Source organism: Lepisosteus oculatus, chromosome 5 (assembly GCF_040954835.1).
Source record: "Lepisosteus oculatus isolate fLepOcu1 chromosome 5, fLepOcu1.hap2, whole genome shotgun sequence".
Classification (NCBI taxonomy): domain Eukaryota; kingdom Metazoa; phylum Chordata; class Actinopteri; order Semionotiformes; family Lepisosteidae; genus Lepisosteus; species Lepisosteus oculatus.
In genome coordinates, this window is record NC_090700.1 from 48,866,632 (window position 1) to 48,995,812 (window position 129,181).

A 129,181-nucleotide genomic window follows, 5' to 3' on the forward strand; every position below is an offset into this window, starting at 1 on the left:
CCCATTCCCAGAGCATGTCCCCTGACCGGGCTGGTCTTGTGCACGGAGCCCTTCCATCACCTCACAGCTGCTCTGCCTGCCCACACGCCTGCTCTGTGCCAAGCTGCAGCCTGAACGTCTCTGCTCATAGCCCCGTGGTCCATGCTCTTTCTTGGAACTGAGCTGCCCTGAGCACATGTGCGGCTGCTTTCAGCCTCAGACTGGACGGGACAGGGCTGAAGCAAGAGGGGATCCAGTTACGTGAAAAGGGTTTTTAGGAGGTATTTCATCTGACCCTGAAACACACGTCACAGGCCTCCTGAGCCCATTCAGTCGTGGAGGATTAGGGAAGCCGGTGAACCAGACTGCCACTATGAGACAGCAGTCTGCCTGGGGCTGAACCTCAGAGCAGCAGTGATGGAAAAACAATGCCGGGTGTTCTTCCCATTACTGTCGTCTTGATGGAGCATCGCGACAACAAAAAAAGACAACTGAGATTGGGAGCAGCAGGAATATGACAGTCCGTGAAGCGTTCTGAATCGCACGATTTCCATGCTGCTTCTTGAGCTGTGTACACTTAACCTTTACCTTTCGTTTCTTAAAAAAGTGAGGCGTTTTTAAAATCATGAAACACAACATTAGAGAGGGTCCCGTTCCAGAGTTGGCCTTGTGCCCCATCTTGTTCATCCGATAACGTATTCACTCAAGAATTACACGGGACCCAAACTGTGTTTCAGAATAAGAATTAGGGTGACGCTACAAATGTGTACCAGAGCAAGTCAAAGAGGTAAAAGGCCAAGTCCCCCCACATTGCTAATACACATATTTGCTTTCCTTGAATGCGCATTCTCATTTTGATCACTCCAAAGAGAAGGCAGAGAAAGTCAATTATATGAATTCCACGTATTGATGCTCTGAACTAAATTGGCGTTCTGCTTAAGTAAAGGTTCCCTTGGGGTTACAGAGAAGCTTAATGTGCTTTGAAGACAGGATGGTTAAATATGCATGGGTCTAAATCATTGTGTTGCAGGTGTGATACATCAATCAATCTCCAGGCTGGATGATGAAGATGAAGGGTTGCGTGCCAGGTGACGTTCCTAGGCTTGGCCAGAGTTCACCTTTCATCTCCGAGAGCCATGATGTCCTGTAGCAGTCTAAAAATGACAGCTGGATTCTGTATAACGGCACGCTGAGATTTCAACTGCATACTCCTGTGACTAGATCTAATGAACAGGCAAGGGTTCTAAAGCCTCTTCTAAAAAAGAGAAAGGTTTCTGTAAAACATAACTGGAAACATAATTAGCTATAAAAGAGACACAATTGCACAGAGATGATCTTCTCTGAAATGGTGTTCCAGGCAGGTTCCCAGAATCCTTTTTCCTAGTTTAATGATGTTTTCAGGTGAAAATGGAGTACCTTCCCACTTTAAACTGAAAGAGCAGAAAGGGAAGAGCAATCAAAATCACACCATAATGACATCATATCATGGGATGTACAATTTGGATCTTTAATGGCACATTTTGTCTGTTAGTTATTAGCCTCTGTCAGCTGCTTAAACCATATCACAAAAAATAAATTGCAACATTGAATATCAAGCCTCTTATCAGCAGTATGCTAAAAGCAATGAATTTCCCCACCTTTTCTCAGTTTCTAAGCACTTAGACTAGCTATTCAGTCTCATTTCAAAGATCCTTCCCACTTTAAATTTCAGTTGTACAGCACAACTTTCCTTAGTTTGACAAGAAGGCTTGATCAGGAGGTCCCACAAACCCCAGATAATACAGAACCTAAATATTTAGAAAATGAAAAAGAAGCTTCAAAGGAACAGCAATCCAGGACTTCATGATGCAGTTTCTACACTCAGTGCCTGGAACATTGATATGTTGTCTTCTTTTTTTGGAGTATAAAGAAAAATGTTTTCCAGTTTGGTCTTGCATTTAATCCGGTATTTTCCTCCCATTATTTCAAATATTTCGTCTTTAAACTCACGTAAATGAATTCAGAAACTAGCCACCAAACTAGAATCCACTGAAAACAGCCAACAGCATCCAAAACTAAGCCACAAGGAATATTTATTTAGATCATGTGTTTTAATGCCATTAAATGTCTTTTGAAACCTGAACACTTGCCAGTTGTCTGGAAAAACATTGACAGCCCAGTGCCAGAGTAACAAAAGAATGCGTGGTTTTTCCAGCAGCCTCGAAACCTCCCCAAGGGGAACTTTTCCAGCCCCCGTTAGTGTGGGTTAGAATTTCCTGTTGCTCATACCAACACTCATCATTCATACAGGCACCTCATCTTCAGGTCTGAAGAAAGCCCTGAAGGCAGTGTGGGATTAAATGCATACATGAAGTATTTATATAAATACTGCTTCACGTAACTATCAATAAAATTCAGATTTTAAAACTTCAGAAGAGACTAGACAGCTCAACACTGTGCCTGATTTATTGATTACCCGATCTCCCAATGGGATAACCATCTGAAACCCACCAGCACAAACCAGAAATTAAATTTATCTGACAGCATGTACTGTACAGTGGACCCCCTCTTCTGCTATTCTTTCTGAAGATTCTCCTTTTATGAATATAATTTTGCACCAATATTCCAATGAAACTGTAGTCTGTTGTGGTTGGGGGTCTGCCCAAATCTACTTGAAAGATGTCTTGTAAAATAAGGAAAAATAAATCTGTGCTATTTAATGAGCTCAGGCACAGCACACATTTCCTGTTTGTGTGGTGTTCTACCTTTAACACACATGGCTTCCACAGGACTCCTCTGTTTAGTAAATGTTGAATGGAATAGGAATAATAACACCAGACTGAAATTGCCCAGAAGCTATTTCATCAAATGTTTCAACGGACAAAACAACTCTTTCACTTTATAGCCCTGCAGGCACTTTACAGGACTAGACATGCATTCCCTCAGTTTAGCCTCTCTGTGGCACAGAAAGATCAATATACTGCTTTTTAAATCCAAATTGTGTTTAGATTTTGCTCTTAAATTGCCATTTGTGTTGAAATTACATTCGCGTTCCATTTTTCACAGTTCTTGCACAGTGTCGCTACAGCATAAGTAAAAATAACGTACAAGACTTTCTTTACGTACTGTATGTATAGGGATTGTTGGGCTGCACCTTGTACACCTGAGAATCTATCATCTTGCCAGTTATTCCAACAGGAGCTAAACAGAACAGGGCAATCAGAGCTAAGTCAGTGTAACAGTAACCGTCTTTAGGTTCAGAGCAATAAAGACTAATTATTTTCTTTTGTTTTTGTATGCGCTGTGTTGTTCACTTAATAAAGCCCTCTCCTCTTTCATTCTGATGCTTACAAAGGCTTCCTGTTCATTTTAACGATCCAGTTTCTTGGATCATCACAGCATCGATTGAGTTGCTTAGTGAACTTTAAGCTTTCTAATTTCACCATTGATCATGAAGAAAGACCAGTGTCCCTTGAGCCACAAGTTTTGACCCTTGACTTTGGACACTTTTTTTTATAAATCATTAATACAATTGTACAGTATTTTTCCATATGAAAATAGATACAAACATTGGAATGATCACAGTTCTACACATGTAATAGAAATGTAAAACTATTAAGGACAGGTAAGGCACCTTGCACGGATAAGGAGTCTGTGGAAAACAACAGAAAAATACACATTTTTAATGAAATTGGAGAATGTCCCATACCTTAATAAATATGACAATAAATGTGTTCAAAGCAAGCTGTTTAGAGTGGCTACAATCCCTGATGCTTTCTAGTTGGATCCTGCAGGCTCAAGAAGCTATCAGAACTGATAAATACAATCCACAGGCAAAAGACAGAAGAGAGTCCTGCATTACTCTTCCGACATTCCCACTTATCTACACCTCACAATATGGCATCGATAACTGAGCTGCAGGCAAAAAAAAAGCTGGGGCTCTTGCACACTAATCTCTAGCCACACATTTCAGTTAGTTACAAGGTGATCCAGGCAGTACTGGGTAACATCACTGTTGTCTGCAGGAGCAAGGCAGTATCGGTTTTGCAGGAGTGATGGCTGATGAGTGATGGCAAGCTGCCTTTTGTTTTTATGGTTACATTCAACAAAAACTCAAACGTAATGCATTTAAGGACTAAATTGATTTCTAAACAAGAATTTAGAACAAAAGGCTTCTTGCTGGATATAAACGCAGCAGGCAGTCTATGAACAATTAATAGCAAGAATTGCTTGCATTAACATTAACTTTATTTAATCTCAAAGTAATTCACATGTAGGAAGGGACCCACTGAAGCAGCTGCTATATTACATGGCAGATCAAGTAGAGACGTGAGAAATTAACAGATCACATTATGTCAGTATGCTATAGGAGTACTTAGTTATTTCTGACAAATAGCATACTAAATCCACTGGAAAACTACTGTATTCAAGATTCGTAAATCTATGTCCTTAACCTTTTTACTTAAGAGAAACGTTTCTTGTGTTTAGAGCAGGGACCCTCCAGCAAAGGTCTCGAGAGCCATGGTCACCTTCGGACAGAGCTCTCAATTGCTTAATCAAACCCTCAACTTAGTAAAACAGCCTCTCCATGAAGACACCTGTAAAAACAAGAGGGCCTGGGGCTTGCTGGAGTGGGAGCTGGAGCCAATAGGGTTAGAGGCTGTGTTCAAACATTGCTTCAACCACAACAGCCATCTAAATAATAATTAATAATAATAATTGCTTACACTTATATAGCACTTTTCTGGACACTCCATGCAAAGCACTTAACAGGTAATGGGGACTCTCCTCCACCACCACCAATGCACAGCAGCCATAGTGCGCCAGAACACTCACCAAACATCAGCTATTAGTGGGGAGGAGAGCAGAGTAATGAAACCAATTCAGAGATGTATGAACAAGGCAGCTGCGTGGATGGAGATGGCACTTAAGCTCTCGTGAATCAAAGTGACAGAAAAGGTAACTCAAAGCCAGGGCATTAATCTGTACTGAGGTTCCTCTTGACTGAAGAGCAAGTCTGGAAACCCCAAAACATTTGGGTTTGCCCTAACAGGAGTTAAATAAATTACCTGCAGAGTGGAAAATCCACAAAACATTTCATAAAGGTGGTTTCTTTAAACTGATCAAATTCACAGAGATAAACATCTTTCAAGCAAGGTTAATGTCAATTTACCCACAGAAAGGAAAAAAAAATCAAATGCGATAACAGCCTTTATCTCAGCCTGCAAAGCTGGGGAAGGCAGTTTAAGCCCTTTGGAGAAATCCTGGGGAAATTAAAATAATGAACTTGACATGGAGTTATAAATCTCAGAATACCCCAGATCTTTCATCCAATAATAATGTACATCAGAATAATGTCCAAAAAGAATGACATCATAGGTAAAGAATCATTCCTCCTTTTGATTTTATCTTTAAAGTACCCTTTCTTTTTAACAATCTCTTCTGAGAGAATGATTTTTATGGACCTACAACATTGGCAAGCCTTAGGAAAAACACTAACTTACAAAATTTCAGTGTTGCAAGCTTTCAGCTTAGTTGAGAAGTTTTAAATGTAAATGTAAATTTAACTGCAAAAATTAAGTAAGGATCATTCACTGACAATGTAACCATCCTTTTCAATAACTGGCATTAAACTGAGCATTGCACCCTCTAGAGAAAGGTATCTTCTGCCATTTAAACCTGATAAGTGGTTTTACTGTTGTTTGGCTACAAAATCCCACAATAAAAGCAAATTCACAATAACTTATTGCTATATACTGTATATATACACTGATGGAAAAAAGAAATGCAACACAACCTTCTCCACACACACCACAGTTCTGCATGGAACTGGCGGCAGAGAGATTCAGCCGTGAAGAGGACCCGATGCCACTTCTGACGAGTCCATCGCAGCCTCCGTCTGGCCCAAGCCAGTTTGGTATGAGGTCTAGGAGGTGAGCAGAGGGCCTCTGACAGGTGGCCTTGCTCTAAGGCCAGCAGCATGGAGCCTCACTGTCTTGTCACTGAGGCGGGCATTATGTCTGCCGGCAGTGTCAGCAGCAGTACAGGTGGCAGATTTGAAACAATCTCTCAGATGGACCAGTCTGATGTGTCGGTCCTGCTCTGGTGTGGTCACTCGAGGGCAACCGGGTCTTGGATGGTCATCTGTCCTGCCAGTCTGCTGAAACCTTCTCTGCAGTTGGGACACAGTGGAGCACCTTACTCCAAAGTATCCGGCAACGCTGGCACATGACATGCCTGCCTGCAGCATGCCAATGGCCCCACACCTTGCTTCTGGTGACATTCGAGGCATTAAGGAATGGGCAGAAAACTGACTAAGTGTCTTTAAGTGTTTTAGAAAAAGTCTTGCACCTTAAATCAAAATTAATTTCCATTTAAGCATTCAGGTGAAAGTTTATTTACAATGTTTATATACAAGAAAGAAAAATGCTGTGAAGAAATCAATTATAACAAGTTTCAGTCCTAACCAAAGTCAAAACAGACTTTGGAACAAAGAAAACATTTACAAAGAACATATTTTAAAAAACATTTAGATACAAACAGCTTTGCAACATAGTATTACAGCACCTCATGAAAGTTCTTCTTGAAATTTCCTTTACATCCACCATTTACACAGTACAAAGCTTTACAGCCTAACACTTAACTCAGCATTAATGCAGACTGAAATGGGTGTCAGTGCCATAAATGACAGTACCATTGCCATGTAGTCCTTTAAGTAGATTTTAAATCAATTTAAAAATCATAACAGGGTCTTTTTTCATCTTTTGCTGGAAAAGAAGCACACTACTGTTGAACTTGTTTATTCTTTATAGAGTAAACAGCCACCTTATTAACTGATATTTACCTTAAGTAACTGAAAAATTAAAACTTGGGTATTTAGCCAGTGAGTGATCTCTATTCTCAACAGCAGGTCTGAACCAGAGTTTAGTATAGATGGCAAAGTATTTTCAATTAATAGAACAGGGAATGCTTTGACATAAGTGATGAACTGCAGAATATCATCTGGAAATGCCAAGTAGAATTACTGAGTTTGAATCAGACATTGCAGTGCTCACACTTGAAAAGGTGTTATGACAACACTGGGAAAAAATGAACTTAATCATAATAATACTCTCTGGTTACACTCCCTGGTAAGTAACGTTTTAGCAACCTTCTACAGATCACGTGTTAATTGAGCTGGTTGGGACTGAAGAGGAAGAAAAGAAACACAATAGACAGTGCATCTGCCATGGTGGGCATGTTTGGAGTGATCAGAAAAACAAGAATTGACAAACAGTCCCCTCCGCCTCAGCCTTGTTCTGACTCACATCCCAACCAGTTTAGTCTTTCTAGAGGGGGACAAAGGAAAGACAGAAACGGGGAAGAGAAGGAGACGTATGACAGCAGTCCTTATACGGGAGTAGCCAATGGCGAGGCCAGCCTCAGGATTTGGGGTTTTGACCAAAGTTCCTTAGTCCTTTTTCACTATGCCCAAAAATCAGAGAAGCAGAGCCTTTGAAACCAATCACACACTAAACACAAAACTGACATGAAGCAGAACTTACACATGAGAAACAAGTATCAATGTTTTATTATATACAGTATCACAACTGTCATCAAAAAGTGTATCTGGTGTCTTGATAAAAATCCCTTTTAATTGTATCACGGTGAAGTCCTTGGTTTCGCACCACACTTTTATGAGCGAAAAGTGTATGAAAGAAATAGACAAAGTTCTTTGCTGGTTTCAGAACAGCAGTAAATGATACATTTCCAAGATAACGGTGTGAAATTTTACGAGGTGGACGTGTAAATAGTCCAACTAATAGTGACAGAAAATGCCAATTTCCATTAGTCGGCCAAACCTTGCAACAGCCATCAGCGGACACACTGGAGGTCTGCACATCACTGAAGTTATGTCACACTATCCAGCACACTCTTCTAGGCCAGTGCCCGACCTTGATTTAATGTCTTTTTCCTCCGTGAAGGTGTTTTCAAAGGTCAAAACCATTACCTGTGGTCTAGAAAACACTGGAGGTGAGAAACATATGTACTTGCATCCACAACAAAGATCCTCAAAAAACCATCATGATCAGACAGGATCAAACCGCTTTCCTGTGGTATTCTGGAGGAGCTACTTCATAGTCACTGGCACTAAATAGAGCAGAGCCATTCTTCACTAGATACCTGCAATACAAAAAAATAAAGCTATGAATGGGATTCCATTAAAGGAAAATTGATGGAGAGCAAAAGAACTTTGTAAAGCACCATGGTTCTTAAGAAGATTACTCAAAAGCTGTTCCTTATGAACTCCTACAGAGGTGGCAATAAACTGGCACGCAATCATTTGCTACCCTGCCAGTGCAACATTGAAAGAAATAATTGAGATAAATTGTGATACTTTTAAAGATTCATTACTTAAAATTACACTCTATTATACTTCTCCAAGAATATATTATTTTTGTATTCAAACAACTGCTTTCAAAAATGTTATAAGCTCAAATTAGGTGTGTAGTAATATTCAGGCAGGAAGATTATTTTGCTATGTTTAGACAATGAAGCCTTTTCAATCAAACAGCCTTCCTTTCAGGAAATGAATAATGGAAGTTCCTCCAGTTACAACACTAAATTGTCTTAATTTCAGCACCAACTTAAAGGCCCAGAGAAAAATCTCAATAGGTGTTAAAGGCAACAAATGAAAACACTTTGACAGACAGAACACATCGATTTACTTTTTTAAATATCCAAAGCTATTGGAATTCAAGTGAACATACAAGGACAATGGTCTCAGGTGCATGCGGCTTTCCCATGCATGTGCTCCACTGCAGTGTTCTTCACAAAGAAGGGAAACTAGTTTTTTACCTACTCAGGCACATAAGAGAGCAGGTCATTAACTAACCTTAAAGGGTCTTGCTCTTTGACACAGTCACAAAACAAAATGGTCACAGCCCTCTTGAGTTCTATCAGACAGCCGTATTACTTTGAAGAGGTAAACAATACCTTCACTACCTTGAACAATACAAAGCTGTATATTTTTTCCACAAAAAGCTAAATATGAAAAATAATGGGTCAGTGGGATTTAGGAAGATGACTCCATGCTTTCCCAACCCCCCTTTTCAATTATAGAGGATGACCACATACTAACTGCAATTTCTTTGTACAAATCCAACTGGTATGCTTACCCAAAAAAAATAAAGCTGTTATATGGATAAAATACTGTATATTTTCTTCCGAAGCTGAATATTCTGCTAGACTAAACAGTAATGACGCACAGAAGTGATGACACCTCAAAAAGCTAACAAAATTTGCTCTGATGAGTAATTCAACTTATTACTAGCTGAAGATTCAACTCTGCTTTAAAACCCCCTTTTCTCATCAATTCTCATTACAAGGCAAACTGAGGTACTAAATCTTTGCTTCATCTCATGATCCTGTAAACAACGGTATTTTAGACAAAACTTCAGCTAGGATGTTCTTTACAGAGCATGGCAGATGCAAACAAGACTAACTTAGGGGGCCATATCTAGTGCAGTTTATTATTCTTCAGTTTGAATGCATAAAGTTTTGAAAAGGAGTTTCAATCATGCAGCAGTTTAACTAGCCTAGCAGAAAAAGTCTTATAAAGATTTCACCAAGAACTGCTTACTTTAAGAAATCTTGCAGGTAGTTCAGAAGCAGAGCTAGACTCTTTTCATCAAGGGGTGTATAGGCCAGCATTGCTCCAATTCGCACTGTTGGAAAAAAAAAGCAATCATGTGTACAGCTTAGTTACTAAATTGAATAAACTAATTTAAATGCATGTTTTATAGTGCATTAGCCTCCATGTGAGCAGACAATTTTACTTCCTATCAAACTACATCTAATTACCCTCCACAGTGAATGCAGGCTCATAAAGCTGCAAATGAATAGACAGCTATACCAGTCTGTTTGACTTTCTCAGCTTCTGTTAACAGGAATAACTGCTGCTACTAATGTGTGGTCAGCTGGCTATACTAAACTCTCTACCACTTGCCCTCACCTCCACTCTGAGAAATTCAGATGGATTCTCTGAACAAGGCACTTCTGAGAAATTACATAACATAAATAACCGATTACTTTTATGTAAGTCTGAAGCATCAAAAAAGCAGAAATGTGGGGAAGGAGAAAAACTTTAAAGAATTCTGAAGTCCAGAAAGAAAGCATGCATCTATGACTGCTTTAAAACAGCTATCTGAGGGAAAAGATTTGGAATAGAGTGAAACAGCAACCCCTCGAGAAAGACTATTCAGAACATTAACTTCCAGTGTCCATGTATTCAGTACCCGATGAGAAATAATTTATTCAATGGGATTCGTACATTGTAGGCGTTTGTTAAATACATTTAAATTCAATTCTATTTACTTCTCTCTTCTTAATGATGATAGGCATAAGTTAATTCTCTTATAAAGACCCTTCATAAAGTTGAACACTAATGAGCAACTCGCATTTTGCTTAGAACAGGAGCCAACATGCTTCAGGCACGCTCATTTTACATTTTAAATGAAGACACAAATTAAGGTGAATCATCAATAGTGTTCATTAGAAGCGTTACTGCCTGTTTAAAAAAAACAGAAAGTTAACAGCATCAAATTAAAATAATCACTAAAAACGTATAATATGAAAATAACATATTCACCTCACGTACATAACCATTGCTAAACTACAGTTCTATAATTTCATAACATACTGGCAAATCACAATGGACGCAGATTATCCTCTTCCTGATGCAAGCCAAACAGCTGCTTCAGTCTTGACGATCTTTAAACTAAAAAAATATGCCACACTTCAGGTCCCAAGAAAAACCAAACCTACAGCAGCAGACGTTCTACACCTCCAGCTGAAATCATGACTGAAATTATCACTTACCAAAAAGCCTTAAAAGGTGCGGTGCTCCGTAGACCTGCGACATGGGTGCATCGGGGTGGTCGGCCAGTATCTCTGCATACTGCGGCCTTTCAAACTTGTATAGCAACTGAGTGCCCAGCATCACATTGAAGTATTCCCGGATCCCAGCCACCACTTCGTTGACTGCGTACTCCCTACTCGGAAAGGGAGGGAATGTTGAAAAATCCTGGCCATTGTGAAAAAGCCTTTCAAGGGCAGCTGCAACAACGCTACAGCCCTACTGGAGGCAGAGACACAAACCACAACACACAACTCATGACCAAGTCAATCATGTGTTCGCCCCCACAGCAACATTACTTTCTCACTGTACACCGAGAAAAACTGCTTTCCCTTCTAAATCCTAATGAATGCCCCCACAGGGCAAACTTTCTTTAATACAACTTGACGTAAGCATTTCTTTTACAGAATAAATTAGACGTGTTCTTGCTAAAATATCCAAAGGCTCATCACATTAAAACTTTTGGTTCTTAGTTTCTGTTTTCTAACAATGTGAACAGCACATTTTTTTCTAATGACCTCAAACATTAAAAACTACTTTCAGAAACCTTTAAATATTGCATGAGTTACCCTTATGCATGTTTTCAGACAAACATAACAGTCTGAACCATATACAAGTTAACAGAAAAATACAAGTGGACTAACTTCACTTACTTATTGTCAGAGTTTCCTCTTGATTTCTTATAATTTGCATAGTCTTCCAAGACAGAATCAACATTCTTTTTAGCAGGCAGGTGAAAAAGCTGGAAGGTAAAGTGAACAAGATTTTGTTACCAGGACAAAGCTAATGAAGGTCCAACATCTCACCCCTCATCCACACACATGAAGGCAGCTCTATTTGACCCAGAATAACCCCTCCTGACACTACACCATTAATTTTGAACTAGTTCAGGTGGGTAGCTGTGTCAGCATGCGTAGGCTGCAAAGGAACAAGCAACAGGTTTAATCCATGCTGAAAAGAGAGGAAAGAAAACGCTACATTTCAGCCATGGGGCCTTCTTCAGTTGTGAGATCCCACATCTGAAAATGGCTCCACAGTCGAAACGTTGTTTTCTTTCTTCTCTTTTCAATATGGAATAAACCTGTAACTTCTTCCTTATTAATTTTGAACTACATGTAGCTTTTATCAACCTGGACTTTTGAACTAATGAGAATGAGGTTAAAAGTATGACTGGATTATTCTAAAAAGAGAATAAGAATGAAATTTGAGGACCAGGCATTATTCAGCTGGATTGGTTTGTCTTGCTTGTGAACCTGCTTGACCTTGAGGGGAAAGCGGCCCACTCCTTGTCCCTCCATTAAGCCAAGACCACCCTTACACCGATACAAAACAATTTTTATTGTTGATGTTTCGAATAACCAGCCAAACCATGCCTGGGTTCCAGCTTAATTATTCTCAACAGTGATCTTTTCCAAACTAGGTAGGAAAACACCTTGTATGCATTTCACAGCTGTAAACAGACATAACAGTCCCGCACTTCCAACGGTCCAGAGAGAAAAGTGGACAGAATAACCGCAGTGGGATGAGCAGTGAAGAAGTGACACCTAGGTCATCAACATGCTCCTCCTCACCTGTTTCTGTCGGGTGATCAGGTCCCAGTCATCCACCAGCCAGGGCTTCAGCTCCTCTGGGATCTTCACCTTCACCTCCACTCGGTTTATAAACGTTTCTTCCTGCAAATACAGGCAAGGGTTTGCGACAAACTATTATTCTCAAAACTCTGTCATCATTAGCCATTATGAAAAACAGAAACCATACTGAAGTCTTTTGTATTCTGTCAAAAGACTAGACGTGCGGTGAAATTACTACATATTGAGAAAGCTGTGAAGCAACATCATACATAAGCTCTGTTTACATGGATGGATGTTCGCCTGTTACGCCTTCCATCACACAGGGGCAGCAACATCCTGTTGCGGTTACCTTAACATTAATTATGGGACAGGGTTGTTAGCCTTGTGCCCAACCTCCAACATGGAGGACCTGGCACCCGACATGGGACACGAACCCACTACCCTGAGATTATGGGTCTCATGCTCTAACAGAGCTAGCCGGGGTGCTTTCTGTTTACATGTTAAGCCGTAAAGATTATGGGGAAAAAAAGTTTAAAAGCACATTTGCATGACCCCTATCTAGTGCTCTGTACTGGATGAACAAAAAAGCAGATCCAAGATGAATTATGTTCAGAATGAATAAAAATCACAAACAACAAATTCTTCTTCTTGCTTGACATGGTACTAATGGACCTCTTGCTTTGCATCATTAAAATAAATTGGTTGCAAAGAAATTTTCAACATTCTTGTTCAGTTTCCCAGTATCTTAAGCAGGTTGTTCTTCAAGAGATCGATAAAACGAGTTACAGACCACCAAGAGATTATACTAGAAAGACTTTACAGATTAAAATCTTGGAGGAAACAAAAAAAACGTACGCTCTCAACTGTAGGGTCGACACGTGCCCTCTTCTTTCTGGGGGGCTGAGGCATCTCCCCAGAGCTGGTCCCTTCGCCAGCTCCTGGTGCTGTCAGACAACAGTCAATGCCAGAATCGTGAGTACATTTCTGTCACAAAACTAACGCTTTTCTGCAATCAAGCAAGCAAAGCGTTACCTAATAAAATTATTTTTTACAGAATTAATCGTGGTTTTTCTCTGACAAAGTTATCTTGGGTACCTATTTTTACCTTCCAATTAATGACTGTTTTCCTACAGGTGATACAGAGCTGTAATAAAATAACGATTTTTTAAATTAATGTTAATACCTAATATGTAAAACATACCTAATTTTTTAATCAAATGATAAACTAGATAGATTATAGATTAATTATTCTTTATGACAAAAGGAAATTGGAAAGTCATTAAAAGTCCAAGAAAAGCAAAAAACACTTACTTTTCTGCTTGTTCTTTTTGGTTTTCCTGTGGAACGAAAGATGAATGTTGGTTAACAGAAACATTAGCAATGGAGAAAAAACATTCTTCCCAACACGAACCAGCTACTTCCAGTAGGCCACAAGATTCATTTTTTTTTACTATTTGAATACTTTTTCAACACCTCTACATACAGATGCATAATTTGCAGCTAAAACATTTGTCAAGAAAACATTTAAATGTTGGTTGTGTTGTAGTTAAGCATGACATTAAAAATAAAAAAATCACAATGTATTTTCTCTATTTCCAAATTTGTAAATAGAAATCAATTAAAATTATAGAGGCTACTGTATGTGTACAATGCTATCACAGAGGATACTTTCTGTAATGCTACCCTCGGAAGAGTGAGCATCGGTTTTAAACACTGTTAGAGAAGTCCTTAAATGAGTGTTTCACAGAAAAAAAAACAGTAGATAAGCACATCATGGGTGGTAAAGAAAGCAACTGGGGATATTCATTAAGATCAATTGTTAATCTGTGAAGCCGTACAACTTTGAAGACCCTTATTCTCTCACTCAGCTGCACTCAATATCAATTTAAAATTCCACCCAGATACACAGCACAGACAGCGTCAGTATCTGACATCTGGCTGATGTCTGAGACCTACAGAGATAAAACTGAAAACAAAATGAATGAAGGCATAACATCCTGCCCATCGTATACCAATCACCTCTGCAACTAGAGTGCTGATTCACCAAATTTCAGGATGTCACACTCTAGTTTTTAAAACAGGCAAATGGGGAGCTGCAGAGACGTCAGATAGCTTCATTTCAGAAATTCTTCACTGAACTGACTAAAACAAGCACCAGCTGCCCGATTCAACCTGATCACCAGCTGCCAGGTTCAAACTGTAAATTAATGTGGGTAATGATGCAGACAGATCAGCATCCTATTGTTTTGAAACTGAAGCCCAGAACATTAACATTTTGTTCCTTGGGATTCAGCACAAAATAGCTGCCAGTGATACTCCAGGGTTTTTAATTTACAGCAAAACCAGTTTAAACTATGACCACATATAGACACAAATCACTTATCAAGCAGTGTAAAAACACAGTAAACATGTAAAGGCTGGCTTCTTTACCATTCCAGTTCAAGAACTTAATCTTTTTTAATCCTTCATTTCTATAAAGCTAAACAAACCCACACCATCAAAGAGCTTCATCCAACTCCTCTACCCCAACCAAACACCATTACCCTCCTGGCAGCAGATTCTCACAGTCACACTGATTTCTTTAAGTGCGTACTGTTCTGTTCTAGTTTGTTCTTTGTGTGTCCTGGACTGTGAGTAACTCTTTTAGTGCACCCCTCACTGTACTGATTGTATTGTATGATTATTATTATTATTGTACTGTATGTGTTGTCTGTGTTAAGCTGCTGTTGCACTGCAATTTCCCTCACGGGATCAATAAAGTATCTATCTAAGCGCTGAAATGCCTCAGAGTATCATAATCTGACCTGCTACACTGGTAAATCAAAAGGCATCAATAAAGACCTTTTAAGTGACAGTTAAAGGTACAAACAACTAATATTTAATAAGAATAGAATTTCTTTGATAAAAAAGGCTGGATATTTGCTTTTCAATTTGTAGTAATTAAAAGGGACATTTTACTCACAATTCAACATTTTTTTGCTGCACAGCAGCAATCTTCTTGCTCGGCGCTACACCCCTCATCTTTCCCTCTGCATATTGTTCCCTAAGGAAAGAAAGGAGCAAGCAATTACAGAGGCATTAAAAGCCAAGACCAACATCATAGAAGGTGAACATGTTAACTACTCAAACATTCATTCAGAGTCAAAAATCTCTGATGTAGACATAATTGCTATTGCTATCTACAGAAGACCTCTGTAGAAATGCTGAATTGTTAATGCTCGAGCAAATAGTTATAAAATGTTACAGAAATAAAATGTAGTTGCCGTATTAGGCATGTAAACCACTCTACACTCCAACTGATGTTTTACGAATTTTCTATTAAGGCAACAAATATGCATAGGATGTTTCTCACACCTGAAGAAGGCTCCACGGCTGAAACGTTGCATTTTCATTCTTCCTTTTTCAGCATGGAATAAACCTATTACTTGTTCCTTTGCAGCCTACGCATGCTGACGCAGCTACCCACCTGAACTAGTTCAAAATTAATGGTGTAGTGTCACCATTTGATTTTGGTATATTTCAGACATAGTATTCTATCACTGAAATTAACAAGTTCTTAGACTGTTTCAGACCACATTTGGTTTAACAAAAAGTATGCCACAAAAACTCACTGATTAGCCTTTTGAAGCTCCTTTTGTTTCTGTAGATTCGTGTCCACATATTTGAGCACTCTGCTCTCAGGAACCCATTCATCCCAACTGGAAGAAAAGAATTGCCATAGAAAAATAATGTCTATACCGGCTTCCATTATCATGCATTTATAAAGGGAAAGATTTAACAGCTCAACAGTTGTCCTTTCAATTATGCAAAATTCTTTATGTAAAGAATAATTGCATTTTGTGCAGACAAAGTCTGGATGAACTATAATGCTTGTCCGAGCTTTAGAAAGAGCGGATTTAAAAGAATAAACTTGCTGGAACAATTAGCACGTACAATAGAACCAATAAGTAAATAACTCACTTTTTATTCCATCCGCTGTAATGAATGAAGTACTTCACTTGCTTGTCCTTGATATTAACCTTTACACACTGCAATCAGAAGACAAAAGGTAAATCAGTAATATGGTTCCACATTCATGAATTACACAGCATATGTATATACTGCACAAGCACAAAACCTTGAAATCAAAATCAGATTACTCTAGTGCATTCTGATACAAAAGATAGGCTTTTTTGTGATAAGCTCTTATGGTAGACATTAAACCACACAATGTGAAGGAAACTCAAATGTTTTGGGATGATTTTGTAGTGCTTTGTGGTAAAGCAACAAAGGATCCCAATACCTACAGAACAGAAGAGATAATATGTACACCCAAGAAAAATACGAATCGAGATACTGGGGCCATGCAAAGCCAGTCATGAACATAAGCAGAATTTTTTTAAATCAACATAACTGGTCCAATGCAAGGACTCCAAGACAGTGATATCACTTGTGCAATCAGGATTCTAGCTGCCATATTTTAAACATACTGTAATTTTAGAGCAGTTACTCTTAGTAGTGAATGCTGCAAGTAGGGTATTCTAATAAGGATGCCCAGAAAAAATAAATGCATGAACCAGTTTTTCCACAAGACAAAGACAGCACAGGACACAGCCTAGCAACACTTCTTTACAATATCACCACAAGATTAAAAAAATCAATACAGGAGAGAAGATCACCATTAAATACTTCACGCTGGACTAAAACTCAAGAAAAGTGCCATCAACTGATAAGGCTACAGCATTGATTTTGTTCGGCTGGGGAGAGAAACCCAACACCACCACCAATGTATTATCATAATTTAAAAAATTGTCATCTCTGTGCTTACTACGACCTTGGTGTTAGGTTTAGTGTGGACGGAGTTAAGCATCACCTACTGTATTTTATGTTACTAAATGGTATATAATTTTTTGTATTTGACCAAGGGTGAACATATACTGAATAGCAGAAGGCCCAGTAATAAGCCCTGTGGAACACCAGGTGTAACCAACCCAACCTCAGAACTAAATCTAAAAAAATAAATAAAAATGTTGATGCTCAATGAGATAAGATTCCAGCCATTTAAGGGCTGGACCAGAGATGTAAAAAACTATCCTACCAATGAATGATTTCAACATTGAATGCAGCACTGAGATCTTCAAGAATTAAGACAATTCATCCGTATAGGCTCTATGAGATCATAAGTACCTGTAAAAATAGCACATCTATTGTAATTATCTAAAGTCAGCCTGAAAGGGTTTGAAATGTTCACAGCAAGAGCTTAAGCTGTGGTACAATAGTATGTTCTAGTACCTGCACAAGGAAATGCAAGTGAGAAGTGGGTCAGATATTGAGGTTTTAAAATATACGTTTTAGAAGGTGCAAACAATGTAATATGTTTATGTAAAATACGTCCTTTTCCTTTTTTAATGTAGCAGACTTTTTAGCTCAGCTCAACTTGTACAAAAATATCAGAAAACTTTATTACAGAGCATTCAAGTTATAAAGACATGAGAACACAGTGCTAAACATAATTGTGATCATTTCTTTAAAAAGCTCCCACCCAAGATGAAAGAGAATTGAATTCTTTGTCAGTTCATATTCTGTAACAATGTGCTTAAAACTGCTCATTCCCAATTCCTCACCCTGACACTTCTTAAGAGATAAGTCTTAGGTGTAACATACACACACAGTAATTGTTTTGCAATATTATGAACTGGCTTAGGAGTAGGGTCATGTTTCTACTAAGGATGTTACAATAATTACAGAAGCTAATATTATTCACAATTTTCTTTAACATTCAACACATTAGGGCAGGAAACGTGCATATAAAACTATATTAGCATAAATAAAATTCATAACTCTGTAGAGTATCCTGAAGAACAAAGCCCCTTTAAGACCCTAAAACCATCACTTTTATACTTAAAATATAAAACAAGAGGGGTTTTTTTATTATGAAGCTTGTATTATAGAATCACGATTCAGAACAACAGTAACACACGTACCTTAGCTTCGTAGAGCAATGGCCCATGAAAACACAGAACTCGTTCACCTGCAAAGCAAAAGGGAAATTCATTGAGATTAAGTTGAGATAGAAATTTTATCAACATAGTGGTAAAACAGACTCCTCTGTTTCTGATGGCAGTTTGATAAAAACAATCAAATGCAGTTTTTAGCAAATTAAGTTACTGTAATTGTAATCCCACAAGAACAATTTGCAAAATCTTCTACAAAATTGTAATGTAGACTTAGAAAGACATTTTAGTATAGATTATACATCTGTAACAGCAGTCATCAGAATTTCAGTTTCAACTTCAGAGATTGGCTCTTCCTGTAGGCAACGGTCTACTTTGATGCACTGCCTGTGTAAGGTTCAGAATTTGATCATTACTTAGTGTTTCAGTCACACGTTGCTTGAGAACAACGGAAATGATGTCCCTTAAAACAAATCAGATTCTGGAACTTGGAATTTGCATTTGTTCAGAAAAAGAAAAATGCTCAGAAAGTCTCATTACAGACTCACATTTTAAGTAGAAGAAAGTAGGAAAATAATGCTGTAGCAAGACATTTGCTGTGTGCTGACCTCAAGTACAATAACAGCTAAATATTGCACACCTGCAATAAACAGATGTGATTTTGTCTGCCAAAAATGTGTGTACCTTTATTTTTCCATGTAACAAAACATGACATTCTGCTTATGTGGTCTACACACAAAACTGCTTAAACTCTAGTATGGTAGATGTACATTTGCAGACGGAAAGAACTAGGTTTGTAAATAAAACAAGCTTCCTTATTTTGGAATAATACAAAGCATTAATAAAACAATTAGATAATATTTGGTAGTACAGCAAAGTAATTGGACATTTTGTAAAAGAGACTGCAACTCATTCATGGGATGTCCACAAAACTCAGAACAAGAACTCAATCAATCCTTTTGAAAGTGTTCCAGTTATACTCATTTTTAAGGCTCTGTGCTCATGATACAAGGGACAGGGTGCAGTAAGGTAGGCCGTGGCCCCTGACTTGTCTAATTTCTATACCGTCTTCATATACGGCAAACTGAAACCAAACTTGCCGACATCAATGAGGCTGGTGTTCTTTTAAATCCGAGTGTCTGTTTAGAAAAGTCTAATTTCCATATATGTATAGATGCAGTACTACATACTTGTAAAACATCCATACACATTTAAATATAGCTTACAGTGAACTGTAATCTGCTTCAAGATGGAAAGACTGCATAATTGAAACCTCTACATGCAGGCACTTCTCAGACATTCCTTTCACCATAATTCGTTCCTTTAGTTCACCAGCTAATTACATGCACAACATTCTCACTTCCAGTGGAAACCTGGCGACTTATCTATACAGCTGGACATTTAGTGGAGCATTATCAGTGAAGTACCTGCTCAAGAGTACAAAACCAGTCCCACCCTGGATTTGAACTCATAACCCTCCACTCAGGAGACAAAAACCCTAATCATTATGCTGCTAACATACAGACACACTGCCTGTACATTTCTTAAGACAAATATTAACCATATGGGCTACGCACACACTATATTCAGAACTATATTTCAAGTAAATGTACCCAATACAAATATACCTAAGTCTTAAAACATCATGCAGCCTTCTTATTTTTACACAGTATTTCTAGTTGGATTTAATTTCTTTCTTGGGTTACTCACATTGCATTTAGCCAGCAGTTCCCACCATGTTTCTATTCAGGCTAGATGGTTCGATTGACCTGGTGTCATTTGTAATTGTACTTATGCTCTTACCTTTAGTTGATTTGATTGCTTACGACTTCGTTAATTTGTTTCTGCCTTCGGTATGAGTTTAAAACATACACTACTTTAAATACAGCATACTGTTTTCAATAACGTCAGCACAAAGAGCCTCTCCTGCATTGCTTACACTTGTTTTTCTCTGAACACCTAATAAGTCATTTATAATGAACTGACAAGCAAATATGACACTGACTTAAACTCTCCCACTAAGAGCTTTTTTCCCCCTTTTTCTAGAGATCTGATTGGTTACATTCCAGGAAACAAGAAAATTAGGGAGTTTCAGACATTACTACAGGTCTGACACCAATTACAAATTCCATTTGACCGTTTAAAATCTGAAAGCAAATTTAAAAATGGCCCCCAGACAGAAAATAAATTAACTGTTCTGTGATTAAGAACTCAGAGCACAAACCACAAGAGAGTTTTCCATTTGGACTAGGATAGGGAAACTGATGCAAGCCTTATGCGGATAAGCCTTACTGAGTGTACTAGTGCTCTATGGCTGCCGTCGCATCATCCAGGTGGGGCTGCACATTGGTGGTGGTGGAGGGGAGTCCCCATTACCTCTAAAGCGCTTTGAGTGGAGTGTCCAGAAAAGCGCTATATAAGTGTAAGCAATTATTATTATTAATTATTATGGTTCCCAAGTTTAAATAATGTACTGCTAAGAAAACAAGATACACCTTAGTGTATCTTCATGTTTATAAGAGTGATTAAGTACCAGAGACTCACCAAGGTTTACAAAGCACTGCTAATATCTAGCAGACAGTTGTTGCTTCCTAGTTGCAAGTTGATTGATGTTAACTTTAGTTCGCAAGACTATCACAGAACACTAGATCTCTTCACACAGACGCAAAAAACTGGAGGGTTAACCGCTTACTGGGACCCCTTTTAAAAGTATTAGGTCACTTAGTTTCAAATCGAACAGAAAGAAAGAGCCGACCCTAGATTTTTGGGCTACGCAAGTGGCACGTTTTGGCAAGCCACAAGACTTGAATGCAAATCTGGGTTATTGTACTGTTTTTAATCAAGGATTTAAGTGCCCATTGGTAAACTCTTGCTGTGGTACATGTCAGGAAGGCCTACGACTCACTGAGGCTTCTGAAGAAATACCTTGGTGTGAACCTTTAAATTGTCAGAATATCGCATGCAGGTTAAGATCAACAAAAGAAGCTGCATCTCTCTTTCTCTCGCTACAGCTTCGAAGAGGTAAGTAGTCGCTACATAACTATATTTAGTTACACCGTGCTGGCACAATGTGATATTTCTGTATACAAACGTTATGTGAAGAAAAAGCGCGACTTTTCCACATTACAACTTTTTACTTCATGGCAAAAAAATGTAAAACATTGTTTGCTGAAATATCAAGAAAAAAATTAAAATAATTACCTTAGCCAAAGAAGGACGAATTATCAGAGCAACGTTATCAAACCTAAGTTAAGAAAAGTATATATGAAAAGCTGATTTGCTCATAAATTAGCATTACTAACAGATATTAATGTAAAGGTCGGAACTTATTTCAGATACGACGAGAAGCATCGATTATATTCGACTGTTTTAAGGGACAAGAAATATGGTTCTCAAGCAGGGTTCGACGAAGAATACGCTCAAACACACGGTGACAATCAAGACTCAAAGTCCAAAATTAAATCTTTTAAGTTTTAGCTGAAAAACTCATTGTTCTCCTTACATTACTAATTACAGACACAAACAAAAAGAAGATATTTTATAGCCTATTTTTTCTTCAACGAAGACAATAGATCACTCTACTTGAAAAAGACTAGCTAGCTCATAGATGTTAGGCCTTTAGAAAAATGCACCCAATAAATCTGGGAAAGTGAACATTTCGCTAGCTAAATTGCTAAAAACAAAAATCCGCCCTGGCCCTTCGTAGTTTTATTCCTTTTTGAACAAGGTTTTAATCTTTACTTAAGCGCGTTTTTCAGTTCTGCTATCTACACAAACACCGTGGAGTGACTGCAAATCGCCGCCCTACCCCTCAGTCACACACAGGGCGAAACGCAGGCCTGCTTCCACTCCAAAATTTTACTGATTAAATCGTTCCTTACCTTCTTGAAATTTAGGCTTAGGGTCCTGTTTTGGCGCCATTCACAGATTAAACTATTAAAATAACTGAAAAATCAAATTTAAGCATCGCCAGCTCTGAATTCACCCCGACACAGTGAAGGCGCCGCTCTGCGTCACTAGAGCGACGCACAGGAATTGCGCGCTGCGTCAAATGACCGTGTGACTCGTTTTCTATTAGCGCTAGGTTCCGCCCTTCGGATGTCTATTTGGAAAAAAAAAACAGCTACACTAGCTGGGCATCCTTATTATCAAGACACTGCATAGCTTTTCCTTGTTCGTCCATCTGGAACATGTGTTAATATTAAATCTTCCAAACAGTAACTGCTATTTACTAACGAAAATATGCCCCTTTCTAGATCGGTTAACTACATTTACAAAGAGACAAAGAATCCTGTCAGATACGTAGAAATCCACGTGCTGTCACAAATGCTAGATTGAATAGATTTTTTTATATATTTTGCTTTGCAAGACGCGTTTGCCTTTTAAGTCTTCTGAATGAGAGTAATTTGTTTTCTTTGATAGAAAGACAATTATCCGATAGCGTTGATTAAATAACAAATGGTCATAGCCTACTTTTAATCACAACCTCAGGAAAATAAAGTGAAGTGTCAATGTTGTCACTCTGCATGATCTTTAAATATAGATTTTGAAAACGGGTAATTCGCTCCCTATGCTGGAATGGACTGCATTGCATCCTCTAATACACACAGAACAACCCGTATTAGATAACCATGTGAATGGACAGAGTGGATTGCCAGGGTGAAATCAAAGCTGTGTCTGTGGAAAACATGGTCACTGACCCTCACTTGGAAGGTGATGCCGAAATCTGACATCCTGTGGCTTTAGTTACCCTGCCATGGTGTGCCTGCAGCCTCTTTTTGGTACTATGTGTAACGGAAGCGTTCTTTTAGGACCCTATGCAGACGACATGATCCGGGGTAGAGTGAGGAAAACATGGGGAAAAAGCTTGCGGGAGTCGGGAATGAAAACAGGGGGCGTGTTCATGGAACGCTGGTGTTTGGGGAAGGTGTGGCCGAGGCAAACAATCCAGAAAGACGTCCAAGAGGGAATCCAAGAGAAGGCGAAAATCCAAAACCGGACGGTCCATCCAAGACAAACAGAATAAAAACAGGAACCGGCAGGAACAGGAACTTAAAAGCTTGACGGGACCAGGCACTTCCAGGTCCCAGACTCGCCTGGTACAGAAACCAGTGCAGAGCCCGGAAGACAGTGAGCGCCCGGCTTTTATAGGACGAGGGGCAGGAACCGGAGGCAGGTGCAGGGGATGAGTTCTGAACAAGGAAGGGCTGGAGTGTCCTTAAGAGGAGGGGGTCACGATCGTGACACTATGGGACCTGATCAGCCACAACTACTAGTACTTAGTCAGGCTGTGGTTCTCCCTCCTGATGAGGCACCTGCTCCTGTGGTCAAACACGGGGCCAAAAGCAGAAAAGCAACCAGGAATCCACACCCACGCTGTCAAGAGGAACCAAAGATACGAGACCATGACATGGCCAGAGCTCTGCACCACTGAGCCCTATACAAGGAGCAGAGGGGGGAACTGGTTCACAATTGCTAACCCCAAATGAGACCTGGGAGTGGACTCAACTCAAAGAACTGGAAAACAAGCTGGAGGACCTCAAATGGAAGGCTGTGCAGCCGAGGCTGGTGACCAGAGAGGACCTTGGCAGACACTTGATGACCAGGAACACACACTGCCCCTAGGACACGTGTTTTATCAGGAGACAACGGAGCACATGTTCTGGATTTGCCCCTTCACCAAAGTGGTGCATGGAAGAATGGAAAACACTGTACGACTCCTGGGAGTAGGAACAGTGCTAAGCTACCAGTGTGCCGTGGCAGTGAGTGTCCCTCACAATACTAGGACTGTGGAATGTGAGGAACACTGTCATCCAGCACAACACAAAGTTGGGAGTGAGGATCCTGGCAAACGTCAGAGGCAGAATGAAGCGCAACGTAGCCGAGTGGGCTTTCTCCGCAGCAAAGGAGTGCTGGAACTGACTGTGTGCACCGCTGTGCGAATCCAACCATCACCACCACTTGCTAAAGAACTGTGTAGCAAAGTAGCGGTTGGAAGAACGGGTGAGTCATCAAGGGGCGGAGTCATTGAATTCAGGAAGCTAAATTCTTCGGATTCTCACAGGGAAATCACGGGATTGGCTGTACCTGGTGACTTCAGATCCCTATATAAGTGGTTCCTAAGGCTGACCTCTAACCTCAGTCACCTAAAACTGCGAAAACGATGAAGAATGACTTATTCATGCAGGATATTTTAGAAAATAACTGCTATACCTTGTGACGGAGGCCTACAGCATTCTTATTCCATCTCTTTAAAAAAAAAAAAGAGGCTAACCAATTGGGAACCTGTCTATTTTTGTATGCAGGTTTAAATCACTTGGCTTTTCTCGAATGTATATCACGTAAACTGCAAAATTATTACTCCCCTAGGGTCTCCACAGGTTAGAACGGAGGAATTACTTTGAAGGCGACAACAAATTTCTAAAAGTAACTGTGCAAATAGCGGAAACCAGCAATCTTTCCAGAATGCATACTGGCTCTTGTTTTACAGAGACATTGAACATTTTAATTCATGTTTTTTTTTCTGTTGATTTGATTTATATTCAAAGCCGCACAACACCATAATAAATGAAAGTGCAACTGTGTAATAGGCCAGCACCCGAATAACATTTATCAAATGGGAGCTGCGAGCGGCAGGGGAAAGGTTGCTGTATTGTGTGCCCATAAATACTGCATGTACATGTGCAGTGATGTGAGCGCAAGAAACAGTCGTATTTATGAAAGAAATCGCCTCTGCTGTTCTTGCATGGAAATTACTTCCAAATCCTGGGTTAAATGTGCATTAAGACACGTGCGCGTAAAGAGATGCTATTTTCAACCACGGTGGTATTTCGTGCAGAGCTTTTACAGGTATGTTTGCAAACTTCTCGTGCCCACGAAAAGTCCTGCTGTGCTCGATCTCCAGTTACTTTGTGTCTGTAGGGTCAGTGCTGTCAGCCAGCTGCTTTTTCTTGACTGACGCTTGTATTCGCATCACACAGGTAACTGTGAAAACTTTTGTTTTTAAATGTGATTCTGGTATTTATGCTTATGGCTGTTGAAGCGCGTCACGCACAGATCTCTCTTCTTTCGAGGCGAAGAAGCGCGTCCAAAGAGACAAACGCACTTAAATCAATGAGTAGCGGAGCCGTTCCTTGACTGCTTCCAATGCGCGCTATTAGAAATGGATGAACACGGAGAATACAGCGCGATAGTGGTCACAATGGGACGCGATTGCGCGTGTGCATGCTAGTTTCTTGAAAACCTCGGGTCTTTTCCGTCTTGATAGTGTACTTACGCCGGCGGAGATCATTTTCAGTTTCAGATGGGGTGGTGATGGTGATAATTATAACAGCACAGTAACGTTAATAACATCTAGTTAAAAAACAACGACAGTACCCGCAAGCGTAAGAGCCTTCTTGACAGCGTGAGGCAGTGGCATCCTGTTTGTATTTGTGCAGAGAATGCGCAAACAATCCAATCTAATTGATGGATTAAAGCCTTCTTCACTTTTAGCAGGTTCAGTTTGCTGCTGTTGTACAGCTAAGAAGTTCGTTTTCAAAGCTGACACCTTTGTTCGTAAATATTAACTCATAATACAGGTATGGGCAGTGCGTATATTCCACTTGAGTGCTTTCAGATGGCTAGTGGTTAGTGGTTTTTCAAATAAGTGTTTAAAACAAACGAACCACGCGATTTAGTTTCCCGATTAATCCGATGCGCTTCAGGTAGACTGTCTTGATTCCTGCTCTGTTTATTGTGCGGGTGTGTGATAAGGGAAAATATGTATAGGATATCATCCTTGCGGAAAACAATCCAGTGTTGTTAACCATCAAAATAGGTGATGAATCCGGTATGAGATTATAAGAAATGCCACCTCCCATTCACAGAGCTTTTTGCTCTTTATTGAAAGAATTGTCATATTAATGGTGCGCGTCTGTCTGAAAAGGTACCTTCTCGATTCTGTGATCAAACTGGTAGCGCACGATCCTATTGAAATTCACACCAACTGGGTTTCATAATCCCAGTAAAGAGGGGGCATGAGAGGTACAAGCGGAAGAACTGTGAAGTCGGGATTCGTGATGTCATGCCAAGTTTCAACTGAAACGCTGAGCAGAGCGCTGCTACGCCTGATAGTTTCCAAGTCGGGGTTTGTGCTGTGAGATCAGTGAAACCATTATGTCACTAGACAATTCAAATATCCATCACCACAACTCGGGCCAATGAGCAAGGTAGCCTGAAGAAGTCCCTTTTGATAAGAGGTGAGAAGTTTTAATGCCACAATAAATTCACTCTGTGTGTATTACACCATCCTCTTACTGACATCTTATGGTTTCTGGCAACTGCCAAAAGGTCTCATGTCACCATTCTGCAGTGGCACAGTCACCAGACGCGGTCTGCAGGAAAATAAAGGCTGCGATTGTCTTCCACGTCGCTTCGATTCTTCGAGCGATAATCGAGTTATTTCTTTAGGGAATGCGTTTGTGCAGATCTAGGCCAAAATACGGCTTTCGGCCAGATGTAAGGGAGTACCATGTTGAGGTGGTATCACGCTGCCACAAGACGCAGCACCCGAAAAATAATATTGGGATCGTTTTGAACAACTGTTTGTAGGAAGTAAATGTTCGAAGGACGTATTTGGGATCTGATAAAGTCCAGAAACCAGCAAAACCATGGCCCGTGCAAAATATAACGAGTCCGTTTTGCTATATTTAAATATACTTTTTATTTCTCGTCAAATAAACAAGGGCCAAAGGGAGTTCTTTGGGCGATTCGCACTTTCAAAGACTACACATTTTAAGGACTCTTATAACATTTATTGATTTGAGTAGATTTACACCTTCGATGCATTCTCCTAAAATTTGATAAAATTGATCCATAAACATTGACATAATGGTTGTGGTACAATCTTAACAGATGAACTCTCACAGAAAAAAAAACCAAACAGGAATAGTACAGACACAGGTGTAAACAGATCAATAGAAATTTGAGTTACCTTTGCGTGATTATGATGCTTTGGTTATATGAAGTGTGGTTTTGGCGCACATTCTGTACTTAATAGAGTACTCGCACTGGAACTAATAAAGCAAAGCCAATAACCAGACAGTATTAATTACAAAATAAAATTCTTAACATTTTCACGCTTTCCCATGTACCCACATCGTACTTTAATTGTTTGGTCTAATTCTCTTGGGGGGATTTTTTTTTACCCCATATTACGATTTCAGATTGTTTTCTTCAGATTATTTCTTATTTCTGCTGTCTTTCGAAACACTTCACCTCAGTTACAGAAAAAAGATGTGAAAGTTTGAACATACAGTGAAGGGTTCGTTGATATGCTGTAGCGGTTGCTCATTCTTTAACAAGCTTGGTTAAAAATCTAGAGGTTCACTTGATAAATGACAGTTTTACATACGTGAAACAGAGACGCCATTAAACAGACCAGTATATTTTAAAAGATCGTGTAGATAACAGAATATTGGGTATGCAACTTTTCGATTTAAATACTGTTTGATCGTGTGTTTTTTGTTAAGATTGCTGTTCTTAAAGCCTCTGTTAATCGATTTTGGGTTTTACTGATAGAAAATAAAGGTTCAAATTATTTTGGTATAGTCGTATATGTACTGTATAGAGAAAGACAAGTCAGAAACCGACATGCGCTAGTTGTTAAATGCCAGAAGCAGTGAATCTTTTCTAGACAGCACTTATCACAGCTTTTAACATGTCATGAAAAAGCAACACCGGACACACGAATGTTTGCAATAGACACGCTGTAGTAGAAGAATAATTTGGCACGTTAACACTTAAATATAACAGTATGAAATATTACAATCAGATATACTTTTGCAGATTTCCGTGCATTTTCACGCCGGTCTTTTGATCTTGTTAGTTGCTGGCTTTTGAACGCTACATTCGTTACTTATCAGGTAAGAGTCTGCACTGAACTCCGCGGCGGCTGTCCTTCCTCCTCAAAACAGAGTTCTGCTTTGATGCGACTCTGATCAGGTGTCGCTTCTCGTTTGGAACACAGCACAAACGTCTCGCAATTGCGCGTTGCCTTGTGCGTTCATGTTGCCTTTTACAGTACATCAGAGTTTGCGAGAGGATTGTATTCTTCATATTGTTTCGTGAGTTTTCAAATTAGATCCTGCTCTCTGAGCGCTCTTGTTTTATTTCTGCATGAGGGCGCTTGAAGAAGGCAAAGTGTCACAGCGCCCGTTGAAGACCGACGTCAGTCTACACTGCTCGCTCTCAATGATGTGGAGAGGGATAACTACTTGTGTATCTTCATGCTCAGGTTTGAAGGAACCAGAAAACGGGCGGATGGGACAGGTGTTGGAAATTGTAGGGGACGAAATCCGCCAGAAGACATCCTTTAGCATCTTTCTGAACTCTCTTCTCATGAGGCAGTACAGAATAGGGTTCAAACAGCTGTTGGCATGAGCCAAGCAGACCGTGACGGGAAAGACGTAGGTGTGAACCATATAGTAAGATTTATCCCAGTGGACCGCATTAAATTTGACGAGAACTCCCCAGAATGTGATGGCGTGATTGGGCATCCAGCATAAGAAGAACGAAAGGACCACGATGGTGACGGATTTAGTGACTTTGGACCTTCGTTTTGGATTATTGTTGTTCATGCTGCGCTGTCGGAGGAACCGCAGGAGCAGCAGATAGCAGATGGACACTATCAACATGGGAATGACGAAGGCGATCATGATTTTCTGCAGGTGGTATAGCGCTAACCAGTACTGACCATCGGGGAACCTGAGGAGACAGAGCTTTTCTCCGGCCACGGTGGTGACCGTTGAGAAGATGGCCGTTGGGGCCGTGGCCACGGTGGCCGAGACCCACAGCAGCGCGCTCACCCACTTCACTGAACAGGTGATCTGTCGGCTCCGGTTCTTCAAGGCCGAGGCCACGGACCAGTAACGGGTGATGCTCATGGCCGTGAGAAAGAACACACTTGCGTACATGTTCATGACTGTGATGGAGAGAATGATCTTGCACATCGCATCCCCGAACGGCCAGCTGAAGTCCAGAGCGGTGTCCACCGCCCAGAATGGCAGAGTCAGCACAAACTGGAAGTCGGTGACCGCCAGGTTGATAATGAAGAAGTTGATGGTGGATTTCTTTCTCCCTTGTCTCACCTTCATGAGGAAAAAGACCAGCAGGTTGCCCACCAACCCCGCAGCGCACACCACCGAGTACACCAGCGAGATCATAATCCTCAGAGCTGGGCTGCCGTCCGCCGTCACATCGATGTCGTCCAAATTGCTGAATTTGTGCAGGTCTGCCAAAGAAGCGTTCGTTGTCCTCCTGCTGTCGCTGTAGTTGAGAATGTCCCCCATCCTTTCAGGTAAAAATGCCACTGAGGGTGCTCTCGCCAGCACCAGGCTGTTTACTGATAACATCACCCGTGCACTTTACAACTTTTATTTTTCTAAAAACAATCTTGACGCTTCTTCTTTCCACACCTCTGTCACTTTCAGGTACGGGCAAAATATTTTTAAGGAAACGGGCTCACATTTCTTTACCATTTTCCCAGGTCAGCCCTGTGTCACGCGTACCCAGTGATCACCTGCTACTGAATGAAAAGCTTCTAACACGAGCTTTTTAATGCAAGTGCGCTTTCTCGGAGCCCGCCTCAGGTAAGCGGGGGTTGGATAGTATAATTTGATTGGCACGGGTGTCGGGCAGCGTAGAAAGCTGAAACGGGCTCTTAAGTCTTCAACCCACCAGATAGGATAAAAGCAGGCTGGGGCGTCTATAACTCCGAAAGAGGTGATGTGCAAAGAGTTTGCCATGCCTGCTAGTTTATTACATCAGTCACTATATACTATACCGAGTACCGTTATGTCAATGCAGTTATCCATAATCCTTGTATACAGCCAAATGTTCTGTAAAAAATAAGGCGACGGATATCACAGTTTGATGGAGACTGTGATTTCACACATAGTGTCAATAGAATTTGTTAGGCATTGGCTACCTTTTGCAGAAAATACATAGGATACACCCATTCAAAAAAGAGTGTAAAACAGGCTTTACAATTTGTAAGAAAGCTTTAGCAAAATACAGTTTTAATTAGAATTTAGTCGGATAAGCTACAGCTTTATCTATGGATGGACACAAAATACTATAATTTCAGTATCCAGGGACTGGATGTTTTAGAACATTATGTATTTCAGACCCTTTCAGTTTCTGAAGTAGTTCAAGTAGGGAGGTGCGTCAGCATACTGTACGTAGGCTGCAAAGGAACAAGTAAAGGTTTATTCCCTGCTGAAAAGAGAAGAGAAGAAAGGAAACACAACGTTTCGGAGCCTTCTTGGCTCCAAAGCCGAAACGTTGTGTTTCCTTTCTTCTCTTTTCAGCAGGGAATAAACCTTTACTTGTTCCATTTCAGTTTCTGTTGCTATATTCCTCGTTATTGCTTTTATATAATAATACACCTCACCTTTAAGTAAATAATTATTTTTTATTACGGTGATTTGGATTATTATCACGAATGTCACATCTCATACCTTATTAGCGATTGAAGAAGAAAACATTTAGACCTACACCATGCTGCAGTTTCACTGATCTTTCAGGTCTGCCGCAGTACTTCAATGGCCGGCCTCGTGTATTCGCTAATTAGCAGATTCTCAGCTACTCAGAGCTGCAAGAGGCGCTCTCTGTGAGAATAACTTGAAAAATTCTCTTTGACTGCAGAACATTTCTGCTTGAGTTGGTATCAGCAGGGCTTCGTGCTCGGGGTGCTGAAGGAACAGCGAACTGATCTGGCCAAGCTGTGACAAGCCACAATGAAAACAATTTTAATTGAGGTTACAGGATGTGAGTGGCAATTTTTTTTTCAAACGCAAATGAGACGAGATGCTACAGTTTTAGAGGTGTCTGCATTCCCTGACTAACACCGTCACAGCCTCATCACCAAAATCTCGGATGAAGCATCCTGACCGTATTGTACTGCCCATGTAGGAGCGCTAAGCAACAGGGCGAAGACAGGGTTAAGGCAGGACAGATATGTCGGATGTTCCACATGGAAATGGCCGAATCTGGTGATTAGAAGACCTGCGATGCTCAGGCTCTTTGTCTTGGCTGTGGTGCTGCGACTGGACTGCTCAAAACTATTCTCCAGGTTTGCATCTTCCCAGAAGTACAAAGAGCGGTCTGAGCAAGTCGTTCTTCGTGTAGAATTCGAAAGTCAATGCTGTCTAAGTTTATAATTCCCTGGATGATGTCTGGTGATGGTCTCTCCCTACTAAATCTCGGTCACGACAGGGCTTTAGAAAGAAGACCAGTTTCCATTTAATAATGTCTTGATTTCAATTAATGGCATCTGGTTCTTTAGTCGTTTCTCATCGTTTTGTTTTTGTTCTTAACACCCGAAAACGTATAAGCAAAACCAGTAAGAAACCTTCATTTGTTTCATGGAATATTTCATTAGTTTTTTCTCATGTTGAAGTTTCCTGGCTAATATGTTATCCATATTTTTGTACGTTGTCATTCCTTTAAGTTACCCACTATCCGAAATCCAAGATCAACGCTGTACAATGGCGTGTCATTCTTTGGAACAAACAATATATCGATCATCTCTGTTTCGATGTTTTAAAGGCGTTCATCGGTTACATTGATCTGGGCAGATGTAAAGCGTGCAAAGCAAATATTGGATTAAGGAAATTATGGATTGTTTCTAATCAGAATGTGTGTTGAAAATGAAATATTAATAGCGTAGCTAGCTTTCCAAGATCATGGACTGGAAAACAGGGCGTTCGTTGCTGTTGAAAATACCGCTCTCTTTTCACTAGAGGGCGCGCGGAGCGAAGATAATCGCGGGTAAACAAATGAGCGCTAAATAACTCAATTCAGTGAATTCGAATGTTAGAAGTCTGCCAATTAACAATACGATTATATGTAGTATCGTACAATTTATACTGTAAAAAAACATTATAATTTGACTTGAACGACAAGAGTTTTTGTCGGGTACACTTTGGTATTTCCAATCTAGCCACAGAACCGTCCCAGCTCATACTGTATTTCAGTCTTACTACAGCGCCCTTATCGCTTCATATTCACTGCATATATCGCAGCTCCAGTTTTTGATAAAAGGCATTTTTTTTCCTGCTGTGGGTAATTGCTGTGCTGAATCACGGTCCTGCGGATGTACACAGACAAACGTCAGAAGAGCCCCACAGATGAGTGTAGACAGTAAATGAATCTGACAAGCGCTGAATAGTTCTTCTCTGGGCTATAATTATAACTTACACTCGAGCCCGTTGTGTCGGCATTATTGATTGCTATTTTAAGAATGTTGCACTATCAGTCAAGCAATTTACTATACGTTGCCACACAGAATGATAATTACCATGGGCAAAACTTTGTTCTAGGAACCTTAAAAAAACAAAGAAAGACTAAAGTATAGCGTTTGACTGTGATGTGCGACCTTGCGTGTGAAAACCGCACAGTATTCATTTTCATATTAGCTCTTTCTTCATATTCATACTAGTTCCCAATACTTCATAATGGTCTTCAAGGCAGCGTAAACATTTATAATGCTTTATGAATAGAGCAATTCTTTTCCGCCTCCTGGGGGCTCCCGCAGACTTGTCCTAGTTCATATTATTGTAGTCATCATAGTATAATCATAGTTTTTGATTTATTCTTTTAGTTATTGACGATATTAGCGGTGTTATAAAAATGAAAGTTTTTTTTGACCTCACTATCCCATTATAGCGAAAATAATCCAATCCAAAAATGAGTGTCTACAAAAAAAAAAAACAGTTCTCGCTAAGAGAATTTCCCTTGTCGGTCCTAGACCAGAGTTTGGTTGTGTTGTCCTGGGACAATGTGCTCACACATTGCCGGGTCTTCCTGTGGCGAGAGGCGAGCGTTCTAGGACATCAATGAATTCCTTCTTTCTCCTTTGTTTCGGCACCGGACCTCTTATCCCAAAGAAACATTCACAATGAAGTCCTCCCACAGTGATACCAGCGTTATGAAGGCAGGGCGTTTCAGATTCACAGTTTTGCTAACTTCTTAGGAAAACTTTTGAGCCGCAATAGTTCCACAGATTTGGATGCTTTTAAGAGGAAGAAGTCTAAACCAAGTCAAACTAGCGAGCAAACAACTAAACGGACCTACTATTTCGGGGGATGGCGAAACCCTATTTGCTAAGAAGTTTCAGCAAACTGAATAGAAAGCGGTGACAGAGAGAAACATTATCCCGATGACCAGTGAGCCCGGTACTTAACAGTATAAAACTCGACTTGTTCTTCGTTCTGCTTCCAAGAAACCGTAATCTTTTTACGGTAGACTAAACCGTAGCGTTTTAACCTAAAATTGTTTGGCAACTGTTTTCAGTTATGCACTAATCCTTAAAAAAATCCACCTTCTGTGAAATGACAGTCGGCTTGCAGGGTTAAGGAATCTTGAATTACTTTTTTGTGTTTAACTCTCCATCTGCTCTAACAATGCTAGTTTTGTGGGACAACGAACCTACGGACTCCAAAGTTTTCATACAAACTTGTGCTCGCTTCATGGTAGCGGCAGGGATTTTAGCTCTTGTGGGCAACGGCAAAACATTTGCACATCAACAAGATCGAGGTGAGTGACGTCCGTGCAATTAAACAACTCGAAAAGTTTGGATTTCGGAGCCCTTATTATCAACAACATTACGACATGCGACTCATTTCAACTGTTTTATTATTATTTGAGTTTATATTTCGTGTTGTCAGCAGGCTTTTCTTTTTTACCTGAAACATACAATGAAGAACAAATCTTGGGGTTTCGCATTTCGTAATTATTATTTACTGTATGAGTGCTTGGTGTGAAGAAAGAGTTCTGCTTAGCGTTTATCATTAGGCAAGTTAAAAGTAAGTTTATAAACAACGTTCTTTATACAAATGAGCTAAAATACATTTGAGCCATCTGAGAGCACTGAGCCAGGCAAGTGATTCACCAATTTCTCTTTCTTCGTTATTCGTTTGCATTATTCACATAAAGTGAGTCCTTTCATTGCTTTTGCAAATTTGTTCTTCAAAATACGTTACATATTATATAATTCAGTGCCACAGGATTTTCCAATTTTTTTTCTGCTTTGTCGCAGGAGGCAAATAAAATTAATAAAATGGAATTGGAATACCACGAACAAGAATGAGATATGGAGTGGATGTGCGCTCACTCCTTGGGATTCCAAATGATTTGCAGAAGAGACTTTTTTAAAAAAAAATCTTTGGTGTTAGATAATTTAAGCCCCAGTTTGTACCAGAAAGCTGTTATCCTTCCTTTAATCTGAATTCCCTTCCAGAAAATATTTTACGTGTTGTTTTCTGTAAAACAGTGTTCATCGGGACGTGCAGCTGTCATGCATTGTCAACGTTTTGGTGTCGCTCTTCCACCACACCTTATGTGGGGTACAGACACCCGTCTAAGCCCTTGCAATGCTTTTCTCCACTTCAACTCCTGCCTCGGTCAGCCGTCAGCCTTCAGCCACAGGATTTTTAAATTCCAAATTCTGAAAGTGTTTTTTACTGTGCTCAGGAAATGTTTTATGTCAAACTCCGCGGCTATCAAATTCTTTTTCTTTTTTTTTTTTACTGTTTAAAAATGTATGCCTTAACAGTAGTCTCCAGAGAACTCAAGTGCAAAAGAAGTGCTGATTTGACTTTCTTCTGTTTTAACCCCGGCACTAATCTTCACTCACTGTGCTCAGTCTTCTCTGTTATTGCTTTGTTTGTCCTGAAGTGGCATTAACCTTTACAGAATGAGCTTGCTACCTGCACAGAGGCAGAATCGGAACACTGTTCTTTTTTTTTGAAGTTCCAAAAGGAAATGTCAAATTATCCTAAATTAATCACTTATTTTGAGGCTCCCGAATAAGTGCTTTTCATTAGAATATATTAAATATAAGATAAAAAGATTTGTTGGAATACTTTGTTGTAGACGCTACTGTATATTGTATTGCAACCATTCTGTGTCAAGATATAGTTTTTGTTGCAACATTATTCCTGTTCCTCATGTGTTTAGTACATTCTGAATCAGACAAGTGGGCAATTAAGCCAGAAGTGCTTTTTGGAACACTTGGGGGTAGTTGCACTGACCCTGTTTAGCGATTTCTGTTTAACTTAAGGGTGGACCAGGAGAAGTGAACCCATTAGCTTAAACAATCTCTGGTGGTCTGAAAAAAAGATTTTTTCCTGATTCCTTTGGATTGTAAGAGAATGCTGGGATGCAGAAACATTAAGGATTCTCAGCACCACAGCATGAAGTCAGTTAGTATTAACAGAAGTGACACACTGTTTACTAGGGGATCCCGATATTGATCTATTATAGTGCATTTTATTGGAGAACAGATGTGCACTAAGATACGGAATACTGTTAAAACATATTCTTCCCCAGTTTGCAGCAAGAAAATCATTTTTGTGGTATGTTGGTAGCAGTCCATATTTAAATATCTTACACTCAGTAGTTACAGCTCAACTCATGGTGTATGTAATAGACGGGATCAGGGGCGAGTATAAGTCTTTCTTTAAAAGCTAATGCTACATTAAATTATTAGAAGTGCATTTTATATTTCTGGCTTGTGATGTCAAGATGAAAAGAATGATGATGTTAATGCCAGCTATAATTTTGCTGATTTTACTTTCATTTCCTATTTTGCTGGAGGACAGCGCAATTGTGCAGAATAGCTCACACTGTGATGGATAGATGCCAAATGAATAATGGTTTAAAGTTTAAAGTGTGATGTTTCCTTCCTTTTTCCATCACAGCGGTTTTGCTTTTTGTTATTGTGATGACTAAATAACATGACAACTTGGGCGTTGTGATCCCAGATTATCAAGCGGGTTTTTAAAATGGTGCAGTGGTTAGGGTGTTGGACTTGAAAGTGCAAGCTGAGAGCAAGGTACCTCACCCAACCTGACCCATTAAAAATACCCAGTTGTCCAGACAGGTGCAAATTAAGTTGACTGACACTTTTGCTTTGGACAGAAATGTCAGTCAACTCTATAGATATAATAAATGGGCTGACATTTGTCCTTTGAGCTGACCGTGAGGTACAGGGAGCCGTTTCTTTCACAGTGTGGTGATCTTCAGGGTTCTGACTCTGTCCTCGGTGCCATCATTCTGTCGCTGCTCACGTTGGCATTGTCAGCTCATCAGTCTTGGTCTGAAGCTGACCTCACTGGAACATGTGCGAGTCCTTGATTCATTGTAGCCTGGAAAACAGAAAGATGCTTCATAAGCGTCTGAGAAAAACATAAGGTTCACAGCACTTTCAGCACCAGATTACTGCATTTTATATATAGGTTGCGGTTCCTATGCAGTGGTCCTTCTGACTCTACTGTGGGTGCTGTTTGTAAAATGCTGTTTGCTTCATTCTGTCAAATAGACAGATTTTTCTGCTCCAGACGAGCACTTGACACGTGGCCTGGTGAAGTGAGGAAGGGTATTCTCACGTGCGGCCAGTCACAGCCTCTGCTCCATCCCTTTCAGACGATGACCTTCAGGGACTGGGTCAGTACGAGGTGGTCCACCCCTCCAAGGTGGACGCCGTTGGACGGTTTGTGTCCCACTCGCTGTCCCACCACGTGAGCCGGCTCCACAGGCGGGACACGTCCTCGCACGACGGGGGCACGCGCGTCTTCTACCAGCTACGCCAGGGCAGGCGGGACCTGCTCTTCAACCTCACCTTCAACCCGCACCTCCTGGCTCCGGGCTTCGTAACCGAGAGGCGGTACGGGGGCCTGACGGGGGCCAAGATCCGAACCCACGTCCCTTCCCTCTGTTACTTCACGGGGGAAGTGTGGGACGAAGTGACCTTCCGGGGCAGGGCGGCGGTCAGCACCTGCAACGGCCTGGTGAGTCTCGGACCCTCTGGTACAGCAGCCGTGGGACGAAAGCAACACAGCGAACCTCGGGTTGGAAGGAGGGGGGGAGGGGTTGGGGGAGGATGTGGGCCATGAAGGGGCTCATTCACGGGTCTCTCAAGGCCTTTCACTTCCGGACCTCCAGTAAGAACCGGGTTGTAGGGAAAACACCTCCGGCGTTTGTGCTGATCTGGAAAATAATGAGCTGAGCTGCATGATGGTGAAACCAAGCTCTCGTTCATAGTCCCAAGCACGGATGGACGTGTGTAGGCTGTTAAATGTCTGATTTTAATTTGCCCAGCTCCTGGTCCGTAGTGCCATCTGCTGTGAGGATACCAAGGAAAGGTCCCAATGCGCTGATTCAGTGGTAAAAAAATCAAAGAAACAATGACATGTGCTGTATCAAGCAGCTTCTGTTGCACCCTGTTAAAAGATTGACATTTACCTCTCTCTCTCTGAACTTAATTATATGACCAGTTTTAAGATTTTTCTCAAAATAAAAAAGCCCATATATTATTAAAATTTATTATGCACGTGCTTTGGAGAATAACACTAAAAGATCACAAGAGGTTTAGCCAAAATTGTTTAAACTCTGTTTAACATCTATGGTTCGCCGTGCCAGGGAAATTATATTTTTGACTAAAGGCATTAGTCACTATTGATTACTTTGTTTTTCAAGACACGTTTGTTGATTAAATGTAAAAAAACATGACTATAGAGACTGTTTTTCTAACCATAGTACCATATGAATAACTAAAGCACTCATAACGGCTGCCAGAAAGTCCAAAGTTTGGTGAAACAGGCTACATCATTCCGTTTTGGAGACAGCACTGAAAACGAGTTTGTTGATTTTGTAATGAATATTAATGTCCAAGCTGCCTGTTGTGAAGAATCTACACTGCGGGTTTATCAAACGGGGTCTTAAAGTATTAAGGTGTTATAAGATATTGCTCATTAACCATTCAAATTACGTACCAAAGTTGGAACTGTCCCGCTAGGCTAGGAAAAACTTCTGGATTCATACAAATTCCTGTCCTTTCAGACAAATAATGGAGTATAGTATAGCACTAACCTGCCTGCAGCCATAGAATAATTAGCAGATTGTGGTGTTGTTAAAGCTTCAGATGGCATGTTGGCACAGTGGGTTCCCAGTCATGTTCCAGGAGAAAGCTGACAGGCCTCCTCTTGTAATTCATCTGTAATCCAGGTGTTACCAGATAATCATGTTGCCAAACTCTTGTAATAAATAGATTCAGACTGGAAAACTAGTGTTTAGCTACGGACTGTTAAATGCTTGAATTTGTGTGGTACAAAAAGAAAACGTGATAGCCATTTCTACCTTTGTTCTCAGAAATCTTCTTGACTCTGTCTTCTGAAAGGAAGAAGAGAGCTGACTTTTAGCGATTCATAACTCAAAACACTTTATGATGGTTCTTTTATGTAAAACCTTTTATGTTAGACACTTTGCAAAGTAAGGTCACAAAAGGAGACGAGCGTAACAAATGAAGACAAGATGAAACACTGTAAAACAAAATCTTACCTTATATAAACAAGTACAGTCTATTGTAAAAATCAAGAAAAGCGAGTTTAAAAGGGGTTTTATGGTGTCTTGGACAACAATCCAAACTCTCCATTTGTACAGGGTTGGGAATTCCAGATGCTTACTTGCAGAAGGCCTTATGACCCCATAGTATGGTTCTTTGTTTTATGGACATTTAATAACAGAGTCACTTCATCTAAGGTACCATAATGGATATAGGTCTCATCTAGAGGCAGAGTTAAGGCCTTATTGTCAATTAAAAAAATCCTAAACTTTACAGGTAGCAAATTCAAAACTGCTAAAATAGGAATAATGAACCTGGACATACAGTAGAGGTCACAGCTAACAGAACCCTACTGTAATCTACTCTAGAAAACACACAAAACATCAACTCAAACCCCAGTAACATAGGAACAAAATGGACAAAAGTAAGCCAAGCATTTCTCTCTTATTAAGATGCAAAACATCTTTCTGCATCCATTACTTAATTTCTGCCAGGCAAGTTAAATGGGCAGGGACAGCACCAACAGTGCCAGGCTTAATCTCCGAAGACATAAATCTAAATATGATCAGCATTAGAATCACCTTGCTGTAGTTGCAACACATAGACACCAGAAAAGGAGAGGCACCGAGCCATATGGAACACCCTTGCTTTTGACCAGACAGGTGGGATCTTAACAAATCAAAAGTAATTCCAGCTATACCGACACATCAAGACACAGTGAAACCATCACCCACCTTATCCAGAGCTGTTTTGGTTTCAGCAAAAAAAAATCGGACTGAAAATATTGAAAGCACTGATTATTTTGTCAAATGCTCTTACAATTCAGATGCCACCACACTTTTTAACATTTTAGCAAAAGAAGGAAATCTAGAAATGGACACATATTTTGAAAGAAATTATAAGTTTTATTAATTCAACAAATGAATAATACTAGCTTATTTTGAGTATGGTGGGCACAGTTATGAATATCAACTTCAGATCTTTCCAGACTTTGTGCTTCGCTACAAATTTTGCTCCATTTTCATCGAACTTCAAATGAGTCACAGCAATCTTTCCAAGTCTGAGAGTCCTGAAAATGTTTCTTTAGGGTGATGTTTTGAAACTTTTATGAAAATCTGAGTGTGCATCTATTACACACCAGTGCTTCTTTTAAAACTGCCAAAAGCCTCAAGCTGTCATTGGCTGTGTGTCTACTCAATAGGATCCAGTGAGGGAGAAAGGAGAGAGTAACACCTTTAATAATGTTTCCATCCATTGAGCCTCTGGGTATTGGGGACACTGATATGGAGAACAATCTCTTCTGAGCATGAAAGGAAGCATCCATTTTGAAGCATCTCTTTGCATGAGAGCATAGAATAGATTTTCAAATGATATAGATAAGCCTCACACATGAAAACCACACAACTACAAGCCTGTGTTCAAGCATTGTTGGGAGGGGGCTGTTTCATTTTCTGCTGAGATTAACATAACTCTTCAGTTATAAAACAAACACAGAAACTTAGCAAGTACAGTAGCTGTTCAGCTGAAATCTATTTTTATCACATATCTTATCCTGATTGATTAATTTAGATCCAAAGAAGCAAGTGGTTAAGATAAGATTTTATTGTAACCTGAGGTCCATTTTGTATGGACACACAGCACTCCTGTACATTTAAATAGAATGCAAACAAAGAAAAAGAAAAACATTGCACATTATTCTATTACAAAAAATAAGAAAAACATTGCAAATCACTCTATTGTACATGTACAGTATAACACATAACAACGTGTAACATTTAAAATGTGTCACAAAACATATTGCACTCAAGTGGGTTGTAAGAGTCAAAATTGTGTTTACCCTTGACATTTGCGTTGACAGCTCTAATGGATAGTGGAACAATGGAATGTTTGTATCTGTTTGACTTACATTTGGGAACCCTAAAATGTTTGCCAGAATAAAGAAGTTGATATTCAGAGTTGAGGAGGTGGGAAGGATCTGCTAGAATTTGTCTTGCCTGTTTGATTATGGATGTTTCAAAGATTGTCTGCAGGGAGGGGTGCTGTTTCACTCCCACGACCTTCAAAGCTGTCTGGATGAGGCGGGTAATTTGCGATCATTTCATCATTTACTCTCAAATATTGCACCTTTTCCACTTATTTTTTAGTCTAATTTTGTTGTCAAGTTCAAACAAGAAAACAAAGAAAGGACAAACTTCCAAGCTCAGCATGTTGCGGGTTGTTTTTTTCTATACTGTACTCGAACAGTCAGCTGCTCTTCCATCACTGTGAGAAAGTTCTCTGTGTCCTCAGACAGGGTTGTTCAAACTGTCTGAAGAGGATTTCTTCATCAGGCCTGTGGAGCCAGTGAGAGAGCAGGGCGTGGCTCAGGCACATGTGATTTACAAACGGCACGCCCCTGCACCCCTGAGTCACTCCTATGAGGAGCACAGGGTCAATGGGACATGTGGAGTGAAAGGTAAGGTGTCATTTCTCTCCTGTTCTACTGAACAAAACAAGCAGTTGTGTTGTCAATGCTGTTTAATAATAGCAATTACGTAGCTTACGTCAGAGGCCACTTAATGAGCTCTGAAGATGCGCCACTTCTATATCCCCACCACCATGATCTGCTATCCAAAGCAAGGGTGATGTTGCAGATCAGTGGAAAGCGAAACAGCAGGCTGAAACTTCACTGCATTAGAGGTGCTCTGTCACTTGCAGAATGATTGCAGACCACACAGGGGGAAAAGGCTGCAGTCATGACTGGGTTTCCTATAAATAATAAAGCAGGACTGCTCCACTTCTGGCTCTTGCAGTTAGCCCTGCTGAAGCACTTAAGGACATCAGAAATGTTGCAAACAAGAAGAGACCATCTAGCCCACCTGGTAGTCAGCAGCTAACTGATGATCTCACTCAGTCTTGACGAAGCCAGGACTTTGAAACAACCCGTGCCTCAATGCCCATGAAAATAATAGAGGAACTGGACGTAGTAAAATCAAAATTAAACAGTGGAGGGACCACAGATTGAGGCTAAATGTAGTATATTATAGCTGGCATTAAAGCATGATATTTTGTTCTACTTTCAAAAAGTGAAAAAAATATTTGAATTCTAATTTAAAAAAAAAATCCTTTGAAGGGTTCTCTCTATCTCCAGCAGCAGTTTTTTGCAATTCCATGAAGATTAATGAGCTAAGGAAACAGAGCCACTGTATTGCTCATCTTTAAAAGCATTAAAGACGTGTGTTTTGTTTCATGCAAACGGATATACTTATTTTTTCATGACTCTCTGTACTGTTCTCAAAAGCCTTTTAATTCAGAATGCCTTCTGAGTTTTTATCTTTGTAACATTTAAACATATCGTGTTTCTTTCATCTTGCATCTGTAGGCTTGTGCAGAAGCAGCAGCAGTTTAATTTGATCCCTTCCTACACCAGCCTGTACAGCCTGGCGAATGAGCAAATAAGCAATAGAAGTACATGCAATGCAATTTTCTGTTAATTGACCAGGCTGTGGGTTGCATGGTGATGCAGTAGCTACCACTGCTGCTTCACAGCTCTGGAGCCTTGAGTTGAGTTCCTGGCGTGCTGTTTCCGTGGAGTTTGCATGTTCTCCCCGTGTTTGCGTGGGTGACCTTAGGGTGCTCCGTTTTCCTCACACCGTCCAAACACGTACTGGTTAATCAGCTTCTGGAAAAAGTGGCCCTGATGTGAGTCCGTGCCCTGCGATGGACTGGGGTCCTGTCCAGGGTGAATCCTGCCTTGTTTCTGTTGCTTGCTGGGATTGAATCCGTTTCCCCCCGCGAGCCGGTATTGGATCAAGCGGGTAGAAAATGGATTTATGATCAGAGTATAAACAGATTCCATCTGAGACACTAGTGAGAACCAGTTAACAGAAAACAAAAAATGCCTCATCATTATCCCAACGGAGCTCACTGAAAGCCACGCTTTGACCGAGCTGTGCTCGCTGTCTCAGACTCGCGGGACGGCGGGGAGCGGGCGGAGCGCCGGCGGGAGCGGTGGGAACGGCGGCAGCAGAGGCGCCGGATTCGCCAGCGCTCCATCAGCCGGGAGAAGTGGGTGGAGACTCTGGTGGTGGCCGACCCCAAGATGGTGCAGTACCACGGCAGCCAGCAGGTGGAGACCTACGTACTGACCGTCATGAACATCGTGAGTCACCGCCCCCCCCCCACCTCTTTTGGTTTTAAAACTGCAAGATTCCCGCGTGCTCTGGAAAACTGGGAATGCTGCGGACCCTCAAGCTTGTCGCCTCTAGATTTTAAAATGGAAGGGATCTGTAAAGCTGAAGTGTGGTCAGCTGTGATTGCCAAGTTAAGATCTTGTTCTTGGATACACTGGGTAAAGGCATCAGCTGCACAGGTTTATCTGGAAGCTGAGATTGGCCTGGTATCACACTTCCTGCTGATACTGATGTATCCAATGGCATTGGATCATTCTGGCTGGAACCACATCACAGGCCTGGCTTGTTGTCCAGTACAGCTCTGGATCCTAGCTAATTCCTGGAAAAGGGTGACAACACATGACAGCCAGTTAAAAAGCACTGATTTAACTTAAATTATATATAATTCATTGACTAGCACTTTTCATAGTACGATATGTGAACCGAGGTGACTGGATTCTTATCTGGAAATGCCCCTTTGAGCCCTTTTCAGTTAAGGGCCCCATTAAGCAGTTAGTCACATTTTAAAGCAATCGTCGGAGGATCTCTCATTCTAGATTTCATCTTGTCAAGTAAAGTAAAGATGCTTTGGCATTGTGAGAAATTATTACTGCAGACATGGTAGATGCTTGGAAAATAAATTGATTCTTAGAAGGATCTTAATCTGATGTAAAGCAGTCCAAAATATTTTAACAGTAACCTAGAGTGCAATGTAAACTTAGTTTTAGTAGTTCCTTTCAATAGTGATACTCCACTGTAAAGTATCCAACATGCCATCAATGTTCTTTTGGATTTTGTACACACAGTAGGAATGTAAGAATAGTAGAATGGGTGCACATGGGAGCAAGTCTGCTAGTTGGTAGCTTTGTGTATAGAAGTGCCTCCTGTTTTGGATTTCAATTGCACGTCCCTCTAGTTTCCACCTGTGTGCTGAGGTCTGCAAGGTTTGACTTTATCAGCAACATAAAGGATTCTGGTTACTTAATTTCTTCGCTGTTCAAGACTAACGCTGGTATAGTCCAAGATCGGTGGTATAATCAACATCTGTTGCACCTTGATGATGTTTTAAAATCCGATCATTCACACTTACATGGGACATGGTGCTGAAGAAGAGAAGCCCCCGGGGAGCAGGATTAACTGTATGTACTGCACGGTTGCCGTGGAAGCATTTTTACACAAAGGAAACACCTCTGTGGCCTCCCACGAAGCGTTCCGATCTGCTGCCTCACAGATATTCAAGGCAGATTTAGCTCTAATCCTGGACAAATGTTTTTTTTAATTGCTCAAAATTAAATACCTTCTATTTAAACATAATCTGTTATCAGAAAGCCACCCATTCCTGGTGTAAAGGTCACCAGAGCCTACCTAATCCTCAGGCAGGCCTACAGCTGTGGGAGATGTTTATCCATCACAGGGCACACAAGGAGAATCTAGAGCCAGCTAGTTAATCCAGGCAGCTTTCTTTTGGAATCCAGCGCACCTGGAGAAAACTCACAAAGACCTAGGGAGAACATGGAAACAGCCAGAGGGCAGAATCAATCCCAGGACCCAAGAACTGTGAGTCACACCAGAAACCACCATACCACCCAGTGCCATCTGTTGTGTAGAAAAAAACAATGGCAGGCAAGTATCAAGATAGAGAAATGGCATCTAACAAGCCAGTAGATATGTTTTAAATAAGTGAAACTAATAAGTAATCAATAAGTATTCATCTATTTGAAATTCAAATGTAAACATTCATGCTGTTATAAGACAGAGTTAGAATAGCTGTTTTTGGTCATTCAGGGTGAAAAGCATTCAGCAGGAGCAGAGGCAGAGTATTGTAATCAGCGTTTTGAGCAGTCATTGGTCAGCCAGATACAGCGATCAGCTGGTGGAGTGCTGGCTGAAGAGTGTATTACTGTTGCCTAGCTGTGGCACTATCCTTTTCAATGAAGGGTTTCCTCTGCGGCTGCAGGGAAAACTCCAAAACAGCCAGCTTTGGGATGAATGAGTCTCTTTGTACATTGTGTGGTAAATATAAAGCTGGCACAGAAAAAGTTCCAGATGAAAATTCCTTCTGATGGAGTGATAACAGACTGTTGACAAGTCATTGTTAATGAGCTGAATTTTGCACAGATGACTCTAGCTCCATACTTCCTGCATGAGTTGTGTGGAAAAGGAATGCAATATAACTTAAGGGATAAGGAAGCCTACCTGGCTATGTAGAATTTCCACCCAGTCTGGTTTCTTATTAACAAAGTATAAGTGGAACAGAAGATACCTGTTATACCTCATTGGCTGGCTTTAAAGTTGCCACAGTCTTCACAGGGTTTCTTTTAAGGTTGCTCTGAAAAAAGGGATTTCTAGTCTGCTAACTGCACAGCAAAAAATAAAATCAAGTTACTCCTGTCCCAAGCTGAACTGTCTGTTTCACATTCCCGCAGGAGCAGCGAGAAGTAGATCTTCTCACGCAGACAAGCTAATTCCCCTTTAAAACACCTGACATCTGCAATGAATTAGTTATAAGAGTTAGCGAAATGTTGCAGCAGATTTTCCTATTGTTAATAAAAAAAAAATAGTCCTTTATTTTCCAGCAAAACACATTTAAGAAAAAAAAACACCCCCTACAGATAACAAAATAGTTCAAATTATATGTAGTGTGAGAAGGTTCCTCACACCTTGCAGACAAGTAAAGGTTGAAGACCACTTCTTAGGCTGAGTAAGAATAAGTACTTCTTGAGTTATGTGCAATAACTAACCTTATTGAATTCAATTCAATAATATGCATTCATTTAATTTTTTTAAACAGTGCCATAGAAAAGAATAGTGCTGACGTTTTAAAGAAATTATCCTCAATTTTATGCTTAAATGAGAACATTCTTGGGAAAACTCTGAAGTACGAAATTAATTCCTACTTTTCGCCCACAAATGAGTCTGAGGTCAGAATTTCTTCCAGTTGCTATGGATACCACACAGGCCTCTCATAACGTATTCTGAAGGACAGTGAAGAAAAAGTTCTTTTCAGTGTTTGTTAAATTGTTTTTTTTTTACTATGACAAAGCACCATAGTTGTTATTTTAAAACATATAGCGAAGTGGGGAGCAATTTCATAAATGCTTATTTGTTCTTCAGGAATGCAGCAAACAAAAAGGATTACTCAGAAAAGATCTTTACACTTGACACAACAAAACGATATTCAGGAAAAATGAAAAGCAAAGGTACTGTAGAAAAAATTACCCCGTGGCATTGACACATTGGGCTAATAATTTATTATTTAATCTCTCCACTAACATGGTACATTTGGAGAAATGAATCACGGAGAGCTGTCCTGGTATCTGTTAGTGTCCTTGTCACGGTGTTGAGGGCAGTGTGTGGGGATTGATTTTGGATCATTTAGCCCCGTAGCAAACAGGAGGGCTGCTGAGATCCTGAAGCAGAAGGACACCATATTGGTCCACTGTCACACACCTCATTGTGGTATTTGTCTCTGTTCTAGGTTGCCGGATTATTCCACGATGCCAGCATTGGCAATTCTATTCACATCGTGGTGGTACGGTTGATTCTGCTGGAAGAGGAAGAGGTAGGAGGGGCGAGCCTGGGCCTTCTTGTGGATTCATAGAAATACTGTTGATCTTCTCATTCTCTCGTTCAGTTTAGGGGTCACTTAAGGGGAAATTTGAGTTGCTTTTATGTAAATGGGCACTGCCTTCTGTTACAGCGGTTTTAGTTTAATTAGCACTAGAGGTTACATGGACAGATAGTTAGTGAACTTTGAAATACTGTAGATTGAATGCTAATGGAGGCTTCAAAGGTGAGTCATCCTTGTCTCCTTAAAGATCAAGCTCAAGGAAAGATCATTACCACGAATTGTCAGGGTCTTACTGTAGTTCTCAGAGTCTGCATTTTTTAACGTCCTCTTAAATCAGTAGAACTTTTTAAAAATACTGTCAGTTGCAGATGAACATGCTGCTCCTAAGCCTCTGAAATGAGTACGTCCTGTACAAGAGACTCAAAACAGCGCTTGGGCTTTTGATAAAGACCCAAACTCTAGGCTCTATTCAGAAACAGTTGGAGAAAGGCTTAGATTCATTTTGCTCCTAAATTAGAAATCATTAAATTAGTGAGTAACATGGGGCGAATGGCCTCCTCTCATTACAACCTTTCCTGTGTTCTACTTTTGTCCTTTTAAAAACCAAAGAGAATATCATGGCATGGGAGAATGGCATATGAACACAAATGCTCATAAATAACAATGTTTTTCCTTCTCTACCCACAAAAAAACATAATGCATGCTTATGAGGTGTTGTAAAGTGGTTTGACCAATCTTTTCAAGAGACGTGCTCGTTTTCTGCCTAGAATGCTTGAATGCAAATCTCCGGACAGTTTTGTTTTAGAGAGACATACATGAATGTAAATCAGCATAACTATAGGCAAGTTGGCAGCTTTTTGTTCTCCTTTTACAAAAAGGTTCATGTGCCATTTCATTGCATGAATGGTGTTGAAGAAACCTTTTTTAATTACCTTTTTGACCACATATGTCATTTGAGAACAAATTCTCATTTAAACTGGTGATCTAGAGACTCATTTACACTAGCAAGGGTGCAACACTAGCAGCCCTGGGATTTGAACAAGCATTTTACAGCTCTTTTCTGCTGCTGATTTAAACTAAACTGACAGTTTCCAAAGACACCACTACAGATGTGGGGAAATGCATATCTGTTCAAACAATCTATTCTTTATTTTGCAGATTTAAAATTAGATTACATTTCAAAATGATGCTTGCAAATGATTGCAAGTTACAAACCCAGTGCTTGAAAGGGGGTAGGTTTTGACAAAGACGTCTTTCATTTAACCTACTGGAAGATGATCCTCAAGCACAAGCAAATTATTAATCTGAGTTTTAGATTGAAGACTGAGGAACGGGGGACTCCTCACCCAAAGTAATGTGTTTTTTGCTCCAGCAGATTATTCATATCACTTTAAGTTTTTCCTGTGGCTTAATTGAATCATTCACAGTCATCTGTCAGTCCGTGGGAAGCGAAGATGAATTTCACACCACATAATGATAATGCAGGGATTTCAAAATGTCACAGACATAGCTGTGCTCGGGGAGATTTTTTAAAGCATGGCCTACCAATTCTTCTGTCATACATTGTCATTACTAAAGTTAAATATTTTCTACTTCCTCTTGTGTAAAACCCCAAATGTGCTAATTTAATGTTTGAAGGAGGTAAAGGAGATGGGACGTTATGAAGCACAGTGACCTCCTGGAGTCTGAATTAGGTTACAGAGCACAGCTTCTCTATTGAGTTTAATTACATACTGTAGTGGTATCTGTTCCACACAGAGCTCAGGTAGGCATCAGCACTCTCCCAGGTGCACTGCAACTAGATTAATTAGAGTAATGACTGCATTCATATGCCTCCAGAATCTTTAACTAAAAGCCTGTTCAGTTTGTACTTCAAGCAATGTTTACCAAGCATGGTAAGGCTTTCCCTCAACGAGTCATTAAACTACTCACCACGATTGCACACACTCCGTGTTCCTGTCTTTTGCCCCCAAGGGGCAGAACTCCTAATTGTCCCTGGAGTTTTGTGTTGCCCCCCCCCAAAGCAATATATAATCTTATTCAGACATATAATTTTGCGTGGTATAAGCCTTGAGGTGATTTTCTCTGTTCATTTGGGGAAACGGCTCTTGAATTTGTTTTGACAAATAGCATTAGGAAAGGAATGAAGCTGGAGTGTATAGGTAAGGGTGTTTTTATGCTCCATTGCTGAGACGACTGCTGTCTGCTAAAACGCCAAGCCAGTCTTGAATGCCTAAGGCTAGTGAAGAGCTACTCCTTAACTCGGAAAAGCTTTCATACCCTGAGGTTCTTGACTGTTATACCGCACTCTAACGGCTGTGCTGGAGTGCAGTATTAAGCAGAGCGCAGGAGAGAGGGGAGAAAGACGTTCACAATTGTTGTTTTTTTTCCTGTCAGGAAGGCCTCAAAATAACCCACCATGCAGACAACAGTTTGAATAGCTTCTGTAGATGGCAGAAAAACATCAACGTGAAGGGCGATGAGCACCCTGTTCATCATGATGTGGCTGTACTCATCACCAGGTATGCTGAAGCGTTTGTACTGTCAGGATCCACCCGTAGCCAGTTCTGTCTTTGGAAGACTGTGGTGCCAAAAAATATGTATTGGTTGATGCCTGTCTTCAGCTTACTAACATTACAGGTCAGATGTCATCTGTGTCATCTGAATTTCATCTGGAGGAAAATGGTAAACCTTATATCCGAAATCATTTGCTTTTGAAGAGTAAAGACTAAAATTATGCCTTCTGAAATGCCAAGTTGTCTCCCTAACATATCGTGTATATTCAAAGCAATTCACAGTGACCATTCAACCCGTCTTCCATTAAGTATGATACATTAACCTCATATCAGCCTAGTAATGATGTAAGCAAAGACCAGCCAAAGATAAAAACAGAAATGAGATGCATAAATCTCATTATAAAATAAAAAAATATATTTTATTAACTTAAGCCTGTTTTTTGTTGATGGAGGCTAATTGGGTCTGATTCATTGTTGGTTCTGCTCTCCCGATTAAAAGCTTTCTCAGCACTTAGCCTCATTTCATGGACTGCCTATAGTCGGCCACATTTTTAATAAGCTTAATAATTAAAATGCCAGATCTAAACGCTAATCTGCATGATAGAATTAAGGGGTCCATAATGGCTTGATATGCTATTGGCAATGACCAGTTTAAATGATGGTCACAACAAGTACTCTTTATATTTAATTACTCCAGCACAGAGGAGCTTTAGATATATATTTTTCAGCATATGCAATAAGTTATTAATTCTCTTCAGAATTGCCTTTGATTACTCAAATTAATTGCTTTGGGGATAAAATCAGAAACATATCATTTGCACTGTTCCTTTTGTGATAGATAATTGGAAAATCAATTTGCAATTCGCTCTCCTGAATAATAAATATGACACTTTGTTTCATGGTCTGTAATTCTTGTTTCTGGGTTTTATATTCATAACATTTCTCACTTCATTCCTTTTGCTAAGCTGTGAACTAGGAAAAAAATACATCTTGGTTTGGATAACTAGAATTCAATATGTTCTCAAGACACGACCAAATGTTTCTGATTTAGTGGAGCTATTAATGCTGAGACAATTATCACCCTTAAAAGCTGCATTTAAGGAATATAAGGTTTTTGTAAAAACAGGAATCAATGTGATCATTTGCAGCTGAAGTATTAAAGGTCTTTAAATAAAGAGAAGGTTTTTCTCACTATCAAAGCTTAATTCTCTGCTGAAGTTCTCAGACTTCCTTTTCGGAAGTTGTTTGTCTTTTAAAATCTTGCTCTGATAGGAACGCTGCATCACAGTGAATCCAAATGGGTGAGTTTCGGCACAGGATTTGGTTTATGTTGGAATGTTATTAGGTCAGAAACTGGCTGGGTTATTGCAGGGTACAGCCATGTCACATCTTGGCCATGGTGATGAAGCCCCATGCAACCATACCGAGGATATACCTGATTCTAAGGCAGCACATCTGCTGAATGTCACTTTATTATCTCAGGATATTTCCTGTATATCCCTGATTTATCTGGACAAAGCCCCGCAGGTTTGTGAAAAAAATAACAGATGAACTTTCCCCTTGCTTGTACTTCTGCATTGAAGCTCACTGACATCCTCGTGCCCAGGGTGAATAGCCCTGAAACACACAGCACAGGGTTTCGTGCAGCAGCAGGTTGAGCTGGTCAGTGATGCGGTGCGCTTCCCTCAACAGGAAGGACATATGTGCAGCCATGAACAAGCCCTGCGAGACGCTGGGCCTGTCCCACGTGGCGGGGATGTGCCAGCCTCACCGCAGCTGCAGCATCAACGAGGACACCGGGCTGCCCTTGGCCTTCACCGTGGCACACGAGCTCGGGCACAAGTAAGACTCCCCCAGCCCCGCCCTCTGCGAGCAGGCAGTTTGAGATTAGACAGGAGCTGGAGGACGTGTGCGACCACGTGTATTGTAATGCTAGACCTCCAACTCCTTGCTATTTAAAGGCGAAAACATTCAATGCAAAACAAATCGCAGTTCTGTTCATAAACCTCTCCAGTGCTTTGGTCAATCAGGTGTTCATTTAAAACTGCAGGTTTGCTAACCATGATTGCATGTTCATGAATCTTTTCAAACTTTTCATGTACTCAGATGGGAGTTTTCATCTTGCTTGTTTTACATCTTGTGTTGTGTGTATTAATAAGAATACGGTGTTGTGGAAGTCAGCACTGCTGCCTCCCAGCGCCTTGATCACCGTGTTCACTTCGGGACTGGGGTGCTGCCTGTGTGGAGTTTGCATGTTCCCCTTGAGCCCATGTGGGGCAGTTTTCACTAAAACCATATGCATGTGTGCCCTTGCTCCTCTGTCTCTCCCTGTCTTGTACCTCTCTCGCTTCAGGAACAGGCGCCGGGTTGCTAGGAGTAAGTGGCTTTGTACATAGGGATGGACAATGTTAGCATGAGTGAAGTAAAGAGCTGCTCTTCAGTGTCCTCATACCAGAGTTGAAAAGGATTTGCCAGTAGTGGAGTTTTTGCACTGTTTTATCTCAGACCGAGAGAGACAGGGGAGTTTAAATGGATCCCCATTGCATAAATTCCAGAGACTGGGCAGCAAATGTGGTGCGAGCTGTAAATCTCTGCCCACTAGGGCTCTTGCTGTGTCTTCCTAATGAGGAGTAAATAGATTCTTCACTCCGACTCGGCTTCCCAGCGCTCGTCCCCACTCCTGGGGGGCCACACAAACCAGCTCTTGAAGAATATAGTCAATATTTAGTCTTGAGGAATAAAAAGCTATTGAAAAATGCTTAGAAGAAGGGACAACACCGCTGTGAGTCAAAGTGTAAACGCTGCCCACAGTGATGCCTGTTGTTGTGGATTTAAAAGTTTTTTTTTCACACCTTTTCAGAAGAAAACTAAAAGCAAATGTATTTTTAGCTCGAGTTTGTTTTCTTCAGTAGGGAAGATTAAAAGAAGCAGAAGGATTAAATAAGAGAAGTGTAATAGTACCAACTAAAAATAAATACTATACAAATAGATTTTATTTTTAGTAAGTGAGAGAGGCTGCCATTCAATGTGGATCATGTGTAATAAAAACCCTCTAGGAGCTTCATTTAGAGTTGTCTCCACTCACTGTCACATCACCTTCCCAATTCCCTGATTTAACAACCAGGATTAAGTCATGTTAGGCTTTGTATTTCAATGCGTTTCACCCTTAATTATAAACCATAAATAAACTAACGCTGCGAACTAAGAGCTCTTTTGATCAAGCACAATAAAAATTATCGTTAGCCATCTCTCTACTGCCCCATCTGTCAGCATGACCCATCCTGCATGTGTTCTTTCTCGTACTCTTCATTTGACTGGTTGGTAAATACGAACATGCGTCTTCCTGCCTGGTTGGGCTTGGAGAATCTTCCTGTCAAGTACCCCAGAGGTTTGGGGTTCAAGCACTAGCTATCACACAGAAACACTGGAGCAAAATTATTAAGAGGCTGTAAAAAAGCAATGAGAGAAAGCTCTGCCCTCAGCTCCTTGTTCAAAAGTTTTCAGATTTAAATTGGTTGTTCATTTTTCCCCCTAAACACATGGAAGTTGGGTGTCAGTGTATATATCAACCCACGTCAGTTACTGAAAGTGATGTATCCTTAAAGCTTTCCATTGTGAAGAAAATGTCTCCTTTCCTAACAATTTACTTAAACATTTTCTAAGACTATGTGAACACAGTGGAAAATAATAATAAAAAAAAACATTTCTTACAATCCTGTCCTCATGGGATTATTTTGAGGTTTTGAATTAAGAGTGAGAAATTGTGAAAGAAAGGGAGCATTTTGTCCTGGGATAGACAGAAAACCGAACTCTGTGTGTGCATTTGGCCAGTGGGGAGGGTGGGGGGTATTTGTTTAGGGTCTGAGTGTCTCTGTATGTACAGCTGGCCACAGCCAATAAAATTACAAAGTGGCATTTGCTGTTTGTGTCCTGTCAGCACTCGCTTGATTGAGTTAAATGGCTCAGGTTCCAGGTGCCTTGTGTTGACTGTCTGGAGAGAATATTCAGACCACCAAACAAGACTGAGAACATGTATTGTTACCTATGCTCTGCTGATAAGACCTTATTGCCAATTGCAATGAACAGACTTCATTGTTGAGGTCAGCAGTGGTAAATGAAATGACTTGGCTTGTTAATGTGGTCTGCCTTTGTGTTCAAAAATAGTACAGCTGTGAGCCCTAGACAATCAGGTGTGTGTGTGTTAGAAGACAATGATAACTGCCAAACCCAGATGACCTTGAAGTGCATCACAATTTATCACCTGGGCCTTAGAAGTCAAAGAAACACTTTATATTTTTAGTGGAGTAAAATTCTTACCCAGTTACATACTGTTGGTTAGAATATTGCATTAGATCACTAGAAATGGGATAAACTAAAATCCTTATTCTCCTACTAGGATGGGATGGTGCCTTTGTGGTTATGTGTGTGTGTGTATTTGTTTTTTAGGAAACATTATTGCCCTGCATAGTTCATGGGTGCCTTAGGTGAACATGACTAACTTGCTTTCCAGTCATAGACCTCACGTTTATCAATCTGGCTGCACTAATAAAACCGGCTCAATAAATTAATCAATACATCAACCACTTCTTAATTCTGAAGTATGATGATGGGGAGACATTGTAGAGAGGTCATATTCGTCGGTCACTATAAGGGGTTATGTGACTAGCAGTGCATGTTGATTTTTCCTGATGTCTGTTTCATTGGCGTGGCTCAATCGACAAGCGTGAGGTTTCAGGCTGAAGGGCTACTTTGTCTGGTTTGTATTCACCCTTGAATTTCATGGGCCCCATGTGTAATCTGACAAAAAGTTCACTGTGTCTGCAGATTGTTTATGTGCAGCTCTCCCTGTAGGGCCCACTCATTTTCCCTCTCTCTGGGATGTGCTCTTGCGTCACAGCTTTGGGATTCAGCATGATGGGAACGGCAATGACTGTGAGCCGATTGGGAAAAGACCTTTCATCATGTCTCCACAGCTCCTGTACGGCATCACGCCCCCCAACTGGTCGCGCTGCAGCCGGCAGTACATCACACGTTTCCTCGAGTAAGTCCTGCCTCTCTCGCCACTTGTCCGCTGTCTCTCTGTCTTTGCTAGGCCCTGTTTACGCTCGTCTAAGCCTGTTGACTGACTTTACAGTCTACTTCCTGAGCCATCTAGCGAGAGGAAACATGGCATATTATAGCGCTATGTGACTCCTGGGTCAACGTGTGGGAGATGTTAAAGAATCAAATGTCAAAAGATCCGCCTCATTGCTGATGTTTCCTTCTTTAAAGACAGGCGAGGCTGCTTGTCTCATTTGTACCTTCCAGATTGTAAATTGACAGCTTGACAGTTGACGTCTTTTGTCTTTGGCTTTCACTTCACTTAGCTATCATCCTCTGAGCAGAAACAACAGTACCATTCTTAATTGTGTGGTTGTCTTGACTTCTGCATGTCAGCTCCTGGCAATATGATTGATAAGAACTGGCAGTGAACTTAAATACAAGGGATGGGAAGATTGAGATGTATTATGATTCATTTATTGTCAGAGACCTGCTTGTTGCTGACTAGGGTTGTAGCAACCCAGAGTCTGCCCTGGAAGTACAGGACACAAGACAGGGCTTTGCCCTGGGTGAGGCACCAGTCCATTGCAGTCTACACACACAAGCACATACCGACAATTTAGAGACATAAGTGATCCTATTCTGCATGTCTCTGGAAAGTGGGAGCAAACAGGAGCAGCCAGTGAAAACTCCTGCAAACATGGAGAGAATGTACCAGCTCCATACAGAGAGCACCCCAGTACAGAATTAGAATTATTCTGACCTGGCTGGCCAAATATAACTGGATACCCAGGACTCAAGAACTGCGAGACTGCAGTGACAACTACAATGTCACTGGGATGCCCATGTAATGATTTCATTTGGAATTTCTTTCATTGCTTCTCTAATAACATAACATTTATTATAAGAAATAGCCACATTTAGTCATAGTTAGTACACTTAATGTGAGAGCAGATAAAGAGTTGAACAATCATGACAGATAGTATACATAGCAGAAGATGAGAAAGAATATTGAAAGCAAGGTAGATTTTTGTGGTACATGCATCAGTTCTCTGTGCCTTCACAAGTTTCCCAAAGGACTGTCCTGATTGTAGGTTGTGGGTTCAAATGCCGGGTGGGGCACAGCTGCTGTAACCTTCTGCTAAGTACTAAGATTGCCTAAATAAAAGCTCAGCTGTAAAAAAAGCAGTGTACAAATTGAAGTCCTCCTCATATAAAAACATCAGCATCAAAATAACATTGAGTCCAACCATCTTTTTCCTAACAGCTTCTTCCAGTTCAGGGTCACAGGAGAGCTGGAGCCTATCCTGGCAAGCATGGGTACAAGGCAGGAGTAACACTGAATATTTCACATATTTATATTCTGATTAAAAAGAGGAATATCGATGTAATAATTCTGAACTGTGTCAGAGTGTACGTGTTGCAAGGTGTTTTTGCCCTTCTGTGCTCTGTGATGCAAGGACGCCGAGTGGATGCCAGACTGGTTAGAACAGTGCCACGCTAAGACTAAGAGCAGAAAATGTCGTATTTTTTTACACTTTTGTTCTATTTGACTACTCTGACAGGCTTTGAGATTTCGTCAGCTCCATGAAAATATGGGACCGCATGTGTTGTCTTTTTTTGTGTGGAAAGGGAGGCTGCAAGTTTCTCAGAACAGATGTCTGTGACCCCCCCCCCAGCCCCTCCTCCAGGCTCTCCTCCCCTTCCTCTCGTGACACATGCTCGAAATGTTGGTGGTGGGAAGGCTTGTTGTCAATGAGACTGTTTCTAGTGTTGCAAATTTGCCTCCGTGCCAAACATATGATGTTTCCATATGGAACAAATTAAAACATCCGTCTCCTTGCTGCAAGATGACCTTGTGTCAGTGACAGATATGCCCTCCAGGGATCCTCTCAGCCAGTGTGTTTGCTGGGACTTTTCGGGGCAGCTCAGCTAAAACCTATTGCTGGCTGTTTCTTTAGGACCTGAATAATTGATTTATATTAAGTGGCTAAGATTCCTGCTATACCTCTGGCCTCGGTAAATCCCCTCCATCCCCCACTTATCCTTGACTTTGACCTTATCGGAGGCTCTTGTTACTACTTTTAATGAGGTCGCTGCTTGCATGGTCGTTAAAGCATGCTGGTGGAATGCAAATGGACAATCAGACAACAATGTCCATGTTGTTGAAGCCAATACCCTGACTTCAAGAAACTGCTGGAGGAGAACTTTGGATCAATTAGCTACTAACCACCAAACAGACTGGACAGATCAAAAGGCCTCCTTTAGTTGGTAACTGTGCCTATGTTTTTAATAAAAGAATGATGAAATGAAAAATGAGACGTTTAAGCAAGGATGGTTTAATGGTACCAAAAAACTACCATCTTCTGCCTTCTCAAAAGCTGACTGGAAATACTGACCACATCGAGGTGTTTTTTTCCAGTGTTTTTGTTATATATAAATTAGACTAATAAGTGATCACATCAATAAATGATGCCATTTGAGAGCTACACTCCCTCACCAGTGTCTGCCTGTATGACATGCCCTGCCAGGGGAAAGGGAGGAGGCCGTCTTCGTGAGTTTCTGCGATAACGTCCCTCCCCCTGCCTGAGAATACTGTTTCCCTTCACTCCAGCTGGCACCAGCTGAAGGCTTCCCTGACCTCTCTCCCTGCTGCCAGCAGCACATTCCAGCTCTCAGGTTCTCCCCAAGAAACAGCAAACAGCAACGGATACATTTTGAAAAAAAGCTGCTATGAACGAAGCTACATGAGAACGAAGCAAAATAAAAGAGAGAGGCCAGCCTCATCTAGGAGACGGACAGTTTGCGGCCCATCATGTGGTGTTTGCGGCCCATCATGTGGTGTTTGCGGCCCATCATGTGGTGTTTGCGGCCCATCATGTGGTGTTTGCTAGGACTGAGCCCGTTGCTAGGACAGACTGTTGTCAGGACTGGCTGTCTGGGTAGAAGCAAAAACTTTCTTTTCTCGTTTAATCTTGTTTTTCTTGTTTGAAAAATACATCATGGGAGGGGTGGGGGGCAAATCCAGTCCGATTCCAAGACACGGCTTTCAATTAGCACCCGATTAAGACCCTCAAAACACAGCCTACTTGACTTCTTATCCCCGTGGGTAGTTCCATTAATACACTGTCAATGATTCATTGAAAAGCAGAAGCAAATCCCGTGCTCAAGAACCAAAGGAAACTGTCTTCTGTTCTACAGTATTATACTGTATATACTAAAAAATGTATGTGGTTTTAGTGAACTACAGGAAATTGGAAAATGACCACAATTTTTTGAGGAATGGGGACGACTCTTATACCACATTCCCCAAGCAAGCTACAGAGTGTTGATGTGCAGGGAGACTGCAGCTCTGCTGGGGTCTTGGTAGATGATTTTTGTTCCTTCTGTTTCACAGTGTTTGTTAACTCATTCAAACAAATTGGCTGTAAATACATGTATTTATTTCATTTTTGCTTTTTACCAGCTCATCAAGCATGCGAAGTTTTGCTGGGTGAACTGTAAGCCTAAGCTCCTTTGTGCACTGAGAAAATGACTAGGAGTCTAATGACAACAGTAATGTTGGGGAAATAACTGTTTTAAACAGACCATTTCACTTGCAAACCAAGGCGCCCATCCTGCGGTCTGTGTGGGTCCTAATGCCCCAGTGTAATGGCAGGAACACTATACTGTAGTGGGTGCTGTCTTTCGGGTGAGACATTAAACTGATGTCCTGACTCTCAGTGGTCATTAAAGATCCCTGGGCATTTCTCGATAAGAGTAGGGAGTTATCCCAGTGTCTGGGCTGAATTCCCCCCCTACGCCTTTACTGTGGCCTCAAAATTGTCCCCATGTCTGATTGGCTTGCACTTGCCCTGCGATGGACTGGCGCCCTGTGCAGGGTGAACCCTGCCTTGCGCTCATTGCTTGCCAGGTAGGCTCCGGCTTCACGCGACACTGTATGGTATAAAGTGGTTTGGCAAATGACATGGGTATTACAAATGACACGGGCTGTATGGTCTGGGTACCTAAAAGAGCCAATTTTCCAAAAAACACACATGCTAGTTATTGCTCAACCAGTTCAACTAGGCTGAAGATCATTGATATCCCATACATCATCCCTTGTGCAGAAAAAAGTTGACCTTTCATTTACAGTAGATATGAAGCCATACATTTAAGCTTTTGAAAGACTTCACAAGTATGATTAAACAGAAAATAGATTCACAGGTCAAGAGCTATGACATAGATTCTTCCTGCAAGAGAGTTATTAAATACACAGGATGCAGGCAGTTTATCTCTCAGCAGCTTTTGTGATGTCCTCTTAATTCAATGAGTCATTTTCCATCATCTCTTCAGAATTTACAGTGTATGGAATTAAAAGGGCGTTTGATAGGCTTGTGCTTCATTGCCTATCTCCAAGGAAAAATTCTTACTAAGAAAAACTGGTGTAGCACGTAATGATCACGTATTATATTCCCTTTCTTAAGATCCTTTTCTCGTTTCCTTGGAAGGAAATGGGGCAGTGGCAGAGTACTGTACATCTAATTTGAACAACAGTGATTTGAAAACAGGAGGCACAGTGGTGCAGTGGTTAGCTTCGTTGCCTCGAAGCTCAGGGGCCCTGGGTTCCGTCTGGGGTGCTATCTGCGTGGAGTTTCTTTGTGCTCCCCATGTTTGCGTGGGTTTCCTCCCATAGTCCAAAGACGTACTGGTAGATTCATTGGCTTCCAGGAACACTGGCCCTGGTGCGTACGTGTCTTTGTGTGCCCTGCGATGGACTGACATCCTATCCAGGGTGTATCCTGACTTGCACACGTTGCTTGCTGGGATAGACTCCGGCTCCCCTGCAACCCTAAACTGCGGTTGGAAAATGGAAGGATGGATGATTTTAACAACAGGCTGAGTGTATTGCCAGATTGCAGGGTGACATGGAAGAAAAGTATTAATTTGTCTGTGGGCATCATTCCCTTTTGTTTTAAACACATCTGGGACATTATGCCTGTGGTGTACTAAAGCATGTTGAATACTATTGTTATCACTAACCCTTTTATTTGCAAAATAAAAGGCTGCAAGTTTTGTTCCATGTTTTAAACATTCCAGTGTAACTCCCATAGCTTATCCTAAACCTGGCTGCACCTTGTACCATGGGGTTAGAGGATTCAGTAAGGAAATCTGTTATCCAGAGTTGAATAAAATCATTTTTGGAGAACCACTGAAACCAGATATTATGGTCTTATTTGTGGGTGTTTGTTTTAGAGATTGTTGGCAGTACTTGTCACATGGATCTATTGTTCCTGGAGTTGTAACCATTCCTCACTGGATAAACTGTAGCAGCACCCAGAATCTCCAGCTTTCCTCTTTGTGTGCTGTTAGCTTGCCAGAGGGCTCTGAAGTATTTAGTAAACTTCCTGCTCAGATCATAATACAGCAATTACTGAGCATATTACCAGGGCTTGCGAAGCAAATTAAAAAGAAAGACTGCTTGCCAGCCGGAGTCAGGGAAGAGTTATGCTTGTGCTGTGTATGGAGATGCCACTGTTGCCAAAGTAATCATTGCAAAGAGTGGAACTCTTGTTAAACTGCAATTGCTTTTGTGGATCTTAATGGATTATTTCACATGGGTATTCTGTCGAGAGTGTGAAGCTTGAAGTTTTGCCAAACTCCAAAGAGAAAGGCCTGTCAAAACTGCAGTTCCTCCACACTCTATCATGTTTAGCATCTTCATTCCTTATCCATTAATTAGAGAACTCTCTACTCTGCTCTACCAGGAAAAAAAAAACAATTCAAATTTCATCCTGTAATTTCTTGGCAAGGCAGGTGTGTGAGCCTCTTCTATCCTAAACACTCCCTGGCCTGATCAATCAATGAAGTCTAATACACCTGTAGCTGTTACCAGTCCACCCTAAAGATGAAAAACATCATTCTTGTTTTGCACATGGCATTTTTAAAATTGGAACAGTTTTTTTCTGCATTTTTGCAACATAAAACCCATATTTTTTCTTATACATGAACCCTTGGTTTAACAGACTTCCCCTCTCAATGATGGAGAAAATGCTAATATAATTAAAACAAGGGAGAAATAAAGGCTACATAGGTTTAAAAATCAGGAATACAAATGGTGCCCTGTAGGGGTAGGTCATCTACTTACAATGAGAGTTTGTGTCTTGAATGCTTTAACATTTATGACATATGAAATAAAGAGCTTGTATATTTATGATAAAAGCACAGGAATACTTTTCATTGATTGTGTTGATAGTAATTGTTAAACAAAATTCTGAAAGATTCAGGTCCAAAAAACGTCAGAAGATCCAGACAGCCTATATATATTTCTCACACAATTATGTGTTTTGGGGCTGAAAACAATGTCATTGGTGATCTAACGGACATTTGGCAGTAACAGATACCCCTTTCAGTTTACACCTGCTTAAGTCTGTTAAACTGAGAATTTACTGTACTTTCAAAAAATCCCATTAAAGATTATAACCTTCTTTAAGAAAAAGAAAATTGCCTTCCTTTGGTCTGAGCTTTGTACAAAGAACGATTTTTTATGTATAACCTACCCAGCTCTTAGAATCTCTTTGATTGCTAAATGGAAAAAAAAAACTAATATATCCCTTTTGCGTATGTGAACTGTGGGAGTTCCGGCTCCTGCTTTTCTACATTTCACTCTCAGTCCTAGTTTCTGCCAGGAGAGACGGTTTTAATCACAGCTCAGGAGTGCTAATAATGCATCAAGAACTGAAGCAACATGAATGATACATAAAAGCAAAGAACAGGTAGATTGAGCTCTGCAGGAATGCATCAGTTCCTTATTAAAATGGAATGAGGAAGTGTGGTAATGCTGTAAGGGTAAGTTCAAGTCACGTTGTATCTCTGCAGGCCTTTGCATTATTTCTAAGGGAGAGTTGGTGGGAACATTAACAGTGTCGGGGAGGAAACCAGCAGGCCAAGATTAATCTGCGTCGTTCATGCCAGAGTCAGCACCTCAGAACTCACCCGAACAATACTGGGTACGACTAAGTGGAAGGGGACTTACTGATTTCTTGGGTATCATGTGGCCAGTGTCTGTGCTACTGTGATGAGCAGGACTGAATGACTCCCAGCAGACTGTCCTGCTTCTGGTCCAAAGGATGGCGCCTTTTTTATGGATAGTCTGCAGGGTTAGCACTCCTTACTAGTCCCACTAACACCTCTTCCAACAGGAACGTCAGCTTTCCCAGAAGTCTCCCATCCAGGTTCTGACCAGGCTCACACCTGCTGAGCTTCAGTGGATTGCCAGTTGTGAGTTGCAGGGTGATAAACAGTAGCTTCTGGCTCGTGTAGCAGAGTCCATTGTGATAATAGTTATTTTGGAGTACTCACTTTGTAAGGGTTCATCAAATGAGTCAGGCACTACATTAGCGTATTAAGGGTTTCAGCTTTCCTAAGGATCCTTATGGGCAGTGTGGACCCGCTAGCGGTCTTATCTGTCTGATGGTGCTCCTGTTGTCGTTGTCCACAGCCGTGGCTGGGGCCTGTGTCTGGACGACCCTCCAGTGCGGGACGAGCTGGAGTTCTCCACTGTGCCCCCAGGGGTCCTCTACAGCGCTGCCCACCAGTGCCGCCTGCAGTATGGCTCCAGCTCCCAATTCTGCGACGATGTGGACGTAAGACACAACTCTGTTTGCCTGTTCACCCCCACAGCTATAGCTAAGGGTATTCAGAGTTTTTGCACCCCATGATATCCAAATCACCTTAACTAATAACCTGGCTAAGTGGCTACCGTTAAATTAATTTAACAGGTCTTTAGAAATTAACAATGTATCGATTACCTACTGTATAAAAACCTGTTGGATTGGACATGTTTGGAGACTTGAAGTTACACCACATCAGTAATATGATATTTTAATCCAGGGGTCTCAGACTCAATTCCTGGGTGGCCTGGTGTCTTCTGGGCTTCATTTGCAAGCTTATATTGGGCCCTTGGTTACATGGTTGGTCTGAAAATTTAACTGTAATAATTCTAATAAGGCTCTTAGGTGCTTCACAGACAACTTTACTGTTGAAATTGTGACTGTTTTAAGTAATTAACTGTGAAATAAAAATGCTATAGATGTCTAACCAAGTCAAAAATAGGTTAATTGTTTGACTGCTCAGGATGAAACAAAACCATGAGAAACTGGGCCCTCAGGAGTATGAAACCCCTTTTATTTATTTTGCTTTCAGCACAGGTACCCCTCTCTCATTCATTCTTTGCTTGCCATTAGTGACCAACTTTGACTTTGAAGTTGTACCTGGATCTTACACAGTATCAAAAAGTAGGAGTGTGAACTTCACACTGGAGCAAAAGCTTGGGAACTTCCACCAGTTGCCTCAGTTTCTCCCCCCTATCATCTAATAGGCTTTTTTTGACTGGGGAATACTTTCCACTCTATAATTCCCAATTTGTGGCAAGAAAGACAGAAAAGCAGGTTTAACTTACAAGTGCATCAGTTTGCAGCACACCTTGGGCAGCAAAATAAGAATGAGTACATACAGTATAAGTCATTCTGTTCACCTTTACAATATCATTAGAATTATGTTTGCGCCCATGGCCAGTTATGTGAAACTCAAGCCACCTAAAAAAGGGATCCAAGTTTTGAGTTTAATAAATTGTATTATTAAATTTTATTTAAACAACACCGAAATCTTGTGAGCATTTTACAATGGTTTGGAAGGTTAAGTACTTCCTATTCAGCACGAAAGTTAATGGATTGTGACAACTTCCAATCTGCTCCCTGTGCAGGTGTAAAGAGGTTGTCATTGACCTCCCGCTACAATGCGGCAAGAAAATTAAGACCAATTTCATCTGCACAAGCTTATATTGTTTCAACGATGGCAGCAGGAAATGGAAAATGGCTGGAGAAATAGGCTATGAAGCTCCAATTAACCTATTGACTGTCGTTATGATGTTATTGGTATCAATCCATTTTCTTGTGCAGAGCAGCTCTTGATTGAACACATTGCAAAGTGCATGGTGAAAAAGACATGATAATGCAGAGAGATTTAAAAGTAGAGAGATACAGAAGTTATTACTAATGTCAGTAATAGGATCTTTAGTTAAATCTTTATTGCAGCTCGTAAAAATGAGATAAGTGATCCCTAGTGACATCCTAAGAAGTCATTAAAGATTATTAAAGTGAAGGCAAAAACTTTTGAAATACTAATAGCTGCAGGAAAACCCTATCCTGAATAAAAACATGCTTTCCTAATTAATGTATGCAGGTTGTGCCTGGCTTATAAACCACAGGAAGCTTCTTCTGGTATTATTTGATTGAAAAAAAAATTATCTTCCAAATCCCACATTTTGGGCTGGATTCGGACAAGTAATGCAATAGTCTATCCCCTGTGGCCTTCAAGCATGAGCTTATCCTGGTTTCCATGCCAGTAAGCAAATAGAGCACATGACTCCTTCCCTGGACAGGATACCAGTTCAATGCAGGGTTTACACCTAGTAAATGCTGGTCTCCATTCAAATAGGCTGAAGCAGTGGGGTCAAATACCTCACTCACTTGTACAAGAGCTGTGACTGTAGGGGAGTCTTGAATTAACAACCCACCAGTCATGAGATGAAAGGCTTACCTACCATGCTACACTGCTCCCTGACACTTGAGATGAGTGAGATTTTATTAGTCCTGCACATTGATTTAATACATATTTCTGGATAATTTAGCTCGGCACATTCTTTTATTTGTTCCAGACATATCTGTTATCAGGAAGGGAAGTATTTGGTATGAATTGAAGTGGACTGTGGTGTACAGGCTGTTCTGAAAAGCTTGTTTCTAGTTGAAAATTCAAAGCACACTTGGGTTAAAACGGACTTTGCTCTGTAATAGACTTAATCAGTACTTACTAATGTGTCATCTGTTGATGCATAGGGGTGTGAACAATGTTGAACATTTAAAAAAAAACATAATTCTTTGCAAAACATGATGCTGCTATTTCTATTAGTGAAAAACTTTTTTTTCTTCTCACTTTTCTTCACAGAATTAACAACTTGTCAATTAAGTACTTTGTTGAATGTTTTAAAATAAAAACCTTTGGCTTTTGAGTCAGTCTGAAAGTGTTTCCACCATGCATAAAGATGTTCTTATGGAGACATTTCTGAACAGTGCTGTTTTCTAAGCTTTGTAGTGAGTTAAAGACTTCATTGAGATTTAATCAAATATACATCCCATGTTGTCTAGATTTTGTTCCGTTTTCAATATTGAAACTTGCTTTACTTTGCTGCAATGTTAAGACATTTTAAATATGAGCTGTATACTGTATGTTGTACAGGTGTGATATTAAAAATTAGCATGCAAACCATACATACAGTACAAAGATTACTCAAACTATTCTCTGCCTTGGGTGCTGTGGAATATTACAGGGTTTTCAGGAAAAGGCCACGTAGAGACCACACAGAAACAACAGGGTCGTCTAATTAACCAATGCTCTAGCTGTGCTCAGCTTGTGTGTGGTTTGGGGCCAAGTTGTACAGATGTTTGGAGTACATTAATTACAAATATCCTTAGTAAAATTGACCACAATAAATTTGCTTGCTGTTTTTACACATTTCCCCAAATCACACCTTTCTATGGTTTTGCATTGTTTGTATCGTGCTTTATGATACTCCCTTGTACTTTACCTTGATTTCACTGTGTTTTGCTACACTATACTTTTAAATGGTTATTGTAAGATATGTAGTGTGGCTGCTACAGACAGACCATCATTTCTGTTTCATTTTTCTCTCTTTTTAACACACTGTTCTCTTAGTTGCAGTCAATGCCAGATTCAAATGGAAAGAAATCTGAGTGTAATTGTAGGACTTTGAGTTTTCCCTTTTCCTGTTTTTGTTAGGAGGGTGTAGACTGTGCTGTGTGGTGACCCAACTGGTTTTAATCAGAAATCAGTGGTTTTGGAGAATACTACTCACAGTGTAGTAGAGCAAAACCTTTCGTTACTGACAAAGAGTCTGAAGTACGTCTTTAAAAGGATGAAAGTTTTAATATTCAGATTGGCTCCTGCTGCTAAAAAATCTAAAGAGCATATGCCTGTGTTAGAAAAGGCATAGAAAAAAGAACCATACCTTATTTATTTAGCAGGGACTGAACATCTTTGCAGGTTATATACAGTATTTGAATTTTGTACTTATTCAGATGATCGTTTACAGTAATTTTCTTAGGCTGGAAAAATCAATAATAAGGGACAATGCTGACCCAGTTCTTGTTGCTAGGTTGGCTGTCTGCTGTGATGAAAGGTTAATTTTTCCTGCACTGTTCTGTCACAATTGTCTGAAAAAAAGCTTCAGGAAAAGGAAATCTGTTGTCCAGTATGATGAGACTTTGGGGTCGGATCTGAAATGGTTATTTGCAAAGGGCATCTGAATTTTGAAATCTTGGTGAACGTTCAGTCAGTCTCTATCTTACTCTGTAACGTGGCTCTGAGGCAGCAGACTACCCTTGAGCATTTGTCATGGCCAGATGGACTACTCTGATTACATGCTGGACGCACAATTAATGGCTTCCCATCACCAGCTGAAATGTCACAGCAAGCGATCAGTGAAGTTGATCAGCTGGGCTTCACGCTGCGATAAGCCCTGAAATTTTGCTTTGTCTCCTTATCTGCACCACTGACACCAAATAGAAGAAAGTTTATCAACAGGGAGGGATGATGAATTCATTCTGGGCAATGCATGTAGATCTGCATTCCAAGTGGGTCTGTAACCCTTGAGACCCAGGTGCAGTCGTAGTTCAATAACGGTTTTTGACTCTGGTGCAGTCCTGATTTGCAGGAAAATGTCAGCTTATGTGGAGATTATATTTTACCTATAAAGAGTCTCTCACTCCAGTATCTGTTGTTCCTTTGGTTTAGTGATGCAACATCCTGCCGAAACTTTTGAAGTGGCAATTGTGCACCAGTCCTGCCTGGCCTCTCTGCATGCTGTTTGGTCTGTACAGGTTCTGTTAATTGCAGAGGATGGCAATCATGCTACACTTACTACATATCTTGGCTTCTCTAAATATATTCAGCTTCTAGCATGCTTGTCTCAGTCACATGTTCTTTCTCTTGTTGAAATGTCGCACTCCATTTATGCAGGCATTTAGTGATAATCAGGCACTTAAATAACAATTGCCATGATGATGTATTGCAATTTGTATTAAAACGAAAAAAATATTGGGGTGAATATTGGATCTCTCTAAAGAGGCAGTGCAGATATTCACAGGCGGTGTTAGACAGTAACAACCCTGCACTGCTGCAGGCCTGGGCTGAGAGGACTCAGTATGGGAAGTGTGCTCTTGTCGGGAGCTTTCTATTCTCTCACACAGGTAGTATAAGCCCAGTTTTCTGCTGTGGGCATACTTCCATCTAGTTCATTGACCGCAGGATGTAGGGTGGACAGTTTGCCTAGAGTGGAAAACTCGGATATAGTAACTCCAGTCATTGGGTAGAGGGGTGCAGACTGATGAAACAGGCTCTACTGGATAATAGAAGAGGACCATGCAGGACAAGAGCCCAGAGTATGCAGGCCTATGAACAAACAACTCAGCTGTCTGGGTATGACTGATGTCAAGGAGTCTCTGGGCCAACTGGTCACCCATTGTTTTCTTTGGTTAGTGTTCAAAGAACCATGAAAATCCATTACTCTGTCCTCAGAAATCACATGATCCATTATGGCAGAATATCCGTGTTAAAAGATGTTTGCAGTGCAGTAAAGATTAATTGTTTTTGAAATTATGCGAGACAAAAACTACACAATTATTTTTTTAAATACATTTATTTCCTAAGTCTCCTAGCCGCAGTAGTAAATTGGGAAAACATTTAGCATGGATAGATGGTCTTTTAAAAATTGGTTTTGTGCTTTGGTTTTTAAATTTGGTTCAGACGTTTAAGCCAATTACTATTATCTGTTTTCTAATGGATCCTATCAGACTCTGCTCAGTTCTGTTGTCCATACTGGAACATTTAATGCAAACCTAGTTATGTTATATAAAGACCCCTGTGTTAGTGTACACCAATATATTGATTTTCTGTTCTCATGTTGGGAATGACTATGACCTTTAAGTTTGCACTGTCAAGTACTAAAAATGTATATATACAGTAGCCAACATCTGGTCTTCTAAATAAGAACTAACTTGTCCTGCTTACCTGCAGATGACCTGGAAGGAGGAAAACAAAGTCGCTGTGCACATCTCATGAAATATTTATACATATATAACATACAATTCTGCATAATACTGTTTTTATATTTATGGGAGAAAGTCAAAAAGGTCAATCAGCAGCTGTCATTTTTTATGATTATTTTGCAAAGACATTGGCTTCAGCTCATGAAGAGAGCATTATTTTTAATTCATGTTGCCTTCATTTTTCCTGATATAATCACTTTAATCGGTGAAACTGCCTTGTTTTCTGTGCACTGTGTCATAATTCGCTTTGTGTTTTCAGCAGAAGAGTTGTTAATATTCATATAAATTATCCGCAGAATTTAACACCATCTTGTTCCACAGAAATATATAGGTTATGTGTGGATATAGTCATATTTTTAAAACATGGAGATCTAGGATGTTTTTAAAAGCAGTTTGTCTTCAGCCTTGCAGTCTCTATGTCTATGTCTATGTCTCTATGACAGGATGTCTGTAGCACACTGTGGTGCACTGTGGGTAATACGTGTCACTCCAAGCTGGACGGAGCAGCAGATGGGACCAATTGTGGCCTGAACAAGGTAAATAAGCATTTCATTGCTCTGCATAGTCGTGGTGTCCTCCTTCTGATCAGCTCCCATTTCCCCCATTGCTGAACAATAAACGTTAACATCAATCCCAGCAACGTTCGCAAGACTTGTGAAGTTGCTCGCAGACGTGCCTCGCTTAATTGACCACAAAGGTCATTTTGCATGCCCAGCATGTGTAAGTTGACTAGTTCCTGTCATGCTGTAGGACCAGTGATTTTTGCATTAGCATGTGAAAAAGGAGTCGGAATTCTTGTTCTGCATTCCAGCTGTGACCGAGTGGTGTTCCTTCTGCGGTTTTCTGCGTTTTTGCTCTGACCTCTGTCGTTCTGTGTCTCCTACAGTGGTGTTTTGATGGAGAGTGCGTGCCGGTGGGCTATCGGCCTGAGAGCCTAAACGGAGGATGGTCATCCTGGAGTGTGTGGTCAGCCTGCTCCCGGACCTGTGGTGCTGGAGTGCAGAATGCGGAGAGGGAGTGCAACAACCCTGTGTGAGTCTCGGCCATCAAGCCCTCCTTGTCCTGGTTCACGAAACCCACAGGGTTAAAGCACAGCAAGGGTTAATGGTTTCATTTTTCTGTTCTTGTGAATGACCAATTTAATAGCGGGTCAGAACACATTTTAATTGCATGCAAATGTCATATACTGCCAATGTTCTTATCAATGGGACATTAAAACTTAAGTCCTGTCTTTTAATTTTGTTTTTAAAATGGCAGGACAAAAAATGTTCTATAGCAAAGTAATTCAATGAAGGGAAAAGGGTTTGCAGAATGCTGTGATATATTCTAAATGGTCAAAAATAAGCACACAACTGTTTAAATACTTCATGTTAATAAAAGTGGACGACAGAGTGGATAGCATTGCCGCCGGGTTCAGTTCTGGAGATGGGAAGGTCAATTGGCCCTTGTGTAAGTGTGTGTTGTTGTCTGTGTGCCCTGTGATGGACTAGCGTCCTGTCCAGAGAGTACCCTGCCTTGCGTCCACTGCTAGCCAGGATAAACTCCAGCTGCCCCGCCACTCTGTATTGCATAGAGTGGTTAGAAAATAGATAGACAGAAGTAATATAAGTAAAAATCAAATGTAAAATAAACTACTAAATGGTGTCTATTCTGTATTGATTCTTTCTATTGAAATATACAAGATGAGCATACTACATCAATGAGAAGAATTTAAAATCCATAGGGTTTCATATTCTCACTTGAACAAGATCTTTTTGGACAAAGTAGGTCCTAATTCAAGATTAGTATTCATGCAATAGGATCCAAGCTGCAGGTGTTTTTGTAGGGCTTGTTAGATGAGTGTGTTGATGATAATGTCATTGAAGGTCACTGGTTTGATTAAAGGCTGTGTTCTGGTAAGCAGGAGAGTTCATTAGTTTCAAAGGGTTAAAGCGTTGCTGTCACCAACCTAAAGGGCTTCTGGTCACCCTTCATAGACTGAATTATGTCTTTTAAAAGTTAAGTCTTGTCCTTTTTTATCTGTTTTACATTATCCAATGGGGTTGCTTATCTAACCGCAATACATTTATAGAACAGTCTGATTTTGTTCACAAGTTTCAATTCTAGGGAATGACATTGGTTGATCTGGCTTAACTGGGATTTTTAGTTTGATAGAGATTCTGTATCATAGTCTCATTGTGAAAGTTGTCTTTATTTTGTTAGAAGAGTGGATTTTTAATAATAAAAGCTAGGGATATTGTTCAGATGATCAGTTGATTGTGCTTAGCAATAGAGTAGTGCATTTTTTCACATTGGTAAGCTCTACAAGAGAATTAAACTTCAACTAAAATGCATGTAAATTATAATTTAATATGCTCTTGGGCTAAAATGTGATATGGGTAGTGACTTTTTGCAATCACTATTTTCCTTTTGGATTTCTCAGCTCCAACCCCGTTTGGAAACAGGGATTGCTAATAAACTCAGTTTTCCACTAAATTCCTCTATCAGCATGAGGTCCAAAGCCATGCATTCCTTCTTCCAAATGCACACTGTCAGGGTTCTGCAGAGCTTGCAGAAGAGTTAGCATCATCTGGAGGAGCGATGCATCTCTCACTAATAAAACTGCAGGCTCACAGGCATCCAGCAGGTCAGAAGGGTGAAATGGAGTGCATAGGCTGAAAAATAGGCTAAATATCTGAACACTTCAGCAAGTGATTTTAAATATCACTTTCCTATAGAGTAGTTTGTGTAGGCAAACATACATATCATGGCTGTGCATGCATTGAGACATTCCCTTTGTAACAGGAACTCTGAATTCTGAGTATACCCACCCATGTGTACAGTATATAATGCATTTCTCTAATGTACAGCAAAGCAGTTTCAAAGCAAATTTTATCTACTGCTGCTAATTGCTACTATTTTTGGTGGAGACTCTTCAAGTGTTTTAACAATGGAAAATGGGAAGAGCAAACAACGCGTCTCTTTGGTGCTCTGCAGTAATGTTATTGCAACTGTAGCAGAAAAGCCTTATTTTAATAATGGAATTAGACATACTCCCTTTAGACTAGAGCTTAGACAGCACGGTTATTGTAACACTGCCATACAAATAAAAAGCCCTTTTATAACTGAATTCTGAAGCCTATTGAAAAATCTGTTGGGAGTACATGTGTGACAAAGATATGTGCTGTTTTTTGTCACCGATATTTTCAATCTCTTATCAGTCCTCCGTATCATGTAATCAACTGCTTTCAGAGTGTTGCAACTCTTATTTCTTGTCAAGACACTTTTTGTGAGAGAGAATGAGGCAAACGGAATTAATTTTTCCTTTTTGTCACCCACAATCAGGCATGCTTTCAGAGTCAACAAATGTCAGTTCCATGGGAAAGGAATGCTGAAGGAATGTTCTTCGTTTTAATGTCCTGCTGTTCAAAGAAGATAGGATTAATCAGCTGCTGTTAAATGACTACCTGTCATCATGCTTATGGAAACATTTAAGATGGAGCAGGAATTGATGTCCCTGGTTATTCTGAGAATTTGAATGTCTGTCTGTGGATCACCTAGACTGCAGTGAGACTTGAGGGAATCTTGCATGCTCTGAATCTCAATGGCTCTGTAGGGATGAGGCTATTCTCTGCATGCACTGTGCATCTCAACACCTCACACTCTCTTACATAGGGGTGGTTTTCATAGAAACAACTTTGTCTGCCACTTCAGCCTTCTCTAGACAAAGAATTTCAAACTTCAAATACCATTGCTGAGTGGCTGTCACCATTGTGAGTATGCAGGCTCCCATTTCAATTTCCAAATCTTTTTGGATCACTGCATGCTTCTACTGTAGTTGCCCTGGCTTGAAACACTTCAACAAGACTGTTCTACAATTGTGTTCACCATGTCACTGTTTCTGTAATGTACATCCACAAGGGTGATGTCTGAAATACTTATTCTAAAACATTTCCTAAGTCTGATTTGACTTCAAACAGCTGCAAATATATATATTTTTAGACTTTTCTTATAATGCCAGCATTTTACAGATCTAAAGGGTGCGAATGAGTGCATATATACTTAAGCGCAGCCTGCAGACACGACTTTGATCTGTAGGAAGAGAAAACAAGATTAGCAAAACCCCACGGAGCCCTTCATTCACTTCATTAAAAAGAAAAGTTTGTTACATATCCTTCCCTTGACATCTTTGAACCTGATTCCTCACTACCCTTTGTTCTACCATTTGCAAGCTAAAGTGAAACCTAATTCCTACTGAAAGGAAAGCAAAGGAAGATGCTAGTTTTAAGTTTGACAGATCAAAGCTCCTGGACACAGTAACGTGCTGTAGTGTGGGGACAGTGCAATGAGATGGCAGCTCTTGACAGCTGTGACTGACCAGAAAGGCCAGCGATAATGATAGTCAGAACTTGTGACTGAGATACTGCGGCAGAGCACTTCCCTGCACTGTTCCTGCAAATATTTTACTTATCTGACAGCAGTTAAGTTGCTTTGCAAGTGGATTGAGTGAATGACATAAGTGCTGCGACTTAAATTGGGCAGAGGAGATTTAAAATATCGGGCAGCTTATTCTGACATCAGGAATTAGTTCAGCTCCATTTATGGCTTTGTTTTCCAGCTGTTGCACTCGAACTGAGGGAGGAGATTTGGACTGGGCAAGCTTGTGTTGGTCTTTTAGATGTTTTTTTTTTTCTTCTGGCTGTGCACCCTTCTTCAGTTTATATCAGAAAATCAAACCAAAATCTGTAACTGATTAAGAAATAAATGGCTGGCACTTTGCATCCTAGTTATCTAATTATGCTGGAATAAAAGTCTTCATTTAATTCATTTAAAACTCTTACAGTTTCTGTAGTCAGAGGAAGCTTAAACCGTTCTAAGCTTGAATAAAAGGGTGCATTGAAGCTTAAATCAAGAATTTAAAATTGCGTACAGGGCAGAGGGCAAACAGTTTTGAAAATATCAGATTCTTACCACTGTTTTCCCAGTCCTACTTTTGAAGTATTAACCTGGATTTATATCACAGTAAGCAACAGGGTGCAGGTAAGCTATAATCTCCATCCTATTGCACATTGTGATATGCTCCCATTTCAATTGGCTCCCTTTGCGTTTCTCAGCCAGATCCAGATAAATGGTGTCATACACTGTTCTCAGAATGTAAATTGGGATTTCTCTTGTGTTGGACAGGCCGAAATATGGTGGGAAGTACTGTCTTGGGGAGCGTCGGAGGTACCGGGTGTGTAACACTGACCCCTGTCCAGCAGGGCTGCCCTCCTTCAGACACATCCAGTGCAGCCACTTCAACACCATGCCCTATAAGGGCAAGCTCTACAAATGGGTTCCCGTGAACAACAGAGGTAGGCAGGAATACAATTGCCCATGATAATGGACTCAAAGCAACAGTTTTTGTTTTTAGTTTTAGGGCAAGACTTCTTAAAAGTTGAATGAATGTCACAATAAATCAAATTAATCAGCAAAATAAATTTGCATGTACTGTGTCTTTTCTGTCATCACTTCTCCCACAGAGGAAACGCACTATGGCTGTAAACGAAGAACATTGCCCACTGGCTCATGGATACTAACCAAATTTTGCCATTTGATTTCCCTTACTTCAAAAGTAAAAGGAGGTGAAATAACCATAATAGAAAAGAACGAATGGGTAGAGGGTTTAGTTCTAGTTGTGATCTTGGGTGTTCTGGTTTCAGGATCTCCTTTCAGATGGGTCTTATTATATCATGACAGTGCTAAAAATAATAATAATATATAATTATTTATTATTCCTTTGACCTACTGTATATAGCACTTTTCTGGACACTCCACTCAAAGTGCTTTAGAGTATATTTCAGGTATTTAATTTGGCCAGGACGCCGGGGTGACCACAACCTCAGTTGTACATCAGTTGTAGTCAGGACCTCAGTTGTACGTCTAATCGAAAGGACGGCACTTTTTTACAATGTAGTGTAGGGCATTAGGATGCACATGGACAGCAGAGTGAGCGCCCCCTACTGGCCCTACTAACACCTCTTCCAGCAGCAACCTTAGTTTTTCCCAGGAGGCCTCCCATCCAGGTACTGACCAGGCTCACACCAGCTGAGATTCAGTGGGTTTCCAGGTGTGAGTTGCAGAATGATATGGCTGGATTATAGAAATAGGTCCATCCAGTCAGGTTCCCAGGAGCTCAGGTGGGGGGTGAAAGCTTTTTCTCTTTCCTTAGGTTTTGTCTTGTTTCTGAGAATGACTTTTGTTTGTCTTTTTCTGGTTAGTGATGGGCAATGATGCATTGCTGAAATTGTACTTGCATTACCGGGTGCTGCTTACACACAGAGCAAGGAACCGCCAGTCATGGCATTAACAAAACATGTCCGTATTTACAGGGGCTCAAGGGGCAACCTTTAATAGGAAAAAAACAGACATTAGCCATCCTTGTCTGTGCCCTTGTGTTAATGTCTTAACTGCTGCAGAGGCACAATGTGAAGGTTCAGATCAGCTTGCAACAGGGCAGCTAAGAACTCCCTATCCTGCTTTCTGACCCCTGACCCCTGACCCCTGACCCCTGCTCGTGTGTCTCTGCCCAGCAAACCCCTGCGAGCTGCACTGCCGCCCCCAGAACGAGTACTTCTCCGACAAGCTGCTGGACGCTGCCGTCGACGGCACGCGGTGCTATGAAGGGAGCTCCAGCCGTGACACGTGCATCAATGGCTTCTGCAAGGTAACGCTGAACCGCCGTTACTAGGCCCTGTTAACGCTTCCCTCCACTGAATCGCCCTACAGATCACCCACAAAATCCATCCACACGTCCATTTTCCACCCGCTTTATCCAGTCCAGTGTTGCGGAGAAGCCAGAGCCTATCCCATTAGGCAATGGGAGCATGGCAGGATACACCCTGGACAGGACACCAGTCCATCACAGGGCAGACACAAAAGCAGACATACACAGTCACACTAGGGCCATTTTGCCCAGACGCCAGCTAACGGGTATGTTTTTGGACTGTGGGAGGAAACTGGAGCACCCACAGGAAACCCACGCAAACGCGGGGAGAACACAAGAAATTCCAAACAGATAGCACAACAGAATTGAACCCTGGGCACCTGAGCTGCAAGAGCTGACCACTGCGCCACCGTGCTGTCCTCACCTGCATCCAGACACAGGGGGTGAAAAGATGAAAAAGCCTTCATCCTCATGGTGCCTTGATGTTGAATACACAACAGTGCATCAGGAAATAAACGAGCTTGTGCTATCCAGGGAGGCTACTTCAAACATATATTGAGAGCAAAAAAATCCTGGCACGGTATCCTAGCAGATGGCTGTTATTGATGGGAGGATGCTTTTATATTACTGTTATCTTAAATGGTGTTTACTTCTTAGTATCTAAGAGTTCCAGATTCCTTCAGAGTAAATACAGATGTCTGTACTCCACCATGGTTTGTCATATGCATATGCACGAAGTGTTCATCTGTGTTTAGTAGATGGTGTTTGTCATTTACGTGGTAAAAACATAAATATTTATTACCTGAATTCCACAGTATTAAGTTAATATTTGAACATCTTTAGGTGTTTTTTAATGTTTGGATGATTTCTTAAAAAAATAAACTTAACTCAGGAATTATCTTGCTCTATAAACACACAATCTGTTTTCAGGTTTCAGATACCTCATAAATATACAGCCCTTGGTTATTTAATAAATGTTTAGACTTTTGCTGCAGAGAGAAGAGTAGGTTTAATGGCTCTCCACCACTATGTGGTACAGCTACCAGTTCATTGAAACATGGGTTTGACTTCAGTTTTAGGTGTTTTTAATGACAGTCTTTGCATATTTAGTCTTTTCCTTGTCCTTTTAAATATTTACACATTCTTTACAATATTTGTATCTTCTATTTTAATTAACTTTGGGTATAGGCCAAATACAGTATTGTACTTGGAGACCACTTATGAAAATGAACTGAATATGAACTGAGAGGGGAAGATATCAAAATTCCTATCTCAGGTCACATAAACAGGAGCGGTCATCTGCCTGACCTGAGAAGTGTAATACAGCTTCATTTCCTCAAAACATAATACTAGACAGACAGCAACACCCTAAAGTAAATCAAGCAAAATTCTTAGGCGCCGTCACAGTTATTTGTAGCTGTGGTAGGTGAGAACCCGTTGATCCTCTTCTCTTGCTGGGCGCTTCAGAACGTGGGCTGCGACTACGAGATCGACTCCAATGCGGTGGAGGATCGGTGTGGGGTTTGCCATGGCAACGGCTCCACCTGCGAGACGGTGAAGAAGACGTTCGAGGAGAGCGAGGGGCTGGGTATGGCAGCACGTGGCATTGTGGGACAGGAGAGGGGGGGGCATATAGATTACAGCGGCATGGAGAGATGGGCGTGAAACAGGGTAGCTGGTCTCACAGGGAGGAAGTTTTATGGAGATGTCACTTCCTAGAATTCCCAGTAGTGCTGTTGGCCATCCTTCCTCAAAGCCTTCTTATTTATTGTAGTTCCGGCTGGGAGATGCCCAGCAACCAGAACTATGAAGTAGTTTGTGTTAGCTGTAGACATGCACGGGATGCACTTGAGCAGCTCAAAGTTCTAGCAGAGGAAAGCAAAGCCATGTTTGGGGCTCTTTCATGGCCCGTTCCTCTGCGTCTTCAAAATGGATTCTACTCTCGTGTAGATCGAGTCAATGGCGCACGAAAAAAGAATGAGTTTCTAAAACCTTTATCTTAAGCGATGCCTTTTGAAGCTCTTGAGCCGTTGGGTAAGAGTGAAAAATTCCAAAGTGTTCTGAATCTCACCTCTACATAACCCAGAAAGAAACGTAAGTCTGTTTCAAACAAACCGGCACTGCCTTTCTCTCACTGTCAGAGTCTTTGTTTCATTTGTTTCTCATGTCTCTCTCCCTCTCTCACGTTGCACACGTCCAGCTGATTTGCTCTCTTCCTCTCTGAGTCTGTCCCTCTCACTCTCTTGCTCAGGCTACGTGGATGTCGGCTTGATCCCAGAGGGAGCGAGGGACATCCGGATCGAGGAAGTGGCGGAGGCAGGGAACTTCCTGGCTCTGCGCAGCGAAGACCCTGACAGGTACTTCCTGAACGGGGGCTGGACGATCCAGTGGAATGGAGACTACAAGGCTGCAGGGACAACCTTCACGTACGAGAGGACAGGGAACCTAGAGAACCTGACCTCCCCAGGACCAACACTGGAGCCTGTCTGGATACAGGTAGTCAGGACAAGAGTTTTGTGCTTATTCAATTGAAGATGTTGAATCAATTACTGGAGTTAAGATGAGATGAACATGCAGGTGTTACAGACGTTGCAATATTTTAATTTTTTTCCATTCATTCTGAGCTCATGCTTTGGGCATTAGTACCCGTGCTTCTTACAATATTCTTTTTTTTGAAGGCTTTATTCTTAACAAACGATTCCAAGGCTGCGCGAAATGGGATTGTATTTTTTCCGAACAATAGTTTCTTGTTTGAGCCACACATCAGAGCAAGACGAAAGATGGAAAAAAAATTGACGTTCTGGTATTGCAAAAAGCTTCAGATGGAGGGACCTTAAAAGCCTCAAAGCTGAAACAGTCTCTGAAAGCCGTGAGGCACAGTGCCCTGTGGAGTCATGCAGCTGCAGTTCCCTTCGTGTTTCTTTTCAAGCTGCCGCAGTAAAGCACAGCATCTCTGAACGGCTGAAAGAAGGGCCATTTCAGGAGCATTGAAGAATTAATGCAGTAGAGACTTTCTTCATTTGATACATGTATATCATATCATGTTCTCTTTATTAACTGTATCGTGTCACTAACTTAAGGCATCATCGTGATTGAAATGATTATGTATGCAGCTGCATAGCCTACAAAAATAAATTCAAATAAGTAAGATTAGCTTTGCTAAAGGAGCAGGACTTGTTGGACAGTACAACAGAAGTTAGACTTCTGCTAGATCTTCCCATTTCATCTAACCTGAAGTAAAGTATCACAACCTAATACCTGCACTTCCTGCCCTGATCCTGTCAGATTTCTTCACCAGGATGAAGGTTGTATGGCTGTGTTAATCAGTACAGTCAAGAGAAGAATGGGAGCAAACTGAGTAGACACTGAGTACACCTCTTAATTCTGGAAAGAGACTTGTTAAAAAGGTCTGCAAATGCATCATACATTTGAAGCGTGAACCACATAAAAGCTGCAATGGGATCATTAATTACCTAGCCAAGCTAGAAAAGAGACAAAGGGCTCCTTCCCACAATAGACAGATAGCCATTCAGCTAACAGCTCTTAATGATAGTGGGAATGATGAATTGTCTTTCTGTATCTGGAAGTGTAGAGGAGGTCGCCCTCTACACACTAATAATAATCCCTCTGTTTGTTTCCTCCAGACTGGGGGCTGTGAAGTAAAAGATCTGATAATGTAGAACACAAGCTGATCCAGGTGTTCTCGTTAGACAGGAGCAGTTAGGGGTGATTCTGATTTAGAGGCGTTCAGTCATAATCCCACAGACATAATCCCACAGACGGTAGCTTCGCACCAGAGGCTCCTCAGCCAAACACATGCACCAGGCGTCTGAGCCCGTGGTTCCTCTCGTACTGAGCAGGATTACTACTGCAGCAACACATCACCAGCAGGGTAAAACTAACCTGTTTCAAGACCGTCTAATCCCAGCTCTCATTCCCTATTAGTGACTGTATGTGTAGCTGCCTGGTGCTGTGCAAAAAGGGGCTACACGTCCCATCGAATAAAGACGTGACATCAGGCATTTGTGTGAGTTTTCAACAATATTTTATGCCCCTAGTTGTTCAATACATTCCAGTAGTGCTGTTTATCTCTCACATATAAAATATTGACTTGAGTGTGTCTCGGTCTGTATTATCTTCGTCTCGCTCATAGAGTGAGACATTCAGTTTTGAGTGGGCATATTTACTCTGGACGTTTCCCCAGCAGAATCGAGAATTTTGAAATTTTTGTGATTATGAGAAAGCAACTGCCTCCCCTCCCTCCTCCATCGCACCTTTATTGTTGATGCTTTTTTGTCTGTCGATAGCTGAGAAATTCGGCCTTATGCCTTTTGTCCTCTAAAACAATACTAACACAAGAAGCGGTGTTTGTTGGAAAGGATTTCACAACATATAAGCAGCGCCTTGCCTTATTTACATCCAGCATAATGCAACTGGGACAAAACTCTGAACCCAGACCGGAGAAGTCATCTCTGTTTGTGCCTTGTGAGTGTGTGTATTCGCTAGCTTGGTCATGAGAGGGCTGATAAAGACATTCTTCAGAGAAAGCTGATATCAACATTATTTGTGCAAACCTGCTCTATGGAAAATTCCACTATTTGTTTCTCATTTGACCATGACAGCCTTTATCATAGACACCTTGCAATATGTAGGAAACTTCTTTTTAGTTTTTAAAGCCCCTGAAAGAGTTCTGGCGAGCCTCTGTAGTCCTTGTAGGTGTAAACTGGTTTGAGGGAGAGCCCAGCAGAGCTGTACCTGCACTGACAGGCCCTCTAAGAGAGGACAGTCTGAATTATCCATCCTTCTTGTGCTCCCTCTTGCTCTGTCTGGGGGGCATGTCAGTCTCCCTGCACATCAGCGTGGCCGGTAGTTCTGGGCTCTTTTTCAGTTGGAACTAATTAGAGACTGGACTGGAAAGCTGGAGCAGGACAATCTATTGATTAATCCATCCTTTTTCTAACCGCTTTATTCCTGACATGATCGTGGAGGAGATGGAGCGTATCCCAGCAAATTAGTGGCACAAGGATGCCATTCCAACACAGGGCACACACAGCCACAGACACACTCACACCAGGGCCAATTTTCCAGGAAGCCAGTTCGCCCACAATATGTCTTGGGACTGTGGGAGGAAACCAGACCACCTGGAGGAAATCCACACCAATACAGGGAGATCATACAAATTCCATCTTTGAACCCAAGTCTTGAATTGAACCCAAGTCTTGAGGCCATGCTCTGAGGGAGTGGTGCTAGTTATAATGTCCAGTCCTATCAGACAGTAGCAAAGTTACTTGCAATTTTTTAACTGGGGAAAAAAACGGACTTGTGGAGGCTTGTCTATGTTGAGTCCAGTCTGGGAGGAGTCAGAAAGGCGGAGGTTTATAGGGCCGCTGGGAAAGACAATGTTAAGAGCAGTGCAGCATTTTTCCCCGAGCAAAGTTTACACCTGTTTTTCCACACAAGGCAAGTTTTCCATAAATGTTTTAGGGCTCTGGTTGAAAGTCCCTTTGAGTTGTTTAAATATTTGCTTTTGTTTCTTTAGCTTTGGAGACTTATTTTTCCATTAACTACAACTAAGTGAATCAAGCTTATTAAGCATGGCTGGGAATATCCGCCTGGCACCCGTTCATTTAAAGAAAATGAGCAAAATAGCAGCACATGAAAATGTAGCTCCTTGCTGCTGTGTTTATTTGACTGACAATGAAGCTGAAGCAAGCTGCAGGATAATGCTGCAATTTCTTAAGGCACGTGCTTCGGATCCAGCATTCTGTCAATTTGTTATCTTGGTAATGTGTCCTCTGCTGTGCACTAAAAGCTACGTACAGCAGGGAAACTGTCTTAAGTGTAATTTTGACAAAAAAGCAAATTTAGAAAAAAATGTTAGATGTATCTACAGGGAAAACAATTACATCCGACTTATTTCTCTTCCACTGTTGACCTCTGAGCAGGCATTATCCTCATGGGGACACGCCATCTCTTTTGAAGAGTGCTTGAAAAGCAGAAAACCTCCCCCTCAAGAAAGTTTCTCATGAGCATTGCCCACTGTGATTTCCTTGCACCCAAGTCTCTCGGCTTTCCATCCAACAAAGGGTCTCAGTTTTTTTAAGAACAACTGAACCACACAGCATTGACTTCACTTAGTTATTTTTCATCTCATGTCAAACTTGTTTTTTTTTTGTAGGGCTGGTTTTGCAGAGCTTTTTGTTTCCAAGCTCATCACTTGATTTATTGCCATCAGCAGCAACCTTAAGAATTATTGAGGTTGCTCTGCTTCAAATATACTCGCATTAATAAAGCTAATTAAAATTCACATTTCTCTATCCTTTACCATTAACTTCCTAAATGGTAAGAAATAGTCAGGCGTTGTGTTTTTCAGTGAAGGAGGACATGTTCCTTTGTGTTATTTACAGAATCTTCAATGTCCAGTGAAACAGAATCTCAATGAATATGTGGCATCAAAAGAATTTGTTTGCTTTTTTTACATTTACATTATCACACACACCTTTTCTTGTTCATGATCTTGTAGGATGTGTTGCAGTGCAAAAATCTGTTTTTCCAACTTACAAAATGAAATATGCTTTTTCAGATCCCATTCCAGTTACTCATGATAATGATCCGATATGATAGGTCGCTAAATGAAACAAATCAGACAAATCGGCATTAAATAAATCACGTGCAATTGATTACAGGATCCGGAACAACACATAATAGTTAATTAGTACTGTGATTGCACAATCCTATGGTGATGTCCCAAAGTCAAACAAAGTAAAAATGCGTTCACCCATGCTTTAACAATGCCATGATTGAAGGCACCGAGGGTGCTTGAGCACACACAGCCCCCACAGACCTGGTGCCTAGGGCTTCAGCTACTGCATGTGCAAGTGCGGCCATGTCAGTTTTTCAACATCACTCAATATTCTGAAGTGTAATGAGCAGCAAGGTATGAGTGCTTATACAAACACATGGCTTTATCTGAACAACAAACAAGCCGAGTGTGGGCACAGTTCCCTCTAGCTCTGATGATGAGTTAGTGATTGGCAGCGGTTCACAGAAATCAAGGTTGTTTAGCTAGCCAGCTATCGGAGCAGAGCTGCACAGGCTTCAGATTTCCATTCCCCCTGCCCTGGTTCTGTTTGATTGTGTTTTGGCATTGCTGTGGTGCACCACGCTTTCTTTGAGCATTAAAGATGATCCGTGATTCATCTGGCACTGCAAGAGAATCAGCAACACGTCAGTCAGGCACTGCATATGCCAATTGGTACCATTACACTTGGAAAACAAATATTAAATGATTTATATGCACCTCATGTCTTTCTCAATCTTTGCATCTGTAAATGTGTAGAAGACTCTGTGCTGCAAGGCGTAATTTCTGCCTTTTGCCAAAAGTAAGTGTGACGGTGGTCTGTGCATCAGTATGTACCACTACGGATAACGCTAAGGTGTTATGTGCAGGAACAGAAGAATGTCAGAAGGGCTGAAAGCTCCGGGAATCCATGTGACCTGTCTTGCTCGTTTGAGTGGCGATAGCGAATCGATCTGAAAATCTTCTCTAGTCACTTTTTGAAGGATGCCTCTCAAAGGGAAGCAAAGAAAAACCTATTTCCAAAGTGGGTCAGACAAAGTTGAGGTGACTTTGGTTCGGAAGGTTGACCAAGTTTTATGTGGTAAAAATAAAATATAGTCAAGTGCTTTCTAGATATTCAGTAATCCACTGAATCTGACAGCTTCGCTAAATGTGACTGCGCAGTTAGTCCAACAGCTGTCAGACTCAGCGCGGGGTTTTATAAATGATTTGTGCAAACATCGGTAAAATAGATTGCTCTGTTCCAGTTGTAAGCTACTGCACGACAGCTGCGAGCGAAATGCACTCTCCTGGCTGCTTTTCAGCTCTGCCACTCTTCCTCTGCACTGTTTGACAACCTGAAAGGAGTCTTCCTCCAGTGTGACCGATACATTTCTCAGGCGCCCTAGTGTTCAGGTTAGCCAACCTGATATTTGAGAGTTAAGGGGCCCTTTTACACCTTGTATTCCCTGGCTTGCTTTCCACGACTTACCATCTCAGCTGCCATACAATACAAGGCGAAACAAGCTGCCAGCTTTCAGGCAGAAAGGGCCCTTTTGGAGGAAATTCATCTGCAGGAGCTTTGTCCAGCCCACACAGATTAGTTCAGGTGTCCAGATGCTGTGAAGACATTGCCCCTGGAGTAGCAGTCTCTTCCAGGGCTCAGGACTGCTTTCCCACGCGGCTCCATGTGTCACAGGGTAGGATATTACACATCGCTGCACCCCCGCCCTCCTCCCCAAAGCAAACATCCTCCTGGAGAAATCTCACCCAGCTCAGAGACAGCCTCGGCCTGGAACCTCCCCTGCAGATAACCCCGGGAGCAAATTCAACAAAAAGGGAATTAAGAGTTCATTAGAGCCTGCTATTTTTAAAAAAGTGATAAAGTTTTCAATCCCTGCTGACTGTAAATCCTGAATCCATGCAACATGTTTTTTTTCAAAACTAGCTCTTGAGCCTCACCTCCTTGTTTGCTCATCCTCTGCTTGCTTACTGCCTCCCTCTGTTTCTCTCTTCCTGTTGATACCGTGACTGTCTCTGATATTAACCAGGGTTTCTGCAGTCTGAAGACACATAGCCAGTGGGTGGCTGGAGAAACTTTAATTTGTGTGATTGTATACCCCAGGAGTAGACAAGCAGTTCCATCTTGATTGTTTGACACTACAGGAAGTGAACAAAGCATGATGCTCTGAAAATTGTTGTAATCTTTATATTTTAAAAAGACTGTAATATAAATAAATCACGATTCCTGAATTCTCCCAGGTTCTGACATAATTAAAAAATATATAAAGAATTTTTCTCCTGTTAAAAAAATAGATGAAAGCTTTATTTTAAAGACTATTTCAAATAGGTAACTAGGGGAAAAATATTTCTTCAAATTGCATGTGCAGGGCGTATGTTTTGTGGTTTTTTTTGTGTGAAATTCAGTTGAATGGCTTATGTAACTCATTGGAACATGTTGCTGTTTTGCAGTTGCTGTTCCAGGAGACAAACCCTGGTGTGCGATATGAGTACACCATCCAGCGGGAGGCCGAAACCAACAACGAAATCGCCACCCCAGACTTCTTCTGGCAGTATGGCTCCTGGACTGAGTGCAGCGCCACCTGTGGGACAGGTGAGGTGGTGCAGAATTTAAGGGATGGCTGCTAACTGGGCTTCAGGTTTTCATTGTTATTGTTTATAAACTGTATAGCACCTTGCAAAGTGTTTTATAATGGTAGTAACACATCAACAGTAAAAAGGTCAAACTATTACAAAACAAGCTTCTAATCTCAGGATGCTTCATGATCTCTCTCAGTCCACATGCAATATTTTATTATGATTTCCCCACCCATTTCAAATTATGAATGATTTTATGTGGGAATGATTATACATAATCCCTTGTGTAGTTTTAATTTATTGCCAGAAATGTCAGATTGTTAAGATTAAGGAAAACAACATAGAGTGGGAAAATGCATTACATAATAAAATAGCCATGAATTCTTTCCCCTTTCTGTATTTTCACAGAGTAGAACAGAAATCCTTCAGTATTGCCCATAAGCTTTTTTTTTGTATACTTCCAAAACTATTACTCCAGACGTTTGGCTCCAAAATCCCTGAAAGCACAAATCCTGTTCAAACTCAACTGTTTCATAAGTACACACTGCCGTCTAGTTTCTCATACAGTGGCAGAAGAATTATTACCATCTGTGAACTATGTTCACAGTTTATCAGCAGCTGTTCTGTGTTTACACTTGGAAACTTTCAATTTGTTTTATTTTCAGTATTCCTTCCCCCCCCCCCAGAAAAAATAATCTGCAGTTGGTAAACATCAACGCTTGTTTTTTCGGCGGAAGAACATCAGTTGAGCTCTTCGACATTTGACCGATTTGAGATTGTTTTGGTTCCTAGTTGCTGTGTGTGATGCAAAGATCTCATCCATCTGGTTCCTTGAAAGAAACTGGGGTATTCGATATGATAGGGGCTAATCCTGCAACCCTCCTGCTTAAAAAAAACATTCCTCCTGTTACCAGTTTTAAAAGCTATCCCCTTAGTTTCCGTTTGTGTTTTCTGCTTCATGCTTCGCTGTTGATTCTGCAGAATACTTTTAGGTTAATTTGATCAGCACATTTGAGCATTTTGAATGCTGTGTTTGAAACAGCTCTTCTTTTTATTTTCTCTTTTCAAAACCATAAAGGTTCCATTATTTTAGGCCGTTAAATCAGAGCATTTCTTTAAATAGGAAATCTAGCAGGTTGCATCTGAAAGAATTTCAGAGGAGGAATGTTTCTTTGTGATGTGGGGACACTATTCTAAATTAGGTCCTTCTAATGTATTGTGCTATGTAAATGTATATCTTAACATAGCATCACTTGAAATTCATGATGGAAATTTGAAACTTTAAGATATATGCCCTGACATTCTATTTTATCTTTTTTGTCGCTTTCAACATAAACACCTACACTTTTCTCATGTGTACCTTTTTTAAAGCTCAGTGATTCACATTTTATATACTGTACTTTGCTCTTGTCTACGATAAATGTCATCTGGCTGGGTTTTACCCAGTCTTGAATTTTGTCAAAGTCCTTTTTAAATTTCTTTGCTGCTTCTACAGTGCTTACAAATCCATAGTACAAGACCAGGCCCTGGGAATCTTGGGTTTTCCAGCACATGTAACACTTGCGCCTCTTTGCTGATATTATTTAATACAGCACTCTTGTTGATTTCTTCCTTGGAAAACCCCTGAGTGAAAATTTTTATTGCATCTGCCATTTCCCTTGCATCATCTAGACATTTCCAGTCATTACCTCACAAACCCTTTACTTCATTCTCATTCCTTGTTTAAAAATGTTTTTTTTTTAATTTGGTTTTTAACTTTTGCAGGAGACTAGAGAGCTTTAACAGGATTATCTGTTAGAAACTGGGTTGCTAATTTTGTCTTTAGGTACTCTCTGTTCTCCCGGTGATCAGCGACAATGTTTTCACAGAAAATTGAGACGCAAACCACATCGTCATTCATTTGGCACTAAAGCTCCATCAAAACATGAATGTCATTTGAGGTAGTCATAAATTAACAATTGTGGAATTTGGGAATCTGAATTCGGTTTACGAGTATTGTTTACGTTATGAATACTTTCCTCTCAGGATACACTGACTCCTCATTTAAGGACAGGGATGTCCTTAGTAAGTAATAATTGATTAAGAAAAATGTAATTCCCATTAGGTGGCAGCAGAGTGGGTAGGGTGGCAGTGGGGAGTATTGCTACCTCACGGCGTCGGGGCTTGGGGTGCATTTCCAGACCTGGGGTGCTGTCTGCATGGCGTTTGTATGTTCTCACTGGGTTTGTGTGGGTTTCCTCCTGGTGCCCTGGTTTCTTCCTGCAGTCCAGAGACATACTGGTACCTGTAGATTAATTGGCTTCTGAGAAAAGTGTCCCTTGGTGCGAGTGTGTGCGTGTCTGTCTGCCTGTGTGTCTGCTCTGCAATGGGCTGGCATCCCACCCAGAGTGTGCCCTGCATGGAGCTCTGCAAGGCAGCGGCGTTAACCACTGCACCGCTGAGCACCGTGCCCACCAGAGCATGGTCGTTTTTCAAACGCGTTAGTGTGAAGATTCTACAGGAGAAAGCATAGCCTTTTAAAAGAAGAGTTTTTAATCCCAGTAGATCAGCTGTGTTTTACAGGCTCAGGTGGGTCAGTGCCAGGATTTTTACTGAGTTGTGCTCTAAACTCTGTGAGGTTCTTGTTTTCCCCATAACCAAGGAAGTTCTCATAGCCCTTCACCCTCTACCAGAACGTTTGAAACCTCATCGAGGTCTTCGGCATCCCCGGCAGTTCGTTATACATCAAAGTAATGCTATTGGTGGTAGTGAAAGTACAGACATGAACAATTTCAAGACATAGTTTAACTGGCAGATATCGGTGCCCACTCATTTTGTGAGGTAATAAAATGACGTTATTTATATATCTTCTAGGTTAGCCTGTCTGTTGTAAGATGTCAATATTGCTCAGACCGTGCCTACTTATCAGTATATATACATTATTATATCATACTCTTGTATGTTAGGCTTTAGAGCACAGCAGCTGTCATATATAGACAAATTCAGGCATGTTTAAACGGATTCTGAGTAATGTGCTGTTTGATCATCTTAAGCCTCATATTTTCAGCCTGAAACCGTGAAAATGTGTGTCCTGAAGAATTTCTTCTGTCTTGTCATATTTTCCATTTGCTCTTTGATCCCTTCTCTGTTGTTCTTGAGTCATTTTAGTATCCAAGGGATTTCTCAGATCTATTCCCGTTCATGCATTTAAATTAATGATAACACCTCCAAGTTTGTTTTTAGAAAATCTGTGGTGCTTAAATATAGATACGGTAATGGCCTGCTGGCCCATAGGGATAGGTAATTACTAGGCATGCCAAATGGAAATAACATTACCTTACATCTTCTTACATTTCCACTTCTTAAATTTAATCTTTGATAAGGCTTATTATCCTCATAGATACTTAGGCATCTGGAATGGATTTCTTCCACATTGCAAGAACAGATTTGGCAATGACAGTACAATTATTATGTAAAACATTAAAAGTTGTCTTACATTAATTTGGTATATGCCCAGCACAAGTAGGACCTCACTAGGGAAGAAAAGTTGCTTATCTTTTCCAAAAAGTGTTTATTTTCGAAGTCTTTGTTTCTTGTTCAATAATATGGATAAAATGGTTTATAGCCATCTTTTAAAAACCGTCTTGCTTTCAGTCCGGAGAAGTTTCCAGTAAGAACAAATATATGCAGTATCCTGAAGCAGACAAGACAATGTTCCATGTTCAGTGGATGTGATTAAGGTTGGCATTACTCCAGATCTGCTGGGTCTGACTCCCCAGCAGCTTCCCGCAGGTCAGCTTCAGCTCCAGTCTGGCTCCGGAGCTGATCAGGAACCCCAGCTCCAGCTCCGGGCCGCCCTGCTCCAGGGTCTAGAGCTGCTTTTTATAAACTGGCTATAAAAAAGATTTTGGACTATAAGTATAACATTTACAGTATGAACACATAGGTTTTCACAATTAGAACTGTGTGTTAAATGTTTTGAAAAAAAGAGGCTCTGAGAATGTCGCAGTGAGCTCGGCTGACAAAAGCTGAATTAAATGGATTTTGAATGGCTAACGTTTAAAAGTTAGCCATTCACTTGGTTTAAAAGTGAAATAAGCCACTGATTGCCAAGTGCTTTAATCTCAGATAGGAGATAAACAAACCTTCCCACAGCAAAAGAAACTGGAGTTTAGGGTCCCCATGCAGTTTTACCAGTAACAACTGGAGATCCAGGTTTTCAGATGTTGCGAGTTCAGTTGGGTTTTGTCCTAAATTGTTTTAGAGCAGGATTCTCAGTAGCGCATAGTTGACTGTCTGTGTAGTTGGGTGGTCTAGTGTTGACCCAAGTATATTGTTTTCAGAGTGTCTAGTGTTTTCAAAGCTTAAGGAACCCCAATGATATGCCAGCTGTCTGTGAATTTGCAATGCTGTCAGTGGAGAATTCGCCGAACTTTTAATTAACCGTTAGAAGAAAAGAGTTGATTAAGCATTGGCAGATCCTGATCAGGGATTACAGGGAGAAAAATAATTAGGGATTCTGATTTTCCTTTTTAAAGAGTTAACTTATTTCATTTTCTTTAAAATGAGTTTCTTATCTATAAAATTGGGTGGCGAATAACTGATTGCAACCCAGCTGATAAGATGTGTATGCATAGAATGCAGACGTTTGTGAGAAGAATTGAATACTTTTGTTAATATAATTTAAAAAGTGAACCTGGAACAATCCTGTGTAACAGGATCTGAGAGGTAAAGGTTTAATGGGTTTTAGATAATGCTTTGTCGACTTGATTTGTGGTCTGTGTGAGGTGGATGTTTTAACAGCACCCTCTCTGTTTGAAAGAGATGGAGATTTCACTTTTTATTGACTGCTGAAGCCTGAAAGCTCTGCAGGGCTGTGCTCAGATTTAAATGCGTGAAGAAGATTGTATACCATCGGCTAATATTATGAAAGCCTAGCAGTTAGCTGGATTACAGCTGAAGACAGTCTGGGAGTTTGGAACCCACATAAAACTGTCTGAAACAAGAGTGATGAAAAAATAAGACTAATTTTCTGTCTGCACAAATCACCTTCACAAAATTGCCACTGGCCGTTCTGTGGTACTGTATCTCTTGGGCTGTAACCACTGTTTTCACAAGAGTACACTGTGCCTTGTAAAAAGTCTTGTAAAGTCTGAAGACATTTTGAAAGGCAGCATATGTCCTTGTAGTCGTTGTAGTTGAAGTGAAACAGTGCACACTGTTGCTGACACATCCTGGGGAGGTGATTAATACCTTGGATCTTCTTGACTTTATTTGTTGTGGAAGTCTTCAGAAGAACCTCCAGCTGAGGGAGTTTTGGCTCTCCTTCCCCAGTTACTACCTTTTTCAGCACAATTCACAGGAGGGGGTGTTGTAAGAAATGATCACTGTTGTATTATTATAACAGAAACATTCTGGTGTTCATCAGATACGTTCCACAAAATTACTGCTCATACAGTACCACTGTCTTTGAAATACACAGACCAGTGCTCAAACACTTGGTGAAATAATAAAATGAACACAGAATGATCTCAAACGTTGAATGACATTGGATAGAATCACTATCATCAGAATATTCCTCCTTTTCCATCTTTAGGGGTTTAAAAGTGGGGGGGGCACCTACTTATTCAAGACGCCTTTCTTTTGAAACCACGTAATTGCTATTCCATCAGTTCAGAAACTTGAGAAAATCTTGTGTTGCTATTATTGTGTTCAGCTGGGATAAAGATCATCAGCATTACGGAATTGTATTGGAAATCAAATAATTCTCGCATTCTGCCATTGAATCCATTTGTGTGGTTATTGCATACTCTTTAACAGGTTTAATTAACAATTCAAATTTTTTTAATTTGGATTAGCAGTACTGTAGAAACCACATGAGAAACACAAGAGATTCTGCAGCAACTGGAATCTTTGCCAATCTAATATACATTTCAATGTCTGTGGAATCATATGGAAATGTTGGAATAATTATAGAGGTTACCTTAAATCACAGTGGTTTATTTCACTCCCTCAAGCACTGAATAACAAGACGTCTGCATGGAGAGATATGTTGTGCCTGTTTACAACAGTTGAGGCTAGGGGTAATGGTTATTGCATAACATATGGATTCAAAAACCAGGAATTAAAGCAGAAAGCTGCTTGAGCCCTGCCTGTCCTCAGGAGTGGAGCTGCACAGCACGTGGTGCGAGCAGGTGGTCAGTGTTGTGGCTGATCAGAGTGGAAGGCTTGCGATGGCCATACATCACTCTGGCCCTCCGGAATGCAGGGTTTTGTTTTTCATTTGTGGCGATCCCACGATCCTCTAATATTTTTTTTCCCAATTTTCAGGCTTAAATTATTGGCACATGTTGTGGCCTTTCCTCCCTCTTTCCACTTTTTAGAACAGCAGCGTTCTTCAGTTGTTTTTTAGTGCTGTAGGGGTTTCCTTTATGCTTGCGACAAAAGAGAAAGGCGTTGGGAAAACTGGTCTTTGAAGCTGAGTAAATTGGCCTTTGCATTTATTCTTCCCCTAACAACCTTGCGTTTACCACGTGTGGCCTCCTCACTAACAGAGGTGAAAGGTGAGGGTGAAAGGACAAAGAACCTGAGAGCCATGCTTTCATTGGGGGTGAATGATGAGAACCGGTCTGGACAGCTGTGTATCCTATCACAGCAGGTCCTGTGGTGATTGCAGGGGTCAGGAATTAGGGGTCAAGAGGCCGTGACAATCTGGCTACAGAACGACTGTGATTTCTGCCACAACCATGTCCCTCCTAACCTCCACTTGTAACCTCTCTCCAGCTGAATCCTGCAGTACTACTTCTTGGCTGATGTTGATGTACATTGAATATATAATTCAAGTAGAAAAAACTGTAAAAATATTATGAAGACTTATACTGTATCTCTTTAAGTTCTCTTAAAAGTGTCCCCAAAGTGTCCATTAATGAAAAAAGTTGTCTCTGTTTTAAAAACCAGTACTGTGTGTTATCACTTTGTTAAAGGTCTTATTTTCTTTTAATCTGGTAGGGTTTATTGTCATTTATGACAAATAAACTAATTTGAGAAAATAGTCCTGTGTTTATCTCAGCAGATGCAGTTTAATTAAGGATTAATGCATGCATTGCGGTAGCAGGCTTTCTCCATGGAAATACAACTGCCCAGATGTTTCAACTCCTGTCATACCAGCTGTTAAAAGACTTAAATTACCACACTCTCTGAGCTCGGTCCTTATGTATTCTGTCATTATAACAAGGCTTCTGATGCTGAAATAGGCAGCTGAATGACAACAGAGCTCTTTCTGTCCACTGCTTCTGTCTGAAACTTTGCATGTCTGCGAAAGGGTGAAACAGGAACTTGTTTGGTCTTATCTCTTTAGCACAAAATAGGGCAGCGGGGCTATCAGCCTCTGCTCTTTTGTGCTGCTTTAATGGAAATGCAGAGTGGATGGTTTGAAACCTTGTTACTTTCGACAACTGATTTCTAGTATTGGTCTAAGTTGTTATCTTTATTCATAAGGTTGCATGCAGACGTTCAACACCAAAAGCTAAATGAAATGTCACCTACAGAAACTCCTTTGTCAGCTTTTGTTGTTGTTGGAAATGATTATGGGAGTTTGTAGAACCTTCAACTCTTAAGGACCTTGTATTGTACTGTTTGCACGAGTAGTAGGGAATGTGAGTGGAGTCTGAGGGCTGGCAATAAGGAAAAGCGCATTTGGAGAGGCCAGTTTTGACTTACCAGTCTCCTACAGCTTAACGTTGGAGTAAAGATATTGGATTATGTCCATGAAGCACTTATATCATTTTCTTTTTGCCACATACTTTTTGATCTAGAAAATACAGACCTGTGAAAAAAAAAACATTTAATTGTCTTACCAACATTTAAACTAATATTCTTATATCCCAACCATGACACCAGATATTTTATGAATACAGGCCCTTGTCTTTACTTTCACTTTGCTTTCAATTTTCAATTTCCTTGCAATTGGTCGTCTTTAGAATGCTGAGATATGATGCATATATCTAAGTGCTTCCTTTATATTCCAAATCTGTGTTAAAAGCAAAGTCATAATTACTACTGTTGAATCTTTTGGGAAGACTTGGTGGGATAACAACCAAATTGCAAATATTCAGACAAATTACAGCTAACCTTTTACACTTCTCAAACTTTTGTTAATTATTATAGCAATTCTATAGCAGTGTCATAATTGTATTGCAATCTGTTTTATGTTTGTTTGCTTCTTCCACACATCTTTTTGACAATACGTGATTGCATGCAGCAGCTAATTTTTCAGACTCATTATGAGGCTGTGACCTTCCTGGCTATTGTAGATTGTAGATTGCTGTCGCATCTGACACATGTACTTTAGAGCTTTGCTATTATTTTGAAGCAGTATTGATGTGGAGCTTTGCAAACTGAAAATAGGCTTCTTTGGTGTGCAGTACAATAGCTGCATTGTTATTCCATGACTTGGCAGCCATGCGAAGGAGGAAAGTTAATTACATGCATTTGAAGACCAGAAGTAATCACACAAGTAGCATAATATGAGGACTTTTTTCCGTTTTTTTATAAAATCTCTTTGCAATAATCATAATCACTAATTATGATCTGCAAATTGGATGTGGCTGTTTCTGTGTTATTTTGCTCTGTTTGTTGTCTTTTTTTTAAATTCTTTTCTCAGCCTTGGTGGGGAAGGTGGTGACACCCCTTAAAGGTCTGCCTTTATATAACGTCTTCTGTATTTCAGGCAAGGCGGGTGAAAACTAAACCTGTGATTAACTGTAGCTCTAAAGCATTTACAAAAATTCCCACAGGCTTAATTCCTAATGAAGCTCTGACCAGAATTTACTCTGGTTTCATTTTCAATGCAGCTTGAATGCAGCTGTCAAACTACAGTACGTTATCTCCATAGGCTTTGTTACCATACCTGTCCTTCTGCCCACAGAAATACTGCTGATCTTTCAACGTCTTTTGTTCCAGCTGGGGTGTTGAAGTCTATTTGCTAAATACAACAGTATTTCTCACCAACATATATGGGTGCAAAGTGAGCAGAAGTGACTGATTCAGTCCACATACTCGTCTGCACATGCAGAGTCAGAGAGATGGGTTTTGCTTTTTCTTACTCCATATCCATCTGGATATTGGCTATGCTACAGAAGTGCAGTTTACCAGCTTTCCTTCTTTTTCTAGGTTTGCATCTATTTAATGGTGTCCAAGGATCAATACAATTTTAACAGTAGTTGTTAATGTATCCGTCATAATCCTAATGGGGTTAAGAGTATTTATAGACACCGGAATTAAAAAAAAGAGAAACAGAAATGTATTCTAGCAAATTAAAGCATAGCAAACTAGCATCCAAGAATTTACTGAATGTAATTCCCCAGTGCCTGGTTTAGGATCATTAATCCATATTTTGTTATTTGTCCTTAGGAGGCTGGAAGCCTGTACTGACAGTGAATTAAGTCTTAAAACCAGAAGAGAACATTAGTCTGAGGGCGTTTATTTCTTGCGCATGTCTAATCCACCTAACTTTCAGCCTCCTTCTGTGACCTGTTTCACAGTGATCATCTGGCTGTAAGCTGACTCTCTGTGGAAATCACATTATGCATTTCTTCCCATTTTCTGGATTTTTCCACATTCAGCATTTTATTTAGTAAGTTTTTCATCCACTTACTTAGTGTGTAATACATTACACCCTGTATATAAGACTATACATTTAATTCATATAAGGCATTTGTGTTCTCTCGAATTGACTACTGTAATGCTTTACTCACTGGGGTATCTAAATCTACTCTGAACAAACTGCAGTATGTCCAAAACTCAGCAGCCAGAATCCTGACCAGGTCTAGTGCAAATGATCACATTACTCCTATCCTGGAGTCCTTACACTGGCTTCCATTCAAATTCTGTGTAGACTTTAAAATCCTAATGCTCACCTATAAGGCTCTGCATGGCTTGGCACCTCAATACCTGTCTGATCTATTATCGCCCTACTCCCCACCTTGCAACCTTTGCTCTTCTAATTCTGCTCTCCTTACTGTCCCCCAAGCCTGTCTACATTGTAGGGGTGACAAGGCTTTCTTCTCTTATGCCCCCACGCTCTGGAACTCTCTCCCCAAGGATATCAGAGAGTCACCTTCTCTAAACTCCTTCAAATCCAGACTCAAAATCCTCTTCTTCAGAAAAGCCTTTATTTAACTGGTTCAATTCTTCACCCCTCTGCTTTTCTTAGTACCACCACCCACGGTCTCCTCTATATATTGTAATTGTGTTTTATTTTGTGTATTCTTCTTATTTATTGTTGTCATCCTGTAAAGCCCTTTGAGAAGCCACCTTTAAAGGTGCTGTATAAAATAAAGTTTATTATTATTATTATTATTATTATTATTATTATTATTATTGGGTGAAGGACAAAACCAAATTAATATTTGTTTACAGTGTTCTTGCAGAAATTAACCAGAATTGTGAAAGCACAGTGAAAGGTTGGGCCAAATGTTGTCTGTTCACTGGCTTCAATCCTATTTCATGTTGCCCTTTCAGAGCAGATCACTTCTACTTTAGTTCCAGCCTTATTTTTCATTTTCTTAACTTGGATGAATATGATTGTTACTTACCCAGTGTGAATTTAAAAGCTTGTATATGTATTGTAAGTCACCATTGAGAAGGATGTATAAGGATGTCTACTGCACAAGTGATTATTATTACTTTTATTATTTATTTAAGCTTTTTTTAAAAAAAGTTTAAAAAGATATCCGAAGGGTATTGTTCAAAAACAAATTTGGTCAAGGGAAATTTAGCATTCCAAAGAGACAACAGGTTAATGCATGTTAAATGGATCTTGTTGACTAGTGGCTTCAGCTAACTGTAAAAATTATTCTTTGTTTTGTAAGTGATTAAGAGTTGTGAATTCCAAGAATTCTCTGTGGGAGGCTAATTAAATTCCACCTACAGTACAACAATTGAGGTTTGCTGGTACATTTTTCTACTCTTTGCCTTTTAGCAATGGTATGCAAATGTTAACCAAGAATAATTGATCCTGTAAGATGTAAGATGTTTGTGAAGTTAATAGCCCTTTCATGAGCAGTTGGACCACTGAACACATAGTGGAGAAATCTGGGATAGTGTGTTCAATTCCACTAGTTTTCAGCTGAGATCAGATTAAGCAGCACAGTAGTCTTTTGTATTCAATAATTCACATGCATTGTTCTTGCAAACCTCCGTTGCAATGTTTCTGAAAGGAGGAAAATACTCTTTTCAAGTCACAAAATATGAAGTGAAAACTATGGAGTGTTTAGAAGAGATTATTAAAATGTGATTTCCTGAAGACAGCAGGACAATTTTCTGGTGTGTGTTTTGGTAAAAACACAACATGGCCTGAAGGTCCACTCTTTAATAAATGCATCAAAACCAAATATATTAGCAAACATTTTTTGAAGAAGTTATATCTAAAAGAAACTCAATAGCAGGGGTCTTTAATCCTGATTGTGAATAGCTTCAATCTAGCTGTGTTTACAATTCACCTGAAATTTCTAAAGCCTGGGAATACTATTGACGAGTTAAGCAATTAACTTGTTTAATTAATAGGGATCTGGTCAATGAGGGCAGAATAGTATCAGGATTTTTTCTATCCAGATGTTCTCTGAAAAGCTTTTGTTCAATTGAACCAGTTAGTTTTAGGTCTTTAGAATTTTAGAATTACCTTATCTGATTGGTGGTTACCTATGCAATGTGCAAGACTCCAAGAATAAGAACAGGAATACAATGCTGGTGATGAATTACTCATCTTGTGTTCCTTTGTGCCATTATGAGAAGGTGAGAAGCTACCTACAAGCTGGTCTCCCTTCATGCATCTTTCAGAATTGAAATCACCTACAGTAATTGCTGTAGGAATTATAAGACTATATAATAGGTAACAAAAACAGTGCAGTAAAATATATTCTCAGGTCATGCCTGCTCTCAAAGATGTGAACAAGAGTTTAAAAAAAACATGCGTCCTGAATATTGCAAGGGTTGTTAGTGAGATCTGTCTGAAGAAAGATATAAAACTCTCTTTGATATCTAGTACTGTAATCGTGTCATTAAGACTGTCTGTCTCCTTTGCTGTACCAAGTTCTTAATGTAAAGCTCGTAATATTCTTTCTGCCTACCTCCCCTCTCTCTACTTACCCTCTACACCCTTGACTTTAGGGCTTACTTCATTTATTCAGGAGACTTTACGTTTGGTATATTTCTGTTAGCAATCTGGGCTGGCAATTAAAAAAAAAAGTAATTTAGAAGAACAAAGTTGAACAACTGCCTGAAGGAGTTGGGAGAAAGGTGCTTCACGCAGACAGAATGGCTAGCCATGGGAGACGAAGGATTGTAATCAGCCAGCAACATAAATCTCCCAGTGTCCTCTCACGACCCACACCACAGCCTGCCTCACCTCCAGGTTCATGTCATCAGCTCTCTGGCTTTGAAGACACCGCTCTGCTGTCAGGGACAGTTAGAAATTAATTCAGATGCAAATTGAGTACAAAGTGGTCCTTTTTTTCCAGTTTTTAGTTTCCATTCAACAAAAATGTCATCCAAGGCGACATCACCTTGCAACAAAAGAAAACGGACGTTTCATTTGGTGTGGTTGTGCTTCAGCAGTCTGGGACGGGTCATTTTTCTTTGAACCTCACTGCACCATTAACATGACACCTTAATTGTGACCCTAAGGCACCTGCAGACAGTGGAAGAGGTCTCATGCTTGTAGCATTCCAGACGTGAACTGCCTGTCTGATTACTAGAGCTCCCTGCAGGTGTGCTACTGAGCCTCCCCTTTGTTCACGTTTGGCAAATTTCCTGGCCGTCCAGACTCAGCAGTGTCTTTGTGCGTCTCTGCGTCTGTGTCTTCCTGTTGTGTCTCTGTGCCGCGCCTGTGTGTTTATTCATCTGCGTTACTTTGTGTTTCCCCCTCTGGCTGTGCCTTGGCTGTTTTCGGCACTTCCAGGTGTTCAGAGGCAAATCGTCCACTGTGTGGAACGGACTGCAGGGATAGTAGAGGAACAGTACTGCGACCCAGCCACGCGCCCGGATGACAAGCAGGCCAGCTGTAACGAGGAGCTGTGCCCAGCCAGGTCAGTCTTCAAGTCGATTAAAATGCAGTAAACCCCACTGTAAGAAGCCGTCAGCAGATCATGAATAGTTAGAGGAAGGCTAACATTTAGCACCAGTAGGGTCTTTAAATTCTAATCCATGATGTCGAGCTTTTACATACGACAAGGGTTTCAGCTAACTGATTCAAGTATACCCCAAATTCAGACTCTTATACTGGGGAAACTGGAGGAGGCCAGTGCAAATCAGCTTAAAGCTAGTACCTTACTGATAGATTTTCTTCCAGTTTTCCTGCTGTGAAGGAATTCTGTTTAGAATTGGCATTTAGCCTGATTGTGATCGCTCCGAAATTCCTTTCATTTTTTCCATGTGCAGATGGTGGGCTGGAGAGTGGCAGAAGTGCTCGGCGAGCTGTGGAGATGAGGGGCTCATGAAGAGGACTGTGCTCTGTGTCCAGAGTGTAGGGGCGGATGAACAGCGAGCCCTGCAGCCGTCCGAGTGCGAGAACCTGACCAAGCCCGAGTCTGTGGCCCCCTGCAACACACAGCCCTGCCCTGCTGACTGGACTGTGGGCAACTGGTCAGAGGTGAGGAGGTCAGATTAGTCATGGGTCATCCTGAAAGCGTCCAGAATTAGTTAGGCAAACATTCTCAGCAAGCCACACCCTGGTAGAACAGCACAAGTGATGTAGTCTGTAATGCTTCGTGACCTTTTTCAACCCTGATTTTTCTTCTACTTCTTTGCATCATCATGTTTTCTGGCTGCCCTTATGTTCCAGAAGCTCTTGGATTAACTCAGCATTTGTCAGTGAATCACATACTTCTGGATCTGAACAATTGTTAGTCTTGTAAATGACAAAAAGACAAGAGCTCCCTTTCCAGAGAGCTGACCTATCATTCCTGTATGTCCCAAAGCTCTGTCAGCAACTTCTTAGTACATCATCAACATCATCTTTGTTAAAAGAAATCTGTAGCTTAAAACAATAATCACAATATTACAATATTCAACTTAATGTGTATTCTAGTACAGTGAAACTAGTACTTGAATATGTGTTCAGTCATTCTTTTTTTATCAGAATGCATAAGTGCTATTCTGTTTGCAGTGTTTTCAATACACAGATTGAATGAAATTTAGGTGAATAGTGTATGGAGATCAAGAAAAAAATGTAATTCATATAAATATAAAAAAATAAAGGTCAGTCTTCTAGTCATCTTCATTCCTGTGGGATACAGTGAGTAATCCCACAGGTTTCAGAGGTGTATATTTAAATATGGCAGGGCTCATTAACATCAATGTCCATGATGTTCTTCTGCAGTGCTCTGTGACATGTGGTGGGGGCAACAAGAGTCGTGATGTTATCTGCAGCAGAAACACAGGGGCCGACTGTGATCCCAAGAAGAAGCCTCCTTCAGAGACTCCCTGCAATGCACACAAATGCCCAAAGAAAATGGACATTTTTGGAACAGATTGGTCTGGAAGTGGGTCATCCAGCAAAGAGCTGTACAATGAAATTAATTCCATTCTGGACGGAAGTCTCCCACCTAAACCTGGGCAAGGAACTACCAAAGCACGCCCTCCAGAGTACGCTGACCTGAATAACATTATTGAAGATGATTTTTCTATACAGAATCACATAGACCAGACGGGTGAAGATTCTTTTAGCAAAAATGTGTTTGTTGATGATTTCTACTATGACTACAACTTCATCAACTTCCACGTTGACCTGTCTTATGGCCTGGGAATTGAGAAGGAAGATGACAAGGAGACTGAAACAGAAGAGAATATGGGAACAAACAGGGAAGGGGAAGGGCATGATCACAGCTCAGGCACAACAGATAATATTGACCAGAAATCTGCAAATGCAGAGTTACATACAGTCAGTCCGAAAGGACCAGAAGACCTGCATTCCACCATTCACCCACTAAACTGCACTGAAATTGAGCTAGACAGAAAAGAGGCTGATGAAATCAACCCAGAGATGTCTGAAAATGAAGGGGAGGAGGACGATAAATTCTATTCATTTAATTACTTGCTGCCAGATTCAAGTCCTACAAGGCAGACCTCAGTGACTGTGACTCCCAGCTTCTTAGACAGTGAGGAGGAGTCAAATGAAGGATCACCTACTGAAAGGCCTTCCTCTTCTCCTTTGACATACAGTCCTGATAAAGTCCACACTGAAAGCTTTTCACTTGGTGAACCAGAACTAGAAGACCACTTCTCATCCAGCTTGGTAAATTTCACTGCAAATACTGAAGCTGAAAATAATCGGAAGCACCAGAAAGATGGTGGAAAGAATAACGGGCATCCAATGGAGGACCTCTGGACAGAGGGCGACCTAAATGATTCCAGTGACGCTGGAAATCCTCATGGACTTACAGAAGACAGAATGGAAGATCAGAAGGTTTATACTGCTGATGAAAGAAATGGGACAAGTGATCGTGATTTTGGGAGCCATGAACAGGCTGTGACAACCTTTCCTACAGAAAATGAAGAGGGAGGCACGCTTGACATTAATGAAAATCAGGAGAGCGTCTTAACTTCAGAAGAAATCCCAGATGCTCAGAAGATCCTTGATCAAACAGAAGGAGATTTACCTCCTCTTACCCCTCACCCATGGTTTTATCTCAAAACTGAGACACCCTTACCAACTGTACCAGACCAGTTTGATTTGATGTCAATCGTGGGGCATACTTCAACACAGTTTTTTAAAGAGCAGGATCCCGATCCAAATGATAAAACAGAAACACCTCTTTATAATGAAATGTCAAAGCAACCTGACATTAGTCCAGAAGCTGTGACTTCCCCACCATATGTTTACTCACAAACACTACCTTCTGCTCTGCCTGCTTCTTGGGATCCAGCCTTGGAAACCTCTGCTTCTCCTGAATGGGACAAGAAGGCATTACATCCCATAGTTCAGGAAGAAGATGCACACACTGTGTTAATTTCAACAGGAACCACTTCAGATGAAGCATCAACAGCTTCGCCAGATGTTCATCGTCCCTCTCCTGGTGTCACCAAAGTTCCTGATCAGATGCTGACCAGTCCCCCTTCTTCCACTGCTGTGTGGTCTGAGATCGATTCCAATGAAATTATAAATCCCTATTTGATGAGAAGCAGAATTACACAGCAGCCTGTCACCGATCACCCTGATAATGACAACTCAAGCCTTCCTGAGGAGTCCAGCAGACCTCTGGGACTGACCCAGTTTCTTTCCTCTCCCACACCAGCTCCTGACACAGCTGGCTTTTGGGTCGCTGGAAAATGGAGTGCGGTAAGTTGGAGATTCTTACGATTCAAAAAAGAAGTACTGTCTATTTTAAGTTTCTAGTGATATTAAAAAACAACGTTATTGGGGGCACATTATGTTTAAGCTATTAATTACATTTTAAAGTACAACATTTGAATTTGGTTATTGACGATTCGATATTCCAGTATTTGCAAAAGGGTCTTGGATGGCAGAAGAGCAGAATGGGGTGAAACGGAGCCGAAGGCTGTTAAACGAATTAGCAGCACAACAGACTAGGATTGTGAGACGAATATAGCTAGTTAGTGAGCCTCTCCATGCCACCTGCAAAAGTGCCCTCTACCCTGCGTCCGCAGCTCAATGTGCTCTTGTTTTTATACTGTAACAGGTGCTCCTGGTTCTGTGTCTGGAGGTGCCTTCACAAGCTCAATGACAAGTTTATTTGCTTGTTTATCTGAAGTTTATTGCCCGTTTCATTACACTGGGTGCTAATCATGAAGGCAGGAAGAGAAAGTGCAGACATCTGCAGGGCACAGAGGAGAGATTCATATTTATTTTAGTGGATTACTATACTGTATGTTGACTGTAGGAATGACTGTTGTTTTTTGTTGCTCACTTTTATTTTAGTTAACTTAAAGCCAATGCATTAGTACTTTAATTACCATATAATGGAGGCATATACTTTTGTCTTTAGCCATACATTTTATATACTATAGTACATCATGTGATGGTATAGTGGCAGACTTGCTTATACTGTAAGTGAATTTGGCTATTGGTGATAGTTCTCTGCACCAAACCCTGACGAATATCGAGAATCTGTTGTAGGTAAAAGAAATGCTGATAAAACACTAGAAAGAAATCCATCTAGTTCTTATACTACTATTTTCTATTACTATGGGTGTTTCAGTTAGTGCTTTCATTGTCAATGCAGAACTGCTTCTTCTTTCAACATCCACTTCTAACAGACCCCAGCTGCATCAGTGATCCTTGCTCTTAATCTTGGGAGAGTCACAACCGTGCACGTTTTAGAGGAGCTTAAGATCTACAATAGCTAAAGCTCCTAAAGCAGTGGAAGTTCAGACAGACTAAATCAATAATTAAGTGAACTGAAAATCACCAGACTCTTCAGGACTTGGAGTGAGATGCATCTGATTAAGATTAAATTTTTAACTCATGCATTTCCCTCTTGAAGTATGACCTCATTTGTAAAAGTACAGTGAAATCTGGTGTGCAGTCCCATCTCCCAGAGTTAGGACTGCCACGTAATCTATAAAAGTGTGCCTTGAAAGGATGCAGAAAATTAGTATTACATGCAGTAATTAGTGCTAAAATATACCCAAGGCTTAAGATCCTGCCAAAGCAGTGCTAACCAGAGAGTCAAGGCAGCTCAGCAGCTGAATCCTCTTATCTCCACTTTGCTTTCTGATGTAATTTTAAATATTTGCATATTTAAGGGCTTTTCATTGTGGTGTGTGAATGATCGGTTTATCTCCAAGTCATGATATTGGGTATGTATTTACTGCAATTAAAGGATTAATTTAGTGATGCAGTTTGTATCTTAGCATTTCACAAAAACTACTGCTCTCTTTGGCACATTGCTCTTCTTCCGGCTGCATATTAGTCAAATTAGTGATCTCTAATGACAATTTTATATCTATTTTTTTATCGGTCCTTCCATAAAAGTTATTTTTTCATACGGTGTAATAAAACATGCTGATATTATTATTTTGTTGTCTGGAGCTTTATCCAAACGCAGCTTACATTTGTAGCCACTAACAGCTACAGCAGCAGTCTGAGTGAAGCACCTTGCTCCAATGTACAACATGAGTGCCCAGCCTGGGATGTGACTCCACAACTGTGACCAGTCCCCTGGACCTGACCGCTCCTCCACATTGTTACCCCTAGTAAAGCACTCTTTGGCATTTTGACAGTTTGATCCTGGCTACTTCTAAATCTTTAACACAGTCTTAGAAATGCGTAAAATATTTAGCATTCTCAGACGCCTATTACTGTTTCTCAGACAAGTAAGCTTAATGCAGTAAAAATATGCAAAATGTAATGAGCTGAGGACTTCATTGACCCTGGGGCAGAACTGGTGATCAGCAGGGCTTAGAGAGTTGGAGGGTGGACGGTGTCATCATGGACATTTGGAGAGCTGATGGTTTTAAAAATGAAGCTGGCTTGTTGATCTGAATTACTGTGTCTGTGTGCTCTGGCATGCATTTATATTTCATGAAGTGGATGCGACTTCAAAAGGTGATCAGTGAGAGTTCATCATGTTTAAAAGGCCATGAGCAGTGCCAGGGGTACAAAGAGCCAGGTCAGTCATGTGCGATGCTGTGCTGTTGTTGCAGTGCTCCACCAGCTGTGGGCTGGGGGCAGTCTGGAGGACAGTGACCTGCAGTACAGGCAGGGATGTGGACTGTGACATCACTGAGAGACCCCCCCCTGCGCGCCGCTGCTACCTGCGACCCTGTTCCGCCTGGCGGGTCACAGAATGGGGGAAGGTAAGGCACTCTTTGGATGTGGCCACCATTAGCCAATGCATTAGTACTTTAATTATCATATATAATGGAGACATACTTCTGTTTTGAGCCATACATACTGTATACTGTAGTACAATATGTAGTACAATTTGCTACCCAAGAACTGTACTGTACTTCAGGAAGGATGGCAGCAACCAAGCAACGTCTTGCCAACAAGCTACAAATACAGCTTTCTGTCTCTGTCTTGTTCGCATTCATCTTTTTGTATCTCCACCCCATCTGTACCTGTGTAGCTGCCCCTTGATTAACTCCTCTCTGAATGGATGTCCGGATATTTTCATCCTGGTGGCTAGCTTTTGGTCAAGTGGATTAAACCCAAACCTCTAAGCCTGACTTCTCAATAAACATCATCAATGCATTTGCTTATTGAGTGAATTATTCCCATGAATGAAGGGTTATTAGAGGTCTATGATTACATAGAAAGGGAAAAGGCAATGTGTAACAAGATAACTGAAATACCCACACATGCTTTCCACAGTTAAGGCTGGGTGTATCCTGCCTTGTATCTGTTGCTTGCCTGTGACCCTAAATTGAAGAAGCTAGAAGTTGGACGGATAGATATAAAACACTTTAATCTCCTCCAATATCAAACCAGACACATACAATCTAGGACTTTCATCCACATCCATTGAATTTCTGAGTGCTACACAGAACATGCCAAATTTCATGTGAATGTGCACAGATGTCTGTCTGTGAATGATTAGGTGCCATATCAAACTCCTGTGAATGAAGTGTTGCCCTGTATGTCCAGTGCTTGGTGAGTTATGCGCTGTGCACCCTTGCCTGGTTTTGCAGTGCTCCCAGAACTGCGGAGGCGGTGAGATGGTACGAGAGATCCAGTGCTTTGACACGCGGGACCGCCGGCCATTGCGTCCCTTCCACTGTCGCGCAGTTTCCCACAAGCCCCCAGCGCTTGGCGTCTGCAACGCCCAGAGCTGCCTGGACTGGTACACCTCCTCCTGGGGCGAGGTAGGCACCACGCCTGCTGCTGAAACAATAGGCGTGGCATATAACTTTTCAGAAATACACCCAGCAGCGAGAACCTCTGTTTTCAGGCAAGACAGAGTTTCTTGCTGTGTTTTTGAGCTCTAGTGGCTCGGCAGTGATACTCCTGCTTCCTGTTTCCTGCAGTGCTCGGAGCTGTGTGGCGGAGGAGAACAGCAGCGCTTTGTTACTTGCCCGGAAATGAGCAAGTGTGATGACTCCCTTCAGCCCAGCAATGTACAAAGCTGCAATACCCATCCCTGCACAAAGTGGGTCTTGGGTTCCTGGGGTCAGGTGAGAATGTTATATCTTCTAACATGGGCAGAAAGCTGTTAAGTTTCAGTTACATGTAGAACTAGGTAATTAAATGATTCTGTATAACTACTCTTTTCAGGTGAACTCAGTTATACAATATTATGCTCACCCTACTTGAGTTGTAAGAGTACATTGTGGTAGTGCACTAATGAATGAAAATCTGCTCTTTGTTTTTAGAGCCTTTTTAAAATAGTCAGTTCCATACATACTGTATCTACCAACACTTAGCCATGAAAAAATAAATAAATAGACAAAGCAAAGAATCAGAGTGTTCTGATTTGTTGGTTATCTTATCAAAGAAATGCCATGATTTTCATTTAAAATGAGGGAATCGGAAATGGGTCTCTTGTTCTTTTTCTACTATAAAAATGATTGCATGATGAGTAAAGAAGGAAAATAGAAGTCAAAAACACAAATAAAAACCTAATCCTTTTTCATACACAAGCAAATCTCCTAGCTATTATATGACTCACCAACAATATAATACCTCCACCACCTCATCTGAGCTTGCTGTCTGGAAGCCCTGTGATGCACAGTGTCACTTTAATCCAACAGCACATCAACATTGCGCTGTCTTCCCTGGGAGCCTTTGTGTACCACATGCAATCAAACAAAGAACCAATGAGGGGGTTATAGATTCACAGGCAAGGTGTTAATGAGAGATTTTCGCTGCACGTGTCTGCTGAGGATGATTGATGCATGTCTTCATGTTCAGAAGGAAAGTTCAGGTAGATTTATTATCTATGTGTGCCATGTCATCATCCACAGTACGTGATTTAGATTTCTTATATAGAGTACATGGGCGGCCTGGTAGTGCAGTTGCAATCACAAATTGAACTGAAATTGAAATTGAAAGTACAAAATCACGAACTTTGTGAAAGTACTGTAAGTCGCTATGTTGTCGAAGACCGCGGGTCTCACTGTGAGCGAGAGCGAGCGTTCCCACAATTTGTGCCGTGATGCAGCCCTTCCTGCTCACTAGTCACTGTAATGACTAATGTAATGCGATGTACGAGTGAATTAAGTACAAGATGTGCAGCAGACATTTCACCTCAGAAGTTTTCCAACATGATCTGCATGCAGTGTTAACAAGTAAGTTCCATTTATGGGCAAAACCGCCTTGAAGTTGAGAACAATATTTCAATTGCATAAAGTGGTTATCCAACCAGACTGCTTGATTGCAATGTACTGTAATAAGGCCACAACACTTCACAGAACCTTTTGTTGCCTCATTCTGAATTGCAGAATATGGTCTATACTGTACCTGGAAATTTACATTTTACTGTTATTGTTGTTTGAAATGCACTCATCAGTGCTGATTCTCTCTATCCCCAAAATGTAAAAATAGCGCTGTGGTTCCCCATTAATGGCACCTAGTGGCAGGTCGGCTGTGAAGGCCATCGTTTTCTTTCCTACTCTGAGAGGGCTTCAAAACGACCGCGGGAGACCTGTGCGATGAGGAGGGGGGGGGCAGTGACGCGCTGTAATGACATTAGTCATTACAGTGACTAGTGAGCAGGAAGGGCTGCATCACGGCACAAATTGTGGGAACGCTTGCTCTCGCTCACAGCTGGGCTCACTCTGCTCTGTCCCGACAGTGCTCGGCTTCGTGCGGGGGGGGGCTTCAGCGCCGGCTGGTGAAGTGTGTCAACACCAAGACGGGTCAAGAGGAGGAGGACCGGGCGCAGTGCGACCACGAGCCCTGGCCGGAGAACACGCAGGAATGCAACACCCAGGACTGCGAGAGCGTGCCGCCCAGTGAGTCCGCCTGCCCACACTGCTCTGCCGCGTCAACGCGCACATTGGCTTGAGCTGAGGCGTCCCGCGCACCGATGTTTTAGAGAAAAGAATGCTTGTAGAGTTGGCAAAAATGCCATCATCTTCATTTTTTATGGAACTGCTGGAGAGCTACAGTACAATTCAAAAGGCTTGCAGAAGCTGAATGCCTTTAAAAAATGCTTTCAGGTCTCAGACGTATCTAATGTTAGAGCAGCGTTGTAACATTTAAGTGTGCACGTGTTTTTTGAGGCCTCATGGCATGCTTTCAGTCTCGAGCAGTTTACTGCAGCCTTGTACTGGAGGTTTGTTTCTGATTCTAGTTTTCCTTGTGCACCTGATGGGATTACGTACCTCTAACCATTAAAGTAATCCTTTGTCTCTGTCTACATTCTGTATGTTGGATCCCTGCCATTTCCTCTCCGAACTCTGAGTCCACAGTCCTTCACCTCAGTCCTTGGTGACCTCTTAAATCTCTGAGCTTACATTTCTTTTGTGGGCAGCACCTGCTGTCCCAGAAGAAGGAGATTCTGGGCTGCTCAGATTTCATTATTCATGTCTCTCCTTTCACGGAGGCATTGTCTGGAAGCTTTATTAGGATTATTAAGAAAAAACGTACCATTTTAATACCAAACAATTAACTTTCATTACAAAACCATCTCTTCTTTAATAACATCACTTATCAGTTCATCATTTGTTTTATTTTTTCATTATTTGGTTTGATTTTAGACTCCGCTGAAGGATTTTTTTCATAGCTTACAGAACCTTGAAAGAGCAGACAAGGCTCAGGATTTAAATAATCAGCCGATTACACAATGTCTACCTCCATGCTGTGCTGAACAGTCTGATTTGCATAGTTAACCTCTTTTAATGAGCTGTGCGTTCTCAAAGCACTTTGCATAATGTGCACAATTACCATCAACATTGGACTTAATTTCCTTAAAGGACTTTCCTTCAGAATGTTAGATGCTTTTAAAAAGGATAGTTACTTGCGTTTTTTTATTCATCTGTAACTACATTTAAATTTGTTAATAGACAAAAAACTGTAATTTGGTTATTGGTTACATTCAAATAGTCACGTCCATTGTAAATATCACAGTGGTAGAGTAAATAGAGGGCTCTACTGAATTCTACAGAAAAGTTCTCTTTACAATTTCTTTTAAATCAGCAGTGCAAGGTGTTAGTCATATTTAACAAGAGATTTGGCTTTTTCCATGAATAGCTTAATATCTGGAAAGTGTGGAGCACCCTTTTTGCTTTTCATTTCTGAGGTCAATTTTAAACATTTTTGAGCCATTCTCAGTTATTAAGAATCAGAATATTTGGTTATTGCTAGGCACTGTTTTCTATTTCCTTTTCTGACAAGCGAGGCCTCTCCCATTGCAGTATTGGGATTTGTGCCATTTAGCTCTGTCTGAATCACATCTCATTCTCCCAAGAAAGGAAAAGAAAAAATTATGAAGTTCTGGCATTTGGGAATAGTTAATTAACAGGCACAAACCTGTGAAAATGTCAGACATCGTCTTTGTTGTCTGATTAGGGTCTGTTTAAAGGTAATGGAGAAAAGGATTTGGTCTGCAATGCTTCAGATGAAATTATTTTTCCCCAAGATGGGAAATTGTTCCCCAAGAACAGCAAGATTTTAATTCACTGAGGACTGTTTTGTAGTAGAGGGTATGATTTTTCAGGTCTCTGAAGAATTAATTAGAAACAATTTAACTGCAAAGACTAGGTGCTATATGCACTCTGCTACCTGCTTGTTGATTTTATGAGTTCACTTTATTGGCCATATACAATTTCTTGTATTAGGAATTTTGTCTTTTCGCATACCCCAACTTGCTCTCCATAAGACACACAGACAGGGAGAGAAACTTGGGGTCAGAGCGCAGGGTCAGCCATATTATACGGCGCCCCTGGAGCAGTTGGGGTTAAGGGCCTTGCTCAGGGGCCCACCGGAGTAGGATTTCTCTGCCGGCTGCGGGATAGGAACCAGCAACCTTCCAATCACAGGCACAGATCCTTAGCCACAGACATTATCCTGTTGCCACTGCTCTTGTGCGGATGAAAGAATAGGAACTATTTCGAGTAAGCAAGGCGTGGTAAAGAAGAAAAACCAGGAAATTTTGCAGAGTAGAAATTTGTTGTGCTCTAGCTCGGGCATTTGAGATGCTTCACTGTTGCTGAGGAAGTTAAATGAGAGCAATGTGGGTCTATTAATAAATATTGCACATTATTTTTGGCAGCCATTCCCCTCTGCCCCCTCTTTGCCTTTCCCCTCCTTGTCAGGGAGTTGTTTTAGTATCTAATACTTCCCCCAGTGCTGCTTCTGTTTATAAAACAATTAACGGAAAGCAGGATTCTTGCTGCTCCGGTCTTCAATCTAATTGGATTCCAGAGGGCCTCTGTAAGGCATTTGTAATTCAGCTTTTCAGTGAGAGATTTTTATTGCCTTGGATTCTCAGCTAAATGAGAACTGAGCCCATCCAAGAAAGAGGGAATGTGGTGTTTTTAAGAACAGAAGAAACTGGGCAATAGCCAGAGGAGGAGGGGGGGGGGGGGGGGGGTTCTTCTTGACTAAACACATCATCCTTACTTGATAAATTGAGATGCAGTGCACCGACTCTATTTAAGGAGAAAACCACAAAAACGGCAGTGCCGTAAGCTCTGTCTGGCTTTCTTTTAAAAATCTGTCTCCAAAGGCAATTCACTGATGCTCTTCTGTGAGGAGGGTGTGAGGTGAGCGCCTACTTTGACTGGGGCAAAGCCAAGCTGCTGTTAAGCTTTGTTCGCCCCAATCTTTGGACTCCCTGCTGAAGGAGCTCTATTAGGTACAGTATAAATCATGGCCATGGAGCGCCCGAGGGCCAAGACAAACAAAGGAATCTGTGAACACGACACTCCAGCCTAGGCCCTGCAGTATGGGGGAAGACAGCCTGTCAGCACTAGTGCCTGGTTACACTGAGATCTGCAATAATGGAAAGGATAAACATGTGGGATTGGACGCGAGTTTGGTGTAGAGGCCCAGGGCAAGAAATTTAACAGTTGAATCATCCGGCCGTTAAGACTTTTTTTTACGTAGGGAAAACAAAACCGTTTCTTGGACACTTGGAGAAGAGCCACTTTATTTAGAGTTCCAGCAGTGGTGAATGGAAAAGAAGCAATAGGCAGCTAATAGCAGCAGTCTGGGATTCAGTGGATACCAGCTGTTGTCCAAAATACTATTCCAAAATACTATTCAGGCACAACACGGCCTCAGACAGAGTGGATTGTTTTGTTTTGTCAAGAGAATTGCAGCAGTTGGGCTACAGCAGGGTAATTGTTTGGTTACAAGATGAATGGTTTCAGAAAAAAGAGAAATAAAGGGACACAACTTAAAGAAATTAGAAAGAAAGCAGATGAAGGTTTATATGTTCTTCCCATTTGACACAGAAGCAGAAACGCGACAGGGTTGGCTTTGTTTCAGACTGCCAAAAGTCCCCATTGGATATTTGACCTAGTTTCAAGACTTAGGCTCTCTGCCTGTGTTAAGCACAATTGGAAAGATTTCTTTGCTGCCAGTCTTCTGTTTTTCAATCTGTGAGAGGTTGCAGAGGTTCGTGGAGAATAGAAGAGCTCTGATAGGACCAAATACAAGCTGTGGATTTCTGCACTTTACCTCTCCCTCCAGGTTGCTCTGTTGTCAGATTGTATTTCACATTAAATGTTCATTTCTTGTGTGTTTATAGTTAGGGTGTAAGTCTTTCAGGGGTTAGAATAGCGCAGTCAAATACAGTTTACAGAGAACTAGTACTGTATGTCTCATGTTAAGCATTACCTAAACAAAATAAGTGGAATATCATATTTATATCTTCTGCTGAAACATAAGGATGTCCTTGTGATTCAGAGGTGATACAGCCTGGGCTGACCCTGCTCTAAGCCAATAAATTCTAACCCTTGTACTGGAGGAATACTCTGCCTTCTGGTTCTTAATCACAAGTTAATTGATTACAACTTTCTGCTTGAGGCATAAATGTAGATTTACTTTCAACTCTTAAAAGGTCAAATGGAATATGAATTTCTCAGTTTCACGACACTCATCATGCAGGTGGGCTGCCTGAAATGTAACCTCTGCAGGAGGAATAATCTCATCGTCTGAGTGACTGATGCAGTGTCATTCCCACCTGGGTCTGTTCATCATCAACCAGTAAGAGTTATTTAACCAGGAATAAGCGCAAGCAAGTCAAGGAGAAGTTGTGTAAAATTCTATATGTTGAAGTTAACATAAACTGCATCTTTGAGGTACTGTAGGGCATTTTTGGGCAATCAGGATTGACCAAAGAAGCAGATCAATCAAGGCCTCAATTGGCACTGGAGATGTAGAGCTTGGCTAGAATGAAAACCAGCAGAGACAGCTGCTGATGTTCCTCCAGGACCAGGGTTGGGATCCATTGGTTTAGGCATTTCTGAGAATTATTTTGGCTTGGTTTTCATGTTTACCTACTTACTATCAATGACTCCAACTGCTAATCCTAAAATGTAAATGTTTTTTAGTATTCAGAACAATTAATGTCAGTTGTTGTATTCAGTATGACACTCTTACTTTTATGAAGTATATGCATATGTGGACATATATACAGTAAAGTACCTATAGAAAGTCTGCACCCCCTTGGACTTTTTCACATTTTATTGTATTACATCATGGAACCTTGATAAAAAAGAGTGGGGAAGCTCCCAGAGACAGGTATAATTCTTCTGAAATCATGTGAAACGCCTTAACTGCGCACAGGTGGACTCCAGTCAAGTAATTATGAAACTTGGAGAAGAGAGTTGGTTAGTTCAGAGGTAATTTAGGTGTGTCAAAGCAAAGGGGTGAATACTTATGCATTCAATTAATTCTGTTTTTTATTTTTAATTAAATGTCTGGATTTTATTTTCACTTTGATGTTATAGAGTACTTTGTGTTGATAACTGGCAAAATCTACATCACAGTTCCATGCTGTTACACAATAATATGTGAAAAAGTCCAAAGGGGGTGTAGACTTTCTATAGGCATTGTGTATATACTGCATATATAGGACTGAGACCTTCTGGTCAGGAGCTAGACACCCTTGCCGTCTGAGCTACCATGACTCTGAATTTAACTGATACTTTTCCAAAATGTAATTACATTGGAATACATTTCATTTCACCACAAAGTATGTCTATGGAGCATATTTGTATTTAAACATTACTTAAGGAACCTCCAGACAAGCCTTCATAGCTCAGATTGCCCTCATCTTTAAGACTTTCAGATTGGTGTAAGCAAGAAGAGACTTGTAAAACCTGTATTGTTGTAAAATACAAAGCATTTTCCAATCCCATAACTGCTGTGTAACATTCGTCACAAAGTTCACGGATTATACACAGCTACAGAAAACCCTCCCATTCAAAAGGTTTAGTCATAGCAGACATCAGTAGCCAGACATTTAAAAGAATTGTGCAGGTGCTGCTATTCATCTGTCTCTCTGGGGCCACTGTATTGAGTTAATTCTGAAATGGCATTGAGTTTATGCTGCACATGCCTTAGGTCTACTAATTGGGCAATGGAATTTCTAATTTGATATTTATTCTAGTATTCTACAATAGAACATCTGTCCACCCATCTTTTATCAGAAAGTTGTTTATTCCTAAGAAGTACATGGCAACTTGGAGTCTGTCCTAAAAAGTCAGAGTGCAAAACAGGGCTACATCGTGAACAGAGAGACTATTCCATTGCGGCACATAAAGACACAGACAATTCAGAGAACAGCTTTAACCATAGGCAGCCTGATGGGAGAATGCAGGAGAAAACTGGAACACCTAGCGAAAACCCATTCAAACAAGGGAGGACATTCAAACCTTACATTGAAAGCACCCTGTTGTGGAATTGCCCTCAGGACCTACTGTACTGTAGGAGCTGTGAGCTGGCCTTGCTGATAGCCTCACCACCACACCTCCCACAATAGAACATACAAGACTGCTTTGTTACTGTATGTTTAGTGTAAGGCACAAGGGTACATACAAGGTACATACTGTATCGCCCATTTAATCAGAAAGCCATTCACATACAGTACATTTCTTATGTTGTATAAGGACTCATTTTTATCATTAAATCAGGAATTCAACAGCTTTTGGTGTTAGCGGAGTTATGAATTACCTGTATACAATACAGCAGAAAGGAGACACTGCAGTGATAAGACAGAGTGAGGAGTACACGTGAGACGTCATAGCAGGGTTTAGGGCTCTGGCTATGGAAAATCATGTTAAAACACTACTCTTAGGTCCACGAGAGACCTGGCCCTGCGCCTGTGAATTTTATTAGTCCAGTTTCCTGGAGTACTTGAGCTTGTGGAGAAGGCTGACCAGACATTCTCTGGGAACGCCATGGAGATCAGTGTGTATGTCTGTAGAGGCCTGTAGAGGTTAATTACTGTTTCTTTCTGTCACTGTTATCTCTAGAGCTAACCCAGCCAAGCAGCCACAGACCCTGTCACATCTGATATCAGTACTAAAAAGCATGGAGCGTAGGACTCCAATATTTTTCTAAAATATGTTTTAGTAGAGTAAACAAAAAAAAGAGTAAGGCAAACATTAGTTTTAAAATAGGGTGCATTTCTGGTATCTTGTAGTCTCTGTTGATGTTAGTATGTATTTAGCCATTGAACCAAGATCAAAATTAAATGCCAAGTCAATTATCTTTTCCTCACTGCTGTTAGAAATCTGACTTATTTTTTATTGCGAGATGGTGTGGATCTAATTTCTTGTAATTATTCCAGATCTCATAAATCTAAACGTGTCTCTGACACTGTGTCTGGATAATAACAGATATTTAAGTTTTAGCCAGCAAGTCACTCACTGCATTTTCATTTGCAATCATGAGTTGAAAAGTACAGAAATTTGCCTGTTGTGTGTCTCTCAATTACGGTGATTAGAAATAATTAGCTGGAATCCAGTGGTGGTAATAACAATGATCTTAATGAAGTGGTATGGAATAGAATCCACATGGGAAAGCTCATCACAGAGGTTTGTTTTAATTTTTATTGTGCTGTTTTGTAACTGCTTTAGTATAAGGAAAAGCTTTAAAAAATGTTTTTTGTGTCTTCTATCCATTACTTAAATCATCAGATGTATTTGAATTTTATGTGGTGAACATCATCATTCGGGGAAAGATGTGTGGACTTTTGAATCTGTCCATCCATTTTATAATTGCTTCTTCCAACACGGGGGAGCCAGACCCTGCAAGCAGTGGGCACAAGGCAGGGTACACCCTAGATGGGGCGCCAGTTTATCGCAGGGCAGAAATGTGTACACACCCTGTCTTTCAAAACTTCACCTTAAAATGAATGAACATCCAATGAGATTCTGCTATTTTGCTCTTTCGTCCATAAAAAAGTATTAGGGGGACATTTGTGTATCTCTGCCTTGCAGACAAGATAATAGCTTCTCTTGTCTTGTCTCCGTGGATGTTAGCCACGTGCAAGGCTCCTAGGATGCCTGTCCTTGCTGTGATGAGCCCTCCACATCCCACTGTTATTTCTCTCTCAGGAAGGAAGATGCTTATTGAAAAAAAATATTGTCACTCAGGTATCCTGAGAGAATGGCAGAGCAGGAGGTACTGTAAGTGATATGGAGCAGCAGGCTGTTTGTTGTAACTATTAACATAACATCACTTTATTAGCCCTATACAATTTCTTGCATTAGGAATCTTTTCACATACCCCAGCTTGCTCTCCATGAGACAAAGACACACAGACAGGGAGAAAAGCTTGGGGTCAGAGCCCAGGGTCAGCCATTGTACAGCGCCCCTGGAGCAGTTGGGGTTAAGGGCCTTGCTCAGGGGCCCAACGGAGTAGGATTCCTCTGCTGGCTGTGGGATTTGAACCGGCAACCTTCCAGCCACAGGCACTGATCCTTAGCCACAGAGCCACTGCTCCGCCCCTTGCATTGTTCCTTCATATGGGATTTTGAAAATATGTACACTTTGCAGAAGTGCAGGGTTTTCAGAAGGTCTGCCTTGTGAAGTGCACAGCCATTTAAATCTTCAGGGGCAACTGAAATTGCTGTAGAAATAGAAGGCAGTGTTGTTACCCTTGAATATATGAATTAATTCTGCTGCATGGTTCATGTCCATCCCATGTGACAGGGTTGCATAACTGCTAGGCCACGTTGACCAATGTGGAAATTGTGTGACTATTATGCTGTGGCATACAAGTATTGTTAACTTGGAAAAGGCAGCAGAACTAAAGAGAGTTTGTTATTCACACTCTGTCCATATATGGCTTGCTCCATTTGACATGCAAAGCATTTTTTGGTCTTCTGCTAACTTATACATAAAATATTAAAGATGTTTGACTTGGGCCATTTGATTGTAAACAACATGAGATGTCAGTAGAACTTCTATACGTAGTGTACAGTGCATTGAATCATGATTTCAAACAGCCCAGAAATGCAAAAAACAAGAAGACCTTGAAGGTGAATTAAACAGGTGTTGTGTCTGGGCAGTTTCCGTCAGTGGAATTTAAATTGATTTGTTAGTTTGGTATATAATGTTCATTCCATGTGTCTTTTTATTGTGCGCTTATGTTGGCCTCTGCAGTTCAGACAAATTCAATAATGCTAAACAGAGACCATGTCAAGAGAGCCCTCCCTAGAATGGGCAAGTCACTCAGCGTGATGGACGCTGTAGGCCAGAGAGGCATGAGGCAGCAGATAGCAACACACCGGACAGGGCTTTTTAAAAAAAACCTGTCCCACCTTGTGTTTAAGATTAATGAGGACTTGGTCCTGCTGTGATGAAGCAAAATCCCTCCTGCTTTTACTAATGTTAACAACATTTTGTTTTCTTTTTTTTAACCTGTTTATCCATTTCATAACCTTGGGGCAAACAACACGCATGAATGCTGATGAGGCTGAAGAAATCTATTCTGTCACTCACAGATCATCCAGGGAAAGAGGGAGATTTGCATTGTAAACACATCTGCAGACATTTTTGTACAGGGATGTGGAATATATACATAGGCATATAGAAATATATACAGATGTATTCTATTGATAACACCTGGAACTTCTAAACCCTGATAAAATGACAAACAGCAAATTAGATTTTACAGGATAATTGATTTTAAGCAAATAAGGTTGTAATCATACAGACATTTAATGATTGCAAAGCAAAATGCAGACAAATTACTGTAGGGAAGACTCTATCCAATGCATACAGTATGTTGGCATTTGTAGCAAAACAAGGGCATTTGTCCAATTTCTGCTTGCACTACAGTATTTGAGTCTATAGGAAGTGACCAATTTCAGATGCTGATAGAAATGTTTGGTCAGCACTGTCTGTCTGACCACTGCAAGTCTATGGAGAGAGTACAGTATTACAGGGGCTGAGTGCATTACTGATACTTCAGGTATGGGAAGGAGTCTATTTGCATCCTGCACTGAAATACAAGTCCATTGTGCACCTACACAGCAGATCAAGTGGAGAAGAAGAAAATGCTTCACCAATCAAATGAAGTTTTCAGATATGTGATATGGCTCTTGGCTTGTGTGAATGAAACTAGACTAATTTGGCAGCTGGTGATTCAGGATGTCTTTTTGTAAGAATCAGTTTTCTTGGGTGATGAGGAGCATGATTGACAGCCCCATGGCTGTCAGGCAAAGGGAAAAGTAGCGGTCCTGCTGGAGATGAAGAGGACCAAGGAGTGCAGCAGAATGACTCTGCAGCTGTGACCTCTGACCTCTCTGATGTCATTAAGTACTGTGATCTGGGAAATATGGGAATAGAGTGGTCTTGTGTGAAGAGGCGGGGAACCGTGTGGGTTTGGATGTACTGTTTGAATGATTTCAAACGAAGCCTTCCGGTCATTTCTGCTCAGAAAAGGGGGGAAAAAAGATTTTGTCTACATAATAACAAAACAATATATTTCCTGACCAGATGAATTCTTGTTGAATTGAGGGCACAATCAATTGGGATTTCAGAGTCATGCATGAGAACTAGCTATTCGTAGGAATTTTCTTCAAAGAAATTGTGGAGTCTGAGGCCTCATGTGTGTTCACATTGTAGAAATTAACAAGCAGTCTTTTCAATACTCTATTATCCTGGACTTTTGCAGCAGAAAAGTTTGTGCTCTTTTTTCCAGTATTCATTACTCCGCGGAAACATCCTTAACTTTTATATTTGGATTCTGTACAAGATGAGGGCAGACTATTGAAGTGAGCCATTTTTACTTAGAGACAAATATAATGCCTGGGGATATTTAAAGGCAGCTATATTGTTAGATTTCAGACTTAATTTATACTAACGACATTTCTGTCTTCCAAATTCAATCCGTTACCCTACAGGAACTCTTGACATGCTATAGATTTACGTATTAGCAGTCCATCACTGCTTCTCACCTCAACTAGCTAAGACACCTGAGAGTATCACAAGACATGCTATGAGATTATGGAATAAATTGTAAAGCTTTCCACACAGTTCCCTTCTTTGAGGTTTACAACATAGCAAAACATTATACCTGAGAAAAAAACAATTCTTAAGGAGTACAAAGAGACTCAAAGTGAACCAGCATTAATTACTACTGGAGAAGGATTCCTCTTTTTCTGTCAAATGTCAAATTCAGACTACAGTCTCCTAATGGATATTTTTGGCTATATAAGCAACTTAAGAAACTTTATTATCATATGAAAGTGTGCCCCCTCCACCAAGAGAGAATGGCATGTCAGCTAAGCAGCCGATGTGTGTACTGTATATGTGAAATATGAAATGCGGTCTCAGCCATTGTCTGGAAAAGAATGACCATGGACTTGAAAAGCACCATCAAAGAGAGTGGGTGTGCTGCTTCAGGCTTGTGTGGAGCTGGCCTTGGTCTGGGAAATCAATACACCAGATGGGACATGAAAAGTAAGACAGCCTAGTGTGGCCAATCTGCTGCAGCCTCTGCCGATCGGGAAAATTCATCAAAAATCACAGCCTTCGCTCTTCCTGTGGGACTTCAGTCCTTAGTGAGCGTTGGCTTCCTGCAGGAAGAAGTGGGCTTATTTTACAAGCCCTGCAAACCCCGTCTTCCTGTCCTGTGCTTCAGATTGTGGTGCTCAGGGCAATGGGATTTCATTATGGCAGTGATAACGACAGTAAGGATACCGGAACATTTGAGGTCCTTTCCTGTATTCTGGAATGAATACTAAGCCATTACCCAGAAAGGTGCTGAAAGAACTGGATGCTCAGCTACCAAACAAAAAAATTTTGTATTGTGTGAATTTTTCATAAATGTCTTACAGGCAGTTAAGATAAGATTACTTAATTGGCCATATACACTTTCTTGTATTAGGAATTGGTCTTTTTACATACCCCAACTTGCTCTCCATGAGACACACAGACACAGAGTGAAGCTTGAGGTCAGAGTGCAGGGTCAGCCATTTTTACAGCACCCCTGGAGCAGTTGGGGTTAAGGGCCTTGCTCAGGGGTCCAACAGAGTAGGATTCCTCTGTCAGCCGCAGGATACGAACCGGCAACCTTCCAATTGCAGGCACAGATCCTTAGCCACAGAGCCATCACACCGCCGTTGGCTGGTGTTAATCTTCACAACAGCAAACAGGCTGGGTCCAGATTAGACCAGCCATATTTAATTTAAGCACCCGATCAGACTACAATGATTGTTTTTCAAAGCAATATTTAACAAATACATTTCAGATAACAGAAATAGTGTTGCACCTAACTTTTATTTAAACTGTACACATGGATTATGGAGATAAACGAAGTTGGCTACATTTCAGAAGGAGAGTACATTTTCTTTCACTGTAACGGCGAAACTACGAAACTTTTCATTTATTATTCTTTTATTCAAAAACCATGAGGGATAAGCAACTGAAAAGTTTAAAACATAAATATTAAAGTCCCATTACTTTTCTAGCCTGATTATTCTTGTACCAAAGCATAGATAATAATACAGTATTTTGAGGACTAACTCTTAAAATGTAATTCGTGCCTTCCAGAATTTGATTATTTGAATTTTGTTCTCAGGATACCCATTATAAATGGTTTAATAAAAATAAAAACCAAAGTGAATGGGTTTTGATTTTCTTTTTCAGGGGTAATGTTTTGTTACAAACCAGAAGAAAATTGAAAACTGCTTTTTATTCCGTCTAATTTTACCTCATTCTGAACCGATAAAACCCACAATGTTGAATCAGTCACTGGTGTTTAAAGCTCACACAATTATATTTCATGTTCAGAATTATTCATTTCAGGGACAAAACCTACAGGAGAGGTCAAGTCTAGCCTTTTGGGTGTGCACGGTTAAAGTTGGAAATGCTTCTGAGACTTAGAAATGTAAATCAAGATTAAGGCCTCATGCTAAACTCATAATTTAATGCGCTGAGCTTCGGAATTGTTCTGCATTCCTGCGAGTTCATTGTCATTGAGCTCCCACTGTTAGGCTGCTATTGCTGACAGAGGATAACAGAACAGCAGTTGGCTCATCTCCAGAAAGAGACTGGGAGCAGGCAGCTGCTTCAGATCAGTTCAAAATCAACCAAGTTCCCAAAACAGGGCCATGAGGATCTAGATACATAGGAGAGCGGGATAAAATGCATAGTAGTATTGAAAGTTAAGAATGTTTTAATGAGGCATATTTTGAAACGATGTAATAACATAAATCCAGATTGGGTGATATTCATTTTGCCTGAGACAGTCGCAGTTTTTTTTTTCCTCCAGTCTAGGTTTGCCATCGCTCTGGGGATGCGTAACGGCTCAGGGGATCTGAATGAAACGCTTGTTGGCTGCGATGTATCCTTTTGAAATGGGAATGCATGCAGCTCGGCGAATACTGACGAGCTGGGAGCTGTGTGTGTTATCAGTAACATGGCACCTTTTGTAACCCTTTAACAAAGTGATGGCTGTCAGTCTCAATGAGCTGGGTTTCCATTTCTTGGTCTCAGTAATTTCCTACTATTAGTATTCCTAACATAGCAATAGAGGTGTGAAGATTCCCCCAACACTCTACAGTATTTACAATAATAAAACTTACTTTTATTTTATTTTTTTATTCTTTGAGTGCCCTTTTGGGGTCATTTGCAATACTTTCACAGGATAGGCAGGCTTCTGTGCTTTGCCTGTGTAACAAATACACCCCTGTGTATAAGGGGGATCTCAGCCGCCCAGGCTGAGGGAGGTCTCCTTTAGCTCAGCTGGCAAGTTCCCTGTTGTGTGATGGTGGAGACCTGGGTTTGTGCCCAGACAGTGAGGGACGAACTGGCAGGGCAGGAGTGGCAAGGGTGGAGACCCCAAGAACTGGTAAACCTGCCCTCCTGTTTGCTGTTAGTGTCCGCTGCTCCTTCGTGACGAGAACGAACGCCTTCTCGGCGACAGCGCCTGCTTTTTCCTTGAATTTTCCTGAGGGCAGAAATTGTGGAAAATGTCAATAAATCATGCCATTTCTTGGGATGTGTTGCTAATGGTAGTGGTTACTTTCACTGAGGTTGGCTTTAAAGGCTCTTTTAAATTGAGTTTTCATCTGCTTATAAAAGCAGGATTTGATATGTGCTGCTGAGAGCTGTGGCCTTGGATGGCCCTCTCCAAGTTCCCTTTAGCAACAGAAGGTTAGAGTCGGTAACTTTTTGATCTGATGATTCTGGAGGGATGTGTATGTGTGACAGAATAATCGGGGATAGTATTAGAGTGAATAAGCCACAGATATTGCTCTATGCCCTGGGATGTGAGATAAGTGCATATCCTTAGCCTGCAATGCCAGTATTATCACACTCCTCTGGTAAAGACCTCAAAATGTGACATGAAGTCAAATCAGCTCTTGCAAGTGAGTTAATGTAGTAGGAGAGATGGAAGCTTGTTTCCGTCTATTGACGAAACGGCTCAGATTACTCATTTAAAGCGTGCAGTTGAAGCTCTGCTCGCGTCGCTTAACTGCTGGAGCCGTGCTCTTTTCCTGAAACCGTTTTTCTTTTTTTAACCACCCTGTCCCCCCCTTTTCTCTCTCAGGCCAGCCGTGTCAGCGAGACCGACTCACGTTCCGGTTCTGCCAGACCCTGAAGTGGCTGGGCCGCTGCCAGCTGCCCACCGTCCGGGCCCAGTGCTGCCAGACCTGCGGCTCGCGGACCCGGGGCAACGAGCGCACAGCACGCCGGTAACGGGGGCGAGCTGACGGACACGCGCAGGGGAGGTGCTGCGGCCCCCCGAACACGCACACGTGGTGTAATAGGTCCGTCCGCAGCCAGATGCATCTCTCAGCTTCCTGCTGTTTAACGAAATGCCGAAAAAAAATCAAGTCACTTGTAGAGGGTAAAAGGCTGTCTTTTGATTCCTGTAAATTTAGAGTGATTCAGCTTCCTTGTTTCCAAAGATTCCGATGTTGTTTCAGGTTTTCTCGGACTTTTGTCGGTTTACAGCATCTTGTTGTGAGATCACATTTATTATTATTATTATTATTATTATTATTCCTGACCACTGGAAACTGTTGGATGCTCTGTGCTTTCATTTCTGTTGTGTTTTGCTCTTCTTTCTGTTTTATTCAGAAAGATGTACTCTCTCAGATGGCTCGTCTGAACACAACTTGAAAGCTTTCAAGACGGTGCTGCGATCTTTGACTGGTGCTACAAACAGCCTAGCTTTTTTTGGCTTTACTGTGGGTGTTGGCAGGCCAGTACCTTTTTGTACTTGATCTGTATTCTCTCTTCAGCCCTGTTAGATTTCATACATTTCGAAATTACAGGAGACACTTCGGACATTTTTTTTTGTCTATGGAAGCAGAGGAATTGATCGCTGCTGTAGTGATCTGTGCGTTTGGATGTTTTCATGGCCTTGTACATCAATACAAATGAAGAAAGTGCTGGCCACGTTTGAGACCGCTTTGAAAATGGCACATTGTGACAGGGAGTGACTGCTACTAACCATGAACTGGTTTTTACACATTCCGTTGACCGACCTTACCCTGCAATGTACAGCAAGGTTGATAAGGTTGAGTGAGTAAAATTAGCTAATTGCAAATGCCATTTGTCTCCATGTTGAGTGGATCATTATAAATTAATGAAAACCTGCTCTTCTAAAATCAACCAACTGTAAACCTCACGATTCTTAAACAATAAAGAAACCAAAATCTTAAGGAGCTATTACAATGGTTATTGAACCACTTTTGTAAACCACTTTGCAATAAACGTAGGTCTAGAGATATAAATGTAGTATTTTAGATTGTGTATATTTTTACAACATTATTCATTTTAGTGCATGTGAAATATTTGAAAACAAATTATTCTTTTGTTAGGGCATCCTATTTAATGTTTACACTCGCCTCTTTCGTGCTATTTCCAAAAGCATTTTATAAAGCTAGGGCACTGAAGGTTCTTTTCACATTTACAGAAATAATACAGTCTTTGGGAACTTAAAATGCATTTTCTTAATTTTGTGCAAACAATCAAGTCTTCCGCTTCATGGTGCTGTGAAATGAGGAAAACAAATAATTCAATCCTGGATGAGCAGTTAGTATTAGCACCTCCCTGCAGTGAAATGTGATCAATGAACACTGAACTCACTTGTCAGGCTATCCGAGTTACAGAAAAAAAGATGGAAAAGACAAATCTATCCATAGGAAATGAGCCCTGGGAGTATGAGTAGTCAATGAAGAGAGAGGAGTGCCAATTTCTTTGATTACTATAGTAGATACTGATCCCTTTTACAATCAAGAGACTAGCTCTTATACAGACTGGAGGGTTGATTTCCAGGGGTCTGATGTCTTTGGAAACATTTCTTAGATTTTAGAATATTTGTCAGAAAATGTCTGTTGTCAAGCTTTAGTCAATGTTGGAACAAAAATGGTCATCAGTCTGTACCCTTTCGACCTAAATGACGATTTTTTAATGGAATTTCTGTAAAGCACAATATGCTGCTGTGAAACAGTCACTCTTCTTGTGAAATTACTGTTGGGAAACCTGTTACCAACTGATTCTGCAAATTAAAAGATTAAATTGAGACTATTTCTATGCAGATAAATACTGTATAAAGATATAAAACGGAGTCAAGTTTGAGTGTTCTAGCTAATTTCTTAGTTTTGTGTTCAGTTTAAACGTGTTCACAATTTACAGTACTTTGTTTTCCTTCCAAATACAAAGATTGTTTCACTGTCTGATCCGTATCGGAAAGGTCTTGCTCAAATGTTTTTTTCCAGCAGAATTTTTAAGAAAACTGTTTTTGTTCGTCTAAAACCTGTTTTGGTTTTGGATGTTTTTGTACTTGTACCACTACAAATTAAACTAAATTACTAAATGTTTAAAATGCTTTGAAATATTTGCGTGCAAGGCTGTTGTTTCAGGAACAGAGAGAAAAGCAAAGACATTGCCTTATTTTACAGTAAAGAAATATTCTTCTCTAACAGCCTGTTGTTTGGAGTGTTATTTTTGTAGTTGCATATAACCATCACCTTCAAGGAAGACAAACATATGAGGCAGTCACAGTTTTGAAACATATTTCAAATAATTTATAGATTAAGAACCTAGGAGTTTGCAGCTCAATATTCTTGTGAACCATGCACTTAGCAGACTGATCAGTTTTGATTATAAGTTGGACTGTTTCGACGGTTTGTATTCAGTGATGCACATTTGCCACCAACTGTTCCCTCAAAAGCTATGTGTGGGAAAGGACTGACCTCATTAGCATTTCAACTGTTAAAACATTTTAAAACCATTGACAAAACAATCTGGGGACATTCAGCTAATAATGGAAGACTATGAAAGTAGAGAGTAGGATTTGAACCGGCAACCTTCCAGCCACAGGCACAGATCCTTAACCACAGTGCCACCACTGCCCATTAGCCCTACAGGGTATTTAAAACGTTTAGACAGCTGGGATACAGAACTCTTATTTTTAAGTTGTTGAGAACATATGATGTAAAACTAATGTTGAGCCTAAAGCAATGCATATGCCACCTTTTTCAGTTACTTGTTGCAGGTCCTGTTGTGTAAGCAGAGTGCAAAAGAAGGTTATTCGAGCAGATCTGTCTTTCTTTGACAGCTCCGTACTGTATGTTCTACACTGCTGAAAGGCAAAGCTGCCTCCTTGCCGGACAGATGGAATTCTTCAGTGGGTCCTTAGTCACTGTAATCAAACTTTAATTCAATGGTCTAGGAAGGGGGCATCGCAGAAATGACTGCTAGTTTGAAAAGGTCAACAGCAATTTCACCTCGGCAATAACCAGGATCCTGAGTAGAGAGAAAATCAGCACAGACTTATTGCACAGAATCCTGGTTGTTAAAACATGTAAGAAACAAGATCAGAAAAGCTCTGTTTCCTGACAGGGCTGTAGGAAAAGATGCTTAGTACAGAAATAGAAACTTTACAAGAACAAAATCTATGCAGGGGTCTCGCATTACTTTTCTTGTAAACCAAAAGCATCTGGAATATCGACTGTGCCTTATAAATTCATATGGTTTTAATTATAGAACAAGACCGTTACTTATTCTGTTTAAAAATTGGTTCAATTTAAAAGCCATCCTTTGTGACTAAACAAATATTATACCCACTCATGCCATGGAAGGCATCAGGTCAGTATGGGGTCAAGGAACAATATACAGTAAATACCGGGATGGAATACCAATTGCTTCAGCGAAAAATATAGTTGGATTAGGCGTTGAGGTATCTGAGGTCAAATGCAGCTGACCAAATAACACCAAACCGAGTGTTATTTACATAGTCTACTTTCTGTAGTATTGTTATATTTGCTATTCATCAACCAAACTTTGCCCTGATAAATAAGATCTAGAAAAGGGCAGCTTCAGTCCATGACAGCAGCTGCTACAGTACTGTATGTGGCAATTTTTCATTCTATCATTAATTTTAATTATTTCATTGAAGTACTTATTAAGATAAATTGATTTTCATTGGTATTATTTTTCAGTCTAATCAGGTGCTAATTGACAAGTATAGTTACTAATCCAGAGAGCAGGAATTGCCCATCTCTGCTCCACAGTGAAGGCACACAAAGAGCAAGTTACATCTTATATCAGTCCCATTAAACCTGAAAGGCTTGCAATGCAAAAGGACAGAAACTTACTCACAGGCATTATTGTGTGATATGAAGAGCCTGGTAAAAGAAGTCTGTACATCAGAGACTAGTGGGTTGTTTGCATGCAAAGTTATAATAGAATTTTGCCCAGGCATTTGGCGCGAGATCACAAACTCGGTCAGTACGTTAGCATGTGAAAAGGGGAGATGAGATCATAGTTTTTGATAAAAGCATGGTATTGTTTAATAATTATGTGCAGTATTTTGCTAGCTGTTCTGATCTTCAGGAAATTCCCAAATGTCTCAGGCTATTCTCAAGATTGGTCATTTGTCCAGTAGCTTGATGAGTTTTCGTTAGGTGCAGGATGCAAACGTGTCAATGATATACAATCTTATCTGTTTTCCAGATTTTCCAGTACTTTTTTAACTTTTTTTTTGGTTGAAGACTCTTAAATGATATTTTCATCATAACTATTAAAAATGTTGTAGTTTTGAGTATGCACATACTGTAGGAGCAGATTTATGGCATTCTCAGATCTCTTGAATGCTAGAATGTAATCAGTGCCAGAAATGCATATATATATACAGTATAAATATGTTTTTTATATTGAAAGGATGATCACAAAATACACATTGCTGCTGCATATTTGACTTTTATCAAAGAAAGAGGATTTTTTAAGGATTACTGGTTGATTGATTCTTTGTTAGTGTTGGTAAGAATTGTTTGTTGTTCATTTTTTTTTCCCAAGGCACTGAATGTTTCTACAGTTGTGGTATTTTGAGGACAGAGAGTGTCTGGTCTAACAATCTTATTCAGAAGTTTACTGAGCTACTGGGATTTGTTCCAGGAATGGAAAAATGCAACAGCAGACAGAACTAGATCCTGTGCCCTACAAGCACACAGCACAGAAGTCAGTGTTGCCTAGTCATTGTGCTTTTAAAAATGTAGGTTTCTTTGTGAAAGCATGCTTTCAGCTTTCACAAAGGTTACATTTTTCCATTAGCAGAATGAAGTAGGAAGCAGAGCGTCGGGTCTGTGTACTCAGCAGTAAACTGCTTTAATATGGCTTTCAGATCGCTGTACTTGCAGACCCATCTGAAAAGTCTTCTGAATTAATTGAACTCCATGCCAGAACTGCATACTATACTGTCAAGGCTAATGCAGACCCACTCTACAGGTGTTGAGCTGAACCCATCACCATCTCAGCTGCTGTGGGGAGAGAAAATGTGTTATGCGTGAGGAAGGTGGACAGGATGTCAGAGTCAAGCTTGTTGTTTGAAAGCCAACTTTACACTCCCAGTTTCCTTTAATGCATTTTCTTTACACTTACTTCCAGAGAAGAAAACTTTCTCCTCTACCCTCCAAAACCTGACCAGGAACCATTCGCGTTTGGTTGCTGTGCTTTAATTTAGTACATTTACTCTAGTACAATGGGCTTCTCACTACAATGTACTGCCATTTTCACATTTACTGCTTTTCAGAGCCTCACTGCACAAGTGCATCAGTCATATCAGACTTGTCAATTGCAGTTATAGCAGCAGACATTCCTCAGTGAGTGAGTGAGTTCTAGAAGCACATAATGTAGTACTGTAGTTGCAAAAGTCACAGGAAAAAAAGAACTGCCAAAGCCTCTGTAAAGTATTAATAGATTGCTGCTAGAGTTTGACCTTTCTTAATTCATATTTAGCACAGAGTACATTACTTTTTAATTAGACTGGATTTGATTTGAACATGTTTTTTATTATGCTAACTTGATTTAAGCAAAGCAGCCAGCTACTGCACATGCCAGCTATAACACCTTGTACATGAAGATGGGGCTCCACTGGATGAGAGCACAAAACCCCTGGAGAGCAGGAAGCTATGATTCTGTACCGAGACTTGCGTGTGGGTCAAAGCTTTGATTTAGTTCCAGTTTTATGAATCCTTATCCTATTTTCTCCCTCTTACTGCAACTGAATTTCAATGCTGTGAATACTTTATAGAGAGCATATACTGTACAAGTGCTGAGGTACAGGTTTACAATGCTTCAGACCTACATGGATTTCCACCAGGACTTTGTGAGGCTCTTAAGATATATAAAGTATACTAAACTATAGGTTTTGGGTCTACCAGACTTAAAGCAGCAAGGATCGTTCAGATAAAATACCCTAATTATTATAGTATGGACACATTTTGGCATCCTGTCCAAAGTTCAGTCCTCCCTTGCATCTATGCAGGAAAAGCTGTGTTACTGTTTCCATTACCAGGAATAAACATCTTCCTATTAAAGTGGTTTTGACTACAGTGAATTCAGTTTTTTTGTGCGATACCCATAAACCCCGGGGAAAGCACAGAGGAAAATGTAATTTTAACAATTTATACAGCTGGACACATGCTTTCAAAATGCATGCAAACTAAAATAAAGTTGAAAGCTCTTCTCTCAACAAGCATGCTGGAGTATATCCATACATTTACAGGATGATGGAACACTGCTCCCAAAATCCAGATGTTTTCATTAGTATCCTTGTTGTGCCCTATTAGCCTCTGCATCAAACTACAGCAGCTTAAATTCATTGCTGCCATTCATTGTTATTTCAGATAATTCAGGATTCCCATTTAAAATAAGATGTGAAATGATAATATTTCTTAGGTTTTTTAGATTTTTTTAAATATTGCGTTAATTCAGTCCTTTAGCACTGTCACATCAGCTGCCAGCTCAGTCCTGGGATTTACGTCACAGAATCTGAATAATGTAAGTGTATCCAACGGTAAAAAACACAGATTAAATTCAAAGGAAGCACATGTCCTCTTGACAGGCAAAGTATTTGATTGTAGAAATACAATTTTGCCAATTTGCAGTTTTGATCCTTTTAGTCCAAAAGTGGACAGCACATTGGTACAGTGTTTGGCATTGCTGATTCACAGTGCTGGGGCACTGGGTTCAATTCCTGAGTTGCTCTCTGCATGGAGTTTGTATGTTCTTCCTGTGTTCACTTGGGTTTCCACTGGTGCTCGGGTTTTGTCCCACAGTCCGAAGACATGCTGGTTAATTGGCTTCTGGGAAAACTGGTGTGATCGTGTCTGTCCGAGGCGTTGTGTGCCTTGTGGTGTTCTGGTGTCCTGTCCAGGATGTGTTCCACCTTGTGCTTGCTGAGATCCTGAACTAGATAAAGCGGTTAGACAAAGATGGCCTAAAACTCATCTAAAAGTATTTATTAAGATCTAAAACTTTGCAAATCCTCTATTTTCCATTTCCCAAGAAAACAGCCCACCGCACACACACACACACATTCACACAGTGCATTTCAATTTCAAATTAAGAGTCTTTCTTCATTGCACAAAAGGCATTCTAATTAGTCCAACTCAGAGAACCCCAGATACTAATGTCAATCTAATTTGGTCAGAATTACTGCCCAGGCTTGATCAATGTAGTTTTGTTCCAGATTTCTCTAGGCTGACAGCAGCTCTTTAGAGTGATCAGTAACACTGCACCACGCAGCACCATTTCGATTGGGGCCCTGACACATGGAACCTATTGTTTCAATACAACAAAAACTATTTTTTGATCAATCTTCTTGCTTTGTTTACAAATCACTTACATGACTCATGAGGACAGGTCTCACAGGTCCCCAGGCATTTCATTTTGCATTCTTGTTCAACTGAACACTTAAATGTAATAATTTCTTTATGCCTGAACTTGTTTTGGAAATCTGCCCTGCAGTACAAAAAGTATACAGTAACTACTGTTCTAAAAGCCAGTTTTAATTGTCTCGCTTTTGTTAATCCATTCTTGCTGTGAATTCGATGTACTGTAACTACTGTGACCCGAGTCCGGACTAAATTCTCAGCAGATTATCCAGTGCTTTCTTTCTGTTTCATGAGACTCTGTCTTTATTGTTTTTACATTATAGGGACACATCTTACCAGAAGCTAAACTGGAAATTAAATTCTTGGCAGCTACAAATTCCCTTCCTAAAGAGATTCAGCCAAGAGCCCAGATTTTTATTTTTCCAGTTTACTTCTCTCCTTACACTCACAGAAGCTCAAGTCTGGCTAATCCCCCACATCAGTAAGAGGAAGAAGTAATTCAGCCTTTGAGGAATGAATGACAGAGTAACTTGGATGTACCAGCAGAAAACCATTTTAATCTACACTGACCGGAAAACTATTTGACTGTTGAACTGTTTCAGGAAACAGTTACTGTAAAGAGGTTGTAAATGTAATGAAATACACTTAACAGATATTATCAAACAAATCTGTACATATACCATAACACATTTTCAAGATAAGAGTCTTTTAATTATGACATAACCATTTAATTAATGTTGGAATCTTATATTAATGGAATGTTGCTGACACATGGATGATTTAGAATACATTTAACATTCCTAAAGCACAAGGGCTTGAAGTTTGAATCAGCTGGAGTTTGGAACTTATAGTACTGTATGTAATTACTGCAGAAGCATTTAGCTTAACGGATTATGAGTTACACAATAGTTAATAATAATAAGCCGTCTTTTTTTGCTATAGCCCGGAAGAGTAACATATGCCATATCTTAGTTTAACATTGTTATTTGGAGAGATTGAATTATTTTTATTTTCAACATATTTGGAAATAAACAGATGCTGTTGGAAAATGCTCAAGAACAATGTGTCCTCTCTGTCTGGTTGACTTCACAGCTTGTTGGTTGCTTTTCAATTATAAAGAACAATGCAGCCTGCGTGTCCGTCCACAAGCATGTAACAGGGTTGAGAGGAGTGAGTGCTGTTTCTCAAAGGAGAAGAGCTCCTCACGTCTCCTGGCTGATGGTTTTAGTGCTTTAATTCAAGGGCTAGAGGAACTGAGGTAAGCATGATTTGTACATCATTGCTGAGGCAAATCTATGTGGATGTGTACTGCCACCTACTGAAAGAACAGTATTTAAAGTGCCTACAACATGGACAAAAAACGTCTACCCACATGAAATGTATTTGCATTCTAGACTTTTGAATTTTATGTAGATGTTTTTCTAAAGCCAACATATTTTAGTTCAGCAAAGTCCTGTTTAAAGGTAAGTTTCAGATTACTAACAAAATCTACAGTGTATCTCTGGTATAGTCACACATGGTGATGCCACAGCAGTGATATTATTGTTCTTTCGTCCGGCATTGTTAGGATATTTTTAAGCTTTTTTTTGGTTTTTGGTTAAAAGTTTAAAATTGCCTCAGGGTTATCTACTCAAAATCAATTTAGTATATGGAAAGAATTGAAAATTAAAACAAAATATTTGGGATAAATAAAGCCATTTAACTAAAATTAAATTCACCTGTGATGCAGAGAGGGAGTTTATATTCAATACAGCATGGTGCGTGTGTAGAATTAATGACAAAAGGATCAATCTTTCCATTAACCATAAGCCACCTATCCTGACGAAGGTCACGGTAGAAGAGATACAATTCCACAGTAAATAAGTAAGATTAACCAGCAATCTGTGCTTCTAGAGAAAATCAGACTCACTAAGGAACCCCAAATGCATTTTTCCTGTTCTGCATTTGTTTAGTCTCCTTACTATTAAAATTCCAGAGATGCCCACCTACCTCCAAGATTGCCTTTGAATTCCGAAGCATCTTATACTGGTTATCAAAGATATGTTTTGTCAAAAACATTCTTTACCACAGCTGTAAAGAGGAAAAGCTGTAACTTAACAAACTTTTCATTTTGTCTAATGGAGCCTCACTGCACCAGGAGGACAATTGGCAAAACTAAATAAAAATAGATTTATTGTCTAAACAAATTCTATTTAAAAATATTACTTGCAGAACACATTCCACAGTTTTTGTCTGACTTTCTTTAAAAGGCACCTTGCTGTTTCCAACAGTGCAGCTCATGGAAGAGTTGCAAATTGATTGCTCAGAGAACCCTTGACTGTATTTTTGTTATGTTATGCTTTACAGAGCAGTATTTGTGCAGCAACAGCCATACTGTAGCTAGAATCAATCAAAGACTGCTAATGGCATTTCAGTGTTCCCTGGAAACATTTTCTATACTGTACTTCATTTATAGATTTGTTGCAACAGGTGATGCACTTCTGCACTAAATGTAATTGCAGAACATAAACAAATGCATTGTGGTTTTGGAAATCCAAAAACATGGGGAAAAAGAACATAAAAGCAGAATGTACAACATTTTATTATTGTTACCGTGGAAGAAATGTCTAAAACTGTGCTGATAATGGCATTTTATTGATTTTCCACCTCTAATAAAAGACCACTTGTAACTGTAT

The 129,181-nt window shown here is 40.6% G+C and overlaps 3 protein-coding genes across 4 annotated transcripts; 1 reads left to right on the plus strand and 2 right to left on the minus strand.

Moving 5' to 3' along the window:
- Window positions 1–7,510: 7,510 nt before the first annotated feature.
- Window positions 7,511–22,403, minus strand: morf4l1 (mortality factor 4 like 1). Of its 2 annotated transcripts, none has more exons than XM_006628761.3 (12): window positions 22,241–22,403; window positions 18,390–18,436; window positions 16,387–16,454; window positions 16,038–16,124; window positions 15,389–15,469; window positions 13,738–13,763; window positions 13,282–13,370; window positions 12,427–12,528; window positions 11,509–11,597; window positions 10,819–10,991; window positions 9,581–9,665; window positions 7,511–8,121 (listed from the first exon to the last, which is right to left on the minus strand). In XM_006628761.3, the coding sequence occupies exons 1-12, from the start codon at window positions 22,278–22,280 to the stop codon at window positions 8,037–8,039; spliced, it is 972 nt and encodes a 323-aa protein (XP_006628824.1). In that variant the 5' UTR covers window positions 22,281–22,403; the 3' UTR covers window positions 7,511–8,036. The 2 variants fall into 2 exon arrangements, with proteins under 2 accessions (XP_006628824.1, XP_015198845.1); XM_015343359.2 differs by having other exon boundaries at window positions 10,819–10,994.
- A 4,681-nt stretch (window positions 22,404–27,084) lies between these two features.
- Window positions 27,085–29,906, minus strand: LOC102691471 (relaxin-3 receptor 1-like). Its single transcript, XM_015343080.2, has one exon. It carries the CDS (start codon window positions 29,750–29,752, stop codon window positions 28,508–28,510), a length of 1,245 nt encoding a protein of 414 aa, XP_015198566.2. The 5' UTR covers window positions 29,753–29,906; the 3' UTR covers window positions 27,085–28,507.
- Window positions 29,907–33,109: 3,203 nt separating this feature from the next.
- Window positions 33,110–121,304, plus strand: LOC102691670 (A disintegrin and metalloproteinase with thrombospondin motifs 7). The gene is made up of 24 exons (XM_015343350.2): window positions 33,110–33,938; window positions 36,828–37,192; window positions 41,035–41,200; window positions 42,693–42,886; window positions 46,375–46,458; window positions 48,865–48,989; window positions 50,676–50,825; window positions 53,881–54,024; window positions 61,504–61,648; window positions 67,630–67,722; window positions 68,073–68,218; window positions 72,350–72,519; window positions 73,738–73,871; window positions 75,339–75,459; window positions 76,123–76,367; window positions 82,903–83,044; window positions 95,966–96,092; window positions 96,445–96,655; window positions 97,385–99,343; window positions 101,671–101,823; window positions 102,658–102,831; window positions 102,994–103,140; window positions 104,760–104,919; window positions 118,928–121,304. The coding sequence occupies exons 1-24, from the start codon at window positions 33,806–33,808 to the stop codon at window positions 119,074–119,076; spliced, it is 5,637 nt and encodes a 1,878-aa protein (XP_015198836.2). The 5' UTR covers window positions 33,110–33,805; the 3' UTR covers window positions 119,077–121,304.
- The last annotated feature ends 7,877 nt before the right edge of the window (window positions 121,305–129,181 follow it).

What these genes read in the sequence shown, in the direction of transcription:
- LOC102691471 (XM_015343080.2), bottom strand. Translation starts at nt 29,752, where the DNA reads ATGTTATCAGTAAACAGCCTGGTGCTGGCGAGAGCACCCTCAGTGGCA.
- morf4l1 (XM_015343359.2), bottom strand. Translation starts at nt 22,280, where the DNA reads ATGGCGCCAAAACAGGACCCTAAGCCTAAATTTCAAGAAG. An exon ending in TAAGCCTAAATTTCAAGAAG is followed by an intron (nt 18,437 to 22,240) that starts GTAAGGAACGAT and finishes TTTGCTTTGCAG; the next exon opens with GTGAACGAGTTCTGTGTTTT. An exon ending in CAAAAAGAACAAGCAGAAAA is followed by an intron (nt 13,371 to 13,737) that starts GTAAGTGTTTTT and finishes GTTGTCTGACAG; the next exon opens with CACCAGGAGCTGGCGAAGGG.
- LOC102691670 (XM_015343350.2), top strand. Translation starts at nt 33,806, where the DNA reads ATGCTAGTTTTGTGGGACAACGAACCTACGGACTCCAAAGTTTTCATA. An exon ending in CGAGGAGAGCGAGGGGCTGG is followed by an intron (nt 75,460 to 76,122) that starts GTATGGCAGCAC and finishes TCTCTTGCTCAG; the next exon opens with GCTACGTGGATGTCGGCTTG. An exon ending in TGGAGCCTGTCTGGATACAG is followed by an intron (nt 76,368 to 82,902) that starts GTAGTCAGGACA and finishes GCTGTTTTGCAG; the next exon opens with TTGCTGTTCCAGGAGACAAA.